We start from the raw sequence: 144179 nt of genomic DNA on the forward strand, positions 1-144179 counted from the left end.
CCTTAAATTATAATTTTAGATGGAAAGCACCAATTATAGGCTATGTTATTACAGTTGATAATTGCATTTGAAGACACATTATATGAAGATCCATTGAAAGATTTTCTTAAACAACAACACACTTAGTGTGAGCAAAACACACGTCAAATTAATATTAGACTCAGTTAGCAATTAAGTGGATCAATAATTGACAGTGCATTATTTGTAAATGCGTGTACATAAAACATATAAGTCCAGTTGATGAATGCCTCCTGAGCTCCTGAGGAAGGAATGTTTCTGACACACGTTGAACAATAGATTTTGTCACAACATCAATGTAAACAAAGAATTACACATATAGAACAAATGATATTTTTTCTTTTTATGACATTTTTGAAATATAGGAAAATTTGTGAGTTTTTGTTTCAGGAGATTTATATGAAATATGTAAGAATTTTCATTGGACTTTGTTTATCTATGAGTTAGATTTTTTAAGTTGTAATGGTAATTTGATTCATGAATAATCAGATCATCACATTGTATACTTAGGAATGTTCAGTAATTGTATTAAACTCAATAAGGATGGATTACATCCATGGAAGAGTACAGTGCCTTTCCACTAGAGTTTTCTTGGTTAATGATTATTATTATCTTTTCATATGGAACAGGAATTTATACTTAGCGTGTTTTGCCCTAATCATTCTTCCATGCAGGAACAGGAGTTGCACTCTTTAGATGCAAAGAGGACAATGGTGTCCTAGATGGGGAAATCATAGGAGGGTTACAGGTGCTACAGTGACTTTCCGTGGAGTTCATACAGGCATGAAACCCTCAGTTGCATCCATTAGTACATGAGTGATGATGCTGGTTTACACGGCTTACTCAACAGCAAATGAGGTGCTGCCTCTCATTCCATGGCAGTTAACCAGCAGAGTGTCTGCATTGTGGGCAGAGGCTTTTGGCATCCCACTGGTGGACAATTGTAGAGATGCTACCTCAAGTTCCTCACACACCTTCCTGACTCCTTAGTATGTTGAGGTAGAAGTCTCTAGAGAGGCCCGGGCCGGGGCAACTGTTTTGCATGCTGCAAATGCACACTAAAGTTAAAGAATTTTCCTTGATGATAAAATGCACTTCGTTTTGTTAGTTGGCTCCTTTTGGTACTTGAAACTTATTTTGTGTTATATTCTTAACATGTGAGGACTGTGGCAAGGGAGGAGTCTAAGGCAAGTTGTCTGATTACTTATGGTAACCTTCATTGCTCAGTGCGCAATGTGTTTCTGACTGTCAAAGTTGGAGGAGCCATCTTGCAAACAAGTCTTCCCTCGATTTCCTAGGCTGGCTGGTGGAGAAGGCATAAATAACCACACCAGCGTGGAGCGCGTGGTGTGAGCAATGTGTTTCTGACTTTCAGAGTTGGTGGAGCTGTCTTGCAAACAAGTCTTTTCTCTGTTTCCTTGGCTGGCTGGAGGGGGAGGTGGCATAAATACCTACACAGGCGCAGAGCATATGTTGTGGGCAGTGTGTTTCTGACTGTTCGAGTTGGAGGAGCTGTCTTGCAAACAAGTCTTTCCTCGCTTTCTTTGACTGGCTGGAGGAGGAGGCATAAATACCCACACTGGCATGGATCATGCAGTGTGTTTCTGTGTTCCTGTGGGACGTGGGGACGCAGGACGCTCTTCACGCTATTTGAGTGGGAGGATCGCCCAGACTTTGTTATGACTGCCTAACGGTACAAACTCTACTTTTAATTGTTTAGATTAGTATGACAGTAAACGTGCGCCTGCCTTAAACCAACTGAACTAATTGCTAAATAAATAATAAATAATAAATACCCACCTTATTTATCCGACAAAAAGAACAGCTCCTTGGCTGCAATCTGGCTTGAAACCCAGAGATTTCAGAGAGGAAAAGCACGGGAAGTATGCTGGGTCCCCCACAGACGGAAGGGGTGATATGATATGATATGGCATTTATAACGTGCCTATACACAAGTGTTTCAAGGCGTGACGAGGCAAGGCAGGGGAAACAGAGGGAAGACAGAGACAACAATCCTACTAGGCAAGGTGGTATTGAGATCGTGCAAGTGCAGGGGAGGGGGAAGGGGAAAAAGTGCAGGGGGCAAGGGGAGGGGCAGTGCAGTACATAGGTTAACAGTAAAATAAATAAAGACAATAAATAAAAGTGTGGCCAGCTGGTGGCAAGTGCAAGGATAAGTGCAGACATCAGGTATCAAGGGCTAGAAGGGGCTGTCGGCTATAGAAACAGTCCCCAAGTGCAAGGGTAGCCAGGAGGGTAGTACAGATGTGTAACTGGTGGGGAGGGGACCTGGGCCCGAGATCAGAAGGTAGCAAGGTAACCAGTGCAGTTTCAGAATCAGCCAGGAAATCGGCAGGGGCGAGGAGGAGAGAAAGCAGAAGCAAAGAGGAAAGTCTGGAGGTACTTACGGATCCAGACATGGTTCTCCTCAAGTTTCAGAGAGGCAGGGAGGCTGTTCCAGAGGGAGGCCCCAGCAGAAGAAAGAGATCTACCACCAACTTGCAGCTTGGAGAAGCAACTAACCCTGAGGGCGTTGGAGGCGGATGAGCGAAGAGCTCGAGAAGGAAGATATTTAGGAAGACAGAGTTGAAGACCTTGTGGTAAATGCAGAGGGTTTTGAATGTAACGTAAACTGGGAGCCAGTGCAGAGATTTCAGTCCTGGAGAGATACGATCCCCGGGAGAGAGGGTGACCCTGAGGAATTGCATAATCTAGTTATGCAGGCCATTGCAGACCTCAAGATTTCGATGGGGACACAAATAGGGGAAGTGCAACTAGATGTCGACTGCTAAGGCAGGACATGTGTGGTCTGGCAGAACGCACCACCATCCTCAAGACTCAAATGAGGAAGAACACAGATGGGCTACGAGAGATGCTGGATGACGTGCACGTTCTGCAGCAGAAGGTCAACCTCTTTGAAAATAGAGTAGAGGAAGTAGAAGGCCGGGTCAGGAGAAACAATATCCGAATAGTGGGGCTACCTAAATGGGAGGAAGGCTCGGACCCTACTACATATATAGAAAACATGCTACTCCAGGAAATAGGGCACGGCAACCTTACACAAGGATTCACAGTAGAAAGAGCACACAGACCGTCAACCAGACACCCGCCCCCAGGGACGCCTCCCAGACTGATAATAGCAAAGGTCCTGAATTATAAAGACCGGGAGAAAATACTGTCTACTCCGGACAAGGGGGAGTATTGCAGAGAGCCTCGGCTGGCCTGGCTGTGTATCCTGATTATACCTTCCAGGTGCAGAAAAGCCGGGCGCAATTCATGAAGGGAAAGGCCAGACTCAGAGCGGCAGCCCTGAAATACATGCTAATTTACCCAGCAAGGCTGAAGATTATACATAAGAACCGGGCTTGGTTCTTTGAACCCCGGAGGATGTTCAGGCATGGATGGACAGGGAGAAAATAGGCCCAAATGGAAGAGAAGTGGGAGATGTCCACAGTAGAAGTACATAAGAGTTTCTGCATATGAGGAAGAAGCCGCTGGAAGGACCTTTCCTTGAGATGGTGGACCGCCATCGAGCCAGATCTGACAACAGAGTCACCTCGGGAGCCTCGGATCAAGTGGGCTCCTATAGAACGAATATTGCTAGGCTGAGGAGCTTACCAACATTAGCGTTATAACATTGGATAATCCTTTTACTTTATATTTCGAGTATGTGAGTTTGGACTTTTAGATTTGGTTCTATGTGGTGGGAGAGGCTACTTGCTAACAGTTTCGAACTACATGTAGTGTGACCGGACATATGGTAGCGTAGTGCCACCCCCTCTGAGTTCTATTTTACAGGGCACTTGTTATATGCGCCCACCCGCTGTGACCGTCCCGAGACAGGTACACCGAGGGACGATGTGGGAAGCGGTTACGCCCGAATGCAAAGTTAGGCGCTGGGCAGTTGTTATTGTTTGGGGGAGTTGGGGGCATTGAAGGGGTTAGGGGTTTGTCCACCCGAGCATCAAAAATGTGTAATTGAGCAGGATACTTTAATGGATTCTCAAATGGCGGCAAATCACCAGCACCTGCAGAAGTGAGGGCCGATAACCTTGCCGAACTGCTGAGACGCTTATGGCTGGAGTAATTAAGGTACTCACCTGGAATGTAAGGGGGCTTAATGCTTACGTTAAAAGGAATAGGGTCTATGCGTACCTAGAAAGGAGCAGGATAGACACTGCAATGTTGCAGGAGACACACCTAACACCTGAAAAGCAGTCATTGTTGGCGAGTAAATGGAATGGACAGGTGTTTGGCTCATCGTACTCTGCTTATGCCCGGGGGGTCCTGATATGGGTAGCACCCTCTGTGCCATTTAAGATGACCCAAATTAAAACGGACAATGGGCCTCATTACGACCCTGGCGCTAAGTGTTTAACGGAGGCGTAAAAGGCTGCGGCGCCGTTAAACACTTAGCGCCTTACTACGAGGTCCCTTTGTGGGACCCGACCTTAATGGCTGGTCTAGACCATCCGTTAAAGTAGGGACCCGTAAAGGGAACCTGGTGCTAAGTACGGTACCGCAATTTGCGGTACCATACTTAGCGCCTTCCCCATTCCCATAGAGCCTTATGGGGCGAAAATGGGAATGGGGAAGGGCCATGGTGGCATGGGGAATTACCGCGCCGCCAACCTTGGAATGGGGTGGTAATTCCCCATTCCGCCATGGCGGACTCCGGCATCAACCATGGTGCTAATAGCACCATGGTTTTCCGCCGGAGTCCTAATGAGGGCCAATGAGAGTAGAATGGTTCTGGTACAAGTCCTCCTCCAAAACACTGATACTTGGATTATGTATATCTGAGGCTGGGCCCTTACAGAAATAACAATATTATATAAGGGGGCGATTTTAACTGCACGCTTAACCCATCCCTTGACAGGTCAGATGATAAGTACAGTAAGCCAGCCCCACCAGCCAAGGCACTGAACATGCTCTTAGGGGCATTCAATCTAATTGATATTTGGCATGTACTCCATGGTGATGATAGACACTACTCATATTATTCAGCACCGCATGCAATGCACACTAGAATAGATTATTTGTTTATGGGGAAGAAAATTGCCCATTTGATAGCTAGGGTGCAGTATGAAGGTAAGGTACTGTCTGGCCACGCCCCGTTGAGCCTTCAGTGGCCGACTAAGCCCCCTAGGGCTCCAATACCCATGTGGAGACTCAGAGGCGAATCCCTACAGGACTCCCCCCCCCCATTTTGAGACTACATCAGGGAAAGTATAGTGGAGTATATTAAATATAATGAAGGAAGTGTCGCCAGTGCAGGAATATTCTGGGATGCACTACAGGTTGTGGTCAGGGGAGCTGACATTGCGGGTTCTGGGACTGTCTACACTACCATTAACAGAGAGCTGTCCTCGGCAGAAGAGCAACTAAGAAAGCTGGAAAAGTCCTCTGCTGGGCAAGGTGGGGATGTAGCTAGAGATGCTGCATTAAAACAGAAATGCATTGAGTGTTGGGAGAGCCTGGGTAAGCATAACTACTCCAAATATATAGAAAGGTAACACAGAGAAGGGGACAAAATTGGCAGACTATGTACATGGCTATATAAGAAGGAAGAGAAGCGAAGTCCGATCCACCTTGACACGCACAAGAGAAGGGGACCTTTGTAATACCCAAGCAGGAGTTAATGGGGCTTTTCAGGACTTCTGCCAAGTTTGTATAAAGAAGGCCCCTGATACCGCAAGTACACTTAGAAGAGGTGCTGGGGGAGATAAACCTCCCTATATTACACCAGGAAGCAAGGAATGATCTGGACAGACCCATCACCGTGGAGGAAATATTAGGGACGATTAGTTCCCTGCCTATGAGTAAAACGCCAGGCACAGACGGGCTTCTCGCAGAATATTTTAACGAATATGCTGAGGAGCTGGCCCCGCATTTACTGAACACCTTTACAGACTCTTATGAGACTGGCGTTCTGCCCCAATCTTAAGGGAATCTGTCATTATACCCCTCCTCAAACCCCACAAACCATCTCCAGAATGTGGCTCGTACAGACCTCTATTGATGTTAAATGAGTACAGCGAAAAATTCTGACCTCCGTTTTGACGGACAGAATGAAGAAGGTAATATACACACTGGCGCAAACTGACAAGATAGGGTATGTCCCAGGACGCAGCATGTCTTGGAATCTAAAGCGACTGCACCACATGCTAGACAGCATGGCAGACTGAGAGATCTTGTGCGCTATTGCCACCCTGGATGCAGTGAAGGCGTTTGGCTCGGAGCGGTGGGTCTGGTTGTATGCAACACTGCGTAGATTTGGATTTGGGCAGGCATATATTAGATGGGTCAGATTAGTGTACACTAGAGCGACGGCAACATTTAAGGCAGGCGGCTGTATTTCGGCTGCATGGGAACTGGGTAAGGGCACTAGACAGGGCTGCCCACTGTCCCCCTATGCTACATCCTGGCTATGGAACTAATTGCACAATACCTCAGACGGAATATGGGAGCTGGTATTGTGATAGACGGCGCTGCGCACCTGGTATCATTGCATGTGAATGACATGTTGTTTTATATACAGAAACCCGAAGACAATCAAGAGTTGCTATTAGAAGCGTTGGAGCTTTTAGCAGGGTTTTCAGGGATTGCAATCAGTAAAGAGAAATCTGCACTCTTCCCTATAGCGAGTTTGCACAAAACAGAACAGGGGGCACTCCCGGTTTTAGCATTACAGTGGGCGGTGCCCACGTTTAAATACTTAGGGGTTAACATATACCATGGCCCCGTGGCAGAGCATGCCCACAACATGCAAAAGGCCCTAGCAGGTATACAAAGCTCCCACGTTGCAGAAGCCATATGAAGAGGGCGGCATTAGGGTCCCGCGCTTCGATTTGTACTACTTAGCGGCACAGCTGCAGTTCGTGGTGGACTGGTTGGCAGACGACCCGACCCCGGACACACAGATGCTGCAACCTCCGGGATCAGAGTACTACCTAAAAGAATTGGTGTGGAATAGGAAGCCCCGGGGACAACTCAGTTCGCACCTAGTGACATTGGGAGTAAAGATTGGGATAGAGCACTGGCAGTAATAGGGCTCTCAGACCCGTTCTCAGCTCAGATTTCCCTGGTTACAGTAGTGGCTGCTTTCCCGCAGGCGAGTCCGTAAAATACAAGTGTATTGGGAACCTCGGAGTGTGACCACGATAGGTGATCTATTGCAGGATGCCTCATTTATTCCCTTGGATGACTTAAGCGACCACAAAGGCCAATATTTGTTGTATAACACAGTTAAGTGGGAAGATACTGCAGCGTTGGCCGGCATATAGTGAACTGAGGGAACAACATGCTGCAGTGGATATTTTATATGACATATCTGAAGGGGGGCATGCCATATCCAGAATATATGACTTCCTATTAACCAATCAGATTCCCAGGCCCCTGACAATAAGGAGCAAATGGGGGGAGGATTTGGGAACCCCTTTCACAAATGCGCAGTGGGCAGCGGTCCTGGTGTACCATAAGAAGTTGTTGAGAAATGCGAGACTGCAATTGATACAGCTGCAGATTACACATAGAGCATACATGATGCCCCAACAAATATCACGCTTCCCAGGAGCCGCAGAACAAGCGTGCCCAAGGTGCAAAGGAGGGGAGGCCGGCCTGCTTCATATGTTTTGGATGTGCCCGATAGTGCAACAATACTGGCGGGAAGTAGCGGGCAGGATGAACAGAGGGGGTCTGGTGCTGAATGTGGAGGCCCCAGCAGCTGGGCAATTGGGCAGACCCAAAGGAGCAAAAGACATTGCTAAATTGAATGACCTGACGTACATTTTGGCTAAACGTAGAATTGCTATGCTGTGGAAGTCCCCCAGGGGACAAGATCTGGAGGAATGGTGGCGGGATATGAAGAGGTGGGCATTATCCGAGACAGCGGTGTGGAGAGGGGCGGTACAGCATAATAAAGGAGAAAGCACAACAAGGATTTTGGCTTCGGAGGGGGTGTTGCAGGCCCTGTTCGAGACAGAGACCAGGGAGAGGGAGAGGAGCGCAGAACCCCAGGGGAGCTAAAGGGAATCCAGCCATAATTGGTAAAGACAACATTAACACAGATTGGGTTAGTGTACAAAAGTGTGGGGCAGGGGTAGTAACAGAGAGGGGAGGAGGGAGTAGAAGTTGGTAGGATTGTGATTCGAATAATGATGACCATTTATGAGGCACTGCCTTGGAACGGTGTTCTTGTTTATTAAATAAAACCTAATAAAACAAATAATTTGTTTAAAAAGCAGAGTTTTGGTGTGATTTTTCTATAAGATCTAGTTACTGATTGAATAGTAGGGATAAGGTCTGCATCCTTGCTTGTTACAGGAGACAACAAATTGATTATCACTGTGCCAAATCTTTTTTGCTTCCCGCTGCAAGCTACTGAAATCTGCCGGGTAAACTAGTGAACAAAACCTATAATTATAACTTGAGGGAAAAAAAACACATGAGAAAGCAGAGTCTTGTAATAGTGTTGCAACACAGGAACACAGAGAAACAGTATATACTTCTACAAACATGGCGATAGGGATTTTAAATGTTAAGGAAAGTACCCTTAATTGGGAAAATCACAGATTTTCAATTTGCCCCAACAAGAGGGTAACAACATGGAAAATGTATCAACAGAGGGTGTCCCTGTGCAAGGTCAAAACTCTAGTGGATCAATTTCAGATTTCGGGGACATTGACAACAACTCTTAGAACTGTGTTATTCCCTCTGGGATACTGTCTCTGGAGGCTTGGGAAATGGTTCGACTGAGGCCAGACATGAGAAAGTATCCCTTGTTCAGGAAGAAATTCAACCCCCGGGTGGGCAGAACGCAGTAGCCACCCTGGCAGTGAGTCAGCATCTATCTGCCTCCCCAAAGTCAGCTATGGATTTAGAATTTATGTTAAAGAACATGGATATTCATATATATAACTCTGACCTCTTGCATATAAAGGGCCACATTTTGAACTGGCTTGCGGTCAGGAATATGAAGGTAACCACAGTGGAAACGATACCATGCATATGGTCGAACCACTTTGCAGCAAAAAGTCTCGGACGATAAGGCAGATGCTTTCGGCTGAAAAGGGCGACAAAAGAAAAAACATAGTAAATCCAATCATTGAAGAGAAGTGGCTTGATTATTTGCAGGAACCAATAAGGGCCCCCACAGTCTTTGAAGGTGAAGGAGGGAAATGGTGTAGCTGGTCGCTATGCATACGTTTAAATGAGATCTATTCGGCCATACTTCAGTTAAAAAGCTCCAGGGCCCCAGGGCCAAATGTGTTATCAAGTGCGGTCTCGAAGAAGGACCCAGGGCTTTGTTCTAAAGTATTAAAAATCTTATTTGATAAGGTCTGCCAAGAAACAGTAATACCTGAGACTTGGCAATAGGCAATACTACTCCCTGTTTACAAGAAAGGAGACAGGGAGGTCTGCAAATTACAGATTGCTTTCCTTATTAGACATGTCAGGAAAACTGTTTGCCACTTTCACACTGGCTGCTCTTCAGAAATGGGTGGCTGAGAAAAACATCTTCGATCCAATGGAAAAAGGCTTTCGGCAAGGTCCCGCCACCACGCGTAGCGGCAGCAGATGGGTGCAATCCAGTCCTGTACTTGATCTACGTCGCTTTTAGTGCAGCTGCTTAACTGGCCCCCAACTGGCTGCTTATGATCATGGTTGGCCTGCACTCAGACACAGGAGCGAGGGTGCGACTAGATGGGGCTGGTACACTATCAGATGTGATGAGGTTAAACAGGGGTGACAAGCAAGGTTGTGTGCTGGCTCCCCTGCTGTTTACAGGCCGATTCATGTAATTTATGTGCGCCGAAAATCTCGCACAAGCGTGTGAAAGTGTGCGAATCGCAGCGCAAGTGCGAAAATCGCAGTGCAAGCGTGCGAAAGCCGCGCACATTGATTCATGGAAGTCCGTGTGCGTGTAAATACTGGGATGTGCGCTATAATCCTGTGTGGCGCACGCGGGCGCATACGTCATCAAACGGCGTGTGCTACGCGCACAGCGAAAGCGCACATAGCACGGCGCACACAACAAAAGTAGGTGGAACACGGGGCGTAACACACGGAATGGGGAACAATGCGTGAAAATGTGGGCGTTACGGGGAAGTACAGGAGGCAGATGCGCGGAACGCCCACACGCGCACCTACAACACGTATTCATGGAATCGAACAGGGGAAACGCGTGCGCCAAAAAAGACGCGCTAATCCGGAAACACGTATGCCAGCAGGAAGCAGGCGTAAGTGGACCCGCGCAGTATAACAGTGCACGCAAACAACAAACAAGCTCAGACGCTATGATGAATATACCGTTCCTCGCAGCAGTGGTCGTGGGACACCGCAGGAGGAGGAGGCTAGTCAGGGCCAGAATTTTTACACCCAGGACCAGCCTTTTTGGGATGCCTGATGACCAGGTGTATGGGAGGTACAGGTTTCCACCTCACATAATACTCGACCTGGTGAGTGAGGGGGAGGATGTCCTCACATCACCCACCCTGTGCGCCCAAGCACTGAGCCCCTTGGAAAAGATGCTCAATGTACTGCACTTCTTGGCCACTGGTTCATTTCAGTGGACAAGTGCCATAGTGGGGGGGGTGTCACAGGCCACGCAGTCACGCTGCCTACACCAGTTGTTGGCCATCATGACTGCACGCCCATCAGTCCGCAGGCACATATACCTGCCCAGAACACCTGCAAAAAGGCAGGCTGCCGTCCAGGATTTTTACAGGGTGGCACAGTTCCCCAAAGTGCTAGGTGCCATTGATTGCACCCATGTGGCTCTACGTCCTCTCCGGGCAACTGAGCACATCTATAGAAACCGCAAGCACTGGCATTCCATCAACATGCAGGTAGTATGTGATGCCAAGGGAATCATCACCTCAGTATATGCCAACTAACCTGGGTCCACCCATGATAGTTTCATTTACAGAATGTCAACCCTAAACCGGGACCTAGAAGCTGGGCGGCATGGCGATACATGGCTGCTTGGTGAGTATAAATGCCTCTGCACATGCATGCATGTCAGATACTGAGAAATGTCACAACCCCACTAATGATACCCATCATCACCTCCCCAGGGGACAGTGCCTACCCACTGAGCACCCACCTGATGACGCCAATTCGGAACCCCACCACACCACCCGAGGTAAGATACAACACAGCCCATATTGCAACCCGGGGCATAGTGGAGCGCACATTCGGAGTGCTCAAGTCACGCTTTCGCTCCCTTGACCGCTCTGGTGGGCAGTTGCTATACGCGCCCCCAGTAGTGTGCAGGATCATAATGGTAGCATGTGTCCTGCACAACGTTGCAACCCGCCGGGGCCTGCCGGTGGACATGGTGGTGCCCCCACATCCCCAACCACATGCACGGCCGCTGTGCATGGGAGGGGAAAGGGCACGTGGTGAGGCAGCCCGTACGCAGCTGGTGGCTAATTACTTCACCTAAAATCACACCCCTGTGCAGTGCACACAGCCCTGGTACATACCAGCTGACAATCAATGATGATGACATAAGGGACAGTCAACTGTCACAACCATACCAGCCAGAGATTGGTCACCTGGAAGTGTTACATTGTGTGCATCCCTGCCTACCGAAAGACAACCAATGCTGTGTCACAAAAAGACACACATTTATGCTGCATGAATGACTACCCCCTTGCAAAATACAACATGAAAACAGCGCCATGTCACCCAACCCCTCCCATCTCCACTACCCAACACACCATGGCATGTCATGCAATGTGAAAGCAAACAAAGGAATGCACAACACATGACACAAGTGTCACAAAGTGCACTGTCCCAAATGGAAACAGGCCACAGACAATATGCTCCCAGTAATCAATAACAAACAGCACACATGACCAAATACTTACTGGCAACACAATACAGCAACACAGGATGAAACATTGCCAAAATATGACAGTACCAAATAAAAGTAGTGCAAGTTTTACAACCTGAATAAGCCAGCACATCCACCCCTTCCAACTGCAGAGTGTTGATGTCAGGCAAATGTGTCAGTGTACTGCATACAACATGAACTGCATCCGCAAAGGAGACGGCCTTGTGAAGACATGAAGAAGGTACCTGTGAATAAGGAGGAAGACATGGATGCACAAGCACATATCAATACACCATGCAGTGTTCAATACAACAACAATCCCCACTAGGGATGTACACACAGTTTTGACTACAGACTGCCCACACAGCTCATGGGAGCCCAATGTCACTGTGTAAGTCACTGTCACTTGGTCACACCCTTTGCAAGCCCATGCGAAAGGAAGCAGGAGGGGTGTGGGTGTCAGGAACCCAAGCATCTAAACCAAACACAGGACAAGCCTGCATGTGCCCAGCTGGAATACACAGTGGATGCCCACGCAAGCCACACAAGGGAACACACTGTAAAAAAATAATTTTTTTAAAAATGGCCATGTGGGGGTTGGGGGGGAGGCCACCCAGGAAGTTCGAGGACAGGGTGCAGACCAACACATACCTGCGTGGATGTTGCGAAAAAAAAATACCTCCAGGGGGTCATGGCCTGCACGGCTACGCTATTGTGGGAGAACTGCTGCTGTCGCTCTCTTCACCCTCTGCTTCTGCATCAGGAGGTGGTGGTGCTATGGGAGGCAGCCCATGCAAAGCCCTGGTATGGTCCTCCATGGCAGCAAGCATGCGGGTGTTGAAGGTCTGATTCTGGAGGATTATAGTGCGGAGATCCCCATACAGCACCTCACGGGTTGCCTGCATTTCTGCACGCATGGCCTCGCGTGATGCCCGGATCTCCTCCCGAATTGCCTGCAGGTCAGCTGAGAGCGAACGTGTGAGCTGCTCCAGCTGCTGTTCTGACCTTAAATTTCGGGAAGCCTCAAGTTCACTTAGAGTATGCCTGAGGAACTGGAGTCCTAACCTCAGGGCTTCCCTGTGGCCCTGTGACTCCACCGAAATGGCTTCCCGCAGAGACTCCAGTGCCGCCCGTCGGTCCCTGTTGGACGCCAACACATCTTCCCTGTGTGATTGGCAAATGGAGTCTGTTGCCTGCTGTTGTTGCTCCATCTGCCTTTCAGGGGGGAGAATGGAAGTGGCCACTCTCTCCATTGCCTGAGCCATCATTTCAACTGATGCTCCCCGTTGTGCTGCTATACCGTACATGGAGTTTTCCCATACAGTATTGCCTGGTGGCGCACGGCCACTGCGTCGGCGGGCACCACACCTGTTTGGGGCAAGGCGTTCTGCACCTTACTGTGCCGGCACTGCCTGAGGCTGCAGAACTGCATTCCCCCTCTGATCTGCTGGCCCAGGAACAGGATCAGATGTAGTGGAGTGTGACCCTGCATCCGTAACCGCCAAAGGCGGAGTTACCAACACTGACATCCCCATAGAGGGTTCTACCCCTGGTGCAGGTGGGTTGGACAGAACAAAATCCCTGCCAGAAACACTCACCTGCGACAGCACATTAGTCTCATCATCCGATTCAGCACCTGAATCATGGAGGTCTGGGGAGGTGCAACCAGAGACACCCCTGGACAGTATGATCTGCAATAAGATTGGGTTTTCACCCACCACCACACCACGTCCTCCACTGGTGCCCGGTCGAGCTTGAGATTCCTCCTGGGTCTGCACCATCTCCTCAACCTCAACAGCATCAAGTGCGTCATCACCTGCAAAAACATGAAAGACAACAAATGGAAACAGGCATGAGCACCATAGCACACACATAGGCCTGACAAGCCAGAGATCCATTACATGATTTACACATGTCCCACATGACAATAACCCTGGCATACATGCACTGTCAATGAGTTGGAAGGGGAGGCAAAAAGCAGACACTGAGGACACCAAGATGGAAAAGCAACACATTTGCTGCATGCTCGGTAGCACTGGCATCACACATTAGCCTGTAAGTGGCATGTCCAATGCACATGCATGACACATGCCAGCACACAGATGGCATGTAGCCTAGCCATGGTACATTTGACAAGTACAACCATATGTCAGTGAATGAGTACTGTTACCCATCCATGTGAGATGGACATGATGAGAGGAAAAATGCTAAATAGTGTGACAAAATATGCATGTGCCACACACTGCAACACATCCAGTATACAATAATACAGTGATCGCAGGCAGATGTACACATCAATGGTTGGTCACTTCAACATGACAGGAAACAACTATCATGTTCCACATTCAAACAGGCCCCAAAAATTAATGTGAGCAGGTCAATACTCAATTAGCCTGAATGGTCTAATTATTCACGTAACAAGGCAACAAATGTGGGCCAATGTGGGGTGTAATCAATGACAGAAGCATGTCACATATGTGGCATTAGGGCTGAAAAATGCGTTGCAAAAATGGGAGAATTGAAACAATTAGCCTGAATGAACACTGAAAAATTCAGAACAATGTTGTAGCAAGATGACAGTTCAAGGGCAACTTAAGTAATGTGGCGCTAATTGGCTACTGTGGGCAGAAGGGATACTGTCATACCCAAATCCAAGGCCGGTGAATGTTTTGGAGGAAACACATGGGTAACGCATACCACTTAGGAGTACACACCCTCACCTGGCACCCAATCAGAATCTGTCACCCAAACAACATACACATGGATTACACACACATGCATGGCAACTCACCGGACAATGCGTAGTAATCTGGTAGGTCTCCCACGCCTTGGATCTGTTCCTCTGTGACAAAGGTTCCAGCAACAGACTCATGTTCAGTGAGTTGGTTGTCCTCTGGTGGAGACCCACCGCCAGTCACCAGAGTAGAGGCATGATTTGAGGCCAGCTTGTTCTTTGCTCTGCATTTCAGGTCATTCCACCGCTTGTAGCAATCATCAGCTGTGCGCCTCACAAATCCAAGGGCACTAATGTGGTCCGCGATGGTCTGCCAGTGTGTCCTACGTTGACCAGGTGTGGTCTTGCACCCTGCAGTCACCACCATTTCGCAGCTATGTGCCAACACATAGGCCGCAAGTGCATCAAGTTCGGCGTCATTAAAGCTAGGCTTCCTTGACATGCCTGAGTGTGTAGCCGTGTCTGGGGTCTCAGCTTGTAGTGCCAGAGCACCCTTCTTCTTTTTCAAAGGTGGTGCGGATCCTGAGTAGCTTACGCCACTCTGGTCAGTCGGGGCAGAAGCGCAGGTGGACTGGGTACTAGAAGTGTGCAAATGCACAATGACCATATGTCTTGGTGCAGTCATTGGCTGCAGGGTGACGTTGGCATAGCCAACGTCGGTTTGATGGACCTGGACTGACACTGTCCCGGCTGGGAGACTCCGAGCTGGGGTGGATAGAGCTGCAGCTGCCCCTGCAGCCTCCCCACCCTGCCTACTTGGGGCAGCAGATGACATTGCTGCCCCAGATCCACGTGGCCTGGTGACAGCAACTTGCACCGCCACACGTGGCTTAGACTTGCTGACCTGGAAGTCAGCCTGGGAGTCATCCTGTGCCGGTTCAGGTGCCAAAATGGGCCAGTGCAACAAGGGCTGAGCTGGGATGGTGTCAGCTACGTTTCCCACAACCATGGGGGGGGGCATGGGTGTCCCTGATTGGTCCTCTACACACGGGGGTCTAGGGGCACCCTGCAAATCCTGGCCACGTCCCCTACCGCGCCCACCATGCCCACCTTTTGGAGGTCGGCCACCTTTGCCTCCCTTACTGCTTGGTCGCCTCCCAACCATGGCACTGAAGTTGTGCGTATGGGAGTTGCAGTAAACAATTGTCCTGGGCAATTGGGGTGAAAGGGGTAGGGTACTAGATGGAATTCATACCCTAGTGCTCTAGCAAGGCTGTATTTGAACCCTGGGGGAAGATGACGGGTCACGCAACGCACAGGCACTCCAAAAACAAAAGCACACATGCATGCAACCCCTGGTAGACCACGTGCATGTAAAAATAAACCTGCACTACGCTGTGGCACCCAGAAACACAAAAATAAGCGTACGCGTGTTACACGCAGCCTACAATGACCTCTGAAGGGGTACGCGACACACGGGGGCAACCACAGTTGGAAAATACATGCGCGACTCACTGTCTGCCTTGAAAAAGAATGTGAAAAAGACGTGCGTGTGCGCGAAGGCAACACCCCCGCCAAAAGAAGAAAAGAACGCAGTCTGAGGAAACAGGGAGTACGAACTGGAAACGTTGTGAAGTAATCGCGTGTGAACCGACAAGAAGTACAAGATACACCCGCTCGCTCTCCACAAAAAGCACGTACAAGGAAATAGCATGATACTCGTACCTTTTAAGCCAGCCCACATGTGATACGTCACTTATGCGCTAAGGCCCTTTCCTCCAATAGCACTGTGACGTGCAGATTTTCCCACGTGCTGATTCACTATCCACCCGTGTTGTGGGCAATGCATGCGCGCCTAATGTCACTGACGCGCTTACGCGCTGAGGGCCTTTCTTCGAATTACACGCTGACGTGCAATTTTTTCACATGCCAAGTCACTCCATATCAAGCTGGCCACGCGAATACACACGGAAGTCCACGCTCCTGCCCAAAAGGCCATTTTCCTGCCCCCAGAGCCTCGAGCACGCTCCCACCTGCCATCTGCTGCTGCCTGACTGCCTGCTGCACACGTGCCCTGCTATTTGCTGCCTGCACGTCAGCCAGGGGTGCAGTTGCTGTGACCACCCCTGCTGGAACTGAAGACTCCCGACTGGGATACCATCGCTCCACAGCCCAGCCCCAGGACCCAGTTGCCCACCCACACCTGCCTCTGGGGTTGCCATGTCGGGCACAACACCATCTGACACCACTGGCAACCTCCAGCCAGAGAGGCAGAGGGTCACCAGCTTCAGTGCCAGTGAAGTTGGTGTCCTGGTGGAGCAAGTCCTGGGGCAGTATGATGTCCTCTTTGGAAGTTCGCGCACCGCCAATGAAGGACGGACCAGGATCTGGATGGACATCGTGACTGCCATCAACGAGGAGGGGGTGGCAGTCCGCGACATCAAACATGTCCGGAAGCGCTGGGAGGACAAGGCCCAGCGCCTCTTGAAGGCAGCGGATGCCAAGGGGCGCCGAGGCCACCTGTCGGACCAACAAATGAGGGCCCTGGAATGCACACGACCCGTCTGGAGTCGAGCGGTAAGTGTACATGCATACTGATTGGACGCTGTGCGTGTTGTGGTGTGCCAGTAGTGTGCAGGTTGCACATGTGTTTTTTTAGGGCCATGTATGGATGTGTATGTACAGGGGCATGAGGCTGACACATGTGAGTCCTCTCATGTGTGAGACACATGGATGGTGTATGTGTTGGTAAGCATGCAGGCCAAATGCAGGTGTGGGAGCACACATGTTTGAATTACTGTGTATGTACGTTGGCATGGTTGTGGTGTCACACATGGATGGTGGTTCCAGCTGCATGTATCTGCACTATGTACATGTGCATGTGTGTGTATTTGACAAGTGTGCAATTGTGATGCAACATGGATGCATGTGACACTGACATGTAGAAGGCTGAATGGCAGATTTGACATGGATGGCAATCTCATCACTGCAACAGTTGGTGGGGATGTACACATACATGTAAGTGTGGTGGCCTGTGTGCAGTGTGCATGTGTTGTGCACTCCCCGTGTTTCATGTGACATCAGGCTCACCTTCGGCTGCTCGTGCTGTTGTTTGTGTATCGATGATGCTGGCTGGTGGAATAATGCTGTTGAATTGCTCATGTGTGTGAGTTGAAATGACATGCATGTTGGGGAGTGTGATGCCATGTTTGAAGTTTGACACTGACACTCATGTACAACTGTCATGTGTGTATCAGTCCATTGTCCAGTGCCCTGATGCCTGTGTTCTATCTCTCCCTGTCTGCAGCATCAACTGATGAAGAGGGCGGAGAGGGTGCTGTGGAGCAGAGCGGCAGGGATCACACCACCAGCCGGAGACGCAAGGCCCGGCTCCCCTCCCAGGTTGCCATCTTGTCGGGGAGTGAGGAGTCTGGTGCCGCGTCCCAGGCCGCAGCTGCCGAGGGTAGGTCCAAGAGGCGGAGGTTGGAGGTGGACTCCTCGGCAGCAGAAGGGGCAGCTGAGACCCCACATGGTCCGACGGAGGAAGATGGCACAGAGTCATCCAGGTTGGTGGGGGGTTTGGTGGAGGAGGAGGCCGTGGAAGGGACACACACGGGGTCTGGAGGTGGGGATTCCACTGGTTCTAGTGCTGCAGTGCAGGGGCAGGGACAGGAGGCAGCACAGGCCACCGCAGAGGTGCCTGTGTGTAATCCTGTACCCAATCCTGTGACTGCATCATCCCGCACCAGCAGGGATGCCTACGTCCAGACCCGTTTTCAGGGAGGGGATCCGCTTACAAGAACTGGCCTTCCTCTCCCTGCAGACGTGGCTATCCGGGACCGGGTTGAGCCTGTCCTGAGTGGGATGGCATTGCATCAACGGGGCATGCAAGGTGACCTGCAGTGTTTTCGTGAAGACACTGCACGTCGTCTCGAATGCCTCATTGACCGCGTTGACCTACTGGGACTGGTCACCAGGGCTGGATTCCTCCGTTTGCTGGACCTTGTTCCGACCCCCTCCTCACCTGAACACTCTACGCGCCAGTCGTCCTCCATGCCATCTTCCCACCCATGTATCACCTGGGTACCCTGTGGAGCTGCCTCTGACCCAGCGGCCAGGCTGGTGGGCGACACATCCCTGCCACAGTCGGGAGTCGGACGTCCAGCAGGGGTGGCCACCACGACAACTGCACATGGTTTGTGTAACTAATACTTACCTTAAAACACAACCATATTTATTACATAGTCCCAGTCCCACTGTCAGCGTCCTAATACTTCGGCTTCTCATAAACCAATTGCAATTGCTGGTTAAACAAGGTGTATACACTAAAATGCCTATTGAAAACAGAAGTTGCCGCATATGTAGATTACAAGATAAATTAGAGATTGCTTGGCATGTGTTTTGCTGAATGCAGAGAGCTGGGATCAATCTTCATGTGCATGCTGGGACAATTTGTGAGTCGATAAGACTCTATTAATACAGCTTAGTCCATGCACGTTGCACTTTTTAGCCTGGGGAAACACATTTCTTAGCACTGAAGGAACAAATTTGACAAAGAACTTAAGATAAACGTATCTTTACTGTATGTGCACAAGTTTGTTTGTCTTTTGAACATCTTGTCATGTGAAACTTTCTTAGTGAAATTTGATTGTTTTATTGTGTTATTGTTTTATTTGTATTTTAACAGACATATGAATTTATCTGTAATCTGCAACTTACGTTTTAGAGGTTGATGATAGGTTGATGATAATAACGAATAAAAACATTAGATGTTGCTTTTTATGGAATGAGACTGATTAGTTGTAATGCTTTGTACAAGTTCTTATGAAATAAAACAAATAAATAAATAATAATAATTACCTGGTACTCTGTCTTGTCACAATAATCACAACTCACCATGCCCACCCACTTGGGGGGACGTTAAAGGATCAGTAAAAAGCAAGTAGTATTGTTGACATCAGGAGCCAGACCACTGTCCCCACTTATTCAGGCAGGAAGAGTTTATGGGGGTTGTGGCAAGAGGAAGAAACATTTAGATATAGGGTTCTGCTGCACAGCCTAACCCCAATATGTGAGTACTGTCATGGGAGACTTCCCAGCATGATTATCACAAGCACAAGTAACATTAAATGCATTTTCTAAGCATTGACCCAGCAAGCAAACAGCTTCCACAATGCCTTATTTGAGCATGTTCCAAGCCCTTTGAATTATAGGGCACGAAAAATGCTAATTAGCTAGGTAAACAGTCAGTGAGCATTTTCTAAGAGGTTTACTCAATGCTTAGAGGATAAATGAATTGCAGAAGAGAACTTATTGTCACTGCTTGCTAACTGTTATTTAAACATTAAAACTGTGTTATAAGTACTTGAAGAATATTAAGATATCATTTATTTTTGTGTATGGCTCTTGGTCCTACTGTTGCTCATTGTTACAGTCCTCAGTCACAGCCCTCCCCAGCTCCATTTCAAGAGGGCAGCTTCAGGTGCGTGGTAGCTTGGGTAAGGACAGTGGGATAACATAGGAACTAGTGGGTGTTGTGACGCGTGATGCCCCTGATGACAACGTGTGCCCAAAGTCAACATGCTAAATATAGTTGGGACCACGGACGCCAGTCGTGGTAATCATCTACCAGTGTGTGCACTTATTTATTGGGACCACTGGCCGCCCTAACAACTGGCGATGAGGTTGGCGGTGGGCCATTTGCCCCCACTCCCACTCTGTATTGTTCCCCATGCCGGAGTGCTGATCTGCGCTGTCCTGATGGCATGGCAGAGTTCTGGTGCCTCTGGTATCATGGCTCCCCACCTGTGCCAGGTGGAACCAGGATCGTGCAGAACCCCACTTCTATGAGTGCAGCCAATGCAGACGGGAGGGCTTGTAGAGCCTAGATTGGGCATTCTGTGCCCCGTGTATGTGCAAGTGCGTCCAGACCATGGGTGCACTTCCTCCACAGGGCTCTCCCAGCCTGATTTCACTCCTTGGCTGGTGTTGGAGCATCAAGAGCAAAGAGTTTGCTGGGTGGGTTCCTGGTGCCCCCCGTGGGTGGTGCCATGGCTAAGCACCCTCTTGGGAGACCTACAGGTACGTTGACCCAAACTCTATGCCACTTGTCCACACGCCAGTCAGTGCTCCAGAAGCCGGCAGAACCAGCATGCGGTCCTATCCAGGCTGCTCATGCCACTGGGACCGGTGAAGCAGGAAGGAGGACGTGGTGGGAGATTACCACATTTCCTCGCCAAGGATTTCAGTAATGCACTGTTGGTGCCAGCTTGCAGTCCTAGCAAGGGTACTGATGCCGCTGGGCTCAGTGGGACATCTTCATGCAACCAGTGGTGGTTTACAGTGTGACCATGGATGATGTGGAGGAAGAGGAGTGCTCTTCGACCTGGACCCCTTCTTCATGCTCCACGCGCATAGTGTGCGGCAGGAACCATCTCCAGGAGGCCACCCTTGTGTTTTTTGTAGGGAACTTGGTGGCTAAATCTGACTTCACAGGAGCCCCAGCAACATTAGGCTCCCATTGAGACATGTAGGTTCAATGGGTCAAAATGGTCTTCGTGGTCGCAAGGGAAATGGACAATGGGCCTCATTAGGACCCTGGCGGAGAGGGTATTACGCCAGCGTAGTGCATGGCGTACCTCTCCGCCATACTACGAGTTCCCGTAGCGCCATGGAGGTTTTCTCCGCCTGGTTTTACCAGGCGGAGAAAACCATGGCGCTACGGGACCTCGTTGTTAATTACGCCACCGTATTTTACGGTGGCGTAATTAACTCCTTCCCCACTCCCATTATACCCTATGGGGCGAAAATGGGAATGGGGAAGGGCAGAATGGGGATTGGGGATTTACCGCTCCGCCGAGGTCGGAATGGGGCGGTAAATCCGCCAACCCCCATGGCGCTATCGGCGGCTTTCCGCCATGCTTCGCGGTGCATTTAGCACCGCGAAGTCCGCCTGGGTCCTAATGAGGCCCAATGTGTCAAAGAGAGCAATGCTGCTATTTTATATGGGGCGAGATACCCCAGATCTTTAAAACCCTGCAGACAAGGGATGACTCGTATTAGGCGGCAAGGGCGGCACGCCAGACATACTTTCGCCCAATTATGAACCGGGATTGTGAGAGATGTTGCCTGCGCCAAGCCCATCAGGATCCTTTGCAGTCCCTTGACACTTAGCATGGATGTCTCACAGTGTCCTGTAGGCTGAACAATGAGACTGACGAAATAAGGGCACAGATCATCTAGTACTGTGCATCCTCAATGCAGCCTCATCAAATCTTGAAGGAACCAGACTTCCCGCTGCTGCACATTCTCGTGCTTGAGAGGTCTCACAAGCTTGCGGACTGCAGAGTAGCTCACATGGAGGAGACGTCAAACTGAGAAGGTCTGAAGTAGCCCATGCCATAATTTCCAAAAGCCCAGTGAGACTGCATAATAGAGGTAACCAGAAGGCGCAGCAGGGAGCTCCCAAGGCCACGGTCGAACGATACAAGTCCTGTGATGCATGCAGAGGTGTTCTACCACATGATCAAGCATGCCCGGTGACAGAACTAAGGTGCAGCCACTGTGAGAAGCCCAACCATTTTGCCAGGCAGTGTCACGCCCCGTACTGCAGTGCAGCCACACCAATGGCATGTGTCCACCCTGGATGATGACCGTGCGTCTGTTTAGTTGTGGCATGAAGGTACAGCCGACATGGAAGATGTATTCTTTGTCTCGGCCATCTGCCTAGGAGCACAGGACAGGAGAAGCACCAGCAGTAAAGATGCTCAGTGTTTATTCTGTCCGAAACAGTGCCGATCCTCACTGACCTCAGAGCGTTGGTGAACGCCATGCCCTCTTCACAGCTCTGCAGGTTGTGCCCACCACCGAACGTGGCCATGGCACGCATCAGTATTTTCACCTATGAGGGACCTCTCCACTGCTGCTGGGTGGTGCATTTCACACCAGGGTACTGCATTAAGAGGCATCAGTTCTATAATGCCTGCGGCTAGTGATACTCTCCTTAGCTGCTCTACGGCAGAGGATCTAGTCCTGATGCATTTTGCATACCAGGTGTACCAGATGGACATTGACTGTCTCCTGAAAGAGTTTCAAGGGCTCTTTGATGGCGTGGGTTGCCTCAAAGGACAGGAGGTGAGGTTGCATGTGGATACGTTGGTCCAACCAGTGGCTCTGCATCACAGCAGAAACATATTTCACCTGCAAAAGAAAGTTGAGGAGGAACTGGACAAACTGGAGAAGGTGAATATTATTGAGCGAGTGGAGGGCCCCACACCCTGGGTATCCCCCATTTTGGTAGCCAACAAACCGAAGTGCTCTGAAAAGGTCCAAATTTGAGTGGACATGTGGCACCCCAACCAGGCAATCTATAGAGAGCGTCATCCCACCCCCTCCCTGGACGACATCCTGGCTGATAAGCAAGTTGCCATGGTCTTCTCAACAATTGACCTGAAGTCTAGATACCATCATGTGCCATAAGGACTTGCATCCCATAACGACCTTCTCATCTCACGTCGGGCTGTTTCGCTATAAGGGTGTCCTCCGTGGCGGAGGTGTTCCAGCACACAACCAGGCGTGTGTTGGCAGGGCTCCTCTGAATCTTGAACTTGAGCAAATACGTCCTGATCTTTGAAGCATCGAAAAAGAAAGAGCTGTTACGCTGACCTGGTTCACACAGGGGTGTCGGGAGGAACTGGACAGCCACGTTCTCCACCAACGTAATGCGTAGTGCAGAGATGACTGACTCGACTGGCCCACCTAGCTTCGTCTGCTTGACCCGTAGAAGTAGTCTCCTTATAGTTTCTCCATCCTGCGAGGAACGCATGGGCGCGTTGATGGCCAGTTACTTCACTGGCTTGAGGATATTGGAAGAGTTCTAGACAAATCTTGGCTCCAAAACTCCTAGCGAAGGACAGTAAGCATATAGTTCTTAAGAGTTCAAAAATGTCTGAATAATCACTCTTGTCCAATTCCTTTGTTTATCTTGCAGCTGAGACCCAAGAGAAGATAGATAGTTCTGTGGCAGCTAAAGCGTTCAGGTAAGAGTCTGTGCTGTCCGTTAAATGATGCCAAAGTTTAACTTGCTGCTTTCTCCTTCCTTACAGGTGCGGCGTAAGAAGATTTGGCGTGCTGATGAATAATACCTCTGGCGGTAAAATCAGGTAAGTATATGGTGGCAAGAGATTGTCCTTGTTTGTTTCCCCTCGGCTCACCTTGTCGTTTGTGGCAACATAATGCGGCAACATAATGATGGAGGCAGCGCCGGATCGTAGAGATGCTGCGAGGAACGGTGAGTATGGCGTGGCGCTGCTGCTGGCGATGCGACGTGTTTAAATAAAGTCTTTTTCTTTTTTCAAAGGTGCGATGAATCCGGAATCGGGTAAGAAACCCAATGTTCTTGTTCTAACCTTCCTTCTTCTTTCCCCTTCTTTCTAGGCGCTCTGGACTCGAGGTGGGCGTGGCACGAGGCTGGATGCTGACTGCAGGCACGGTGAGCGTTACGCTGCAGGATGCAGAATAACGCGAAGCGTGTGCTCCCCTTCGGGCGTGGTTTAAATAGCCTCCAAAGTAGTCCCAGGTAAGTATTCCTCCACAACCACACCCGAGTAACAAAATAGTCCCTAGGTAAAGTAGTTCCTTCCAAGCCTCACATGGGCTTGGATCTCTTGCAGCATGGTCTGCATCAGGTAAGTTTTAACATATGAGCCTGGCGTCTATGGCACCAGGACTGTTCCCCCATATGAGCCTGGCGCCATAGACGCCAGGACTGAACCCATATAGCCCCTAACAAGGGTTGCTGGGCTTTCTCTGGGTAACATGATGCCTGCTTCTGGGGTTGCTGGACTTGGTCTGGATGCCCGGGTGTAAGCATCATGACAGCGCACATGGGGGGGAGCAAAACAGAGGTGCACCGCATGGAGAATGTGTGGTTCCTAGATCTGGAGACCAAAGTGGACAATGCCCTTGGTCGCTGTGTCTAGTGTCAGTTGGGCATCACCCGAAAGGGCCATGTGCTGTGGAAAACTATTTTTTGACTGCTACACCATCCCAATGTCCAGTCACTATCTATTTGTGTTAAATGAATTCTTGCAATATCCGATGGTGCACTTTCGTGACATCCACTGCTGTGGGTGCAGTGGTCCCAGTCTTGGAAGAGTTATTCATGGCTCATGGAATTCTGGACTCTGTAAGGTCAGACAATGGCACACCTTTTCAGGGGGAGGATTTTACCAGGTTCCTGATGATCTATGGAGTGGATCACCTTCACATCACACCATGTTGGCCCAGTGCCAATGGGGAGGTCGAGCAGTTCAGGCAGACTCTCAACAAGGCATTCCCCATTGACCTGGACAAAGAACAGCTGTTGGAGTGTGCCCTGATGTCATTCTTCATGGCATATGGGACGACGCCACAGGCCACGACTGGAGTCGCCTCTGTGGAGGCCTTCCTGGTCGGAAAGTGCAGCCACTAATCCCAGACCATGAGTCAAGGGGCAGATCCTGCCCAGTCCGGAACTGCTACGTGTAGCCCATGAAAGGTCAATGCCAAGGAAACAAGCCAAAGACGTCTGGTAGAGACACCTACAGAAGTAGGAGACACAGTTCAGTATGTGTGTCTTACGTGACCAGGCCTTGGGTAGTGACCCAAAAGCAGGAGCTTGATGGTGACAGCGGGGAAGGGCGGGGAAGCTTCCGTCGGTTTTGCCGATTCCTAGGAAGTTCAAGGGATGATCAAGTGGACCCGGAGCGGAGGAAAGTAGCGCATGCAGGCCTGTTGACAAGCACATGAAAGAGGGATTGAGAGGTCGATTGGGATGGCGGGACTGACCAGAGTGAGTCAGAACAAGGAGAGGACAACACGGTTGTGCTCAGGTACTCCCGGCGAACAAGAAGGAAACCACCTTGGCGTTTCCAGGACTATGTACTGGAGTAGAGGTGCCCAGATCATGTCAAGTATTTGTGTGTTTATGTTTTTATTTTCTGTTTATAAAAGGTTGGGAGGGATGTTGTGATGCAGGACACCCCTTATGACAGGGTGTGCCCGACGTCAACCTGTTAAAGTTGGGATCCAACGAGGCACAGGTGCTAGTTCCAGTAGTCATCTACCAGTGTGTGCGCTTATTTATTGGGAGGCTCCATGCCAGGGGCATTCCCTAACAGTAGGTGTCCTCCATTGTTGCCACCCGGCTTCACCTATGTGAGGCCTGCATAGCACGGTTTGTTACAGTCAGAGCGCTCATCTCTTTCACTGTTGAAAAACATACCCTTTCTCTCCACAAAGGCTCCATTTATTCCCTACAGGTTCCCTCTTGTGGCATGCAGGCAGAAAGGGGCGAGACTACATTATGGCAGCAATGGCCAACCCCCCTCACTAGTGTGAGTGAGGGTTTAGATTCTATTAAGAGAAATTAATGCATGTATTATTCGTCATAACTTCTTTACTCAAAACCAGCAGCAAAGATTAAACATCTTTTATCATTTATAACAAAAACATTTTAAAACAAATAAAATGTGCCAACATATGCAAGAGCACCCAATCCAAGATGGCAGCCATGGGAGTATAACATCAGGCTCTGCATCACACTATGAACTCCTCTCCAGCTAGATCCTCATCCTCTTCTGAAGCTACGAGAAAAACTCTGAAATCGAAAACGCACTCCAAACTATAAACGCCATCCAACCAGAAAGCGAACTCCAGGAGAAACCTTGACCACTCTCCTCCTTCTCCGAATAAATCCACATGTTCTTCTCCTCAGACAAAGACTACAAGAGAGAAAAAACAATGAGGGAGGGTAGGAGGGATAATACTCACCTCTGTGTATCTTAATAGAATCTAAATCCCCACAAACGCTAGTGAGGAGGGATGGCCATTCTATGTTGAAACCAGAGGCTTCCTATTATGCATGTTTAAAGCTGATAAAAGGTTTTAAAAGTAGACTCCTTAGACCAATCAGCTGTACTGACAATATCCTCCAATCACCCCACCCCCCCCCCCAGCAAAACAGACTTAGAAGCCATGGCCCCCCTAGCCGAATGTCCCCCAAGATGGAAACATTTGCCCCCGCCTCCTTCATGACCCATCGCACCCAGCGAGCCAAAGAAGCTGAAGAAACAGCCTTAAAAGGATTCCTGCAGGAGATTAGCAACTGAGAGGGGGACAGAGATTGCAACACACCAGTTACACGCCCATAGCACTGTAGACAATGAACCACACATAGTTTCTGATCCTCCTGGAAAGAGGGATAAGAAACAGAGGTAGTCGTACACTTCGCCCTGCAAGTGATAAAAAGGTCACCCGCTCAGAAAAGTAAGCTTTGTTATCCACATCTAATGCTTTAACATCAGACACCCTTTTTTATTTTCAGGACAACTTTTTATTACTTTTGCCATAAAAGAGACAACAAAATAAACATAGGTACGTCTCAGCATGGTACAATAGTCTCCAAAGGATGACATAAATGCAATAAGATAATAAAACAGTAGATGCCAGTGGGTAATATTGTACGGGAATGAAACAAAGCTGACTACCATAATCCCTCAGTCATTCCCAACCCATCCGCCCCATGTCCTCAAATATGTGAGGGGGCAGCCCCTCACCCTGTACATTCTCCTCTCTAAGGACGAACATCTGCCCACTTCTGCAGCCCACTGGCTCAGTCTCGGGCGCTCCACATAGCCCCAGGATTCTGCAATCAATCTCTTGGCCAGTCCCATTGTTTCTTGAACCCGGTATCTTCCCAAATACCCAGCAGAGCCAATTCCGGTTCTAGATGCACCTGAGAACCCACTACATTAGACAGTTTATGCATGCATTTACCCCAGAAGTCGTGCACCTCTGTACAGTCCCACAGTATACAATAAAAGGTGCCACCTTCCCTTCCACATCTGAGACATGCATCAATCCAACAATGCCCCAATTGGCCAGTGCAGTACGGAATTAGTATACCCGGTGGAGTATCTCAAATTGTATTAGCCGCAGTCTAGCCGTGATTCCCTCTTCTCTTGGAAATATTAAAGCCTCCACCCACTCCTCTGGTTCCAACTTCCCCACATCCCCGTCCCACCTCTCCTTTAGGTGGGTCAGCTCTTTGGCACCGAAGGCTGTGATCACCTGGTACAGTGTGGATGCTACCTTGGAGGGGATACCTGCAGAGAACAAGTTAGCTTCCACCTCCACAGGTGAGCTCTTCAGCATTTCTTCCAGAGAGGGGACCTGGGCGCCCATGGCATACACTGTTTGCACATATCGAAACCGTTCCCTTACTGGCAGGCCACATTTTCCCTAGAGAATCTTGAATGAGCAAAGTCAGCCCTCCTGTGCCACATCTGCTAGGGTGACTATCCCTTTTGCCTCCCAGCTCCCAAAATGCCCCACCTTTAGCAATTCAGTCAGATGTGTATTATGCCAGATGGGCTGATCCAGGGTTGGTCTGACACGCCATCCAATGTCCTGATGGGTTTCCACCCATATCTGGCACGTGTGCCACGTCAACCCGGGGAATGCCCCTCTGCTCCTTTCCCTCCCCCATACAGTACCTGTCTAGGTGTCCGTCCCTTCATCCTTTTATGCTCGATCCAATGTGAAGGAGTTCCGGGTGCCCATGCAGCCAGTCATTTACTACCCCTAGCTGTTCTGCCAACCAGTACCTTTGAAGATTGGGCAAACCTGTATCCCCTCCCCAAACCGACCATTGCAACATCCTCAATGCTACCTGCGGTTGCTTCCATCTCTAGAGTAGTCCGCGTAGGGATCCCTCAATCTCTGTGAAAACTTGTTTAGGAATTGGCAGCCTGGCGTTCTGCAGGACTGTAAAGCAACCACCGGTGGGGGCGTCTGTACTCCTGCTCTCTATATCGTAGAGGAGAGGCAAAGAGGATCTCAGCCAAGATTCTCTATTGTTGGTAGCAATGGACGAGCAATCGAGGCCTAGCTTCTCAGGAGGTGATGAGCACCCACAAAGGAATGTCTACACACTATGTTAGTTAAAACACAGTGTTTATATAAATAAGGTTCAAGGTTATATACACAATCACATAAATACACTTTGTGCTCTGACAATTCAAAAATGGTAAATATATACAGTTCTAGGTGCTACCACGATTACTCCGATTCCATTAAAATGCATCAACTGTACTCAGTTCAAATAGCATACGAATCAACACAGCAAAACAATATCAACCATAGACTTAGGAGGAAGACAAGTTGGTTAGACAATTGGCCGAATGCTGAGCCCCTACCACTAGGCAGAGTTCGGTATTAGGATCCCCCCACCTGGGCAAACTGTAAATAAAGATATATCGTACAAACCCAATCCATGTATCGTCTATTAGAGTCTTATCTTCTTCTATAGTTCTGCAACCCAAATGTACCTTGTGTTGGAGAGTTCTTTGCCGAGGAATCGACGGACCCTTCTTCAGTGCACTCCCTTTCAGGCAGGAGCCACGGGTCGTCGAACTTCTGAGATGAAGAAAGGGTGAACGTTGTCATTGAGGCAGCAGCTTCGGTCCTTGCGGTGCTTGTTGACGAGTGATCGAAAATGTCCTGCAACAGGGGAGGCGTGCAGTGCAGCTCAGCGACGATGGTTCGTTGCTGCAAAGAGTTAGTGAAGAACTTTAGCCCAGCAAGGGCGTCGAGTCATCGGCATCTGGCGTCGGCGAACGGGACGTGACCACGGCTGGCTTCAGTAGCTTTGCCGGCATCTGAGGTCTTCGGGTGGCGGCAAACCCACCGGCGGATTCTCCTCGGTCAACGGCGGCCTTGAATTTCTCAGGCAGGACGAAAGCGGCCGACGATGATGAACAAGGGAGTCCTTGGACCAAAATGTTCTTAGGCAAAGGAGCATTGCGGCTCCGGTTGGCAACGGCGGTCGTCAACGGTGGACGGCTGTCTGGTGCTTTTCTTCGGTCTCCTCGGCGGTCCCCTTCTCCAGTCGGCAGCCTTTTCATAGGTCTGTCTACCAGGGAGCTTTGGCAAAGATCAACTTGTGCACAATGTTCCTTCGTAGCTCAGGGAGAGGTCTCCTAATCGGGTCCTCTCTTGGATCAGTTCTTGAAGGCACAGCAGCTTTCAGATTACAAGGAAGGGAACAGCGGTTCACCTTCTTCTGGCTCGGCTTCGGAAGTAAGCATCAAGTAACAACTTCAGCTTCTGAACGATTTCTAGCAGTGAGAGGCCCGCAGGTATACTGTTGATCTCCCATTCACTATGCTGAGTCACACTCAGGCAACCAATCACTCAGAAGGGCATTCAGGCAGACAGGTAGCCAATCAGGCGCGCAGTGCATTCGGGCCATTCTTCTCCATCCAGACACTCGCAACACAGAATGTGGATTCGAACAAGCACTCCATTCACTGGGGTCCTACCCCACAGAGGTACCCACAACATACAGTCATTGGGAAGGCTCCAGCCAGTCTGGCCTGGACTTCCCCACAACACCATATATGGAACATCCACCCATCAGCCAGTCAGAGGGAAGGGACAGAGTCAGGGCTTCCCGGGACTTTGAGAATCCAAGGTAACAGGTGATGGAGAGCAAGAGGCCACGGGGGCCATTTTGTCTCCATCAGGAATCCACCGATTCCAATGAAAGGGCCTGGGCATCGCAAAATGGAGGATGCACAGGGCACCTGTCAATTTAGCATGGAGCAGCCACCAGCCCGTACCCTGCTCTGTGGGCCACACACAGGTGCCCAAAAACATACACTAGGAGTACAGGGTTGTACTCCTATCCATAGGTTCACCAAACCAAATACAGGAAGAGCCGCACCGCCAGGAGTCCCACATGAACTCCTGCACGGAAAACAAGACAGAACACATGATAAAAAGCAATAAAGGACAAGGATTCAGAGGCACTGTCCCTCTGATGCATTTCCAGCATCACAAGGACATAAAGAAATTTGGGAAGCGTTAGCATTTTAAAGAGAGCTGCCTTGCCCAACAAGGTCAGTGGGAGAGTTTGCCAGTGTTTTTTATCCAGTGCAATCCTGTTCACCACGAGGGAGAGATTAAGCTGGGAGAAGTCTGATAGGCTCGGAATGAGGTGAATACCCAAGTACTTGAAGCCTGAGGTCTCAATTGCGTACGCCAATCCTGCGGAATTGCATCTTCACACCCCTGCACGGGTAAAAGAACTGACTTTTACCAATTGATTTTAGGTCCGCTAAAGCCTTGGTATCCCATCAATATACGGGTTACTACCATGCACGATACTCCTGGGTTGCTCATTTAGGTTAGGTGATTGTCGCATAAAGTGAGATCCATTCCCCCCAAATCCCAAGGGTCATCTGAATCCCACCCATTCCAGGCTTTCTCTGAGTTATATCGCAAGTGGCTCTTTGGCCAGTGCAAACAACAGTGGGGAAAAGGGATATCCCTGCATCATGCCCCGCCAATGGAGAAGATCAGAGAAGAGACTCTGTTCACTCTAAATGTCACCACAGGAGAAGCGTTCCACCCCAAACCCCATGCGACCCATGATCTCCCAGAGCAAATCCCATTTTACAGAGTCAAACACATTTTCAAAGTCTATTGCGAGGAGAGACAGCAGATCCAGCGTCTCGGCAGCCAAGCCTATGGCGAGTTGCACCCTGCACAGGTTAATCCGTGTGTATTTGGAAGGCATGAACCCGCACTGGTCCGGATGAACCAGAGAACTGATTATTCCCAGTAAGAGATTAGCCAGAACCTGGACGAAGATCTTGGCCTCTGCGTTTATCAAAGATATTGGCCTATAGGAGGCGCACTGTTACAGAGGTTTACCAGGCTTCAGGAGAACCACTATGCTAGCCTTTCTGATAGCAGCCCAGTGGGCCTCCCTGGCGTTGTCTAGTGCCACGTTGTGCAGTGTCTCCTGTGACGTAGTCCAGGCCAACCTCGCCTCCGGTGACTCAGAGGAGAGGAACTCCTCTGCTTGACGTACCGCCCTGGCCGCCTCCTCCACCGCCTTTGCATGCTTCTTGCACCTGGCTACCACCAATGAGAGCGCCTCTCCCTGCAGTGTTGCCTTATAGCCCTCACAGACGATATCAGGGCTGTCGACAATCCCCGTATTTATAGTGAAATATTCCTCAGTTTTGGTAGGCAGATCTTCCACAAATTCCGGGTCCCCCATGTAGTAGGTGTTTAGGTGCCAATGGGCTTAGACTGCCCATTTCTTAGCTCAATGACTAATGGGAAGTGGTTGGATAGCCCTCTGGCTAAGAACATAGCGAGCAACACCCTATGAGTTATTTTGAATAGGAAAACAAATAGTCGTTCATATAGTCGATCATCGACATGGAGGCATGAACCACATAGAGAAATGGCTGTTGCATGCAGCCATCTCCAGGCGTCCACCCAGCCTAGGGCAGCAGCAAAAGAGCACAGTTCAGTGCAAAGTGCTGGGTTCCTTGTGCCAACGTGTGTTCTGTCCAGACCCCCGTCCATCACCTCGTTAAAGTCCCCCCTAACAACCATAGATCAGCGTGTCCTTGAAGGGTGAGCCCCTGAAGTAAGGTTGGGCGCAAGCAGAGGGGCACATACACTGCCACATGCCCCAAGTGGAACCCACAGCTCCCCTTAACCAAAAAAATCCCCCTCAGGGTCCAACTCCACCGCTCCAAGCTGAAATGAGATCCTCTTGTGCAGGAGTATGAGCGTTCCCCCGGGAGCCCCTCGAGAAACCTGCATGGAATAGCACCCTGGAAGAATGTGCACTCCTGTCCCTCTAGATGTGTCTCAGTGAGAAATACAATGTCGAGGGACTGCCTATTAAGAAATTGTAGTACCAGCCTTCACTTAACACTTGAACATAGCCTGTTGACATTCCGGGTCAGCAGCAAGACCTTTCCATTATGAGCAATCATCCCAGAGAAAACTTGTCATACCATGGCCTGACCACCCAGCCCATTCATCCCCCTGCCTCCCCTTGTCACTCCCTGCGTCGCCCTGTAGACACATGAGACTTCCTCATGCACTACGTATCTCCCCAAGCATAACCCATTGCTACCCCACTCGTGAAGAGGGCAGGAGCCCCCACACCCAGCAAGGAAGAGGACCCTGCCTGCCCAGATAGCGAGGAGTGTGCCGCATCTGAGCGGCAACCTGCCCCCCTGTGACAGCAGACACTAGCCGTGGCCACATCCTGCCCTGCCTGGGCACCTTACTACCTCCCTGACGCCCATGAGCCCTGATTTCACCTCCAAACCACACGCGCCAAAATCCTACATCTACAAAATGTCGGCCGCGATGTGGGATGAGAACGAGGCCGAGACGCCTCCACGTTGCTAGGCAACGTGTGTTTGTGTTATTATTTCAACACGAACATCCGCCGGCAGGCGGAAGAGCCGGCAGCCATCCGACAGCCTCTTAAGGCCATTCGAACCCGTTTGCCTCTGTTTGCGCATGGTTGCGCTTTCTGATTCCCCCAAACTCTCCACCGATGCCAAAAAATAAAGGGACAAGACAATCTTGCGTCACTTCATCCGGATCCACAGTGACCATGATGTCTCTGTAAGTAATTGCTAGCCAAGCCTTACATTTACGTCGCCCACTCTTTGGTCATGACTGAAGGACCTTATGCCCTTGTACACGCTCTCTATGGACTGCTCTCTGCAATTGTCACAAAGTCCCCTGCGCGATGCTATCTTACCTAGTCACGATGCTACTATCACCTCATACTGCGTCTTACTGCCATGCCCTCAGCTATATGGCCCCTATGCTAACGATGCAGCCACTGCCTCAACTGTATTAATTGAGCGGAACGTGCCTGTTGCTGCCCACGGCTCCCTTTGAAATCCCTGATCACTGTGCACTAGTCTGCTATTGCTATTGTACCTCAGCAACTACAGCACTCTAGTAGCCACTCTATGTACCCTAAGGCACCTGCAACCACCTGGACCTACTAACATTATTATCTACTTAGTCCACTTGCGCCCTACCATCTGACTATTGCATTTAGCCCATTTGTGCCTCACATTTGATTGTTGCATTCAGCCCACTTGTGCCTTGCCATTTGATTATTGCATTTAGCCCATTTGTGCCTCACATTTCATTATTGCATTCAGCCCATTTGTGCCCTGCCATCTGTTTATTGCATTTAGTCCCTTTGAGCCCCACATTTGATTGCTGCATTTAGCCCATTTGTGCCTCACATTTGATTGCTACATCTAGCCTATTTGTGCCTCACATTTGACTGCTGCATTTAGCCCATTTGTGCATCATATTTGATTATTGCATTTAGGCCATTTGTGCCCCACATTTGATTGCTGCATTTAGCCCATTTGTGTCCTGTCATCTGATTATTGCATTCAACCCATTTGTGCCTCACATTTGATTATTGCATTTAGCCCATTTATGCCTCACATTGGATTGTTGCATTCAGCCCATTTGTGTACTGCCATCTGATTATTGCATTCAACCCATTTGTGCCTCACATTGGATTGCTGCATTTAACCCACACGTGCATCTGAGCACATGCCAACATGCCCTACAACCCATACCGATACACCATGAGCATCTTCACACTTTGTCTCTGGGCCCTCACCCATCTACTGCTCCTATCCTGCCCTACCTCAGGTACTACCCTGCACCCCACTACCAAGACTTTCCACAACCCCACCTACACAGCCACTCTCCACTGCGCCACCATGGAGCAAGTTGATCTCACCAATGGATCCAGGACTGAATCTACCAGCGAACCACTAAGCTTACCTTGTTGTCCGCCCACCAGAAACTCCAGACTGAGAGCCAGACTCACGAGACTACATGAGCCGCTGACTGGATCCCTCCCTGCCACCAACAAAAGACCCATCACACAACAAACCAGTACTAATCGCACAACTAGGTCATCGCCCCCCTCCTCTATCAAAACTAATCAAACTAAAACCACCACCCCAGCCCTTCCACTCAAAGGCGGATTAATAAATACCAGATTCCTAACAGCACATGCAACCGACATCTATGAACTCATACTGGCTAATGAGCTGGACTTCCTTCCCATTACAGAGACCTGGTTGCACGAGGCAGCCGGACCCCTATTATCTTTAGCAATCCCAGAAGGCTACACCATCTTGAGACAAGATAGAAACAACATGCGAGGTAGTGGCATGGCCATCATTGCCAAAATCAGCCTTAACATGAGAACTACCTCTACTCCAGAACTAAACTCCTGCGAAGTTTGCTCTATCAAACTCCCACTTCACAATTCCCAGACCCTGACTATCCACCTTATCTATAGGCCTCCCAGCACTGTGGGCACTTTTGAAGACGACATTAACTGTCTACTGTCTACCAATCTCAAAACCTCCACTCAACTTCTGATTCTTGGAGACTTTAATCTAGGCTATAATGACTAGGCTTTCAGACAAACAGGCCGTCAATGTGGCTAATATCCTCACTGAACTAGGGCTTACTCAAAAAATTATGGAACCTACCCATAATAAAGGGAGAACCCTTGACTGGCTAGCAGAACATAAAATATCACTAAGGATGAAGTAATTCCTGCCGTTCTCCCCACCCTAAACCAACTCAATGAACACCTTGACCCAAAGATGCTCGTAGAAGAATATAACAAAATTATACAAATCACCCTTGACAACGTTGCCCCTTTAAAATGTAGACCAAGTAAACCTAAAGCCCACCTTAACAAATGGTTCACCCCCGAACTGAAAGACCTCTGTCAACTCAAAAGAAGTTGTGAATCCACTTGGAGACTTACCCCATCAGATGACCACAAAAACAAACTCATAGAAATCTCCTCACAATACAAGAAGGAAATTATCTTGGCCAAACGCAACTCATAACAAACGCATCTCCTCAGCTAACTCAAGCATGAGGGAGCTGTTTGCTATCTTAAAGGAACTGGAGTCGCCTATTCCCAATACAGATATATGTATAGAAGGCAAAGCCTGATGCACAGAGATACAACAAGCTCTAGCCAACAAAGTTACCATGCTCCAAAAAATTTATATCGGTTAAGAAAGCAGCCCTTAATCGACCACCTACAACTAACACTAACCCTCCCCTATGGACCAAAACATTACCACCCAATTTAGATTTGCAAAAACATCCGTCCGAGAAGTGGAGAAAGTCATCCTCTCTCTCAAGCCTTCCAACTGGCAAGGCGACCTGTGCCCCACACAACTCATAAAAGATGCTGCGAGAGAATTCTCTCCCTTCATAACTAAACTTGTAAACTCCTCCTTTACCTCAGGCATTGTACCATCCAACTTGAAACAATCTTGGGTACTGCCATTGTTAAAAAACAATCCTTAGAACCCCCCCATTCCTACCAACTACCGCCCCATCACGACAGTCCCCTTTCTATTAAAAATCTTAGACAAGATCGCTTACACACAAATCCAACAATTCCTAGAATGTCACAAGCTCTTAGGTGTAAGACAGTCTGGATTCCGTCCACAACATGGAATCGAGACCGCTCTCATTGATCTGAAAGCTCAAATTGACAAAGGTCGATTACCCCCCTCTCCTACTCTTGGATCTCTCGGCCGCATTCGACCTTGTTGACCACAAAGTTCTTTGAGACCACCTTAATTCCGCGGCACACTTCTCTAAGGAAGCCATAACCTGGGTTGAATCCTTCCTTAGCGAAAGGACCATGAGGGTGTTCTCCCTTACAGATGCGGCGGATCCTATCCCCATCTCACGCGGTGTGCCCCAGGGATCCTGTGTATCCCTAACAATATACAACATATTTACTAAGCCCCTCTTTGATGATCTGGACCTTCTTGGTATCACCTACTTTAATTATGCAGATGATACTCAGATTCTCCTCCCACTTTCTGGGGATTATAAAGAGGATTTGGCCTTGGTTAACAGGGCGTATCTCATCATCCAGGCATGGATGGCCACTCACGATCTATGCCTGAATGATGACAAAACAGAGTTAATCATTCTGGGCAATGATTCCAATCTCAAAAAATTAGGCCAGACTATTCTGCATTTGAGATTGATGGGAATACTATGAAGGTAGCCAGGGAAGTGAAGACTCTTGGCTTCCATCTAGATGCTACCCTCTCTTTCAACAAACAGGTAAACTCATTGGCTTTGGACACAGCTTACACGTGCAAGCTTATCAGAGCAGGTAAACACTATCTCTAATGACAATTGCATGATTCTAGCTAGAGCTCTTGCTCTATCTAGACTTGATTACTGCAACGCCTCATATATCGGGGCCAACAAACACATCATACACAGAATTCAAATTGTACAAAATAACGCCCTGAGAGCAGCCCTTGGTATCCCTAGACCAGCACACATCTCTAAAATAAGGCACAATAACAACTGGTTGTCTACCCAAGATAAAATACTACTGAAAGTAGCCTCCATCAATCACAAAGCCCTCAGCAACATTGCTCGTCCCTACCTAACTGATAGATTTGTAGAAAGAAGATCCCCCAGACCCACAAGAATCTCCAATGCCAACACATTGATCATTCCCAGATTTAAACTCACCAAGACTGGAGGTGCCAGCTTCCCCGTCCGGGCAGCCCAAGTATGGAATTCACTGCCCCACACCATACGTCGGGAGAAATCCTACCCGAAATTCAGATCCAATTACATCAACCATCTGAAACAACTGGTCAGCTAAACTAGCATCACCTACCCCCCACCATCCTGCTGATATACCACCTGCAAACTGTTTATTATCCTGTATATAATTTACTGTACTATTGATACAACCTGTATATATTGCTAATTATATGTGTAATTAGTTAACTATGTAACCTATGCCTCGCATATCCTGTACTACCTTCGGGTCTGGTGCGCATTATAAATGAATAAAACAAACAAACAAACAAACCCCACAAACTCCTCAACTCCCCTCTCCCCATACTTCTCCCCAACCAGAAGCACTTGTTGCCCTAATCCCGCTTCAAATGGACACGAGAGAATATAGCCAACCATGTGTGGGATGCGCATCGAGACAGGGCGTGCAAGCCTCCTTCCCTTCGCTAGCCACCCCCATTGAGCTGCAACCCTGATTTAGTCACCACTGAGTTGAGCCAGAATCGTTCCTGCTTTTGGTTTCCATCTGGCCAGCCGCTTCGTCAGTTTGCTCAGTAGTCTGCTAGTCAAACATAAGCAGAGATGCTCCCCCGCCACCTCCGCTCTGGGCTTTCCCTTCGATGGTCTGGGTCCAGAAACCGACAGGATCCAGATTGCCATCCAGTTCCATGCTTCTGTTGGGTTGTTGAACGAGTGAACCGTCCCCTCATGATACACTTTCAACTGCGCCAGGAAGAAGAGGACATACTTAACCCCCATGGACGCCAGCTTCTGTTTAATCGAGTCGAAGGATTGCAAGCCCTCTGCACTTCTTTGATGTAATCCGGGAAAAGCCTGATCCTGTGGCCATTGTACGTTATTGGGCCAGTTACCCTCGCCATCTGCAGCAGGGAGTTGCAGTCTCTGTAGTTTAGAAGCCAAGCTTGTGCTCTGGGGTGGCCCGGGACTGGGCAACCTGTTGAGATATGTTGCGCCCTTTCAATAGAGAAGAACTTTGACAGTTTCTTCGGGGGGAATAGGTCCGCCAGCCATTTCTCCAGGAAAATCTCCATACTGGGACCTTCTTGTTACATCACGATCTTCCCTCGCTGTCCTCTCCCCTTTGCTCCATCTGGGTGAGTTTATGGGATACTGTGGCCATTTGTTTTTCCAAGCGCCTCAGGGCATCCTCTGAGTCGGAGATATATTGCTCTGCCATCCCGACCCTTGTGGCAAGCTTCTTCAGGTCCTGTCTCAGAAAGGACACTTCCGATGTGAGGCTGTCGATTATTACTTCCAATGAGGTTCTGGACTCCCCAATGGCTCCCATAATGTATTTGAGGGAGAGCTGGGTATCCCCTCCGTTGCCCCCTTCTGCGGGGTATGAATTGGAGGATTGGGTGGCCGCTCACCGTGTATTGGTCCACTACACTGGTTGGTTTGTGCTTGTCCATGATATCTTCTGTGGTTTGCACGCACTGGCAACCCCTTCCTCGCCTAATGTCCTCGCCAAATGCTGCCAGCACTCTGTGGCCTCCACGCACCTCTGTTACCTCCAGTTCAGGGATGCTCCTGCTGCCCCTGTCGCATGTCTCTCTCACTGCCACTCCTCTAAGTGGGCCTTTTTCTCAGATGTTGCCTGCCCCTGCCCCAGTAGCCTGCGGTATTTTAAGACTTGCACGTCTGCATCCAGTTTTCAGTGTCCAGGGGCCGTGCGCCTTCCCCCCATGCCTCTGGGAAGCACCTGCCAACCTACTCCCCAATCTTTCCCATTTGCTGTGTCTGTGGTATTGGTCAACTGTATCCACTGGTCTGATCACCCAATTCAGCACATTGCTATCCTCCTGTGGGACAGTGTCCCCAATCAGAGGCCCCACACCTTAGCTTCCTGACCCTTTCCGGCATGGCAAAGTACTGTAGTTACAGGAGACTGCAGCCCACAGACTCTACGTTTCTATAGGGTACATGGCCACCAATGTTGATCTTAGCTCTGGTTGAAGTCCCAATGTGTGTACGTCCTCCCTGTGGCTCCTGTAGCTCGACTTAGGCCCACTTTGTCTTGTTTTAGTATGCATGGGCCACACAGTACAGCTCCATGGAGTGCTATCTGCCACTCGTGGCACCGGGCCGTAGAACTAATTTGCAATCTTCACTGCCGCTGCACGGGTGGTTTAGTGAGGCAGCGCTTCAAGTTCTCATTAGATGTAGATGCCCAGAGTAACGTTGGACTGCATTTGCACAACGTGAGTCTCACCGCTGCTGCCCAGGTTGCGCAATCATGGAGGAGACATGGCCTATGCTGCACTCCAATGCTTCTTGCACCGCCTGGCCGTCTCAGCGGTTCATGCCGTGCTCGAATGTCCCTGTAGTGTGGGGCCGCATCAACGGTTTACAGGCGTCACTGCTGCAGCCCGGGTAATACAATATAGCGGCGCCAGTGTGGGATGCAGAATGGGCACTCCCAGGGAAAGACTCCCGCCTCCTCCTGCCACATACTTGGCCGCAGCCCCCCAGGCCACACTGCACGTCAAGTCCGCTCTCCATCTGGAATCAACACCACAGGCCTGACCCACCCTCCGGTGGCCACCCTCCTTTACTTTTCTCTTTTTGGAACAGCTTGGCAGGGCTGGACGTGGATTCCGTCCACTGCCTTTTGGCAGTCTTCTGCCGGATGTGTTGGTGGGAGTAGGAACATGCAGCACCCTCTACCCAGGTCTCCCCCTTGGCAGACCGGGTCACTCTTTCTCCGCCAGGGACGTGTCTTGCCGCCACAGGCTCCCGGTTGGGCGCAACTCTCACCCACCGCTGCACTCGGTCACTATTCTGTCATGTGGCTTGCAGCGGGCACCTCACAGCGTGGTCTTACCACAATTTTGTATCAGCACAGCCGTTACTCACTCGGCTGCATGGTCAAAATGGCGCCAGGCCCTTCGCACAGCAGCCCTCTTCAGGCCCAGTTTACAGGGCTTCACGGCTTCGTGGAGAGCCCAGACAAGTGCAGAATGTGGCGATATATCTGCCCGAGCAGCAGTGCCAATTTTGCTCTCAGAGATCAGGATATTTGGAACAGGATGTCAGCGGCCTCAGCGTAGCCTCCGAGGCTCACGTCTGCATCTGTTCACTGCTGAACAGTACCCCCCCAGCAGACACCCTTTTAATGGAAGCCAGAAATAAAAACGTAGTTAACTTTACAGGTAAATGTTAAAGTGACAAATTCTCATTTGATGGGCATGATTGAAATAAACAGAAAACCGTGTTAACATCCCTGAAAACCGAATAATTAGCCTTAGGGGGGAATTTAGTCTGTAAAGATGGCAATGCTTTCCTGAATAAAAAATGCCTATCAACAGGTTCCCTTTTAACCAAAATATGTCCTGCAGAAATGGCTGAACAGAAATTGTTAATAGTTATATAAGCCTTTACTTTTTTTAAACAAAGCAACCAAAAAGTTAACTACCTCCATAGGAGGTGCAAAAATGGGATTGATACCCCCAACCATGCATCAGCTCACCCAGTGTCTCCACGCTGATGAGTAGGAGGTTTGAGTGGATCGAGACCAATAGCCACTGATAACTTGGTAAGCATCTCCCAAAAGGCCTCAGAACGCCCAGGACTCGCAGAAATCGTCCATGCCATGAGATCCTGTAATATTAGTTTGTGGCAACCCCACCCGGATCTGTGAGAAGAGGAAATGACGAGAACAGCCTGAGACGTCTATTAATAGTGCCACAAGGGTTGGAAACCACACCTGAGGTGGCCAAAAAGGAGTCAGGAGAACTAGCGAAGTCTTCTGTCTGTAGCAGTACCCTTGCAATTAAGTAGAACGGCTGAAACGCATAACCCTGCAGATGTGTTCAGTCTTGGAGAAACGCATCCATAGCCTCTGGATTCGGATGCCAGCTGCAAAACCGAGGAACCTGGCAATTGAGGCGAGAGGCAAAGATATCTGTGTGGAAAGGACCCCAGAGATTGGAAAGAAGAAGGAACACTTTGTTGTTCAGCTTCCAATCCCTCCCGTCGCATAGATATCTGGAGTTCGAATCCACCACTGTGTTGACCAACCCTGGGAGGTATTCTGCCTGCAACAAAAAGATGGGTGTCCCCTTCATCATGGACAAGGGGGAAAACTACTATGCGGTACTCGCGGAACTCTGCGCAAACTGTATTTTAACTAATATTTACAGACTTCAAATAGGTGGCTGAGAGGGAGACAAAGTCAGAACAACGTCACAACAAACATGTACTAACATGTACTAATGATACAAATTATTTTATTAATTATCATAAAGGTAAAAACTGTTGATCTGAATATTCTGCCCATAATTCATATAGGGCTTAAATAGTGGATAAAGCAATCATATATCAAAACATTACACATTATAGACCTGTTGTACAGTGTACACCAATAAAGAATTATCCTGAGAACAGAACTCGCTCCCAGTGAAGGACATTCACGGGGAAAGAGGCTGTGCCTCGCTAAATTACAAAAATGAACAGGTATAAAGAATTTTCATCAGCTATAAAATGCATTAAATGAATTAAAGATGCAACAAAGCTAATGTGCATCTAGTAAATCGACCAAAGTACATAGAAACTAGAAAGTATAGAATCTAGAATCAGTTGAAAGTGCGAAAAGTCACTAAAGTGCATTAAATCTGAAAATCATTCAATCGGAATCAAATGAGGTGCATAGAGGTATTCTGCCTGCAACATTAGCTCGCGACTGAGGCAAAAATGCCAAAAATATCTTGTGAGGTCTACTAAGCCCTAGGACTGCATTCCCCCCAGACGGTTGATGCATCGTACCGCAGAGACATTGTCCAATTTTAGCACAATGCAATAATTAATTCTGTCTTTTGTGAAATTCTTTAATTTTGGCACCATTGAACTGAGAAAGGGGTATGCCTAGTGGGAAGCCTGGACTGAATGAGCTTCCTCATCTCAGAGTCTACTAAAACCTATTTCTCTTGACGGAATACCAATGAGGAAGGTAGAATCACCTTACAAAGGGGGACAATAAAACTTGATGCGAAAACCCACCACTGTTTGGAGGACCCACACATGAGAAGTCGGGGTAGACCAGTTGTGAACAAAACAAGCTAGCCTTCCACGCAACTCTCCCTGGGAAGAAACATTTAAAGGTAAAATGCTCACCTGATGTGAAATGAGAACGTCCAGCCCCTCTTCCAGAGCGACCTCTCCACTGACTCCCCCACTGAGGGAAGAAGGTTTCCTGTGCGCCTCTGGAAGCAAAGGACCCTGCACACATCCCTCTGGATGCAAATTGCGCTGAATGGCAGGACCCCTAAAAGGATGGCTAGAGGAGCCGGCTCTCCCTCTCCTAGACCTAGAAACAACACTTTGGGTTAAGGCCTTCCAGATGTTTGTTTGGGCCTTATCAAGAGCTGTGAAGGAATGTATGAATGTATGAAGGAAGATAACTCCCTAACCAACTTATCCCCAAACAGCAACCCGTGGGCCTTAGGCCTTGCTTCTGATGGAGCCATATCCACCAATTTGGGGTCTATGCGCATTAACTGTGCTCCTTTCTGTGGACAGGGCCGTATTGGCTGTTACGCTCCCCTGGTATCCACAGGGACGCCACCCAGCTGGGTTACTCGCCGGTATGCTTTTCAGCTTGGCCCTGATGTGGTCTGCGGTGAAGGTTCTGCCTGAAAATATAGGAGGACTGTGTTCAAGACTGACCGACTGGGGTAAGTATCCTCCCTCCACCCCCGTATGCTTTCAGTCCCTCTGGCGCCCTCTCCTCACCTTGTGGTAGAATTAGGCGTGCTCTCCGTCCTGCCTTCTTTGCAGGGGCGCGTTGTCTTTCATGGGCGAGTGCGGTCCAGTTACTTCACTGACGCCGGCCCGTTTGATATTGTTCAGGTAGGTCTTATTGCTGTTCTTTAGTTTTGTTGCTATCCTGCATGCCTTTCTTTCTGTAAAATGTCTCTTTTTTCTCCCATAGGTATGCGGAGCTTCAGCGCGGCGAACTGGCTTGGTTGAGCCCCGCTGGTAAATGATGGCGCATTAAGAGCACTATGATGCGGTAAGTAAGTGCTATGCGCAGCGCTGCAAAGTCTTGCCTTTGCTAACCTGTGTTTTCCTTCCTTGTAGGTCGCGGTGTTCTTCAGCGCGAGTGGAATATCCGGAGTGGTGCCAGCCGAGAGGCGACCAGCCAGGTAAGCCTTTTGAGCAGTTCGTAATTTGTAAATGTCTCTACAGCTTTCTTTAATGTTGCCTCTATCTTCCTCTTTCAGGTTGTTCTGTCCAGGAGGCGTGCAGATTCAAGGAAGCTGTTCTCAGTCGCTGCGAGTGTTTAAAGACGAAGACTGCAGGTAAGATGCTGCTGCTAATGGTGTTCCTTTTGTCTCCTTGCAGGTTCTGCTTCTCCGAGGTTCGAGGGAATAGTTGGACAGGGTGAGCGTCAGGTTGCAAGCTGCAAAGTAACACGAAGCATGTTCTGCAGTCAGGGTGTGGTTTATATAGCCCAGGTAAAGTAGTACCAGGGAAAGTAGTTCCAGGCCTGCCACACCCAAAACACTAGACCGCATAGCTTGGTTCTTATGAACCAAGCTATGTGGATGCCCCCATGTTGGCTGACAATACAATAAAGTAGTTCCCAAGCACATTGTTGTTCATGGTGTATGAGCCTGGCGCCATAGGCGCCAGGACTGGCCCCATGAGGGCTTTTGAAGAGGATGTCAGGCTCTAGAGGCCCGAGTCCTGACTCCACCTGGCCAATGGGTTTGCCAGAGGGGGTTTTGGGCGAGGTTCGTGACAGCATTCCCCCCTAAGGGCCCTCCCATGGTGTTCCTTCTGTCTGGCCCAGATTTGGTTGGGAAGTTCCGATGGCATTTCCTGATTAGACATGGTGCGTGGATATTCTCACTGGGCTCCCAGGATCTATCTTGTGGTCCAAATCCTTTCCAATCGACGAGATAATATAGCTTGGTCCTAGAGTATTTAGAGTCCAAGATATCTTTGACTTCGAATTCTGGTTCTCTGTCAACAAGTATGGGCTTAGGTGGTGTCCCAATCCGTTTGCCGGGTTGCATTGGTTTCAGGCGGGACACATGGAATACCGGGTGGATGTGTAGATTAGGTGGTAAATCCAGTTTCACGGCTGCTGGGTTGATAATTGCCTTAATGGTATAGGGTCCTAAGAATCTGGGATGAAAGGTCTGGGTTCCCTTGATGGGTATGAATTTAGCGGCTAACCAAACTTTGTCTCCTACTTGATAATCAGGGGCCTTTTTCCGGTGTTGGTCGGCGAATCTCTTTTGTTTTTCTTTGGCATGAATAAGGTGTTCCTTTGCCCTTTTGAAAGCCTGAGTAATGGTTGTGTCTAGAGTCTTTAACGCTGGCATTTCCAAGCTGGCTGGAAGGTCTAGTTCAGAGGTACGTGGATGTCTGCCATGAAGGGTATAGAAGGGCGTTGTCCCGTGCTTGAATGCAAAGAATTGTTATATGCATATTCGGCTATCCATAGTAGGTCTTTCCAATTCCTTTGTTCGTGGTGCAGCATGCACCGTAAATATTGCTCGAGTGTCTGATTGGTTCTCTCGGTTTGGCCGTCCGTTTGGGGATGGTGACTGGTAGATAGCCGAACGTCGATCTGCGCCATTGCACAGCATTTTTTCCAGAAGTTTGAAACTAACTGGCTGCCTCGATCAGAGACCAGAACCGAAGGGAAGCCATGTAGCTTAACCACACCCTCCAGGAACACTTTTGCTAAGGTGGCTGCATCTGGGAGGCCTTCGAGAGAAATAAAATGGGCCATCTTCGAGAATAAGTCCACAACTACAAGGATGGTGTTGAACCCTTGGCTTGGAGGTAGATCAGTGATGAAGTCAAGGGAAAGAGTGTGCCATGGAACTGGAGGAATGTCCAATGGTTGTAGGAGACCAGATGGTTTTTGTTTCTATGACTTATTTTGTGTACAGACACCGCAGTACTGAATATACTGAATGATGTCCTTACACCAGGTAGGCCACCAAAAGTTCTCTTTCACCTTAGCTAGGGTTTTGGTGATCCCAGGATGCCCTTCGATCAGTGAATCATGATAGTTTGAAATAATATGCTGTTGTAATTCCTTCTTGGGTACATATAGGCGATCCCTAAAAAAGGGTAGGTGGTCCTTGATGGTATATTGTTCTCCTTGAGTTTGCCATGCGAGGTAGGCATCAGGATTCATTGTCCATTGGACTTCTTTTCGTAGTTCTGCTTTCGTAGGCTGTCGTGATACCCAAGAGTTTGTCTTCAGGTATAATAGGTACTGGGTCTGGAGTTGTATATACTATTTCATCTATGCCCATGCGAGATAAGGCATCCGCCTTTCCGTTTCTGACTCCTGGTCGAAATGTGATTACATAATCATATTCGGCGAAGAAAAGGGCTCACCGTAATTGGCGTGAGGACTGGGCCTTGGCTGTTTTGAGATATTGCAGGTTTTGGTGGTCTGTGATGACTGTAATGGTGTGTCTGGCCCCCAGTAGGTAGTGCCTCCAGGCTTTAAAGGAGGATTTGATAGCCAGGAGTTCCTTGTCCGTGAAAGCATAATTAATCTCTGGAGGTGAGAACTTTTTCGACCAGAAGGCCACAGGATGTAGCTGGCTGGTTTCCGGGTCTCTCTGTGAAAGGACAGCCCCCATTACGAGACTGGACGCATCAGTTTCAACGACATAAGGCAGGTCTGGACGAGGATGTCACAGGATTGGAGCGGAGGTAAACCTTTGTTTAAGTTCCTGAAAGGCTTCTTCTGCTTCTTCGGTCCAAGCAAACTTTTTATTGTTTTTTCGTAATAGTACTGTGATTGGGTGCACAACCTGAGAGAAGTCTGGGATGAACCGGCGGTAGAAGTTCGCAAAGCCCAGCATGCTTTGTACCCCTTTCAGAGACGTCGGTGAAGGACATTTCAGAATGGCATCTACCTTGTGCACGTCCATTCTGATGCCTCCTGGAGTAAGGATAAAACCAAGAAATTCTACTTCGGTGACATGAAAAAAGCATTTTTCAAGCTTTGCAAACAAGCAATGTTGACGGAGCTTGGTGAGGACTGAACGAACGTGCCTGACATGATCTTGTTCCGAGGCTGAGTATACTAAGATGTCGTCTATGTACACTAAGGTGCACACATCAATTAACTCCCTTAAGACATCATTCATGAAATATTGGAATGCCGCAGGAGCGTTGCATAACCCGAAGGGCATGACTTGATATTCAAACAAGCCGTACTTAGTACGGAAGGCGGTTTTCCATTGATCTCCTTTTCTGACTCGGACCAGGTGGTACGCTCCTCGAAGGTTCAATTTGGTATAAATCTGGGCATCTTTAACTTGGTCTAGCATCTCAGGGATAAGTGGCAAGGGGTAGCGGTTCTTCACAGTGATCTGGTTCAATGCGCCGTAGTCAATACAGGTTCTCAAGTCTCCTTCCTTTTTCGGTATGAAGAACAAAGGACTGGCTGCGGGGGACTTCGAAGGACGGATAAATCCGTTTGCAAGGTACTGGTCTAAATAGGATTTCAAAAGAAGGTTTTCTGGTTCTGTGAGAGCGTAGATCCTGCCGCAAGGGATTTGTGCACCAGGAACAAGGTCGATCTGACAGTCATAGGGCCTGTGCGGCGGCAATGTATTGGCTTGGTCCTTTCAGAAAACATCCTGGAAATCATGGTATTCACTTGGCAAGGTATTAGTTGCTCCCAGGGTTGATACTGTCGCTCTGGGAGTCATGGGGATACAGATGTCGGGTTTCTCCTCTTGGTAATAGCAGGCAGGGGAGCAGTCACCGGGGAAGGTTAATTTTCGTGCCCGCCAGTCTACCAAAGGGTTGTGAGCAACCAACCATGGCATCCCTAGTATTAGCCTGAACTGAGGTACCTTGATGAGATCGAATGAAATAGACTCCCGATGTCCGTCCTGACACAGCAAGGTTACCCTGGCTGTGCACTGGGTTACTGGTCCGTAAGCGATTTCTGTCCCACCCACGGTGGTTACCTTGTCCATAGTTGGCTTAGAACACAAAGGAAGCCCCATCTCTGCTGCCAGTTCTTGATCAATATCATTTCCAACTGCTCCGCTATCGATGTATGCTTCAACGGCATGCATTCTTGACGACTGTTGGTGGTTAATTAAGATCACTGGTATTGCAAAGTGCGAGGTCAGCAACTCTTTCTTCTCACTCGACAAACTGACCTCTATGTTTGTCGAGCATGGTAGTTTCCCAATTCCTTAGCTTCATCCTTCTCTGTGGCCCGACTGTTCTTCTTGGGGGTTTTACTGGACAGTCCTTCAGGAAATGTCCTGTTTTCCCACAATACAAACAAAGTTGTTGTTGTCTTCTTTTGTCCCGCTCTTGTTTTGTTAATGGAGTCCGTAACCCTCCAATCTGCATGGGTTCTACAGCATTTTCAGGTACACGGGGTGTGTTTTCCCTTGGTCGAACATACACGGTCTGAGGGTCCGTCTTAGACCGCTCTGCCTTTCGGTCCTGCGACCAGTGGTCTAGCTGAACGACCAGATTTATGAATTCTGCACAGTCTCTGGGTGGATCAACCACCTGGGCTAAGATGTCCTTTAATTCGCCTCGTAAGCCTCGATGGAATACGTGGTTCTTTTGTTTTTAGGCCACCTAGCTTTGGCAACCAGTCTGTTGAAGGTAGCAATGTACGTTAACAAGTCCTGATTCCCCTGTCGGAGGGACAAGAGTTCATTGTCTACTGCTTATTCCTGGGTATGGCGAGCAAAAAGTTTTTCCATTTCTCTCTGGAACCCCCCAAAGTCATGTAATAGAGGATCGTCATGGGTTACCAACGGCAGCGACCAATCTGCTGCACTACCACTCAGGTATGATAATACAAACGCTACCCGACCTTGGTCGTTTGGAAATGCTCCAGGCCTACAAAGAAAATGAAGGCGGCACTGATTGATGAATGCCGCATACTTCCGTGGAACGCCTGAGAACCGTTCTGGTGGTGCCAGGGGCACTGTTCCAGGTAACGTGATCTGTACCGGAGTGGGTGGTATGGCAGGGTTTTGCATCGTTGGATTGCTTCCAGGTAGAGGCGTCTGTCCTACCTATGATTGCAAGTAATGCCTGCTAATCTCTTCAGTGCGTTCTTTGGTCACTATTAGGTCTCTCCGGAGGGCATTTGTCTCTTGTCGGGCAGAATGAACCTCAGCACAAAGCTCTCCTAGTAATTGGGCCAATTGGTCAATTTCTGATGTCTCCATGGTGCCCAGGTGGATTTGTTATGGTAGGCTTCGTGTTCTGTTACGCTCACCTGGTATCCACAGGGACGCCACCCAGCTGGGTTACTCGCTGGTATGCTTTTCAGCTTGGCCCTGAGGTGGTCTGCGTGGAAGGTTCTGCCTGAAAATACAGGAGCACTGTGTTCAAGACTGACCGACTGGGGTAAGTATGCTCCCTCCACCCCCGTATGCTTTCAGTCCCTCTGGCGCCCTCTCCTCACTTTGTGGTAGAATTAGGCGTGCTCTCCGTCCTGCCTTCTTTGCAGGGGCGCGTTGTCTTTCATGGGCGAGTGCGGTCCAGTTACTTCACCGACGCCGGCCTGTTTGATATTGTTCAGGTAGGTCTTATTGCTGTTCTTTAGTTTTGTTGCTATCCTGCATACCTTCCTTTGTTTAAAATGTCTTTTTTTTCTCCCTTAGGTATGCAGAGCTTCAGCGCGGCGAACTGGCTTGGTTGAGCCCCGCTGGTAAATGATGGCGCATTAAGAGCGCTATGATGCGGTAACTAGGCGCTATGCGCAGCGAAGTCTTGCCTTTGCAAACCTGTGTTTTCCTTCCTTGTAGGTCGCGGTGTTCTTCAGCGCGAGTGGAATGTCCGGAGTGGTGCCAGTTGAGAGGCGACCAGCCAGGTAAGCTTCTTGAGCAGTTCGTAATTTGTAAATGTCTCTACAGCTTTCTTTAATGTTGCCTCTATCGTCCTCTTTCAGGTCGTTCTGTCCGGGAGGCGTGCAGATTCGAGGAAGCTGTTCTCAGTCGCTGCGAGTGTTTAAAGATGAAGACTGCAGGTAAGATGCTGCTGCTAATGATGTTCCTTTTGTCTCCTTGCAGGTTCTGCTTCTCCGAGGTTCGAGGGAATAACTGGACACGGTGAGTGTCACGTTGCAAGCTGCAAAGTAACATGAAGCATGTTCTGCAGTCAGGGTGTGGTTTATATAGCCCAGGTAAAGTAGTACCAGGGAAAGTAGTTCCAGGCCTGCCACACCCAAAACACTAGACCGCATAGCTTGGTTCTTAGGAACCAAGCTATGTGGATGCCTCCATGTTGGCTGAGAATACAATAAAGTAGTTCCCAAGCACATTGTTGTTCATGGTGTATGAGCCTGGCGCCATAGGCACCAGGACTGGTCCCATGAGGGCTTTTGAAGAGGATGCCAGGCTCTAGAGGCCCGAGTCCTGACTCCACCTGGCCAATGGGTTTGGGCGAGGGTCGTGACATTGGCATTGCTGAGCAGGCAAACAGACCTTTGGATCCAACCCTGCAAGACAGTGACGTCCAGGAGGTGTCCTATACCACACTCCCCTCCAGCAACCTGAACACTTGGGTGAGGAGCAACAACTTATCCTGACAAGTTTGTAAAGCCTCATATATCCCCTTTCTGATGTCTTTCCCTTTCTTTGTGAGAAAAACTTCCATGGATTGGGCAATTTCAGGCATTGGGGACGGTATCAGGTAATATTATCCCCACCAATAATATCACCATATATAGGGTCGTGGGGTAAGGCCATAGGTGATATTATTAGTGGGGAGAATGTATGGTTTTATTAGGACTGGGGGTTGCGGGGTTGTCCCCTGCTCCATCAAAAAAAATATGGGAGTTGCAGGGGTGTCGCAAAAATATGGCAATATTTTTGTATGGCGATATTTTTGCAGGGATATTAACACATGCAACCTTGGGGACACCTTGTCTGGAAGGCTATGCCAAGGGCATTCTGACTGCAGCTTATTACTGTCATCCCCTTCCAAAGGCTTCCTGACACAATGCTTCATGAAGGAACCCACCGCCTCTGATGGACGCCATTCAGCCGTGCGCGGGTTTTGGATATCCATATGATCAAAGAAAGGCTCCATAAGCATATCTCTAAGCACCATTTGTTTATCGGAGGGCCCCTGTTTCTTTCGCTTAAATAGGAAATCTGAATCATCTGATGAGGAAGAGGAGGTCCTTGAGGAAGTATCCTTACCCCTAATACGCCTCATACGGGACTGGGGACTATGGACTATGGACCTTGTGCGGTGTAACCCTTTTTTCCTTCATTACCTCAAGATGTTTGGTCTTGGCCACACACTTGCCCTGTTTAGGCTCTTTTGAACAGGAACCGCCTCTAGTCCTGCAACACCCCCGCCTGAAAATCAGATATACCCATTAGAAGGCAGCCAAAGGCAGAGGCCAAAGTATTGTTCAAGTCCCACCGGGCAATATCCATGGACTCTTGTACCACAGTATGGATCGCGCTAGGACTATCTCCAGACCTAAAGATGGAAAGGTTGCTGTTTAACTGGCACATCACCCTCCTCAGAGGAACTAGATTGGTGGAGAACTACCCCCCATCCTTACCAACATCTTTCTGATTAAGTAATTCACTTCCCCAAGGGGCTCACATGACCCACCTTTATTCAAAGCACCTTAAATAAGCAACTAACCCCAAAAAAACACAATAGGGGTTGGAAGGCGGGGAATGAGAAATTAGACTGCCTCGAGCAGAGGCCTTCCCACACACCAGCAAGCCAGCGCTACCATACGGATGTGGGGAACAGGCCGAGCAGGTGGTGACTGGGAGGAAATCGAGGAAGGGCATCCACAAGCCCAGAAGCCGAGGAGGCTTCATCAGCAGTCACGCCGAATAACCCATGCCCCGTGGACACAGTCATCAAGCAGGTGAAGGGTAAACTTGAAGCTGCATTGTAAGCGTGCTTCATTGAAGCAGTGTCAGGAAATAATAGTGCTGCGCCGCAGTTACAACTTCGGCGTGAGCAGCCCAGGCCGCCCATGAGTGTTCGCCCCGAGTTAGCGCTGCCACCCCTCTGCTCCCTTGAATGCGTGTGTGCAAGCCCAGGGTGCGGGGCACGAGGGAATGGACACCCGATTTGCCGAACGGTGTAGTGGACGGAGTGAGAATGGTGGTGTGGACAGAGCGGAAAGGCTCACACGGTTCTAATATAATTACAATGTAATCCTGCAACAATGGGGGTCATTATGAATTTGCCGGTATTCTGGCGGTAAATCCACCAGGATACCAGCATACTGTATTTCGGTTACGGCCTCCTGGTCCAGCAGACTTATCGCTGGGTTACAAGTGGCGGTGGAGGAGTAAATCCCCATTTTTTTTAGAGTTCATTGGACGCTATGGGGCTTTTTCAGTGGAATTACCACCACAGTAATTTTCCCGAAAATGGGCAGAAAGGCCAGCTCATGGTTGAAGGTGAATCCTCCGACTTTACATCAAACTTGTAGTTGGGTGGTGTGGGAATGTCGCGCTATGTGGTAATTCCAATGCATTTTTCCACACTGCCCAACCCATAATGGGGCCCAATGTATCCTGGCACAATCATATTAAGTCCATAACAAAGTAACACACAAAATGTAACAAAACTCGAACAGGAGAAAGATTACTCATCGGCTAGTTGAGCAGCAAAGAACAGGATGATCGACTAGCTGGAAAGGAGTTTATAGGTGACCAGCTGGGGTACCTGGCGTTGCCCGTGTCCTGATCGAGTGGTGTCTCATGTGCCCTGGTGGATGATGCTCTTGTCTGCAAGTCTGGCGTCAGTTTGCTCTGGTGTCTCGTGTGCCAGGGGGGGGGGTTGCTCTTGTCCTCATATCAGCGAGTCTTGCTTCTGTTTGTTGTGTTTCAGAAGCTCTTGATATTGATTTTTGCTTTTGCATCAGATGGAGCTTTTCCAAGTGATGTTAGTTTTTTGTGCACTATTCTCAAATGGCATATACCATGCTTTGGGGATCATACACTTCTTACCACATGGATAAGATCTATATTATACAAAAAGAAGATGCATTAACAGGTGTCTAAACCACAACACAGGAAAGAAAGGACAGATGGTGTATCTAATACCCAAAAAATCATACATGAACATTAAAACATATCTGTATTAAACATAGAAATTAGTACTCATAAAAGGATCACATTTACATAAAACTCAATATAAAACATAGAAAACATATATCTCTCAGAACACAAGTAAAACAAACACTGTGGGTTGGTTCTTCTAATAACTGAAACATCACTCCGTATGAAGCTTCACACTGGAGTAGTTTACCTTATTTTGAGATGCTATTAGTATATTTTCAAACCCAACTTGCACAAGTTTCTGTCCCTATAACATAGACAAATTTAGGATATATTTTATCAGGGGTAAAATGTTGCTTGTGTTTTTATAGTGCGGCATGTTTCAGTCACTCAATGGCTTCAACACATTTGAGAAAATATCCAAGAAAGATTGATTGTGCTCCCTTCTCGTGAATGAACTTAAGTAAACTGTGAACTGAAAACTTGCCATTTCCCATATTTGGAGTGGCTTGATAAAAAAAATATGTTTTTTAATTCCCTGCTTTAATAAACACTTTCCAACTGTATACAGTAGTAATACATTTTCTAAGGAATAACCAACACATTTTGCTTCAGACACTTTTCCAAATGTTGCCTCCTTTTAGGACCTACTGTAGTGAATCCGGGTGAGCATCAGTAAATGAGGCTGTCTATGGAGGGAATGTTTTGCTTCCAAACACAGACTATAATCTTGCCCCAGACATATGAGGAATCCATGCAAAATTTGGTAGCAGTGGGTTCAACTGTGTGGATTTGTATAGCCAGACAAACATACACACACACACATATCATTCAGCTTTATATATTAGATGCAGAGCCTGATTGGCTAAGGGACCCTTTCATGGCTGCCATCTTGAATTGGGTGCTCTTGCAATATGGTGGTGGAGAATTATTTTGTTGTTGTCATAAATGAAAAAACATGTTTAATGTTTGCTGGTGATTTTGACAAAAAGAAGTTATGCTGCATAATTAGGTTATATAATCGGTTTCCCATAGCGCAGTGATTTCCCTGCAGAGGTCGCCATTGAGCACCGCGCAAACTTCACATGTTGAGCAGGCTTAAAGGTACCATCTCCTCAGAATGTGCAGTCCGTGTTAGGTCCACTCCCCATGGCACTGAGGATCGAGAGGGAGCTTCAACCATGAAAACGCACATCACCCAACAGAACAGTGCGACGTTGTTGTGCCTTTTTTTCAAAATACATGAAACCGGTTAGATCGGCTGGCTCTGCGAAACAGGTTACCTTCCAGTTCTCGGTCTAGTCCGGTCGGGCTTGGTTTTTGTCTTCTCGTTCACTCATGGCCTATTTTATAATCCGATGGCACCAAACGTACACTTTCCATTGATTTGCTGTGAGCACGCATGCTCAATTGCTTCCTTGCCATCGCCTAACTTGCTGATGCAAATGGTGGTTTAGTGGGTGAGCTGACAGGTCTGACGCAGCAGCGCTGAGATAAAGGGTAAAGTTTATAGCTTGCAAACCGAGATAATAAACGAGTGTGTAATCGAAAGAAACTAAAACCATCCCGTGCAGCAGTCGTCACAGAGCCACCTTCTCTTCAAAAGTGGGACTGGCTAGGTCGGATTAAAAAAAAAACGGTTTAAGGGCAGGCATTCCCGGGCAGCATTATCCTGAACCCGAGGGTTGCTGGCAGCAGTCACAAGCACGCTTCCAAAAGTGGCAGCGTTTCAACTCTGCGTGCAGGGACATTTTCCAAAATCCTCAGAATAATACACACAGGAAAAGGCACTCCGTTTATGGCGACTTTTTTGCAAAACTGCACGCGGGGAGGAGGGAATCGCTCCCCGGACAAGCACATTTGGCAAGTCCGTATTTCTTGGGGGGAAGCCAAACTCAGGATTGATTCCAAACGATGTCCTCGGTTGGCTGTGTCTTAGCCAGGGCAAGGCGGTGGGAGGCCTGAGACATTTCAAAGAACTGCTGCAAACCGCAGATCTTGTCAAAAGCCGGGAAACCTCGGTCACAGACGAACACCTCGAACAGAGCTAGGATTCTCCAGAGCACAGGAGGGCGAAACAAATTAAAATACGAAAGACATTTCCTTGCTCTATTTGACTATGCAGTTACCTGTCAGTGTTCAGTGGGTAGGGGTGAGGCCAAATGGCGATACTCGCTGAAGTGTTGGAGCTGCAAACGAGAAGCCTGGAAGTGTTTTAGTGCGGGGCAGGGGTGCAGGTGAGTGACAAGGTGTGTGGAGTAAAAGCAAATAACCTAATCATGAGACCAGACATCCAGGTAAGGTGGGAAAACTTTTGGCCACAAGCTTTATTGTGTAAAGGGCTATGTGTAAAGAAAACCAACCAAATAAAGCATAATGGAAAAAACAAAACAATTTTGGGGAACAAGGTATCAGGTGAGCGGGGAACCCTACTCCACCGTATGGCCAGCTCGAGGCTGATCTCTGACGCCCCTCATCCTAAAGCTATGCGTCTTCTCTGGACCGGGCGTGTGAGCCGTGTCCGGGTTATCTTTTTTTTACCTTTTTTCCTTCTTTTACGTGTCCTTTTGCATTTAGTCTTTAATTACCAGTTGACTCCATTGCTTAGCCACTGGCTTTCTTCTTCATCGCAGTTTGTTTCACATTTCTTCTTCTTTAGTGAGGCGTTTGCCTTTTTCCTATCTTTTATGCGTTTTTCACCATTTTCATGCATTATCAGCCTTCCTTTTAACACATAATTCCATTTAAGATTGCCCCCCTGAAAGGCGTTATTATTTTTCCCAGCCCCTCTGTTTCCTTTGTTTTCACCATGATTTTATTATTTATTTACCTCTTGCGAGGCACTGGCTTACTTCTTTTGACCAATTCGTTTCATTTTTATAGTGCCTCTTTGCGAGGCTTTAGCATATGGAGGCCTTTCATCCTTTTTCAATTTTTCAGCCTTAGTTGATAAAGCCTTATTTAACTCCATTTGCATCCTTCATTTAATAGTTTTCAGCATTCATCCATTTGCTTCCTTTAAATTTCTGTCATATTTCACCTTTTTTGTATTGCCTCTTGCGAGGGGTTAGTATTTTCTCTTCTTTATTATTCAGAGATTTAGACTTCTCTAGTGGTGCTTGTTTTACCTTTCTACCCTTATCCCAGCGCTGACTGTCGTATTGTCTCATTTATTTTTGGTGCTACCTAGGCCTGGCACTGCTTATGTAAGGGAGGGAGGGAGGTTTTTATTCCATTTTCTTTCAGGGCCAGCAGTCTTGGGTGCATGGAGCGAGCGCCGGTGCAACTGGAAAGGGAAGCAATGGAGGGGCTGCCTTGCCCTCCTCTGTTATAGCCCCAAGAGAGGGCGTGAGGGCAGGAAGCCCACCACCCCCTTGTTAGATCAAAGGCCCGGCATCCTTCCTTCTGTCCAGATGGGAGGAGAGCCTTTGATGTGGCTGTCAGGGGCAGGGGCCTCCTGTATGACAGGAGTATGTTACTTGTCCCTGCCACCTTCAGCCTACTCGGGCGCCCAGTAGTCTGGGTTCAATTTGTTACTAGGGCCTGGTGGCCCAGCCTGCGCACATGGGTGCGAATGGGCAAGCAACTAGTAGGTGCTGCCCATGGCCTCTTCCCCTGCAATCCCACCTCCCATCTTATGCCCCTGGGCCTTCCACCTCCGGTGGCCCATGTACATTTGTGGTGGACACCACCACATATCAGTGGCCCAATGACTAATCCCTCTCACAGTCGCGAGTGGTGGTTTAGATTCTACAAAAGACACAGCGTGAATATTATGCATCATTCTTTTTTTATCTACAACTCACCCAGCAGCAAAGAAAACAATACTTTCAAGATGTTCTTGTTTAAAGAAAGGCAAATGCATCAAGACAGAACATGAAGCAGAGGGGCTTAACTAGGTGGGGTCATAAGCCATGCAACAGACAAGCACAATAGGGGAAATCAGCCAAAGAAAGGTCAGTGTAATCAGCCACTCACCCTTCTTACTTATTTCTCAGAACCACTGTATTTCCTGTGGGAGAAACTGGACACAGGAGCGATGTCCCAACTTGCATAGCTCGGGCAGAAGACCGCTCCAGCACTCCCTCCATGTAAGGACACTCGCTGCTATGCCTTCCTTTGGCAGCAACTCGAAGATCAAGCAGCTAAGCTCCTCGGCTAACAATCCAGCCACTGTTGACTGACTGAGAAAAGAGAAAACAAACATGGTGGCTGGGAAGGAACCCAAGGATTCTGAGACTCCCATCTTTGTGGTCTCCTAACATAATCAGAGGGCTAAATATAGTACGCTATTAGTATTTATTATTTATATGCAAGTGAATAATGTTCAACAATGGAAACGACATGTGCAAGTTTGACAAAGTCATCTAGAAATGGGAGAGACCCTGCACCAAGTGCCATGGAATAAAGTAATCCAGGATTTAGCATTAATTGCATGTTTTGTTATATGCATTACTGCAAGATGAACAGAGGGGAAAACCAGAGAAACATTTGCCGGTCTTATCTCCAGAGAAAAGATATGTACCAAAACATGGAGAGCATGTGTTATCATGAGAAAGAAAAACCGTTAACCTTCAGGGAATTAATTGATCAACAAAACAAACCATTGATAAATGATGGGAAAACAAAGGGAGGTTAATAGTAAATACGAACCAACAGGAGACCCCTTACTCCTAGCCTGACTAGCTCAGGATGAACTGACCCCTTCTTGGCCCGGGTAAAGGATCGTCCCTGCGAGAAACCAATGCATTTTTTTATAAAATTGGACTGAAGAACACGTATGTGCGTTAGTTGAACCCGGCAGCATCTGAGGCTATATAAACTCAAGGGGATTTATTCTTTTCTCCCTAAAGACTTCAAGTAAGATGTACTGGATATATTAAATAAAATAAAATCCAGTAACAAAATAAGGCGGACAGGGAAGGGAAAGACCCCATGAGGGCATATACATGAATGGGTCACAGGGATTTATAGATAGGTATGCCTGCGGAGTAGAAGCCGTAAAATAGCCAGCCAAGCCTATTTTATGAGGCTGAATACCAAACGAGATGGTGAAAGGAAGTCAAAATGTTGCAGTAGCATTAGAACGTCAGAAGAAATCCACAATGGAAAGCGGCATCAATATTTCAATTAAACCTGGATCTGAAGGTTTTATATGATATGATTGGTTATTTATAATGCGCTTTATACCCAAGTGATTTCTAAGCGCGGACCCAGGGATCAAACCCGTGTTGCTCCATGTCGTTTTGCTCCCAAGGTGAGCACGTTGCCCCCGAGCTATCCTCCTGTTGAACAGCAAAGCTCCACTCAGAATAATGAAACAAAATGTTCCTTTAAGGAAACTCATCAGTCACTACCATGGAAAGTCATTGACCACGTGCATCTTATAGAAATGGGAATTTGGGAAGAGCAATACAAATTGAACATTTGTGTGATTGGGAAAGCACCTTAGAAAGGGGAAACGTAGCCGAAGAACATAAGAAACATTTCTCTCAAAGTTGAGCACACTTTTCACTAAAGCCCTCTGAAAAGAAATGCACAATTTAAAGAGAGAAACATTGGTATGATAGCCTTATTGAAACAAGAAAGGAAAACATTGTATTCAAGCTAACCATTTGACCGCTTGCGGACACCATCCGTTTACCATCCACTTTTTGAGTTCCAAAGTCGGGTTTTAACTGACCCCTTGTGTATAATGGATCGGAGGAAGCGGCCCTAAATCATTTTTCTACTTGTGGATTAACCGCCCAAGTAAGATTAGGGGTCACCAGAGAAGGATCGATTCTGCGCGGGATTGATTTTAAAATGGGGATAGTTTGGGCAATGGATTTCCTGTCCCCTAGAATTTCTTCTGCAAAATCTCTCTCTTCTTGGACACCCTGTGTGTCAATTTGAAAATGGGCTGCAGCTTTAGCTAATACCTCATTAAGTAAAGGTTGATTATCAACCGGTGAGTCATTCACAGGGGGATCTTTGGGAATAGGGGGGTCAAGACTATAGGCCTCCGCCTCGTCTTCCTCTTCCTGGTCCTCATCGTCTCCATAGTACTCGACCCCTGCCTGGTCTTCCGGCATTTGTACTTCTGACTCCTCACCATATGGCTGGTAAGGCTCAATTATAGAAGGGTCTGAAATCAAACCCTGAGCTAGAGTCTCAGAACGGAGCCTCTTAGTAGGAGGTTGATGGTCTTTGGATCCCGAAGGGGCAGAGGTAGCTGGTGTACTATGATAGCTATGAAAGTAATTTGGGTCTTTTCAGTAGAAATCTCCAAAAAAGGACATCCTCCTCATTACTATATCAATGTCCTCTGAGTTCCATTGCTTGGAACTGGGGATAACCCTATCCTGTTGTGGTTCCTCATCCAGGTCTATATTCTGAGGAGTGGGAGGAACAGTCTTTCCCTTGGTGACAGGGTCAGGGACCTTGGACTTGCCTTTGTGTTTTTCCTTCTGAACCTGATGTTCTGAGGCTCTCTTATGTCGTTTTCCCCCTTTCCCATGACTGGAGGAATGTTTACCTGAACCTTTAGGGTTCTCTGAATGTTTCAACGCTTGGCATCGAGATTCGAAGGTGGCGTCAACAGATTCAGGAGTCTTGGAAGAGGGGCGTTGAATCTCAGAAGCAGACGTTGAACGTGCTACAGAAGTAGACGTTGAGCGTGCTACTTGTGGGAAGAGGTCGGATTCGTCTTCTGACGACCGGGCCTCAATGACTTTTGGTAATGTGGCACCCTAAGCAACCGTGGACAGTTGCTGTGTGTCGTGAGGCGACCGTGACTTGGAATGCCCAGAGGACACCGATTCGGCAGACCGCTCTCTTGATGCCTTCTTTTGCCGATTGCTCGACATACGTGTCGAATCTCGGCTGGGGTTAGTGTGCCTGGTGGAAGAGGTGTGTGTTGCGCTCTTGCCGCTGGGTGTTGTCCACATAACTGAACCGCCGGTCAGTCCTCCGAGGTCGGGGGCATGCGCGTGGGTGCCTGACGACACCCCTGTGCCCTCGCCGTCCGATAAGGTGGCGTCGCTGCCATCGCTGAAGGAACCCACTGCTTCCATGGACTCTAGCTGCCTAGCGTAGTGGGCCCAGCGATTCATCAAGCGGTCCTTGAGTGTCTTGGCCTTGAAGAGCTAAGCTCTACAATTAGCCTCGGGATGGTCCCGTGGGAGACACAAGTTACACGTATTGTGTTTGTCTACCAAGGGAATCTTACGGTTACACTTTGGGCAGAATTTAAAGGGAGTATTCTCCATATGTCACTAATTGGCAGCAGGCGGGTATATGTAGGAAACAAGTGTGTGTGTGACCACCCCCCACTCTCCCTGCTTGCACAGGGCCGAGGCCAGAGGCCTTCCGAGGCCTAAAGTCCGTCATGTAGTCTCGACGGCTGTTCTTCCTCGGTCTCGAGTCACCAACGTCGATCTTCAGCGATCTTCGACGTAGGGTTGGTTGGGTACATTTTGTAATTATAAAGATAAATGGCTAAAGCCAAGGGAACTCCGCGATATGCTTCCGACAAGTATGGCGGAAAAAAAACTATCTGAGGGTCCTACACTAGGGATAGTATTACTGGCACGCCCTAGTTCGACACCCCTTTTCGAGTTTCGAAAAACAAACTGTAATACTCTGCAGCTTTCACTAGATGTCGGCCTATGCACAGCATGTGATCTAAGCAGATTCCACAAGCCTCAAAAATATACGTATATTTAAAAAAATAATTGTTTAGGGGTATTAAGGGAGACCATATAGCAAGGGAGACCACAGGCAACCCCTAAATGACGCCCCTGATCATTTGTGATACCAATTCATTACCCTTAAAAATGAACCAATGGTGCACTTATTGAAATGGGAGAAAAAAGGGTGAAACGGCTACCCAGATTCTTCCGGGAAGAAAAGCAAGTTACTTAATTAGGGTTTTCCATTTTGTGGCAACAAACAGGCCGCTCCATGAAGCCACCATTTACCCCATTTCTAGTATCCTGAATGCATTATCAATGAACCCAAGAAGGAAATCATTTATTTTACACTTGAAAAAAGGAGTGGAACAAACCATATCAAGGGGACTGAGGAAGAAGGAGAAAGGACTGTAAGGGTGGTGACCGACACACCAAAGAGTAATTCCAAAGGAATGTTTGGATCCTATGGCCAAGAGTGCAGTAAGGCCTATGATGGAGAATCAAATGAGCCGTCCCTAGCAGGGGAAGGTTAGGGTGGGAGGGGGAATGTGAAACTGTCCTTTGCTAAACTCATTATTTGAGTTTAGCATAGCACTCAGAAAGGACAAAACACAGCAGGGAGTGCTCATAAGAACCACACTGATGGTTGGGAACAAGTAGCAACAGCCCCTGAAGGTGGACCACGATTTCTAAATGATTGTGGACGGTTCTGCATTTTTCCTCAAATTAGCGCAAGCGACCGACCGTAGCTAGGGAACCCAAAATAATTAAGAGGGTTGTGGGGTCTGCCCCCACACTCCCCCCCAGAAACTTTAAAATAATACAGCACTGAAATTATGCATTTTGACAGACAATTTGTGACAAAAATGCGGTAAAAAGCAATACAATTTACAGTTTGTTCTGTAGAGTAACACATGCGAAATTCCAGTAAATGCTGTCTCACCAGCAGCACACAACATAGGAGAACCGTATATCAATTTCATGAGGCTGCAACCACAACCTATCTATGCCAGTAATGGTGAGTGTAAATTGCATGCAAGAGGCTGCTGTCACAATCTATGTAGGCGAGTAATGGTCACTTTAAATTATGTGCATGAAGGGCTTCAGCCTTCGTGCATATGATTTAAAGTGACCATTAAAGGCATGGATAGTTTGTGGCAGCAGCTTCATGAATGTAATTTGAAGTAACCATTACTGGCATAGACAGGTTTTGCAGCAGCTTCATGCATGTGATTTGAAGTAACCATTACTGGCATAGATAGGACAATTTATCTATGCCAGTAATGGTCACTTTAAATCACACGAATTAAGGTTAAAGCGCTTCTTGCATATGATTTAAATTGACCATTACTGACCTAGATAAGTTGTCATATCTATGCCAGTAATGGCCACTTTAAATAGAGTGGCGGGTTGTGAATTTTTTAAAACGGAGGGGTGTACATTTTTCCCACAAATATGTCAGAGTGACAATCATAGCGAGGGAGCCGGAACCAACCAAACTGTGTTCAAGGGGATTTCACCCCTGAGAATATTTTTAAAATATAGGGTTAAAAAGGGGCATTTATTATACAGAACACTTTATGTGAAAAACCTTGTAAAAATGCAGACGGATTGCAATTGGTTTTGTAGTTTAACTCTAATAAAAAAAAATGCAATAGATGCAAGTCGCCAACAGTGTATATAGGAGCATTTCCCAAGGCATTTTTATGATGCATTCACCCACAATATATGCCAGTATAAAAACGTTTTTGCACTGCTTATGCCCATACATTTCCATGCTGGCTGCACCAAATACATGCCAGAATTCCTATATAAGAAGATACTCATGTTTGTTTTTCACATAATGCCAGTAATCATACTATAAAAACATGTCCACATTGGCTCTGCCAATGCATGGCAGTAAATAACCCCACATAACGAAATACTCCTGTTGGCTTTGCGTTTAAAAATTCCATGCCACAATAAGAAAAAATGCCCAAACTGGCTTTAAAGCATAGTCCAGCCCAGACACGTATTAACATCATGTTTGCTTTATCCTTGATGCCCAGTAAAAATGCCATGCCCCAGTAAGAAATAACTAGACTGGCTGCCCTAAAATGCCAGTCTAGCCACATAATATCTTGGCATGTTGACAATACGGGAGAATCATATTTCACTTAATACAGTACATTATCAAGCATATCATAGGTATAGAGAGCGACAACTTATACATCATTAGGGATGTGCAAGGGGGAGGAGGAAGAGGAGAGAGATGGGGGATTGGTTAGGGCTTAGTGGGTTAAGTGGGTGGGATGGCAGTCCTCGTGCGCCTTGTCATGTCCTCCTCTGACGTTAAGTACGCTCTGAGAGACAGCATGCAGGGGGAGATAAACCAGGGAGAGTTCTGGCATGGGTATACAAAAGCGAAACTCCCAGACCAGTAATCAGAACGATAGTGAAAGAAAATGGAAGTATAGCAGATACTCAGGAGGAAGTGAATCAAGAATTTTCAAAATATTACCATGCCTTATATGGGAACGTGGAGGAATGTGACAAGAATGCCATAAGTGAAATTTTATAGGATTGCCGCAGATTAGTGCTGAAGAACAAGAGGAGCTAGACGCACCAATCACCCTAGAGGAATTGGAAGAATTGGTGAGGCAGCTACCCACTTGTAAAACCCTGGGGGCGGACGGACTCCCCAGTGAATTTTATAAGATGTATAAAAATGAGGTACTCCCACCACTCTTGGAAATGCTCAACAAAGCGTATGAAGTCAGGAAGCAACCAGAATCCTTGAGAGAAGCGATTATCATACCGCTCCCCAAACCCAATAAGCCTAGCGGTGAGTGCGGATCCTATAGACCCCTGTCGATGCTGAACCAGGACAGCAAAATATTGATGGCGGTCTTGGCAAACAGTATGAAGAGAGTCATTACTAAATTGATACACCCCGATGAAACCAGTTATGTCCCTAATAGGAACATATCCAACAATCTTAGGCGACTCCATCGAGTCATTGAGTATGCTAATGAAGAGACAAATGAAATGGTAGTTGTGTCGCTGGATGCAATTAAGGCCTTTGACTCGGTCAAATGGCCATGGCTGATTGCTGCATTAACAACCTATGGAATAGGGCTGGGGTATCTGAGGTGGGTCAAATTGCTATATAGCGAACCGCTGGCCAGAGTGAAGACAGGGTCAGTTATCTCAGAGAGGTGGCAGCTTGGTAGAGGCACCAGTCAAGGATGCCCGTGGTCCCCCATGTTGTATATCCTGGCCTTGGAGCCTCTAGTGATATACTTGAGGCAGCAATATGACACAATAGGCATTACCATTAAAGGGGAATCGCATTTAATTTCTTTATATGCTGATGACATGTTGTTGTACCTGCGCTATCCAGAAGAAAATCTATAGTATGTCCTGGAAGTGTTGGATCGATTTGCAGGGCTCTCAGGTATAGCAGTGAACCCCAAAAAGTCTTGCGTGTTTCCATTGGGGAGGTATAGAGGGACCCCACTGGAGCCGTTACCGATCCTCCAGATACCATGGGAGGTCAAAACGTTTCGATACCTGGGGATAGACATATATCATACAGTAGAAGCAGAGCACCGGCACAATACTGAGAAGGCTGTACGGCATATAGAAAATAGTATGAGATTTTGGGTGAAACTCCCCCTGGCAATGATGGGTAGAGAGGCAATGCTTAAAATGGTAGTCCTGCCAAGACTGTTACATTACTTTGTGAATATCCCATACTTGATATCCAAGCACTTCTTTACTAAGCTGAGCAGTTTATGCAGAGAATTCCTCTGGCAAGGGACAAGGAACAGGATGGCCCTTTGGAAACTACAAAATTCATACGAGAAGGGAGGCATACAACTTCCAAATTATGAGATCTATTATATAGCAAGCCAACTCCAGTATGTAGCTAAATGGCTTTCTGAGGAGCCGACCTCGGAGACCAGGTTGTTCCAACAAGATTGTGCCCCATTCTTCCTTAAAGAGATGATGTGGTTAACCAAAGTAGACATGGGGGGGCGCCCGAGGAGGATGGTACTTGGATGGGAGATATGGCGAAGAGCTTGTAAAATTATGGAGGACCCTTACCCATGCTCCCTGCAGGTGCCATTAGTATCTTTGGCAGGAAAAGAAATACAACTAAGATTAATGATCAGGAGGCATTGGGAGCCTGTGGGGATAGCGACCTCGGGAGACATATGGCAAGAAGGGAATATAAGGGATTTTGAGGGGTTGGTGGAAGAAACAGGGGTACATGCAGGACAATATATTACATAACAGAGTGGTGCAGCGGATCAAAGAGACGTGGTCAAAAGAAAAGTTCTCTAGTGAACCTGATACCGCCATAGACACAATATACGACATAGCAGAGGGGTCCATGAAATATCAAGATTTTATGAGCTTGTGATGACCAAGGTGGGAAGGGAAGTGGTACAACTTAGACAAGACTGGGAAGAAGAAGTGGGGACCCTAATGAGCGATGGGATGTGGGAGCGTACTCAACTGTATCACAAAAAAGTGTCGAGGAATGCCAGGCTACAGCAAATGCAGTTATATATCAACCATAGGGCGTATATGACGCCACAAAGGATAGCTAAATTAAAAAATGCAGGACGACAAGCATGCCCCAAATTTAATGAATAAAATGCTGGAATGGTACACATGTTTTGGTCATGCCCAGAAAAAGAACGCTTTTGGGGTGAAGTAGCACACAGGATAGAAGATAAAGGAATCAAAGTAGAGATAGATACAGCATGGGCTTGCTTACTGAGAGGGTTCCCTAGACCACAAAAGCTAAAGCACGTGAGCAAATTGAGAGACCTGGTGTATGTACTAGTGAAGAGGAAAATTGCAATGAAATGGAAAGCATGTCACAGACCAAAAATAGAGATGTGGTGGAAGGATTTACAAAAATGGGCAGAGGCGGAAACAACAGTGTGGCAAGAGGCGAGTAATGGGCGGGGAGGAGGAAGCAGGAACCTTTATGGCTTGGAAACAACTAATTGCAGAATTATTTGGGCCCGCAAATGACGAGGTTAGTGACCAGGACCCGCCGGGAGTACTTGATACAGAAATCCTGTCACATGATGAAGTAATGGCACAGGAAGGAGAGTAGGCTTGAGCGGAGGGCGGGAAAGGGTGAAATACAGTGGACAAGATAGAATGATGTGTATTAATATTGTTGTGAACACTAAGTTTGGTTTGTGTTGGTTGTTGTATTAAAATCAATTAAAAAGTTTTTTTTAAAAAAAGTACGCTCTGAGGGGGGCCCATATGTCTTTGGGTCTCGAAGTGGGCTGTACTCCTCGAACGTAAGATTCTTTGCATTCTTCTGTACTGATCAAGTCTCGCGTGCAGCTCTGGTGTGTTGGGAGGTCTTTCGATTTCCATTTCCTGAGGATGGACCGTTTGGCTACTGCACCTCCCACAGCGAACAGTCTGCGGGTCTTGACCGCCGCCTTACCCATGTCTCTCAGTAGGTACTTTAACGGGGTGGCTGTGATATTTTGCTTAGAGTTTTTCAGCCTATGTCAGCTTTAAGTCCTCTCCTAGGGCGAATTCTTAGTGCTATTTTGGCTGTGATTCCAGGGTCTGCACTCTGAGTGCCTGTATTGTGGCTGAAACTATTGAGAACCTAAAGTTTTATCCCTGTACTTGGTACCCGTATAGTGTGCGATCCCAGAAATGAGTTTCAAACAATTTTCAAGAAATGGTTTAGTTTGTTTATTTTGTATATATGTATATCTTCATGTATTCATTTCAAACATTCATACATTTGTGTTGTCCAATTTTCATAATTCCATTATGTGCTTTATGCTCTATCATGATCTCCTATGTATTGATTTCATACAGTCGTATAATTCCATAGTTTTTCATTCCATTTTGCACATTAGGCATGTGCTAACAACCGTGAAAATTTACCAATCTCCCAACACGTGTTTCCCTAAAACTTTAGCTGTGGTTCCCCAGGAGAGCTGAGTTCCAATTTCAAGTTTTTTTTACATTTTGAAATCATAATATGAGAAATATTTCTATTGAGGAAAAAGAACATTTAAGAGTGAAGAAAGAAGACCTGTTGCTCAAAAGTAAGTAAGTTGACTCACCCTTGCTTCTATTTCTTATTACGTACTGGTTTATTTTGAGTCTCTTTTTAAGATCTGTGAAAATATGTGAATAGGGCTAATTAAAAACCCATATTGTGAATAGGTTGAGATCCCTAATTCACATGCTAATATTGTTGGCTTGATGGGAGTAGTACAAATTTGTATATACATTTTAAATGGTATAGATATAGTCAGTCTATTTCTGACTTCAGCAGGCCTGGGGGCCTGGACGTGTTGTTACCAATGAAAAATCAAAAGGTCAAAGAAGAACCCAAAAATCGAAACAAATAATCAAATCAAAAGGGGGATGGGGTTACCTTCTTTTTAGTCCAACAACAAGGTCCAATTGCCTTGTTGTTCTCCTATTCTCCGGATCCGTGATGGATCTTTCTAAGTTCTGTTTCCGCTTTATATGGCCCGTTGCGCGTAGTGACGTCATCGCTTTTGCGTACCGTAATGATGTCATGTGTTCTAAAACGTGCGGCGGCCATTTTGAAATAGTTAATCTGCCAATCATCATGGATTTGCTCCATGTATTGATAGTAAGTAATTTTAGGTATACATTCTGAACTATATATATACTTACTCTCATTATTTGGTCTGAAAATGAATATATGGAGAGTTTATATGGAGAAATAAATATAGAAAGCAAGCTTAAATCGAGGATACCTTGGATGTAAATAAACATTAAAAAAGACAATTTCTTACTTCCAAAATATATACAACACAATTTCACATAAGGGAAAAATAATAATACAGATGATATTGCTGGAAGTTTAGTGTCTGAAGACACAGTATGTTGTGCTCAAAAAAAGAAAAATAGAACCAATTGTTCAGTCCCCTGTACAAGTGTTTTTACTTTGTTTTCATTGTCGAATTTTCCATAGTAAAAGTTCTCTGTCTCTGCCCCTTTCTGGTTGATCTATTTTTTCAAGGCCAAAGCATTTTATGTCCTTAATATCTGATTGACTGTGTTCTTGTGTGAAATGAGTGGACATGGGATATCTGGCATCTCCATTCTTTATTGCTCTAAGGTGTTCCATGATGCACATTTTTAATTCTCTTATTGTACTTCCAATATATGTCTTGCTGCATACACATTGTATAACATAGATCATATATTTACTCTTGCAGTTAATACATTGTTTTATTTCTTGCATTTTTAGAGTTGGCAGCTTAATTTAATTGGTACCATTTAGCATTTGGTTGAAAATTGTGCAGTTGCCACATTTGTAAGAACCCGTAGGTGCCGGCACTTTCAAATATTCGCTGAGGTTGCTCGTATCTAGATTCTTGAGGTGACTTGGGCTCAATCTTTGTTTCAATATACGTGCTCTTCTGAAAACTATAGTTGGTTTCTCTTCAAGGTGTTTTTTTAGAATCTCATCTGTCTGCAAAATATTCCAGTGTTTGTTCAATATTTTCTTCATGATAAATGCCTCACTATTGTATGTGGTGATGAAGTGAGATTTTCCATGTCCACTCATTTCACACAAGAACACAGTCAATCAGATATTAAGGACATAACATTCTTTGGCCTTGAAAAAATAGATCAACCAGAAAGGGGCTGAGACAGAGAACTTTTACTACGGAGGAGAGAATCAAAATGGATCTGTATTCTGGACACATGCCATACCGGTTTGAACACAGATTCTGAGATGGCCTATTGGCTTTGAAAACTCGACAATGAAAACAAAGTAAAAACACTTGTACAGGGGACTTACCAATTGGTTCTATTTTTCTTTTTTTGAGCACAACATACTGTGTCTTCGGACACTAAGCTTCCAGCAATATCCTCCGTATTATTATTTTTCCCTTATGTGAAATTGTGTTGTATATATTTTGGAAGTAAGAAATTGTCTTTTTTAATGTTTATTTACATCCAATGTATCCTCGATATAAGCTTGATTTTTATATTTATTTCTCCATATAAACTCTCCATATATTAATTTGTGTTGTATATATTTTGGAAGTAAGAAATTGTCTTTTTTAATGTTTACTTACATCCAAGGTATCCTCGATTTAAGCTTGCTTTTTATATTTATTTCTCCATATAAACTCTCCATATATTAATTTTCAGACCAAATAATGAGAGTAAGTATATCTATAGTTCAGAATGTATACCTAAAATTACTTACTATCAATACATGGAGCAAATCCATGATGATCAGCAGATTAGCTATTTCAAAATGGCCGCCGCACATTTTAGAACGCATGACGTCATCGCGGCACACAAACTCGATGACGTCACTACGCGCTACTGGCCATATAAAGTGGAAACAGAAGTTAGAAAGATCCATCACGGATCCGGACAATAGGAGAACAACAAGGCAATCAGACCTTGTTGTTGGTGAAAGCCATTTGACTAAAAAGAAGGTAACCCTATCCCCCTTTTGATTTGATTATTTGTTTCGATTTTTGGTCTTCTTTGACCTTTTGATTTTCCATTGGTAACAACAACAAGTTCAGGCCCCCAGGCCTGCTGAAGTCAGAAATAGACTGACTATATCTATACCATTTAAAATGTATACCAAAATGTGTACTACTCCCATCAAGCCAACAATCTTAGCATGTGAATTAGGGATCTCAGCCAATTCACAATATGGGTTTTTAACTAGCCCTATTCACATTTTTTCACAGATCTTAAAAAGAGACTCAAAATAAACCAGTACGTAATAAGAAATAGAAGCAAGGGTGAGTCAACTTACTTACTCTGAGCAACAGGTCCTCTTTCTGCACTCTTACATGTTCTTTTTCCTCAATAGAAATATTTCTCATATTATAATTTCAAAATGTAATAAAACACTTGAAACTGGAACTCAGTTCATTGTTATATTTTTTCTTTGGTTTAGAATCTCTCCTGAGGAACCACAGCTAAGGCTGTGGGGAAACACGTGTTGGGAGATTGGTAAATTTTCACGGTTGTTAGCACATGCCTAATGTGCAAAATGGAATGAAAAACTATGGAATTATATGACTGTATGAAATCAATACATAGAAGATCATAATAGAGCATAAAGCACATAAAGGAATTATGAAAAGTGGACAATACAAATGTATCAATATATGAAATGAATACATGAAGATATACATATACACAAAATAAACAAATTAAACCATTTCTTGAAAATTGTTTGAAACTCATTTCCGGGATCGCATACTATACGAGTACCAAGCACAGGGATAAAACTTGGGGTGGCCACGATGTTTGTGTTTAAGATCGAGTTCATTGTCATTGCCACTTTGTTCCAGAATTGATTAATTGGCGGCCATTCCCAGTACATGTGCAGGGGTGTGGCGTCAAATGTGCCGCATTTGGGACATGCCTGTGGTTTGGAGGGGTCAAACTTGGAGATTTGCTTGAGGGTGATGTGTAGTTGGTTCAGGATTTCGAATTGGATAAGTCTGAAGTTGGCGCAGAGGGAGATGTTTTTAGTGTATCTGCAATAGTTTGTCCATTGCGGCTCTTCTATCTGGATGTTCAAGTCTTTTTCCCATTTAGTTTTTATGTCGTTCTTGGATGGTGGGTTGGCCTGTTTTATCCTGTATAGCATGGAGACATTACCCGTGAAGCCCTCCTCAGTGAGGATTTCTGTTAGGAACTTGTGGGGTGGGGGCGTATTTGGGAACGTCGGCCACCTCTTCCTGCAGGCAGCTTTTAGTCGTTGATAATGTAAGGTTGTGGATAGGCCTTTCCCTACTCTGTGTTGGATTTCTGACAGCTTGAGGAAGCAGCCCTCCAGGAACAGGTCTCCAACCTTGGCTTGCTTTTCAGGGTCCCAAGATGCTTGTATGGTGCGGTCCATTGTGGGTTCCAGCCCCGGGTAGTGCCATAGAGGTGAGTGTGGCCAGTATGCTGTTTCGCATCCGACCCTTCTGAGGATCTGTACCCATACTCGTACCGTAGATTCCATCGGGTCGGCAAGTGCTTTTTCCCTAGGTACCTTGGCAAACATCATGCTTTTGAGTTCAAGGGGAGATGCAGCGAGTTTTTCTGCATGTATGTGCACAAACTGTTCTACGTTGTTCGCCCAATATTTTGCGAAGTGTGTCTGTGCAGAATAGTAATATAATTGAAAATCTGGGGCTGCCAACCCACCTGTGCCGTAGCTCTCGCACAGTTTGGACCAGCTTATTCTGGGACTCTGTCCTCCCCAGAAGAAGCGTGTGGTGAGTTTTTGTAGTGTGTCAAAGAATGTCCTACCCGGCCAGATCGGGATTCCATTGAACAAGTATAGTAGTTTTGGCACTACCAACATTTTTAGTAGGGCTATGCGACCGTAGAGGGACAGCGGCAGCTTGATCCATGCATTGAGTTTGCATTCCAGCTGTGTTAGGTAAGGGGTGTGGTTATTGGCCAGCAAGGTTTGTCTATCCGGCGCCATTATGATGCCCAGGTATCTTGTGATGGTGGGGGACCAATGTAATCCCTCCATGGCTGCGCTCTGGATCGTGGAGTTGGTCAGCGGGATTATTTCGGACTTGGCTTGGTTGATTTTGTATCCGGAATGTCTGGTGAAATCAGCTATGTCTCATAGTACCGGAGCAAGGTGGATGTCGGGGTTCCTGATGTATAGCATTGTATTGTCTGCGTAAAGGGAAATTAATTTTTGGGGATCCCATTATGCGGATGCCTCTCCAGGCATGGTTGTGCCGCAAGCATGCCGCCATTCCCGCTATTGTCAGTGCAAATATCAACAGAGATAGTGGGCAACCTTGTCTGGTTCCTCTTTGTAATGTGAAGGTGGGTGACAGTGTTCTGTTGGTTCGTACTCTGGCCGTAGGGTTGTGATACAGTATGCTGAGGAAGCGCAGGAAGCCTGCGCCAAACCCCATCTTTCTCAGGATTGCAAACATAAACTTCCACGAGATGGGGTTGAATGCTTTTTCTGCGTCTAATGTGACTGCCACCGTCTGTGCCTTATGGTCTAGTTGTGAGGTGATGGTGAAGAAGCACCTGAGGTTCTGGGCGGTGGAGTGCCCAGGAATTAACCCTGATTGATCCGGGTGCACTAGTTTTGTCATGTATGGATTCAGTTTGTTGGTTAGGGCCTTAGCAAACATTTTTGTGTCGACGTTGATGAGGGATAATGGTCGGTAAGATGAAGGAGAATGTGCCGGATAATTTGGTTTCAGCAGGACGGTAATGATGGCTTCCCTCATTGTAGGGGGGAGCGTGCCGGATTCGAGAGTTTCCTCCCATACTTCCAGGAGCCGTGGGGCTAGTTCGTCTCTGAGGATTTTGTAGAGGTCTGCCGGTAGGGCGTCTGACCCTGGTGCTTTGCTTGCCTTGAGATCTTTAATTGCTTGCTGCAGGTCCTCCAGATTAAGTGGTAGATCAACTGTGGCACTTTCTTCTCTAGAGAGCCAGGGGAGTGGAAAGGAGTTCAGGTATTCCTGTAGTTAATCTGTCGTTACTTGGTCCGTATTCGTGTAGAGCCTGTTATAGAATTCTCGGAACACTCATTCACCTCCTGATGGTCTACGTGGGTCCCTCCTTGGTCGTCTGTAATGCTGGTGATTTGTCTGTGGCCCATTTCAGTCTTGATGAGGTTAGCCAGTAGCTTGCCAGATTTATTGCCCTCTCCATACTTCCTGGCTTTGATTGGTTGTGCTGTGTACCACACCTCTTGTTCTGCTAGTGTTGTGAATTTCGAGTGGGCTTCGTGCAGTCTGGCCAGTGTTGCGGGTTCTGGTGCTCTTGTATATTCTGTCTCAGACTCTTTAATGTCTTCTTCTGCTAAGGTTAGTTGGGTGCGTATGTCTTTTAGTGTGCCATGAACTTTGGAGATCAAATGTCCTCTTAGCCAGGCCTTAAAGGATTCCCAGACTGTGTCGTGTGACTTCACAGAGTTTTGAGTTCTGTCGAAGTAGCCTAGCACCTCGATACAGAGTGCCTCGTGTAATGAGACGTCCCGTAGGAAGTCTGGAGGCATTCTCCATAGTTGGCGTTCTGGAGTGGGAGGCCCAATCTGGATTTCAAGCATCACTGGTGAGTGATTCAACAGCGTTCTAGGAAGTATAGTGCATTCCTTCAGTCCCGAGACGTGGCTCGTGGAGCAGAGCCAGTAGTCAATTCTGGAACTCGACCCATGGATATATGAATGAAATGTGTAGTCTCTGGATTCGGGGTGTATTTCTCTCCAGGCGTCGGCTGGTGACAACGATGACATAGGTTGTTTTATGGTGAGTGCTGATTTCGAGCATGGCCGTGGCGTAGTGGATGTCTTGTCCAGGAGGGGATCCAGTATAGTATTGAAGTCTCCTCCCCATAATATTCTTGATTCTTCCACTGGGGTTATTAGGGACACTATCTGCTGGTAGAATTCTGGTGTGTCCACATAAAGGCCGTAAGTTTTCACAATGATCAGTTCTTGGCTGTGTAATGAGCCCCATATTATTACAAATCTGCTGTTCGTGTCAATTTTAGTTTTTTGCACTAGGAATCATAGTCTGCGTTGGATCAATGTTAGGACTCCCCTTGATTGTGATGAGTAGTTTGTTGTGAATACCAGTGGGCCCCAAGCGCGGCCAAGTGAATAGGTCATCTGTTCCGTGATGTGCGTTTCTTGTAACAGGAGTATGTCGATTTTGTGTCTGTTAGCATACAAGATTATTTTCCTGACCTTGATTGCCTTCAGATGGCCCCTCACATTCCACGAAAAAAGGGTACTTACACTCGAGACAGTCCTAGATTCTGTCCAACATTCAAGTTAAATCTCCATAGTAGTTTAAAGGCTAGTGTTTGCGAGGTAAATCACTGAGGATACACCAAGGAAGCAGTCTGAGAAATGCTAATCATACATTTATTGTTAAAAGCACAGTTTTTTGAGATTTTACACAATTTCTAAAACAAAAGATAAGTAGAATAGAGCAATTGAACAAATAAAGAAAAACAGAACATTCATCACAAATATATCAAGTGCAAAAGAAGGGATAACATATTAATCACATCAAGATAAACAATTATTACAGGCTACCCATAGTTCCTGCAACATAAGGCCTTCCAGGGTGTATAAAAAATTACCCTGGTAGGTATGCAAAAAGAATATTATTTTAGCTGAGTTTGTATATTTAATCTGCCAACGTGTAGGAAAGAATCAAAAGTTCGTTCCTAACGGGAACAACATATATATAAATCACGTTTCGGCATGCCAAACTGGCATCAGTAGTCAGAGCCTTCCTCAGGACAGGATGAAGGTGAGTTGATAGTGTCACCCTAAAGGGGGCAGAAAAAAGGGAATACTTAAATCATATAGACAGGCTGCTATACAGACAACTTCAGAGGGATATCCTAATTCAAGTGTATGCTGTCATAAATATACGGACCACTCACCCAGTATAGATTAAAGAACGGAGTGCAGTCCGTAGAGGCTACTTTTCCAGACCTATTGAACTTCATACGCTGTGTAACAATGCAGCCAAGTAGAAAGAAAAAGACAGAGCGCACCTAGGTCACGCTTCTGGAAATGCTGTAGAGAAAATACAGCCAAAGTGAGAGTATACTTCATAGAAAGAGCAAAAGGTCGGTGAAAGAGTTTGTTGGAAGCCATCGGAGCATGCTGTGGTGTTGCTCCTAATGATTTTATCTGAAAGGTAGCGCTCCGAATCATGAATATAACTAAAGAACAAGCACTACAATAAGTAAAAGGAGTGCAAGGTACCCAGAAGGGGTCATAGAGTGAATAGTGAGGGATCCTATAAAGGAGCATGTCAGGGAGACGGCATGCAAGTTGGTAAAAGCATGGTATAAATATACGGGTGCATGCAAACCCATATGTGGATAGGAGCGTCGCATAATGCTAATATCAAGGTTTAAAAAGAGTTTTTATTATTGGTGTTCAACAGTAACAGGCCCGGTAGGGCAGGAACACATGTAAAAGGTACCTTGTTAGTGAAATACTCTGGGTAAAACTTGTCTGAAGGGTTGGGTGGAGAGGAGAACACGTCCGTCGTAGGTAAATAAAGATGGAGTCAGTAGTCACCAAGGGTGCTATAATGATCAAGCACACCCATCCTGGAAAGGCAAAAACACTGTATGAGCGCTTGTGCTGGATCAAGGCGGAAACACAGTAACAACTATGTAGAAAAACCATATGAAAGGAACCATGTAAAAAACCTTTCAGGGGGCGGTTGCTAAAACCCAAAATGTACTGGAAGACTTACCAGTATATGAAAGTAGAAAACAGCAGAGGTTGGATTCGTCTGTGCAAAATCCCAGTGGAAAGGAAACCACGTTCTGCTAACTCGGTTCACTGAGTTGAAGCCAGAGGACAGAGTGCCTCGTCATGCTGGGGTGAAATGGCTGACCGAAGGTCCTGTTCCAGACCGGCAGCTGTAATAGATTAGCGCCGGCTTGTTGGACACGAGGGGGTTGTCACCCAGTCCTCGTCAAGGGGGTGGAGCAAGCATCCGGCGTCTGATGCTCGGAGCGCTACCTTTCAGATAAAATCATTAGGAGCAACACCACAGCATGCTCCGATGGCTTCCAACAAACTCTTTCACCGACCTTTTGCTCTTTCTATGAAGTATACTCTCACTTTGGCTGTATTTTCTCCACAGCATTTCCAGAAGCGTGACCTAGGTGCGCTCTGTCTTTTTCTTTCTACTTGGCTGCATTGTTACACAGCGTATGAAGTTCAATAGGTCTGGAAAAGTAGCCTCTACGGACTGCACTCCGTTCTTTAATCTATCCTGGGTGAGTGGTCCGTATATTTATGACAGCATACACTTGAATTAGGATATCCCTCTGAAGTTGTCTGTATAGCAGCCTGTCTATATGATTTAAGTATTCCCTTTTTTCTGCCCCCTTTAGGGTGACACTATCAACTCACCTCCATCCTGCCCTGAGGAAGGCTCTGACTACTGATGCCAGTTTGGCATGCCGAAACGTGATTTATATATATGTTGTTCCCTTTAGGAACAAACTTTTGATTCTTTCCTACACGTTGGCAGATTAAATATATAAACTCAGCTAAAATAATATTCTTTTTGCATACCTACCAGGGTAATTTTTTATACACCCTGGAAGGCCTTATGTTGCAGGAACTATGGGTAGCCTGTAATAATTGTTTTATCTTGATGTGATTAATATGTTATCCCTTCTTTTGCACTTGATATATTTGTGATGAATGTTCTGTTTTTCTTTATTTGTTCAATTGCTCTATTCTACTTATCTTTTGTTTTAGAAATTGTGTAAAATCTCAAAAAACTGTGCTTTTAACAATAAATTTATAGTTAGCATTTCTCAGACGGCTTCCTTGGTGTATCCTCAGTGATCTGCCTCGCAAACACTAGCCTTTAAACTACTATGGAGATTTAACTTGAATGTTGGACAGAATCTAGGACTGTCTCGAGTGTGAGTACCCTTTTTTCGGTTTTTGTAAAGTCTACATACTTTGCCCCCACTCACACTTGCACACAGGGGCTCCCGTATTGTTTGTTACCCTCACATTCCACGTCAGTAGTCTGGTACTGTTGATCATCCATTGGGACGCCATTCGTGGGGTATTTGTATTGTGCTTGTTTTTTCATCTAGTTTGTAGCGGTCTACTTCCTGTTGTACCCATGCCAGGGTCTTCCCATTATTGTGCCAACTGTTCTTAACTTCATTAACTTGTGGACGACAAAACTTCGTCCTGAACTGGCAACTGGCCAACTTCTTTCCCATCCCCCACCCTCACCTCCCCCCCCCCCAATCGGGCGGTGTATCCCTCAAAACTATTTGCAACCTGCAAGTAAGAACTCTTGACTGTGGTGGTGGCGGGGGGCCGTGTGGGCCTTTCCTGTGCGATGCCGCGGCTTCAATTGACTTGTAGATTGACGTGCTGCTTCTTATAGTATTCTGAACTTTGTGAGCATTTTGTTTCCTCTTCTTATGGTTTCAGATGTTGGTACTTACATCAGGTCTCGTTGGGTGCTTCTGGAATATGGCGTTCAATGAATGTCATAGCATCTTCTGGTGTCTCGAAGAATTGTGTTTTACCTGCATGCTGGATGCATAGCTTGGCCGGGAACAGCATTGCATATATAACTTTTCGTTCCCGAAGGGTTCTCTTCACTGGGTCAAAGGATATTCGGGCAGTCTGCACGCCCATTGAAAAATCTGGGTAGACGTGGACTCGATTGGACTCGAATGTTAGTGGGCCACGTTCTCTTGCCAGGCGGAGTATAAGATCACAATCTCTATAGTTGAGTATTCTGGCTATGATCATTCTTGGTGGTGCTCCTGGCTTGGGTGGTGGCACTGGTGCTCGGTGTGCTCTTTCTACCAGGAATTGCTTTGAGAATTGTGCTTCCGGGAATATTGAATGCAGTAGGTCTTCCAGGAATTGTTCCATGGGCACATTGGACTTCCGTTCTGTCACTCCCACAACTCTTATGTTATTCTGTCTAGATCTGGATTCTAAATCTTCACATTTGCTCTGGAGGGTCTTAACATCTTTCTGGATTCTGTCCATGGTTTTACCTTGGATGCTTGTTGTGTCCTCTAGTGTGGAGACCCTGCCCTCTGCCTCAGAGACCCTTATGTTTAGTTTTTTAATATCTGTGCAGATGGAGGCGATGTTATCGCTGATGCCGTCTAGTTTGGCATTGATTGTAGCAAATCCCTTTTCCATGGCTGCCATGTATGGGGACATGCTTTGTGCTAAGGGGCCCGGGGGTGGATTGTCGGTTGTTTCCGAAGGTTCAGAGTCATGTTCCTGGCTGGGGGGGTTTGCAAATGCGTCCATGGGACCTTTTTTCTTTTCCTTGTTTTTGGCACCTCCAGCAATGTTCATGCGTTAGGCATAGGTTATTTTGGTGCAAGGCGGTTAGGGTTTGTGCTAGCCCCTTGGCATTTTGGTGGTTGTAGCTGGAGGCTTTATGGGGGATTCACGTTTAGCCTTTATTGCAGGATTTATTGATTTGCTCTGGAGTCTATGGGGCTCTGCAGAGGCGGAGATGCAGGTAGTTTTATGCCTTTGCTAGTGTTGATGTGTGCGTGGTGTCCCTGTAACTCGTGGTGGTGTTGATGGGTGGGTTGGCGCGGCGTGTTTTCAAACGGGATTTCACTCTGCCATACAAAGTGTGAGTCTGGTTTAATGGGTGCCTCCCTTGATTGTTTTGATGGCCCACGGGATGTGTCCAGTAGTGAATGGTAGGCGGTGTTATTTGCTGAGGTCCCCTTACGTATTGGTAAAGTTCGTGAGCAGGGGGGGTGGAGGGCCGCAGTCCTTGTTGCATGTTGGGCTTGCACTGTCGACGTCCCTCACCCACGTACCTTTGTGGTTGGTGTTGGAGCTCGGAGAAGTTCTTAGTTATTGTCGTGACTTGCCACGAAGTGAAGAGTATTGAGCCTCTGTCCACAAATCACCCACAGGGAGAGAAAGATAAACACTCCCTGTGCGAGCTTTGAGGCCACAGGTGGTTGATGGTTCGCTGAATCAGATGGTGCCGAGGACCCCAGAGGCTGTTGGAAGGAAGTCGGGGTTAATACAGGCAAAGACAGTGCTTTAGTGAAATGCACATAAATGATACTCTCTTTCCTTTGTTCCGTGGAAGGGAGCCTGAGGTTTTGGTGCAAGGCAGCGCCAATGATTCAAACAGTCAGGTACCTGGAGGCAGGTACGGGCTGACCACCCGTAACCCTTAAGGTGCACGTAATGGTTTCCAAGAAAGAACGGAAGGAAGGTCGTAAGGAATCCAAGGGTCAAAATCCGTGTTGCAGTAAGTGAGCAGATAGGGAAAATCCAAAGCAGTCCGTTATGCATAAGCCAAAGGTCCAAAGTACCGGTATCCGTGCAAAGTTCCAGCAACCGTATCCAAGGAGCAAGAGTTAACCAAATCCGTTATGTGTAAGCCTGAAGTCGAAATCCGATGTGGCCAAAAAACAAGAGTCAAGAACGCCGAACAGTGTTGTGAAACAGCTGTGAAGCGGCGAGTGATTCAAAGCTCCCGGCTTTTATGTGAGCCGCCTCCCGATCACGTGAGCGGGACTTCGTGCACGTGATCGGGAAGTCGATGTGAAACCAGGAAGCAATCGCGATCGGCTGTTCCAGCCCGATCGCAATCTCCATGGCAGTTGCCATTGGAGACGAGGAAACAAACAACGCCGTCCTCTGCGTGTGACCTGAAACCATCGGTGATGGCGACTCCCCTGCACCCTAGGTGATGGGACAACTTGAGGGTTTGACTGTGACCCGGGGAGCCTGACAGTCCTTTGTGTCGGAGTGTTATGCAAGGTGTTGTATGAGTGTGTAACTGACCTATTGTGCATGACAGAGCCCCCCCTTAATGGCCCACGACCACGTGGGCAGGTGGGATGGTAGAAATGAAAACGGGAGACAAGCCCCGGGGCATGGACGTCAACCGCGGGGACCCAACACCGTTCTTCCGGACCAAAACCCGCCCAGTCCACCAGATACTGGAGACGACCATGAACCATACGAGAACCCAGTATACCCGACACTTCGTATTCCACAGAGCTACCCACAGAAATGGGGCTGGGCGTAGACCTGAGACGGGTAGGGGCAGGACAAGGCTTTAGCAAGGATGTATGGAATACAGGGTGAAGGCGCCAGGAGGCGGGAACTGAGAGGCGATAAGCCACAGGGTTGATCACAGCAGATATCCTATAAGGGCCCACAAAACGGGGTAGCAATTTGCGACAACCAGGCAGCCGGAGGTGACGAGAGGAAAGCCAAACCCTGACCCCCACTACATAGGAAGGTGCCACAGCCCTCCGCCGGTCAGCCGCAGACTTCGCAGAGACTTGGGACTCACGAAGGTGAGCGAGAGACTGGGCATGAACGGCCGATAGGTCACGTGCACAGGTAACAGCGGCAGGGTTAGCAGAATGTGTAAGGTCTGGAACAGGCAAGGTGCGGGGGTGTTGGCCATTCAAGACAAAAAAGGGAGAAAAGCCAGTAGAAGTGTGCAGAGCATTATTGTATGAGAATTCAGCGAGATGCAGTACACTCAGCCAGGATTGTTGGTGCTGTAGAATGAGGCAACGTAAATACTGCTCCATGGCCTGGTTCACCCTCTCCGTCTGGCCATCTGTCTCCGGGTGGTATGCGGAGGAAAAACGGGAATCAATGCCCAAGAGGCCTGTGAGCGCCCGCCAGAACCGAGAAGTGAACTGGGGTCCCCTGTCCGAGATTATAATAGTGGGCAACCCGAAAAGACAGAAGACCGATCTAAAGAAAAGGTCGGCTAGAGCCGGTGCTGATGGGATGCCAGAACAGGGAACGAAACGGGCCATTTTGGAGAAGGAATCGACCACCACCCAAATGGTGTCGAAGCCCTTGGTTCGAGGTAGGTCTGTCACAAAATCCATTGACACTGTGTGCCAGGGCCTAGGAGGTATAGGTAATGGGAGTAAGAGCCCCACCGGACGTCCTCGGCGATGTTTGCATTGGGCACATACAGCGCACGTGTTGACATATCCTTCAACATCGCGTTTCATGGAGGGCCACCAACACCACCGTCTGAGGAGGTCCAGCGTACGCTTCTGTCCGGGATGACCATTAATGGCACTGTCGTGGGACCATTCCAGTGCAAGATTGCGAGTGTCGGCTGTTGGTAACCATAATTTGTTCTGTATGAATGGCAGCCCATCATGAAACACCGGATCCCACTCGGAGGCCTGTTCGGGATGTAATGAAACCCATGTGCGAATGGACTCTAGAAGTGGCAAAGGAGGAGTACAGAGGCAAATGACGTGCTGATCTAGTAGTTTTTCAGGGAAAACAGGCAAGGATACTCCACCAGGAGAACGAGACAATGCGTCCGCCTTCCCGTGGGACAGACCTGACCGATGTTTGATCTGGAAGTCAAAGGCTGCAAAGAATAAATGCCACCGCACCTGCCGACTATTGATGCACTTGAGTGAGGCCAAGTCTTGGATGTTACGGTGGTCTGTGAATACTGTGACTGCATGTTTTGCCCCCAACAGATGATGCCGCCAGACCTGAAAGGCATCCTTGATGGCCAACAATTCTTTCTCCGTGACCGTATAGTGCGTTTCCGTAGGAGTAAACTTTCGGGAATGAAACGCCACTGGGTGTAGCTGACCTGAACAAGGACAATGTTGGGATAACACCGCACCAAGAGCAAAGGAGGATGCATCCGCCTCTACAATGAAGGGGAGTTCTGGGTCGGGATGCTTCAGTACAGGAGCAGTAGTAAACGCGGCTTTTAGCGCATCAAAAGCTGTTTGGTGTTCTTCCAACCAGATAAAAGGTAACTTGGGGCTGGTCAAGGCAGTAAGAGGTGTTACAAGAGACGAGAAATCCTGGATAAAGCACCTGTAAAAATGTGAAAACCCAAGGAATGATTGTAATGCCCTAATATTACAGGGCTTTGGCCAGTCCAAAACTGCACGAACCTTGGATTGGTTCATTGCCAAACCCCCAGGGGTAATGTGGAATCCTAAGAATTCCACACTCTCAGTATGGAACTGACATTTTTCTGGCTTAGCGTAGAGTGAAAAACGGCATAGTCGAGACAATACCTCGTGGACGTGTAGTACATGTTCCTTCAGGTCCTGTGAGAATATCAGGATATCATCGAGATATACCGCTACACAGATGTCCAACAAGTCATGAAAAATCTCGTTCATGAAACGTTGAAACGTAGCGGGGGCGTTACAAAGCCCGAAGGGCATGACCACGTATTCAAACTGTCCGTACCGAGTACAAAAAGCCGTTTTCCACTCGTCTCCGGGGCGAATTCTGATTAAATTACAGGCTCCGCGGAGATCGAGTTTCGTGAAGATATTGGCGTGACTCAACCTGTCCAACAATGGTGTAATCAGGGGAATCGGATACCGTTTTTTTATGGTGATAGTATTCAAGGGGCGGTAGTCCACACAAGGACGTAAGTCGTCCTCTTTTTTGGGGACAAAAAAAATAGGGCTTGCTGCCAGAGAGGTGGAAGGGCGTATATGGCCAACCTTCAGAGCCGCTTGAACGTATTCTTTCAATGCCTGTTCCTCTGAGGGGGACAGGGAGTAAATACGTCCCGAAGGGATGCTGGAGTCAGGGATAAGGTCAATAGGGCAATCGTAAGAACGATGTGGTGGTAGTACCTCCGAAGAACCCTTGTCAAAGACCTCCTGAAAGTCCTTATATTCCATAGGGATACCTGTTGCAACCGCCCCCACCATGTGAGGCTCCAAGGACGTGGAAGCGTCCTCGTATAGTGTAAGTTGTGCAATGGCCCCCAAGGCACGTGAGGGAGATTCAGTGTCGTCAGGTGCAGTGAGGCAAAGATTCTGACAGATTTCCGATTCAAAATGAACCTGCCCAGACTTCCAGTCGATCAGAGGGTTGTGTTGATGTAACCATGGGAGACCCAGTATAATCCCGAATTGGGGCATCGTTATTAGATCAAAGGATAAGACTTCCTGATGTGTTTTCTGTATAGTCAGGGTGATCGGGGCAGTTTGTTGTCGAATTGGGCCAGAAATCAGTGCTGTGCCATCCACCGCCTGTACTGGTTCCGGATGCTGTTTGGTAATCAGGGGCAGATTCAATGACCCGGCCAGGTTTATATCGACATAATTGCCAGTGGCACCAGAATCGATATAGATCGAAACGGCATGAACGATGTCGGGTGTGGGTCTTAACGTAGCCTTTACCATCACCGGCCTGATCCTGCCAAAGGTGGGGAACTTGTCCGAGGGAATTGAACGATTGCCCGATCCGGCCCCCGGATCTAGGGTCGAGCATTCCGAAAAACCAGATTTTTTAACTTGGGGCGTCTGGGACAGGACTTTACAAAATGCCCACTCAGGCCACAGTAGAAGCAGGCGTGGTCGGTTCTTCTGCGGTCCCTCTCTAGTTGTGTGATCGGGCTACGAATACCGCCTATTTGCATAGGTTCACCACCTGTATCAGAGGAGGGGGAGGCCAAACTAGTAGTAGGGAACCCTGTTTCGAACTTGCGTTCGGAACGCCTTGCATCGATCTGTAAGGCGAGGTCCACTAAGTCAGTATGAGATGTGGGCAAAGAAGGAACGACAGCCATAGCATCTTTCATGGTATTACTGAGCCCTCTGTAAAACACAACTGCCTTTTTAGTTTCGGGCCAAGATGTTTCAGCAGCCAGTTGGTTAAATCGGGCAATGTATTCTATGAGTGACCCTTTTCCTTGAGTCAGGTCTAACAGCTCAAGATCCCGGGATTGGGCTTTATGACGTGTGTCGAATACATGAGACATTTCTGTGATCAATAACTCGAAATCATATAAGACAGGGTTGTTGTTCTCCAGTAGGGGATTGGCCCATGCTGCAGCAGTGCCGGCCAGATGGGATAAGGTGAAAGCCGCCTTTGTGGTGGAGTCGGGAAAGGCCTGAGGTCTACAAAGAAAATGGAGTTTGCATTGATTTATAAAAGTGCAAAACTTTCTGGGGTCTCCGTGGAATCTTTCTGGGGCGGCCAGGGGAAAGGGCGCAGGCATGAGTACAGGAACTTGTGGCGCTACAGAGGGAACAATAGGTCGGACAACTGGGGGTTGAGCGGCGGCTTCCCCGAACTCTACATCAGCGGGTAACGGGTGTTGTACACTTTGGATCATATCTAATCTCTGATGTATAGCCGCATTGGCTGCTGTCATGTCTGCCCTCAGTACTGTGAGTTCCTGTACCAATGCAGCCACGGGGTCTTCGGCTACGGGCTCCATACTCGACACAGCGCAACGGCTTCACAGTCTGTCGTGACTTGCCACGAAGTGAAGAGTATTGAGCCTCTGTCCACAAATCACCCACATGGAGAGAAAGATAAACACTCCTTGTGCAAGCTTTGAGGCCACAGGTGGTTGATGGTTCGCTGAATCAGATGGTGCCGAGGACCCCAGAGGCTGTTGGAAGGAAGTCGGGGTTAATACAGGCAAAGACAGTGCTTTAGTGAAATGCACATAAATGATACTCTCTTTCCTATGTTCCGTGGAAGGGAGCCTGAGGTTTTGGTGCAAGGGAGCGCCAACGTTTCAAACAGTCAGGTACCTGGAGGCAGGTACGGGCTGACCACCCGTAACCCTTACGGTGCACGTAATGGTTTCCAAGAAAGAACGGAAGGAAGGTCGTAAGGAATCCAAGGGTCAAAATCCATGTTCTAGTAAGTGAGCAGATAGGGAAAATCCAAAGCAGTCCGTTATGCGTAAGCCAAAGGTCCAAAGTACCGGTATCCGTGCAAAGTTCCAGCAACCGTATCCAAGGAGCAAGAGTTAACCAAATCCGTTATGTGTAAGCCTGAAGTCGAAATCCGATGTGGCCAAAAAACAAGAGTCAAGAACGCCGAACAGTGTTGTGAAACAGCTGTGAAGCGGCGAGTGATTCAAATCTCCCGGCTTTTATGTGAGCCGCCTCCCGATCACGTGAGCGGGACTTCGTGCACGTGATCGGGAAGTCGATGTGAAACCAGGAAGCAATCGCGATCGGCTGTTCCAGCCCGATCGCAATCTCCATGGCAGTTGCCATTGGAGACGAGGAAACAAACAATGCCGTCCTCTGCGTGTGACCTGAAACCATCGGTGATGGCGACTCCCCTGCACCCTAGGTGATGGGACAACTTGAGGGTTTGACTGTGACCCGGGGAGCCTGACAGTCCTTTGTGTCGGAGTGTTATGCAAGGTGTTGTATGAGTGTGTAACTGACCTATTGTGCATGACAGTTATGCATCGTTCCTGACCGCCGCCGGGGAGCGTCTGTCAGGCACCTCGCAAGGGCTCGGGCAAGGGCTCGGGCTCCAGGAGGATTTTTGGCACGAAGGCACGCGGCAGCAGTTCAGGGCTCATGGGTTCTCGGGCGCCGTTTCTTCTCCTCTGAGCTACGGATCGCTCTCAAATTAGCCCTGGTTGTGCCAAGGGTGTTTATGCAGCATCAGGCACTCGTAGTATCGTCAGCAGTCTGGTCTTCTATGGTATTTTTAAATCAGGATCTTGGTAGCCGTGGAGCTTGCAGATCAGGCGGCCATCTTGCTCGGCGCGTCACAGCGCCCCCCCGGCCAGGCATTGTTTATCATAGATGTCCTTTAAAGAATGTCATGTCACAGTAAGAAAGGGCTAGGCTGCCTACCACAAAATGCCAGTCCAGCCAAGTAATAAGGCATATCATGTTTGGTTTATCATAGATGCCCAGTAAACAAACTTCATACCATAGTAAGAAAGGTCTAGAATAGCTGCCCCCAGAATGCCAGTCTAGCCAAGTAATGACAATTAACATGCTTAGTTTATCATAGATATTCAGTAATAAATGTCATGCTGCAGTAAGAAATTGCTATAATGGCTGTGGCAAAATGCCACTCTGGCCACGTAATAAAACATCACCATTCTTCTTATTATCTCCCGGTTGATAAAAGAAAGGATGATTATTTTTTAATGGGCATCAATAATAGATGGCCAGTAAAAAAAAGTGTTGTTGCTGTCCCCAAACCCCCAGCCCAGGACAACCACACAAGCATGCACACAACACATTTGCCTATTTTGTTAACACACTGCATTCACTCAACCATAGATCATACACTCACTAATTCACACACATATAATAGGATAAAAAAAAAAAAGAATTAAATCATATGTGCACACAGCCCGGACTGATCCTCATGCAACTCTGCTGCAGCCTCCAGAAGGCCCTCTGGCTCCCGTGCAGCACAAACAGGAAAAAGAAAGCAGAGCACTTCCTGGTTTCTGCACATACACACAGGAGACCGAACGCAAATGATGCGATGCCTCAGCCAATTTTTATGTGCATGGAGGCGCCGGAGTGCTCCCTCGTACATGCCACGTACGTAATAACACATCATCATTCTTCTTATTATCTCCCAGTTGATAAAAGAAAGGATGATTATTTTTACTGGGCATCAATAATAGATGGCCAGTAAAAAAAATGTGTTGTTGCTGTCTGCAAACACTCCAGCCCAGGACAAACACACAAGCATGCACACAACACATTTGCCCATTTTGTTAACACACTGCATTCACTCACCCATTCACACGCACCCATAGATCATACACACTCACTAATTCACACACATACATACATGCCAACATTCTGTGACCAAAAATCTGTAGGAATCTTAAAGTTTCAAAAATAGTCAGGCGAGGAGGTAATGATAGGAATTGGGCGCGTCAGCAGCCCATTGTCATTGAATGAGCCCGCCGCCGCGGGTGCATTCAATGACAATGTGGCGCCTGCCACGCCTTCTGCCATTACGCCAGCTCGGGGGAGCCCTTGAAAGACTCGCCGGAGTTGACGTAGTGGGGGGCTAATGGCGCCTTTTGTGAAAGGCACTCGCGGCAGAGGGGCGCCCTTAGCCCACCGCCGTGGGCGCTTTTCACATCAAAGGCCTGCATGCTGCGCCTTCTCCCACTACGCCAGCTGAGGGAAGTCCTTGAAAGACTCCCCCGAGCTGGCGTGGTGGGGGGCTAATGGCGACTTTGGCCAAAGGCACCCGCGGTGGAAGGGCGCTTTTAGCCCACCGCCGTGGGTGCCTTTGACATTAAGAGCCTGCATGCTGTGCCTTCTCCCGCTACGCCAGCTCGGGGAAGTCCTTGAAAGACTCCCCCCCGAGTTGGCGTGGTGGGGGGCTAATGGCGCCTTTGGCCAAAGTCACCCGCGGCGGAGGGGCGCTTTTAGCCCACCGCCGTGGGTGCCTTTGACATTAACAGCCTGCATGCCGCGCCTTCTCCCACTACGCCAGCTCGGGGAAGTCCTTGAAAGACTCCCCCGAGTTGGCGTGGTGGGGGGCTAATGGCGCCTTTGGCCAATGGCACCCGCGGCGGAGGGGCGCTTTAGCCCACCGCCGTGGGTGCCTTTGACATTAAAAGCCTGCATGCCGCGCATTCTCCCGGTATGCCAGCTCGGGGGAGCCCTTGAAAGACTCCCCCGAGCTGGCGTGGGCAAAAAAAAAAATGTTAAAAAAAAAAAAATGTTTTTTTTTTTTTACAAAAGAAATCGGTATTTGGTGTCAAAAAATCGGTAGGCGGTAGGACTGCTTCAAAAGCGGTATCCTACCGCCTAAATCGGTAGGGTTGGCAAGTATGCACATATAATAGGTAAAAAAAAAAAAAATATTAAATCTCATGTGCACACAGCCCGGACTGATCCTCATGCAACTCTGCCGCGGCCTCCAGAAGGCCCTCTGGCTCCCGTGCAGCACAAACAGGAAAAAGAAAGCAGAGCACTTCCTGGTTTCTGCACATGCACACAGGAGACCGAACACAAATGATGCGATGCCTCAGCCAATTTTTATGTGCATGGAGGCGTATTTGCAACGTGCAGTACCCCAGCCTGCATCCCGCACGGGCCATGCAAGGTTGAAGAAGCAAAACGCCTCTGGCCTTGCATGGCCCATTGGGCATGCACGGCTGGGGTGCGAACTGCCAAAGAGAAACCACGTTTCCGCTTGAGAGCTCAAGGCAGCTCAGGAGAACCCCCTCAGCTGCAACTGGCCGAGGGAGCACTCCAGGGCTGGCATGGCTCCTTCAGGATGGGCAAGGGTTTAGGAGGGTCAATGCCTCCTGTCCCATTATAGACGAGCCGCCCCTATTTAAATCACATGCGTGAAGCACTTCTTGCATAGGATTTAAACTGACCATTACTGTCATAGATAGGTTGTGGCGGCAGCTTCATGCCAATAATGGTTCATTTAAATCACATAACTAACAACAAGAGAACTCAGAGATTATTTAGACCTATGGTGCAGTTACTCAGAACCTGTACCCAAAATGAAACATAAACACTGCCCCACTGGAAAAATATATGGTCACCGTGGGTCATTTATTCAATGGGCGTTTATGTCTCTCTTTCTTCTCTGCTTGTTTTTACAAGCTAAAAATCTGAAAAAATTCTCCTATACAAATAGATACATGTTTATTTTCAATCGGTAAAAACTCGTACAAAATATACATACAATCAATTAAAAAACAACTATAATGATAAATATATGTCATATTGAGGCCAATATATGCCAGGATTAATCCACATTTGTAGTATGATACATTCTAGGTTGGAATGTGTTGTAGGCATCAGTACTGTTGAATGCAAGATTGCTGCCGGGTATAATTTTTGATCCAACAATCTAATCCAACTACAATGTTGCAGGGATGTGTTTCAGTCTTATCCAAATGCAACACATCGGTGTTGCAGGTGGATAAGATTGAAACACATATAGATGTTTTTTAATTGGATTGCATGTATATTTTTTACGAATTTATATTGATTGAAAATAAACATGTATCTATTTGTATAGGAGAATTTTTTCTGATGTTTAGCTTGTAAAAACAAAAGCGATAAAGAGTGCGATAAAGGCCCCTTCTATATATGACCTGCAGTGACAAAACCTTTTTCCAATGGGGCCGGATTCATGTTTGATTTTACTTTAAATCACATGCATGAAGGTTGAAGCGGTTCATGCATGTGATTTAAAGTGACCATTGCTGGTATAGGCAGGTTGTGGCAGAAGCTTCATGCATGTGATTACTTGCATATTTAGGTTGTGGGTGCCTCTCACAGGGTTTTAAAAAAAAGAAATATCAGCAGGGCCAGTGAGCGCCAGCCCTAATATTAAAAAGCCACTCCTGTGAGTGGTGCGCCAGCCCTGCGAGTGGCTGGGGGGTGGACCGGCTACCAGGAAAGGGATCCAGGAGGGGCAGCCGTACCTCCTGTCCCTCCTACCCCAGCTCTGCTACTGGAAGGGATACTCTTTAGACGCACTACGGGAAGAGCATTTTTACGCTTTGAAACACAATTCTGTTGTATAAAGCGCCTTACAAATGTCCAATAATAAAATACACCGTCTTTTGACGAGCCTGGCGTGAGAAGAACCGCTCTAAGATTGTTCCAGATCGTATTGCGTGTAAGGGGAGTAGAGGGAACACGTGGTCTGTCCAGCACTCTCTGCAGCAGTGGGTTCTTTCTGTTCATGTGGGGGGCGCAAAAGGAGCTCAAGCACCCATAGGTAGCCTGAGAGACCTTTCTCGCCCCTGATAGACTGCCTCGGGCAGGTAGACAGGGTTGTAAACCCAGAACTGAAAGTAGAACAACACACAGCTGAATTAACCCTGAGGTTACCATTCCAGAGTGACAGCGTTATTTCCAGGGAAACGCAAGTGCCAAATGGCTTTTGAACCCATGTCTTCTGCAAATCATCAATTTAGCAATTGTAGTACACGCCTCCTTTTCTCTATTGAAGACAAAACATTTATACATGCATGACGTGAGGAGCCGAACGGTTTTGCCCCTGTGTCTTCTGCTCCAAATTCAGCAATTTGGCAATTGCGACAAACGCTCTCTTTTCTCTAGTAAAGAGGAAAACGTTAGGAAAGAGAACACATTTAGACATGTATCACATGACGACCGTAATGCACTTATTATTGCTGTAAAACAAACATAAAGAACCCAGTCAGCACAACAATAACAAATCAGCATTTGAACAAATGCACAGCACTTTTCTGCTGTGATGAGCAGCGAAGAAGAAAAACCAGGGTCTAATTATACAGACCTTAATCTGTTGTGTCCTATCTTGATTGGCTGCTACAGGCAGTAGTGGAAATGGAAAATAATATACTGGGGTATCCTGTTAGTGGGCTCTGTCCCTTTAAGAGGGAGACAGAGACCACGTGGGGGATGACGCGGGAGCAAGGAAAGAGAAAGTGAGTAGGTTGTTACACATGAATAAAGACAGACGTTCAAATCCCCTCCGGTGTTGCATCCTCCTGTTTTGGGCCTCTACAGCCCAACAACTGGCGACGAGATGGTTTTTCCCACAACCCGGGGTCCTCTATTCCTGCCAGCGAGTGATCCCTTCGCACAACTCCATTCCAGTGCTCCTCTTCAGAACACTTCCATAGTGTCCATTCTACGCGCCCAGCGATCCCGCCGACGCTCGGAGCACCCGATACCAGGCCTCCATTGTACACGTATCCTGGCCATCCAAGCTGATTGAGTAGCACACATCCTGACGTGCAGCAATCCGCCAGCGGCCGCTCTGTATTTGCACGTGCAGGAGGCTGGTGGTGGAGCACCCACCTGCATTGACTGTGTAATCATCCAGCGGCCTCCTGTCTCTCACGGTGGACCTCCTCAGGAGTGCAACAGGGGCCTCTGCAGCATCCGCCCCTGAGCGCCACAGACACTGCCCTTCACATTGCCTCCCACGTGTCATGTGCAGGGGTCAGACACTTTAATCACCCACTGTGCAGCAAGTGCCGTCTAGCATACTTGACTCCTACTAAAGACTCCCCCCCCCGCACAGACTGTCCGTGGGTGGACAGCCCTCCCCTGCCAGCCCTCCAGCACGGTCCACGGCCACCGCATGGTGCATGCCACCTCCGTTCACCATGACCCCGCAGCTGGACAAAGGCCTGAGGTGGGATAAATGGCTGGATGACTTTAACAACTTCATTAAGGCAGCTGGTGAAGAGAACTCACAGAATCTACAGAATATGTTTCTCAACATTCTGTTCTGTGCGCGTTACAAATCCAAAAAATCTAAATCAAATCAACATCACTGGCAGCGAGACCAAGATGCTCATTAAGACCATTCCCACGGAAGACCAGCCGGATTTTGCGTCTCTGATAACCGCTCTCAACAAGAAGCTTGTGATTGAGCCCAATCGTGACTACGAACGACATATGTTCAATCAGTGCACCCAAAGGGGGGAAGAAACAATTGACGAGTTAATCACTCGCCTAAGGATCAAAGGCGCACTGCCAATTTCATGCCTTCTCCTAGACAAAGCAATACGGCTGAGGGTAATAGAGAGGTGCATGTCCCAAATTCTGAAGAAGCAACTACTAAAGAAACCTCCATCGATGAAGTTAGTGAACTAGCCAGAAGCTTCGAAAGAGTGAATGCACTAGCGGCCCTAATGTCAGGGGGTGCCAGCATCAAACACGGCAAGAATGAACTCATTACAGCTGTTCAACTGGCCAGCCAATGCCCAGGAGACAAAGGCGCCGCAGGGGGCACCAGACAGGCTCCAGAATGCAAAGGCGGTGTTACCGCTGTGGGAATGGCGTTCCCCCCACTCAGGGACATGTCCGCTCTTTCCCAGAGATGCAGAAATTGTGGCAGGGAAGGCCACTTCCAGTCTGTCTGCAGGGAATGCAGACCATTTCCCACGCTGCGGATGCCACTCCAGTCACAGTACAGGTCCTACAGTCGGACCCCGCAAAGCCCGTCCTACCAGATGTGCCCCTACCAACAAGGACCAAGAAGGTACATGAGGGTGGTGGAAGACCACTACCCAGAAGACTACCCCCAAGATTTCAAAGCATTTGAGCAAGACCTGCATCTCACAGATATATATGACGGACCACCTCAGCCACGTCAAAGCCAGAATATGCCATGGTCACACGGCCCTGACTATGAAGGTGACACTTACGATCAATATTTTCAAGACGAGTATGTTACCCTCATCCTGGACGACAAGGAAGTGAGAGAAGCACCCAGAATACCAGTCAACCTAGGTAGCAGACAATTCTGATTCCTGGTCGACTCTGGGGCCACTGTTAACATTATGGGAGAAAAAGAATTCCTGCAAATCCCCAACAGTCCAACCCTAAACCAGACGATGTCCAGGATCTTCTATGGGGCGAGACCTACCTCTCCACTCCATTGGGTACTTCAGGCGCCAGCTCATGCACAGAGGACTGGCCATCACCACAATTATCCATGTGATCTGAAGTCCCACCAAAGGATGGGTTTCCACACCACGTCCTGTCTGGGACTCATTGACATACATGTCCATGAAGGGGACATAATACAAACGGCCACGCCTTCCGAATGACACAAAGGAACACGTTGGTATGATGACAAGCGATATCCCACTGGCAGGCCCCATCACGAAAGATACGATCCTGGTGAAATTCCCCCTCCTCTGCAAAGGGCTGGGGAAGATGAAAGGACCACCCATCAAACTGCACATTGACACCATGGTCCGACCCATCCCCCAACACCCCAGGATGGTTGGGTTCCACCTACAGGCCTCAGTCTCGAATAAGCTCAACCAGCTGCTCAACGATGGCATCATCGAACCAGCCACATGGCCGACCCTGTGGGTCTCGCCCCTGGTAATTGTGCTCAAGAAAGGGGGGCGCCTGAGACTCTGTGTTGACATGAGAATGGCCTACACCGCCATCCAGAGGGACCGTCACCCAAGGCCCTGTATCGAGGATATGATTGTTCAGCTGAACAAGTCAGTGCTGTTTTCCAAACTAGACCTCAACCAGGGCTATCATCAGATGGAACTACATCCTGACTCAAGGGGCATCACAACGTTCGCAACCCACGTTTGCCTATTTTGTTACAAACGCCTCAACTTTGGCATCTCATCAGCGGCTGACATTTTCCAGGAAGCAATCAGACAGATCATCAGGCCGATTAGTGTGGGGTTGAACTACGGTGACAACATTCTTGTCTTCGGAAGGGCTTGAGCGGAACATGACGTCACGCTGCTCGCTACCTGTGCTGCCATCCAAGGTGCAGGGCTGACCCTGAACATTGATAAGTGTTGGTTCGGCAGATCCAAACTGAAATTCTTCGGCCACATCTTTTCCGCGGACGGTATGACGCCGGATCCCAACAAGGTCACGAATATCTCCAAACTTTGTGAACCGACACAGGTAGTGGACGTGCGATCATTCCTAGGGCTGGCGGGCTACTGCGCTCGCTATATCCCACACTATGCTTCCATCAACGAGCCGCTGCGACGCCTGTTTCAGAAGGACACCATATTTGCCCGGTCGACCGAGTGTCAGGAGGCATTCGACTCCATCAAATCCGCCTTTGCGGAAGCTCAGTGACTGGCTTACTTTGACCCTGAATGGCACTCTGAGACCATCGTGGATGCATGCCCGGTGGGGCTAGGGGCTATAATCGGCCAGACCAATGAAGTCGACTCTCACCCCATGCACATCGTCGCTTATGCCAGTAGAGGGCTGGCCCCGCCTGAATCTGCTTACTTCCAGGCTGAGAAAGAGAGTCTGGCGGCTGTGTGGGCGTATGAGCACTTCCACAACTTTGTTATAGGAAAAAGATTCACACTCAACACCGACCATAAAGCCTTGCTGTCTATTTGGCAACCCCCGCTCCAAGATGTCCCCAGAATAGAACGTTGGGGCATCAGACTTCAAGAATATGACTTTGAGATCATACACAGGCCTGGGGTGAGAACAACCCAGCTGATTACTTGTCGAGACATCCGGAGGGCAAGCCTGTCCCCAGAGCTGGAGACACAGAATACATAAGTTATGTAGCCTCCAATGCGCTCCCACCCGCTATCTCACTGGACGCTGTTGCAACAGCCTCCGCTGCAGACCCCTCCATGGCGGTGGCCATCAGCCTCACAGAGAACAACAATTGGAAAGACTACCGCCGAGCCGTGCTAAACCACCCGGGGGTGTGCAGAGATGGCCAGAGCAGAAGCGCCGGCCCCGCCCCAACCAACACACATCCCTGAGTACCCCTGGGAAAGGGTAGCCGTTGACTTCTATGGTCCCCTAGAGTCAGGAGAGTACCTCCTATTGTTCATAGATGAACATTCAAGATTCCCCATCGTGAAGAATACAGCGTCCACAGCATTCGCTATTGTAGCAGCAATATTTGACGAAGTACTGAGTGAATGGGGAATACCTGGCATGATCAAGTCCGACAACGGACCTCCATTTAGTGGACATGAGTTTGCAGCCTTCACAAAGCACCTAGGGTTCGTCCATCACAAGATCACTCCCCGATGGCCGCAAGCCAATGGAATGGCTGAGCGATTTACGGCCTCCATTAAGAAAACGATGCAGAGGGTCCGCTTTGAGGGTGCTGACCCACATCAAGCATTGTGTCGGCTACTTCGCGATTACTGCATCACTCCACATGAGGTGACCAACAAGACTCCGGCCGAACTAATGATGCAATACGAAGTTCTTACCCGCATTTTGAGGCGCCCTATGGCCCGGCAGGAAACAGACCCTAAAGTCATAAGACGGGACACTGAGTGGAAAGAAACCGCTTATGTGGAAACAGACAGGAGAAGAGGAGCCAAGTTCCAAGTAGGGGACGAAGTGCTGGTACAGCAAGCCACCTCGAAGAAGACAGATGCTCAGTTTGCATCGCAGCCACTGAAAATCACAGCCATTGAGGGAACCGTGGTAATGGCTGAGAGCGCAGACAAAGAAGTGACAAGGAACAGTTCGCTATTTAAGCATTTTGTTAAGAGGGAAAATGAAAGGCCTCTGCCGCCGGACCCTGACCCTGAGCCTCAAGAGTCCAGGGATGACCTGTGGACTCCCTCGGGAGAAGTCTGTCGCCACGCAGCAGAGGCAGTGGAAACACCGGCCCAACTGTGAGTGGCGATGGAAGAGCCAGGCCACTGCGGACCATCAGGAGACCGCTTCGCCTAGTGGAAGAGTGCTAGACGGACGTCAGGTCATTTGTCCGGGGGTGATGTTAGTGGGCTCTGTCCCTTTAAGAGGGAGACAGAGACCACATGGGGGATGACGCGGGAGCGGGGAAGAGAAAGTGAGTAGGTTGTTACACATGAATAAAGATGGACGTTCAAATCCCCTCTGGTGTTGCGTGCTCCTTTATTGGGCCTCTTCAGCACAACAGATCCCACAAGTACTGGAGTGGGCAGCGGAGTTCTGGTGGGGGGTAGGGCGGAGGAAGGGAGTCCAGAGGTGGGCAGAGCTCGTAGTTGAATTCTGCCCAAATAAAATTCTCCTCAAAATAATAGCTTAAAAAATGTGCAATTTCTTTCATACTGCTTCTGTTCAAACTCCAAACTATACATCACTTCCACTTTAAATCCATGGCAGTGGTGTCCCCAATATTTGTTATCAATGCTACATTATTAAGTCCTGCAAAAGTGCTCAATCTCACTGACTCAGACCTGCCTTGTTCATAGGCTGTGCTGCGATATCACTATAAGGCAATCATGCAGTCGAGGCAGTTTTCCCTGTCTGCTCCCTAACCAACCCCTTCTCTGACATCCTTAGACTGGCAGCCACAGTCAATAATCCACAAATAATCTTTGTATGTAACATCTGAAGTAAAATCATATTGCTAGATTGGACAATATAGCCAAATAAATAGATCCAAAAAATAAAAATTAAAGCAAGTGAGAAACAGTCACCATTCCTGTTCAACAAGTACTAATACTCTTTAAATACTCTTTACCCCTAGACGGTAAATCCCAAGCAACACTAGATCATTGCTATGTCATATGATAGACTATATTTACATATGCCTGTCAACTGCTGCAACCTAAAATGTATGTAACCAGGACCTGATAACGAAGATATGTATTCTAAGATGTATGTAACTGCTAACGAAGATAATATGTAATTGCGCTATGATACCCAAGGGTTGGGGCGTACATCCAAATGCAATAAATAAATAAATGAATTCCACCGTGAGACCTTAAATCAAAATTCCTCATTTGGAGTATTCATATATGTTCACGAGGCTGGCTGGGCCCCTTATCAAAACAAACATTGGCAATGCCAACATTTTGTTCTTTCATGTAGGCTTGGGAAAGGCAAAGTCGTAGTGGTCTTAACTGGCCACTGATGGTAGCAGGTGCAAAGTGGTACGAGTACCTGGGCATCTAATAGCAGAGCCTGGCAAATACCTAATACTTACACACAAGCCAAAACTGTTGGCTTTGCCAATGCTTGTTTTTAACAAGTCTGCAGTGAAGAACATGCATGGCGCTTCTAAATCGAATGGCTGGAGGCAGACCTGGTAAGACATTATTATTACACCAGTAGAGTGTTTAACACTCAATTAAGTCATTAACTCTCAGCCGACTTCTTTGAAAAACCACTGGCGGATATTTGGAGTGTAATGTTTGATGGTAAGGCTTGATTAAGGCGAGCACAAAGAGTCCCTATGAGGAGTTGTTTTGGGCGAGGAGGTGTAGGAACTGGGTGGGAATGGCCATAGGGATTAGCATGGCCATGGGTGGGCAAATAACCAAACAACACCTACAAGCTGTGTGTCCCTCCTCATATGCCATTTCTCCCTACATGTCCTCTAATTAAACCGTTTCGGCTTACAAAGTGCTCCACACACAGGAAAATATATTTTTGTTTTTTTTTTTAAATTGCATTCAGTGAAGCTGATGGTGCGGGCTCAGCCATCGCTGCACTCTCAATGTTTGATGAATGACCTGGCATGGCATGGTGTGCCAGATTATTCACCAAGCGCCCCAAGAGAAAGATAACAGAGACTAGTCTGACCCCCGCCATCCGCTTCACTCAGCCGTGTGTTGTTGCACGGTGCTGCTCTCTCCCAGTGCAACAACACGCATCTAATTCCCACCGAGTCTGGGCCCGATTCACAAAACCGTTTTTCAATGGGAAAAGCCCATTGACAAATGCTTTGTAAATCAGGCCCTATGTCTCTCTGGGGTGAAGCAGAGGGGTCTGCTGTCCTGGCATACTAACGACGAGGGGGGTCTCTGTCCCTCGGAGCAAAGCTATGTGCTCGGTGATCTAATCTGCTTTGTGAGCTTTAACCGGTAGCGCAGCACAGCTGTGTGTTGTTGCACTGGAAGGGCCAACAGAGCACTCCATCTCTGCCAGGCCCTGGCCTGCAACAACACATGAGCACAATGAGGGATCTCTGTCCATCGGAGCTCCGGGCTCGGTGATCTAATCTTCTTTTCGCACTCTAACGCACGGAGCAGAGTAGATCACCAAGCCCCCGCCTTCGCCAAGTGAAAGCCTCGACTTTCCTCCGAGGCCAGGCCGAGGTAGGCCGGATCCAAGATCCGGGTTGACATATTTTGCCAGATCTCGGACCTGGCAAAATCCAGCCCAATTAAGGAGCTCTGATTCATCTTCGATCTTGATATATGTATCTTTGTTTAAAATATTTCTTGAAATTATTTTTTTCTTTGCTGATGGATTAGTGGATAAATATTAATGATGCAGAATAGGAAGCCTCCGACCTCGCCATAGAATCCAAAGCTCTAGGACATGTTCATCCCATGTCCATTTGCTGAGGGGCATTGTAGGAGTTGGGCTGGCTTGCATGGGTGAAAATAACACCTGCTATTACAGCATTAAAAGCTGAAGGAATACGGTATGACGCGCTATATAAGCACACACATATAATTAACTGTAGCTGAATGTTTTCTTCACCCTTCCCAAAGGACAGTTCAAATCCCAGCACCCCAAATATCTTTTCCTGGAAGACCGACCCCGAAAATGCTAGTGCCCCCAGGCCAGTTCCACAAATGCAAGCACCCCCGCCAGTTCATCAGAACGCCTCAAATGCTTATTCTTAACATCATGTGTTCCTTGTCCTTATCTTTTTCACCACAGTCCTTACTAAACAAGATGCTTTCCACATTGCTGCAAGTTTGAACCCAGATCAAAGATTTTTAGCATGTTCACCACCAAGGGTACGGCCGTTTAATTCCTCCAAAAAACATAAGAGGAGGTCTGACTCACTGTTCATCCATTCCTTTCTCCAAGCTTTGAATTAACCTACACCACTCTGTTGTATTCTGTTTTACTTACTATGAAGCCATGAGCATGGCTACTTTAGAAACCTTTGTCCCTCTTTCTTTTCCCTTTGCCGGGGTTCGAAATCTAAGGGAGTTCAGCGGCAGCTAATATTAGTAGGAAAAACAGCCACAATTATCAAGCTGACGCCTGACCCCAAATTCTTTTGGGGTCCTTCCCAACCCAAGCCTTCATGGACAAAAAAGAGGCGATTAGAAAAGCTCCCACCCTCAAGTAATTTGACACACATTTACTGACCACAGTGACTGTACACGCCAGCAATAAAGGGTTGGAAGCAGTAATGTCAAAGATAGAAAGGGTAGAGAGAACATAGTCTGCATCACAGGTGCTGAGAAGCACTGAAACAAACTACAATTGAAAAAGAGGCACTGGCTTGTCTTTGAGCAGTGTAGCACTTTAAGCAATTGTTTACCCAAGATATGAGGACATTTTTGGGAACTGCAGGCACTTCATCACCTGTAAGCAAATGGACTTGTGGAGAGATTTAACAGATTTGTGAAAGATGGGTTAAAGACGGCTTTAATCAATGGGTACCCCGGAGAGGAAGTAATTGAGGACAGTATCAAATTACAGACACCCCTTCGAGGTGATGGAAAGTAGGAAAGCCGCCAATCGCACAAGACCATGCTGGTTAATTAGGCAGGCAAACTTTAACATGAGATCCTCTCATGGTTTAATGCAAATTAGGGACAAGCAGACTCCGACCAATGCCATTTATGATGCATTACATAGAATGACAGACCCTGACATCTGGTTAGGCTTGTGGGTCCGCATCAGACTTACCACCCCGGTGGACCAGGAGCTTTCCAAGTTCAGCAAACCTATAAAGATAGTAGAAGTGATGAGGAGCACCATCCATGCTAGATCTACTGGCAACAGCTACTAGGTAAATTCAACAACATTGACCACCCCACGTGCACACATTTCATGAACCACACAAGGATTTTTGAGACAATCTGTTAGTGGTTCCCAGGAGAAAGTGAGAGCAATCGCTATCGTAGGCAAAACCTCAATCATGCAAGTCCAGTGGTAGACAGAGGTGTTCCCGGGATGGCTCAAGAACAAGTGGGATCTGTAGCAGAAGAGTCAAACAAGGGAAGCAGCCCTCACGCATTCCCGCCAGGTACAGAAAGTGACTTGCAACTAGAATGAGGGAAGTTGCCATTCCTCAATGGCTGTTCCTTAGTTCCTTACCACTGGTTCAAATTTACGTTTATTTTGGAAGTTGAGATTCTATGTATATAAGGTTGAGATACCAAACATGTCATTTGAAATTACTGCTTACGTTTATTTAAACGTGGATATGAATACACATGTAAACCTGATGTAGCTGAAGTGCTTAATCTGAGTATCAAAATCACCTAACTGTATTCAAATTAAACCCATGATGGGTTATGAGTGGAATAGTGGAAAAGTGAAAACGCAGAAGGAGTAGTGTCTAAACAACGAGTTTGGTGCATAGAAAGAAACACTATGGTTTTGAATAACAGTACTGTATACGCAGAAATGAATCAGCCATTAATGAGTAGGCAGAATATTTGTTTTACATTGCACGTAATTACAGTTCCTTATACATCACCCTGTAAGATAATGATGTTCGTGCAACATGTGCACAAGGCTGTATATTTTGAGAGCTATATCAATCGAATTTATCCAAACGCATCACAAGACGATGCGCGAATATGGTAACTGCATAACACATTTGGTAAAACCAGCGCGTGACATCACCACGATTCCGACGTCACAAGCAGCGATGTTGTTGCGTGGATAGGGAGACCTGCTCTAACCCGGCCCCAGAAGAAGGCTGCAACACCTTTCAGCCGAAACGTCCATGGTCATGATGTTCCTGTTGAAACTTCTATGAACTATGAACCAAATTTCCACCACTACCTTTATGTTGACGTCGACCAGTTTCTTTGTTATCCCTTTCAAACCAGCCTACAGCAGACCCTATTTTTAAGGTTTTTGGTCATAAAGCAACTTGCTTTGATTCTCGCACAACATTGTTTAACTGTTGAATACATTGTTTTTTATCTAATATGAAGCAATACTTAGCAAAACTTTGTACAGGATAAACAATACCACACAATTGTACAGGTGTGTTGTAAACACACTACATAAACTTTGTATGTGTGCCTTTAAATTTTCAGTGTATCTTCACAGGACACTTAAGAATTTGGCTTTCGACTCATTTGAAAGTGTTAGATTCAGTGTCCGCCTGTCACCAATGTACATGGACCTTTTGAAATTGATGTATACAGAACATTTGAATAACCTGTTACTAATTTAACACAAAATGTTTATTCGGTGATGTGTTTACTTACTTTCTATTTTAATACCTACATGTGTGGCCTAATTAAAATAAAGGACACCGTACCTTTTTTCTAGTAACGCATACTTGCCAGGATGTATTACTATTAATGTGGAGGTTTTTGAATAATTACTGCAACAAATTATTGTAGTGTGAAAACGTTTGAGGACAGAACCACCCACTCGTACAAAGTTGCGTGGATGACATCATGCGAGCTGCAGAAAATAAAACAGACAGTTAAGCAGGAGGCGGTAATGGCCGCTACCATTCCAACGCTCCCAGACGCTGGTCTGGAGTGTTTTTGAAGACCAACACAGTGGGCCTCATTCCGAGTATGGCGTTAAGGGATAGCGGCCACCGGTAACGAGACCGGTGGCGGTGAACCCTTACCGCCATACTCCGAGTTCCCTTTGCGCCCTCGCCCTTAACGCCTGCTTTGAGCAGGTGTTAAAGTCGAGGGCGCAAAGGGGCCTCCAAGCCAATAACGGTGACCGTAATGAACGGTCACCGTTATTTGCATCTTCCCCATTCCCATTGAGCCCTATGGGGGCTCATTTGAGAATGGGGAAGAGCCTTGGTGAATGGGGAATTACCGCCCCGCCAACCTTGGAATGGGGCAGTAATTCCGCCATCCACCAGGGCGCTGCCGGTCCGGGTACGGCGTCAACCAAGGCGTTAATAGCGCCATTGGTTAGCGCCGTACTCGGAACGAGGCCCAGTATGTCTTAATTAATGAAACTTATAGTAGACATGTTCTCTACCTTTTTTCAAATAGGTGAGCAGCACGTAGTGCTTTGGCTATAAGCCATCGTAGGAGAGGTGACTTACATATCAAAGATTGCATTTTAAAATAATTGCATTTCGAGTATTTTTGAGACATGAGTTTCTTTTGCATATGTTTTGATCTCTCAACAGTAGTTTCATTAGAAGAAGTACACAAAGTTATTGGCGTTTAGTAAAGTAATTTTGTTTAATGACATGTGATTGAGGGAACAATGTTACTAACCAACTTGTTTATGTTTGTTCTGTTTTTTTCCATTTTTATTTCTTTTTATTGTGGGTTACTTTGGATGATGAAACGTAAAGGCTCAAGCCCTGGAGACGGGCACATTTGTCGGAAATGCATTGGCTGAATTGACCCTTACAGACCTGTGTACATAAATGTCTGCTTCTATCCAATAAATTGTTTTTTATGAAAATACTATTATGGAACATGGACATTAAATATAGAAATGCAACCATGAATTGCTAAAGTAATTAAGGCACCAAATACAGATAATTCCAGCTAAGATTTAGAGACACGTGAGTGCACAGCTGCCCAAGGGCAACTTTGGGTTTTCATATGTACTTTTGACTCTTGCGCCTAGAGCTGTTTCTAGTGTGTTCAGATTCATGGATTAATTCCAAAAAACGTCACTGAATGTTAATAATACATACGCACATTACAAAAAAATTAGGTGGTAGTCACCTATCCTTCACTCATGTTCCTTAACGAGTATCAGCTCAATCTTTTATAGATTATTGTGAGTATACTAAGAGATGCTTTAAGAAATGTAAGAACTCCAAATAGACGTTCAAAGTATGAGTCCAAAAGACGTTATTATAGGAGTTACTATGGTTGTGTTATTTTAGGTATGTTAAGATGTGTTAAAATTGTAAAAGAGGAGGATGTGTTGTATTGTTTTGCTTACTACAAAGCGCTACTTTACATGTCCTTGTCCCTCTTTCCTTTCCCTTTGCTGGGATTCAAATTCCAAGGGAGCTTGGTGACAGTTGCTATTTCTAGGACAGCCACAGCCACACAGAGTGTTGGCCAGTTCCTGTCGTCTGAATAAATGCATCCAAATCTCCCTGTGAGTAGGGCGATTCATTCCTATAACATGCTCCTTGGCAAGGTCGGAGAGTAGTGTATAAGAACTGTGATAATGAAGACTAGGAGAATTAGAGATTACCCTAAGCAATCTAGGAATTACTCCCACTAAGTCTTCTGTGCACCCAGGCAGAAGGCTTTGGTGAAAGAGTGGCACTAAAAGAAAGTAATACTCTAGTGTAATCAATGAAAAAGTGAAACACCCATAATTTATCAGTACTGGAAATTACCATCAGTACTTTATGACTGCCTTCAGGCACTGACAACGAACATGTTTTCATTTGTATCATGATCCTCAAAAGTGATTGTGCGCAAAGAAAAGAAAGATACATTATATTCTTCTTTTCTACGAAGAGTTGACAAGGTTGGGTGGATTTGTATTATTTAACTTTTATTAAACAATGTCCTGTTATTTCAATACGATATGAGCTGAGGCTTGAAACTCTCGGCGCCTGTGTTCTTTGGAAATCATTTGCTCTTTATTGAAAAATGATAGCTCCTGGATCCTCTGCTCCATATGCTATCTTGAAAGAAACAACTGACAAGCCGTAGAAAGGTTTATTGGACAAATGGTCAGTAAGAATTCTGAAGAACCTCGATCATGTGGGAGCTTCTACCAAACTATTAATAGATAATCCACGTGCTGTTAAAAAAAAAGGTGAGCACTATGAATTGGAACACGACCGCCAATAACAGATTGAAGTTAAAATCAAGTTTGCAACACACCGGTGATGTTCACATTATAAATCAGGTACCGAAATATTTACAAATATTTCCCTCTAAATACCATTGTGACCAGTTCCTGAAGCTACGTATGAACCAACTACCGACGAAAGAGATGTTACTTTTAAGACATGACAAGAATACAACTGATAACTCTTGTCGGTTTTGTCCTCAACAAGTGGAATTGTTGCAACATTTAGTGGCTGAGTGTCAATCATTGAAATTTGAAAGATCAGCGGCATTGGGGAAGTTTGCCCCTCTAAATGGCAACATGGATGACTAGTTGTCAGCACTATTGTAGGGAAGGAACTACATGTTGATTTGTGCTACGGTTGATTATGTAGATAGATTGCTAGAATTGAAATGACCGTTTCAAAACTGAAAGACCCAAGTGTAAGATGTGCTTATTTTTTTATGACTACTATTTTCACCAAGTGGAAATGGACACTGATGTTGAAGTAATTATTTTTAATTCTGTCTTCTTGATGTTGTTAAGATGAAGAATGTTATGAAATTGGAAAAGTTCATTTGGAATTTGTAAAACGTTTTGTAAGAAACTAATACAAAAGAATAACAAAAATTACAAATAAAGCCTACACTTTTGGCAGTGTGTGTGTTTGCCAGTGCTATGGCTTTGTCAAGGGTAATACAAACTGGAGTTATAAAGTTTCTGGGCCTTACACAGTTGTGCCTGTAGGTGGTCTTTAAAAACAAATACACACAGGAATTAATTAGAAACTGTTATATTGAATGCATAGAGTTAGAGGAAGAGAGTGTGTCCAGGGGAGACAAGGAAGAGAAAGAGAAGCAGAAAAATGTATTAGTTGCATAATTTTAATTAATCCATTGTGAAATTGTGCGTCTCATGTTAAAACAAATGTGGAAAAATAAATCAAATTGTAAGGATGTCGCCTTCTATTTTTCAATTGGACACAATTTAAATCAAACTTATTTTAAAAACTCATATTTGCACCCAATATGTTATGTATCATAAGGGCACTAGGGAATAGCTGGAAATGGTTTGTTGCCATTTATCAAAAATCATAATGGGTTCACTATAAACTGTTGTAATTTAATCGAATTGTGCTGAATAAATTAAGAGTAATTTACTCATATCCTATATAGAATGCAATCCAATTGGATATAATGAATGTTGCATATTTGGGTTTCTCGTTTTGAGTGATCTAGACAGAATGTAAATTGAATTAAAAGATTAGTCATTTTGTATTTTGATTGATTATTGTTGGCAAAGTCAGGTAGTACATTTGAGGTTCTCACCTGTTTGGATAGAGAGGAGTGTGCAGTGACAATTTATCAGTCACTCTAATTATGAGCTGTTGAATTTCAGGTATGTCACGTTTGTGATGGCTGGATAGCCTGTGAGGAGAAATATGGATAGATTGTTGAAGTTGTACCTAATATATAAGCCCCTGGGAGTTACCAACTCGTTCTTGTATGGTATGTAAGTAACGTCAGAGAAGAAAAGCTTCAAACTGTGCTATTGCTAGTGTAAATATTAAGGCTTTGCAATACCCAAGACATAAAGATGCTTGTCTGAATGTATTTCAGATAGGCAAGTAAATTCAAAAAGGTTTCTCTTGGTTGGTAATTGCGCTTGTCCTGATAAATTAATTTAAACAACTTAGATGTTGATATATGTTCACAATAATATACAACTATTTTGTTCTCTGCTCTGTTGATTTATAGTGCTATGACTTCTTCACATTAAGGGTTTATTTCATAGTATTGTGATCTTCGAGCCTACACTTGTTTTAAGCGATTGCTCTTCTTCGGGGCTCTTAAATAGAAAGAATAAGTATTCAATTCCTATGGGGTTTTCCAAAAAGACCTTTTTTTAGCCAGTCACTTGCAATTAATAACATACAGGTTAATGTACATACATGTCCACATAAAAAAATATAATAACGTCCCAGAAATTAATCAAGATAAATTATGCAGGATGATTAATTAGAAGGCGTGTATGAACAAAGTTACATGCACAAGCAAGAGAAATGAAGGTAAAGGAGAGTAGGGATGAAAAAACAAACATAAAAATACTTGATTGGTACATTAGTATGGACATTCTGATACATTTCTAGGTTCATAGCTTGTCTGGATAATACATTACATATCACATGTTTTAGTTGGCAGCTCATATTCAGATGCATTATTCTGCACCCTATCTTTGTAGGATTTCCAAAAGAAGACTAGGCAGGGAGCATGCAATTAATGCTGTCCCAAAGTAGTGATTGGTCTACATGCTTTGACCACCAATATGTCAGAGTGGTCAGATTAGATGACACCAATTGAGAAATAATGTATATTGAGATGGAGTGCCACTAATATTCCATTTAGGGTGACATACTATTACCAATTTCATTACCAGTGATGTCTTTGGGTAAATATCTTTTTCTTGTGTTATTAATGTTCTTCACATCACTGAGAATTGTATCTATTCTATTGTACCACGATATCTTATCATGGAAACCAATGTGAAAGTGTGCTTGGATAAAAGACAATTCGCTGCAGTGACATTGTTATCTTACCATATGTTTAATGACTAACCTTGTCTTAGTCATGTCATTTTGAGCACAATGCTATTCTCACTCTCCTTGTATTTCAAAATTCCGAAGTTTTGGTTCTAATTCCGTAACCGTGTGTGTTAGCACGGGTCTGAGCGAGTTCAATATCCTTTTCTTTTTAAATTCAAAAAATGTTAATGTCAGTTCCGTGACCATGAGTGTTGGCATGATTTTATTTGATTTTGTATATTTATAAGGCGAGGCGTACTTTATCGTATAATGGTGCAGCTGATATTGATAATTAGTGACAAAAAAGATGGATCTGAATGGTTTTCCCCTCAAAAATAGTAAATGTATTGTTAAGTACCAGTCCCAAAAAAATAAGCGTCATTAATGTTGGCTAGCGGTTAAACTTACTTGTTCCAATGCAGACCTTCATCTGAGCCTTGCTGCGTTTGGGCAGCAAGTGCCATTTTGTTGTCATTATATACTTCTTTTACGAGAAACAAAGGAAGGACCTTCGATTGCTTCAAAGAATGTTAATTCCTACAATGTGGGTGTATTTTGAAGTGATCCTTGAGACGCGATATTACTCTTTATGGGAAGTGTGTTTGAAACTGTAAGTTCATTGAGCTGTATAATTATTTAGGTTATTTAAATTCCTAGTATATGATTTAAATACAAGGCTTGCTCTTTTTTAATATACATAATTTTCTTTAGGCTAAATCTTTTGTTGTGATAGACTGCAGAACCCTTTTGGCCTGTCCCATTTTGTTTGTGAGTACCTTAGTAAATCAAAGCATAGCTACGAGAATGGTGCAGTTCCATGATAATGATGTTGCCATATATTGGATTGGGGTTTGTGCTTACAAATAAAGATAGAGAAAGGACTACTAAGAACAATTTTCTGTTATTATTCCTATCGGTTTCCAATGCTAAAGATCCATTTTGGTGCCATTAAATACGATGGCAATACGAGCAAACTTCTAAGAGGGGCTAATTTAGCTGTGTCTAAATATGTATATAGTTCCCCTATACATCAAAGCTATCTTGGTGTATGATATGTGCCAACGATTCTGTTGGGAGGTACTCCCAGGTATGCCAGAGGGACACTGGAAGCCTACAGACTTGGAGGGCCCAACAGCCTTCCCGAAGGATACACAGAGGACTCAGTCAACAGCAAGTTCAAACTGCGGTTTATTATAGACAAAACCAACAGGGATCAGCACAGGAACAGGAATGAATCCATGCACATCACACTCTTCCTCGGCTCGCAAACTGGTTTTACAGTGATATGTCATCAGCATGACATCTCATTTTGAGCCCTTCTCCAGAAATCGGGCCAACCAATTGGGTACCGAGTATTCTACCACCTATAGTGGACAATATAGATGAAATTCTACTGGCCATCACATGTCAGGTGGCTGGCCAGGTCCTTCCCCAAGTCACTAACTATAACAGTGTTGCGGTGTGGGGGGATTTACCATTGTTTCTTGCCCATTGCTACCCACCCTTAGGATACCAACTGTGGTTGGCTAGAGCATATGTCCAAGGCCTGGGACCCGCAAGGGTTCTCAGCTCTCTGTGTACCTCTTCAAGGTAATAAGAATGACTATGTGTCTGCATTGTAACTTGTGTACACCACTTTAGTTTATGAGAGTGCTCTCCTGATCGGCACAACACTTGTTGCATATTGTTGCATACTTGTCGCTGTCTGTTTCTGGTGGCATGGGAGCAGTGCTCCTTTCCCACGGCTGCTCGTTGTCCATTGTCTGCTTTGGCCGCGTCACGTGTTCAGAGACCACGAATTTGAGCTGTGCAGCTCTGAATTATGAGGATTTATTAGTCTTTTTTGCGGCTCGTCCCTTTGTTTTCTGGGGATTGGAATGTCATCCGTATATCTTGGCCTTGGCTGCGGGTCCTGTCTCACAAGTCTTGCTCTCTGTCCAGCCTGAATCAGCTCATCTTGTCTCTTGCTCTGAGGCCTGATGTAATTTTCCCAAACCTGATAATGCAGTTTCTACAGTGTCCATGCTATACTGCATTTCCATAGGTTAGTCACACTTGGTTCTATCAGGTCCCATAGGTGCTCCTGCAGTTCCATAGGGTTCTTTGTGTGTAAGCATCTGCATGCTCTGCTCTGGATCTCTTGGGCCTTGCGTTTTCTGCGTTGCTGCATTTGGCTAATGGCAAAATAATAAAAGCAATGACAGTATGTATATTTATCGGTCCTCTAACTATAGAACTTTACGCTCGTGTTCATGTGTTTGAGTGTGTGTTTATGTCCCGAAGTGCGGATGGCACGTGTGCTTCATGTATAACGCTGCTATGTCGTGGTATCTCTAATGACGTCAGCAACATGACTTCTTGGTGCTTAGTCCAGGCTATCAATAGAGGTGTCTCTGTTCATGGCCTGCAACTCTTCACCCACAAAGTGATAGATCCACACCATCCCTGGTCTGCATGGCTGGCTGAGTGGCTACCCCTGGACATACTTGTCAGTAATGGGTCCGTTGGGAATCCGTCTGAAATAGAATGCATGATTGCGGTGTCTTCTAGCCTTCTTCTGTGTCATGAATTTAGTAGGAGGGAGATGGGTGTGTAAGCTTCCCAATCCCTCTTCAATTTCATATGACAAGCATTATTTAATTAATGTTGAAGTACGGAGATATGGTGCAAAACAGCTGATCTGACTCCTATCGTTGAAAACTGTATTTATACCTGCGCATCGGGTATCTTGTGATGGTCCTTACAATATTGGTAAAGGTTAACATCAAGTTAGCTGTTATTTAACTCGTACTTGTTTCATCATGTTAAGTGCCAACAAATACATTCAGTTGATTGTCTGTGTTCAGGCCATCCTTAATTGCTCTCAGTTCAAATGTAGTTCTTGCTTCTTTCTTTCTCATTTTGACTTTCCCGTTACCACCTCTTGGCTTCTGGTCAATTCTTGTAATGCTGAAAACCCTATCTGCTTGATGTCATTGTTCGGGTTTTCCGAGGACCATTGTTGTGCTTAATGGGTGTTGTGGGTTGCCAGTTCGGATTGCATAAATATGGTCTCGGATTTTTAAATGCAGTTGTCTCTTTTATCTTCCGAACATAACATTTCTTACATATACAGCTATTACATAGGTCATTTTACAATTTATGAATTGCAACTCTTCGGTCAGTGTATGCTACGAGTTCATTGGTTTTATTCAATACATAATCACACATGCTGTATTTGCTACACTTGAAGAATCCTAGCGGTTTGATTCCTGTTTCCCATTGTACTTGGTTGCATCAGACTGGGACTGGCCCAGAGTATGATCGTTTCTGCTTGTTTAAGGATATGATCCAGTGTATCTCTAATATAGTCTCTCACGTTTTGATCTAGGAGAAGTACATTCCAATGTTTTTCCAGGATTGTATAGCTAGAATTCTTGGGAGCTGAGTGTTTGGCAATGAACCTTACTGGCTCATTGTTAGTTCAGTTTTGTTTAGTTTTAGGCGTGAGTAGCTTTCATCTGTCATTTTTTGCTAGTTTTATGGCAATCCTTGTAGCCTCTATTCCTGAATCCTTGCCCTATCAGGTCTGCTTCTTTTTCAAAATCTTCTTTGATGCTACAGTTCCTTCTTGATCTAAGCATTTCACCCTCGGTATGTTGATTATAGGGCGTTGTCTTTAGCCACTGGTTGCATGCGACATGTAGTGGACTTCTGTAGTCTCACAAAATGTTCTGGTTGTAATTATATGTCCTACAATGGAAATTTCCAAATCCCAGAAAATGATTCTGTTCTCACTCTTTGTGCATGCAAGTTCCATTTTGAATGGGTTGTTGTCAAGTTTATGTGTAAAACCACCAAGTTGTGTTGTGCTACCTGTCCAGATTACAAAATCATCATCAATGTACCTTCATACACTTAAGGGCATGTTGCTCTGAGCCTGAAATTATCTGTGCTAGTGTGTGGGTTATTTCAAATGGTGCCTTGAACAAATAAAGGGTCGGAGCATATTTTGGTTAAATTGCTACACCTGTAAATTGAGTATAGTAGCTGCTATTAAAAATGAAGGCGTTGAAAGAGATTACCTTGTTTCCATCACCATTCACCCTGCTTTTCTAAAACCCCCAATTCTCGCCAGGCACTATAAACATTGAAAAGTGAAGGGATGCTTGAGACTCCCAGGCCAGGACATTAAGATGTTAAACCAATCCAAAACAGACTTTGGGATACAAGTAAATGAGAGATTTAGATACCAACAGTTACGACACTGGTTGGTTAATCCTCTGATGAAGGCAGCAGACACTAGATCCCTCACACCACTTGAAAAGTATATCACCACAAACTCAGGGGACAGAAAGCTGGTATCAGCTCTCTATAAACTGTTATCGGACGACTTGCAACACCAACCTAGCCATACATGACACGATGGGAAGCAGCACTGGGGCATTTAATTCATTTAGAACAATGGGAGTGTCTATGGGCAGACATGACAAACTAACAAGGGTGGTTCAGTTTCAGATGTGGTTGAAAGTGATGAAAATATGGCATTACACCCCAGACAAGTTACATAGATTTTACCCAAACTCCTCTCTCTTATGTTGGTGGGGTTTTGGGGGATGTTGGTGACTGGTGACCTATCTGGTGGTCCTGCCCCAAAATAAAACCATTCTGGGCTGTGGCGAATGACAGCCTGGGACTATCTTTCGGATACAGACGGATAGGGGAATGGAGCATTCTAGGCCTCAAAGGCCCTAAACAAAAAGGCGTATCTCATTTGCAAAAGAAAGCTTATATGATAGTGTCCCTGGCGGCGTTACTGGTGGTGGCCCAGAGATGGAAACAAGTAGACGTGTCAGGAGAACACGACTGGGTAACAAAGATATGGAATATTGTATTACTGGAATGGATGACCTACTCTCTTCAAGGTAAACAGGATAGTTTCAGTACAGAATGGGGTGCAGTACTATCCTTATATTAGGCATAATATACATTTGTGGATCAAGATTACATGTGCAGATATTCTCACAACGAATTCGGGGTAGGGGGAGAAGAGAAGGGGGGAGGGTGGTGGCTAGGACCTGTGTTGCATTTTGGGAACTTCAATAAAAACTTGTTTGAAAAAAAGATTAATTTGTTATTTGACAGTGTGAAGAGAAGCATCTATTCTATCATCTCACTGTATAGATATTGTGATGCCGATTTCCTTTCTAGTCACAACGTAAAGGTGTTGAGTGCAGGCTTTTGTGGCATGGATGTATAGAGTGTCTTAACATCATAAGTCCATAACACGTAGTGTACGTTTCCAGTTTTTATAGAATGACCATTGAGTCCCTGGTGTAAGACTCTAATTTGTATATCTAATCTCTCATTTGGATGTCTATATACTTGAACAGAGGTTCAGTGATCCATCATATACCAGACATGATTGGTCTAATGTCTGGGATTTTGACATACGGTTTATGTAATTTGGGCAAGAAATATATGGTTGGTACTTTGCCTTCTGATGTACTTAGACATTCCTTTTCATCATCATTCAGGAGACCTGGCCCATGCCATTTGTTAATCATCTTTTTTAATTACATTTGCAGTAAGATCTGCCAGGAGTTTGGTATATCATCCTTGGGTATTTGAATGGTTATTGGGAGCTTTGATATAATCTTCTTAATTGAGTAATACAATATTGCCACCTTTGTCTGCCTTTTTATGATAACAATGTCATTACAGCTCAATCTCTTCAGGGCTGGTTTTAATTTGTCCTTAAAACCCGTATTTAAATTTTTCTCTTGACAATTCTCTAGATCATGAGTTACTAATGCACATAAAGTATCAATTGGATTATTCTCTGAGCTTGGAGGAGTACATTTAGATCTCTCTAATGTGGTTGTTTCAGCAGTATTTTTCTTTTATTGGGAGTGCTGAAAAGGTTACTCTTTTAGTGATTCGCAGGTCTGTATAATTGTATCTCTTCTAAAAATCTGTATTGTTTTCTTCCTCATTACTATCTGCATCCCAACTAACTGGTGTAATGGTTTGTGTTAGACTTGGGGATAGTCTTATTGTCATATTTATTTTGAAATGTATAAACACTCTCTTCCCTGTAGTCTCTTTCATCTCTAACATTTGTTTTAGTTTTCTTAAGTTTTACTTCATCTTGAAGTTTAGCAGTGATTTTGAGAATCTCGTAATTCTTTCTTTTGGGTTATGGCATGTCCACTCAATCATCTTTTACTGTTTTAATTGGTTCACTAATTCTGTTTAGAACTATTTCAGCATGCTCAACTAGCAATGGGTGCCTGCTTTGCACCTTCGCTTGCAAAGTTATTCATAGTGGAATTTGAAACTATGCCTGTCCTTTCAAATATAATCTATACCCAACACATTATAACATGGATGAGATATATAGCAGACATCATCATGATATGGAAAAGTGCAGAAACCGAATTGAAACACTTGGTATAATTCATCAATGACAAAAATTTTGGTCTACAAGTCACATGTTGATCTGATCGCAACAGCATGACCTTTTTGAACTTAGATATCTATATTAACAATAACAAACTACGAAACAGAACCTACAGAAAATCCACAAAAGTTAATTCTATATTACATGCCAATAGCTGTCATCTTGTCAACATTGTAAAGAACATACCTAAAGGTTATTTCATTAAAGCATGTAGGAACTGTAGTGAAACAGCAGAATATGAACTAAAGAAAACATAATAAGTGACAGATTCAAACAGGGAGGCTATTCAACTTGGACTATTCAATCAGCCACTGAACTAGCACAGGATAAATCCCATGCAGAACTACTATCTCATAAGACTGACACTGGGAATAACAAGGATGTAACTAGAATGATAACGCAATATAGTAATGAGAGCAGCAGAATCTATAAAATAACATCACACAATTCAAGGAAAAAATGACAACATTCAAGATAACACAGTTTTCTTGTAGTTTGAATTTGACATGATATTCCCATCCAATCACGCTTCTTTACTGCCTTGACCTTCTCTGCCTGGCTAGACTCTTCCTCTTTCCTTTGCTGTCACTGCGAATAATGAACTATGCCCCCAATCGGTTGACACTGTAACTTTAAACCATGCACATCCTTCCATCTCAAGAGCGTGCCGGCTTGGCCTCTGTACCTGCAGGGAAACATAATGAAGGCAAGAATATTTAGTGAAATTCAGCTACAGGGTGGGCAATTGCAACCTAGTTAGCCACCGCGCCTTGTCTGAATGTGCATACTGCCACATACGTCCTAATACTTAGTGATTGCTTGGGTGGGATAACCCTTCTCATACGTGTCTTTAATAGAATCATGACTTTCTGTTACATTACTATGGAAAATCTGTTCTGGGGCGTGGCCTGGGCTCATGCAGTGAGGACATGTTCTGCTTGAACATATATAAGGATCTACACTGAGATCCTTATATATGATCCAGTACAGTGTTTATTAGGGCGAAACGGACGCTACTGCAGATCCCTGCTAGAAGGGCACAGCTGAAACAACATTTGTGCCTTTTGCCAGGTGGAAATTGGTGCCCGTTCACCCAAGGAGAAGAGACATTGGGCCCTGAGCGGGGTCCAAAATGGTGGCTAAATCACCCTAGCAATCCTGAATTGACCGCTATCCCTGTTCACACCCACTGGGCGAGTGACGCTGGTGATCTGAGGTGTGTGGATGGACTGCGAGACTGCTAGCGACCCACAAGTACATTGGAGACGGTGATCGCTTGGCTGCCTCGACACAACGCCCACACAAAGCTCGGCAGCAGTGATCGCCGGGGACTGCGCCTTACTGGAGCTAGAGGAAGCAGGAGAGCGCCTGCTGTGAATCTGCAATTGGATATAGTATGGTAAGCGTGCCGCAGCCTACATTGTTTTGAATCATTTTAATGGGGAGACCACAGAGCCAATGCAACACGTCTTTGTCGCACTCATGCAGCAGCAAGACTACTCAAACTATCCAGAAGAGATCGCATCACTCCTGCCCTAAAAACCCTACACTGGCTCCCAGTTAAACATTGCATCACCTTCAAAACAATGTGCATAACGCACAGGGCAATCAGCGGACAAGGAGCAGAATTCCTACAAAAGAAAATAACAGTCTACAAACCAACAAGACCCCTCCGATCGAGCAACGAAATCCGCCTGGAACTCAAACCATACCTCAAGAAAAAACTTGGAGGCACCTCCTTCTACCACTTAGCCGCAAAAACCTGGAACAACATCCCAAAGGAAATAAGAAACACTGAAGATCACCTAAAATTCAGGAAATCACTAAAAACCTGGCTCTACAACACCGCAGACTAAACCGGAAAAAGGAAACTGGTAAAAAGGATAACTAAACCGGAAAGACACAGACATCCCTGACCGGGTAGAGTAAAGCCCATGGCAGCTGGACGGGTGACATCGGATAGACAGGAACACAGGTGGCACGCAAGGAGATTGAGTCAACTAACCCAGACAATCCCACCAACACTCTCGCCCACCCTGTAACTTAACTACCACCAGGTACCACGTTGGTGTGGAATTATCGAGACATTGGCAATCTACCCACTACCGGAGAGGTTGTCATTAGCAGATGCACTGGCCACTAGAGCCTAAATGGAGGATAAGGGAAGCCATGAGAGAGCATGTTAAACGCGGGGACTAGAGGAGTATGGAACCTGTATGCCAGTGAGACCCAGATCAGGACAGAGCCGCAACAGGGGAGACTATGCAAGCCGAGCGCTTCAATTCAGGATAGAGATGCAAACTAACCAACACTACTAACAATTTCCCTTTCTGCATACACCTCTCAAATTCCAAACCAAACACAACCAAAACCTACAGCACAACAAACCGCACAAACTTCACTACATTGCAACAACAAAACTAAAACACACATAGCCTTGCACAACAGTACACGACGACTACCGGCCACAAACACCCCAGGCCCAGCGAACAGACCCACCGGGCTGAGGCCGCCAACAGCACATCACTGGTCTCTTGCACTTTTCCTGCTTCTTCCCACTAACTCAACCTCCCCTCCTCTTTCAGAGCCGCCAGAGCGCCAAGGGACCACTACGGTGGTGATAGTGCGCGGTACAAATGTCCTTTAACATTAACATTAACATGTGCTGATTCACAGATACACAGCCTTTAGATGCACTAACTGAGAACTGACTTCGGCTAACTGTATTATTGAACTCTACAAATAGGGCACAATAGCTTTACTCATTTATTTATAAGCTGCAAGCGCTTTGGGAGATGTTCTGAGTGGTGCTGGTATGCATTGGATTACTGCTGGTGCTGGTCCTTATTGACACACACTGTGATCCCATTTGGAGGCCAAACGTGAAGTCACACCTGTAAAACACATTTTGGAGCCTCAACCAATGTGTTAGGGCCTAACAGGTGGACAGTGGTATGTTTACTGGATTTCTGTATGCGGACCAGACCCTGGCTTGTATGTGGACGGTGGGTGGTATATGTACCACACATCCTGAAATCGTCAGAACCATTCACCTCTGCATCTATTGACACACTACACCAATTGCAGTGACACAAGCCTTCATCAGCACATATCCAGGGGGATATGTCTCCCTCTAAGAATAAGCATAAGGCTCAGTCATGGAATCCTTTGTTACCAAGGGAAAGCACGAATTCTAGATCCAAGCACAGAAGCAACACAGGCTGGGGTGCAAGCGGTGCAACCTGACCCTCAGGAAGACAAAGAGCTTGTGGCCATAGCTGCTCTACAATCATATCTGGAGAATAAGATAGAGGAGGTGAAGGTGGACATGCAACTTCTCTGTCGGGATGTGCGATCATTTGCGAGAGAATGACAACGACAGAATCCCTGCTAAAGGACACTGCTACTATGCCAAGATCTGGCCACCCGGATGAAAACATTGGAATCAACGAATGCTATGTTGGAACGGGGAACCAAGGACTCGGAGGGACGTTCTTGTAGAAACAACGTAAGGGTGCTGGGAATTCCGGAAGGCACTGGGGGCGGGGCCTCAACGACCTACACCGAGAATATTTTCCTACAGCTAGTGGGCCCTGGGAAATGGTCACAGGGATTCACGGTTGAGCGCGCTCACCAATCTCTCCAAAAGAGGCACCCACCTGGATCGCACCCAAAGCCAATTATAGCCAGGATACTACATTTTAGAGACTGGGAAGTGATTCTTCAATTCTCAAGAGAGGGAGGGAAGATACAGCGAGACAGTTTTAATATCGCCATGTATCCAGACTGCACCCCCTTGGTACAACAACAGAGCAATAAGTTTGTGCCAATTAAGGCGAGGCTCCGGCAAATAGGGCTCAAATATATGCTCATTTACCCAGCACGATTGAAGGTACTATATAATGGTAATACTCACTTTTGAAAGTCCAGAATCAGTGAATATGGGGATGGTACATAACAATTTCGTGGCAAGATGCTTGCACTGTACATGATAGAGAACAGGGGTACTTGTGGTGGAAGAGACCCCTTGTCTCTCACAATTATGGTAGTGTCATGCATGTTGGTTATGGAAGTATGGGCGCCACACGAATGCCACTGGATAGCAAACTGTATTTACTGTGTACTGTATTATGGCTGCATAGGGATAAACACAATTCTATGACAAGACAGGAGGCTTGCATTATGCTTTAATTTCTTTATTACTGCCATTATAGCTTTTCAACTCATAAACCTTTAAAACTGCAGCATTTGTGCTTCTTTTCCCCCTATATGAAAAAACTGCAAATCTGGGCTTTAAAAGTTCCAAACAAAATCTGTTTCCTTTGAGTCCAACTTAAAACAAAGACTCCCATGATCCTAAGGGGTCTGGTAGTCTTGACCCCTCCTCCTGCACTTATCAGCTCACAGGTTAGCCTATAAGAACTCCCAACTCCAGGTCCTTTCCTCTTTCTTTTTTGCTGTCTAAGAGATAAGTACCACACATTCTTCTAATGCATCTATAAGTGCCTAAATTGAGATTGTTTATAGAGACAGAAAGTAATTGTGGCGCACGTAGGGAGCGTGAATATACATCGAATAATTAATTAGGTGCCAACAATAGTTGACTTTATGTCACTCGCCTGAGGAGATGCGCGGGACTAGGCTGCGTATGCCACCGTGGATTCCCAGGTGAGTAAACTGTTATAATTTGAAGTAGAGAGGAGGCGGGGCCGGCGCCGTGAGCGAACACGCCCGCCTCAGGCAACCGGCCCCGCTCCTCTACGCAAGGAACCCGGCGAGCAGCAGGACCCAGGGGAGTGGCAGGAGTTGAATCTCCCGTCATCCCCTGAAGTTCTCTCATGCTCACACGCGCAATTGCCATTGCGATCGCGGAGCGAAGAGAGATAGCACCCTCACCAGTACCACATAATAAAAAAGGAGGGATTATTTTATCAGAAAGGAAGGTTTACAAGAGGATCCTTCCATGAAGAACAGCAACTAGAATACGTAGCCTGTCAGCTTCACAGCCAAAAAGACAGGTGTTTAAGCTGTCCAACCCCCTCTGCTGATAGACCAGAAGTTGGCCCTGCCAACACCAGGAGATGGCACAATGCAAAAGCCCGGGTGTAACACCATCCACCTCACCATAGTGGTCAGAATAAGAGTGGGAGGAAGGTCCTTATCAACAGGACACAGACCTCTCTCAGAGTTTTAAACAGGTGCTTGGAGACTCGCTTACAAAAGCAGTCTCACAAGGAGTCCAGCCTATTACGCAGAGGCTGGAAGTTTTAGAGGCTATAATAGCAGAGCAGCAAACACAGCTTGCCAGGAAAAGACGGGCAGAAAGTCCCGAAGAGGGACCGTCAGCAAGACACCCCACAGAAGAGGTTGAATCTAAGGGGCGTAAAGCAGCTCAGTAGAGCAAACACTCTTTGACCCCCCGAGCACCTTGGAAAGGGAGGATACTGTTCCCCAAGGACTAGGCGACCCTGTCGCTAGGCTAAAGAGAGCCTTCCTGGAAAAGAAGAAGGAATGCCAGGACAGACCCCCCAGCCCAGGAGTGAACAATTCAGGGGACAATGACGAGGGATACATGCCCGATGATGAGGGAGGAAAAGAGAAGAGAACGACACCTTTCGGCATGCCGAGGAGAATGTCGACCCTCAAGATGTGGATAACACCATGGATATGTTCCACCTAGAGGCTATTAGGCACCCGAAGTCTTCAGAGTGGGTGCCATCGCCCAGAGTAGCAGCATACATGGCTCAACACATAAGGAAACCTCTAGATAGAGAAGTACGGTCACGTATGCGGTTAGAGTGCCCGAGGCCAGAGTTGCCGGGGAAGCTAGCAGATACACCTGACCTAGAACCCAAGATGGTCACCTTTGTGATGAAGACGGCGCGGGATATCAGAAAAGGGGTCGATCGCACATGGCAGGGATGCCAAGACAAGCTCCTTGACATTGCAGGTCCATTGGCTAAAATAATGGACCTAGCAGAAAAAGCAAAAGACACCAGAACACCAGTGGACTGTCCCGCCCTTGGCAACTGGGCCCAACGAGCGGTTTGCCTCCTGGGCAACGCAAACTGTGCACTCTCGTCCTAAAGGAGGAGAGGCGTTCCATTAAGAATTGACAGTAAATTAAGCGACTTAGCTTCTTACGAGGCAGGTGAAGGCGCCAAGGGCCTGGTATTTGGCGAGACATTCGCAAAAGAGATGTCCCAGTTTGTGGGCACATATTCAGCACTGGAGAGGGCCCAGAGTTCGATAAAAAAGATCTTTCCAGGTCGAATTGTTTCTGGGAACGAAGGACACAGAGGTCGTGCGTCCGGTCGGTTCAACTACCATCGCAGACCCCAGGGGCCGCGCGCCCAATACTGGGAAGGGAATCAACAGGATACCTTCTTCCCGACCAGATCCAGGTTTCCCCGAGGTCGTAGAGGGGGAGGATCCTATCATCAACTCAATGCCTCAGGAGGGGAGTACAGCGAGCATGAAAGTAGGAGGGAGAACCCTCCAGTTTCTGAGCGCATGGCATGTGTTGTCGCACGATGCATGGGTGCTGCAAGCAGTAGCGGGTCTACGACTAGAATTTGTGCGAGATCCCGTCCAGAGCACAGAACCTTACCCCATTCATATGTCATGGGAGGAAGCAGCGCTGTTGCACAGCGAGATGCTCAAGTTAGTAGACAAGTGCGCTATAGAGCTGGATGGACAAGGAGGACCAGGGTTCCTCAGCAACGTGTTCCCAGTATAAAGAGGGGACAAGATACGACCTGTTATAAACCTAAAAAGCTTGAACGAATGGCTCGTTTACAATCACTTCAAGATGGAGGGTATCCATCTACTCCAAGATCTCCTCCGTACAGGAGACTGGTTGGCATGCCTGGATCTAAAGGACGCTTACCTTACGATTCCGATAGCACAGGAGTTTCGTAGATATCTGCGCTTTCAGTGGAACGGAGAGACATGGTGCTTCACATGTCTTCCGTTCGGCCTGGCGTCAGCACCTTGGGCGTTTACCAAGCTGATGAGACCCGTAGCAGCGGCCATAAGAGAGAGGGGGATTTGCATGATTATTTACCTAGACAACATTCTCGTGCTAGGTCCAGGCAGGGTGACTCTCACAAAGAGCGTTCAGTGGATTTTCACACTCTTTGTCATCTCTTGGTTTCTTGGTGAATGTGGACAAATCCCAGTTGGTACCCGTCCAAGATCTAGAATGCCTAGGATTCAATATAGATACGATCAAAGCAATTCTCGAGCTCCCACATCACAAAGTGAGAGCAATAAAAAAGGAGCTCAGGCTAGTGATAGCGAGAAGAGTTATTTCACTTCTGAGCCTCGCCAGAGTAGTGGTTCTGCTAGCAGCCTCTATTCAGGCGATTTTTCCGGGCCCGCTCCACTATTGAGCACTAAAGAGGCTCAAAATAAGGCATCTGCAGGGAGGGCTCGGTTATCACCAGCTAGTGACCCTAGATCAAGACGCTCTTATGGAGCTCCACTGTTGGCTCCAGAATATGGAAGCCTGGAATGGCCGAGCGATCTTCGGGGGCACCCAAGACCTCATATAGAGTCGGATGCGAGCAGGTCTGGCTGGGGAGCCCGAAGCGAACACATAGAGACAGGAAGGAAATGGTCAGAGCAGGAATTGCGCCTCCACATAAACTGTCTCGAGCTGTTAGCAGGTTCATTCTCAGTCCTTGCCTTTACGAAGGACAAAGTCAAGTGTTGCGTGCTGCTCAAGATGGACAACATCTCTGCAGTGCCTTATATAAACAAGCTAGGTGAAACAAGATCAAAGATGCTGGCAGAGTTAGCAAAGGACTTCTGGCATTATTGCCTACAGAATCAGATCGCAGTCACAGCAGAATACCTGCCGGGCACTCTCAACGAAGTGGCAGACTGGAAATAACAGTATCTTGTAGATTCCAGTGATTGGAAGCTACACCAAAAAGTGTACAAGAAGTTGCAAGAACTCTGGGGTCCTTTAGACATAGATCTGTTTGCGTCCAGACTGAATGCACAAACACAAGACATATTTCAGTTGGAGGATAGACCCGGGTGCAGCTGGCACAGACGCCTTCCTCCAACAATGGAGTGGAACGCTTCACTATGCCTTCCCTCCGTTTCTCATGATCACGAGAGCGTTAGCGAAGGTTCGCAGGGAGCAGGCAGAACTGGTAATGGTGCTTCCATCTGGAAATCTCAGCCCTGGTTTCCAGAAGTGATGGAATTTTCTACGGATTTTCCAAGGACAGTTCCTCACCGGCCGGACCTTCTACTCGGACCAACCGGACAGACGCACCCGCTAATAATGGCGGGCACATTGCGATTGATGGCCTGCAAGGTTTCAGGAGAAGGTGGGAGTTTCCAGGCATTTCGCAACTTGCTGCAGACTGCATCAGAGATTCCTGGGCGCCTTCCACCATTAGGCGCTATAACGCCGCTTGGAATGGTTGGACCCAGTGGTGCTCAGAGCATAGTTTGGATCCCGTTTCTGCCCCTGTAGTACAAGTACTAAACTTCTTGCCAGATAAATTTCAGGAAGGCAGCGCTTTTAGGACAATATGAGTAATTAGATCAGCGATCTCAGCAGGTCATAACAAAGTAGAGGGTAGTGCCGTAGGCGAGCACCCCACAGTCCTGCGACAGCTGAGGGGCATGAAATTGAAAAGGCCACTGGAGCCGAACAGTGTTGTGGGATGTCAGAGAAGTCTTCAGACTTTTCCTTGGATGGCCATAGAACAAGGATCTTTCTCGCTCACAGCTATCAGGCAAATTAGCAATGTTATTGTGCCTCACAGCATGCCGAAGAGTATCCAATGTTAAAGCACTGGAGATTGATAGGAAGATATTCTATCCAAATGGTGTGGCTTTTACCATCGCTAAACGAACAAAAACAGATTCACGAGTTATTTCGTACCCTTACGTTGTTGAGAATAAAAAGTTGTGTGTAGCACAGTGTATCAAAGATTACGAGACCGCCACAGCGCAATTGAGACCGCGCAGTATAACCCAATTGCTAATAGCGCGTAGAAAGCCTCATCATGTAGTAGAGTAGCAGCAGCGACAATTACTAGATGGGTGCGAGAAGTTATGCAATGGGCAGGGATAGACTTGTCCCGGTTCGGCGTGCATTCTGCTAGGGGCACGATGGCTTCTAGAGCTTTCTCAGCAGCGGTGTCGCTTCAGGATATGATGAAATCAGCCGATTGGTCCTCTGAGTCGACCTTTAAGACATTTTACTTAAAACCTGTGTCTGACATAACGAATAGAGTGTTGGCGAGCTTTGAACAAGCATAATGCGAGCCTCCTGTCTTGTCATAGAATAAAGATTGCCCACGTTTACAGCTCAGGAAGTCTTCATTCTATTAAAGACAAGGAGGAGAGCATTATATCCCACCCAGCTAATGACGAAAGATGAACTTATGTATCATGTTTTGAGTGTTCAACTTTGTCTTGATACCCACCCTTATGGATTCTTCTCCGTTTCTTATAGGAGACGACCAGAAAGCAGCCTGATCGCAAGCAAGAAGTTATTGATGCGAGGACGCGTCCCAGTCGCCCATAGGATTCCGGGCAGTTGCAGTTCAAGGACACAGTTTAGAGTTCCGTTGGTGGTCGTTGTTGGTCAACCATAAGACTGTTAGAGTTCGTTACAAGGATTTGGATTGTAAAAGAAAGAGGAAAGGACCTGGAGTTGGGGATTCTTATAGGCTAACCTGCGAGCTGATAGGTGCAGGAGGAGGGGTCAAGACTACCAGACCCCTTAGGATCATGGGAGTCTTAGTTTTAAGTTGGACTCAAAGTAAAAAGATTTTGTTTGGAACTTTTAAACCCCAGATTTGCAGTTTTTTCATATAGGGGGAAAAGAAGCACAAATGCTGCAGTTTTAAAAGTTGCGTAGGAACAGGGTGAAATCCTACTTACACCATAAAAAGATATCTTATAGCACTCCTTCAGGAACCCCATTGGGAATTGCCGTTAAGTTTTGTTAAGAATGTGTCCTGCAATGCAAGATTCAGGTTAATATAAATGAATGTGCTACAGCGCACATATTTGAACCCTTCTAGAGTTGCCAAATTTAAAAAGGTTGCACTTTCCACCTGCCCCTGGTGCCACCGGGATGATGCCCACCTTATGCATATGCTGTGGACATGCACAGTGGTACAGCGCTTCTGCTGCCGAATCAAACAGACCTGTGAGGATGCTGGAATTAATAGATACAACTGGACCCCACTTGAATGCCTTTTGGATATATACCCTAGATTGCGTAAGCACAAACATGTTACTAAATGTATGGATCTAGCATGTATACTAGCCAAAAGATTTTTGGCAATGTCATGGAAATCAAAAAAGGGCCTGTAGTTTAATGTATGGTTCAGAGAACTTGCAATTTGGTGTGAGGCCGAAACAAAAGCATGGATTAGGGCAGCACAAGTACATGCACTTAACTTAGAGGCCTGGAAAGCCCTTATTGAATCTGTATTTTATGCATTTTATGATAAACCACCCTGAATGCTTTTCATTTGCTTTTGCTTACTTTCCTCTTGACCTCTTACCACTAAATATGAGGAACGTACAGGCCCTGGACCCCTCCATAGATGTGACCAATATGGAATATTTAACTGGCATACACTAGATCTGCTGTGGCACTCACTAATAACCCGCAACTACTTGTTTTAGACATGCAAGTATTGGGTATTTGTTGGAAATGTTTAGTTTATGTATATTGGTTGAACTGCTTGACATTGAATGTACTATCAAACATTGCAGTTGATTCTTACATTGATTAAGGACTATGTTACTGTGTAATGACGCTGTAATAATTTCACCAATAAACACATTTTATTTTAAGGGAAAAATCTGTGTTCTATGTCAAGACCGGAGGCTCGAATTATGCTCGTTTAAAGCTTACTTCCCACCAATGAGGACATCTGATCGATTGGTCTAAAATAAAAATAAAAGTAAAAAACGGATTCATTTAACCAGTCTGCCACCTTCATGATGTCTTCTAGCTGTGCTCCCATGCTGAATACCTTAGATGCCATTGCACCTCTAACTGAATGGGCGCCTTCCTCTGGGAGATCGATGCATGCACCAGCCGACCCATCTGTCTAGCATCACAGACGTAACTGCGCTGAAGGGCTTCCGCAGGGGGATTTATAGCTGTAATTCCTTGGGTGGCCTAAACTACTCTGTCATAGTCTCATAAACTCCTAAGCATTTGACTAGACAAAGCTTTAGCTGCTCTGAGAATGCCTTATATGTCACTGACTTAATCCCTGTCTTCGTTCTTTTGTTAAGGTAGAACTAGGGGAAAAGGATTTATTGTAGACATCCAAGGCCCTCACATCCGAGGTTCTCTTGCAGTAAATGAGGCATAAAGAGTTGTCAGTTTAGCCAACAGGGCTTTCTGAGAAAAAACCTTGTTATCGGACCAGGTGTGAGGAATCCTGTGGAGTCATCACTGATCCCCAGCCAAAGATCTCCTCCCATGTGGCCAGGGGACGGCAGTCACTACCTGATCCTGACCCTGGGGGTGGTATTAAGAGGGAGAATTACATGGGAGGAGATGGCAATAGAGGCAAAGTGGTGACCCCATCGGGATAGATGTTGTATTCGTCCCTTCAAGTAGAGGAAGACCGCATTATTCCTGAATTGTTGATGGCTGATTGTCCCTTTACAAACACCTCCCATTATAGGACCCAACAAACTCTTTCTGCAAAAAACTTTGTCTCTGATGTTTTTGTATTAAACAAAAACTCCATTAGAATTCCTATAAAACCTATGGACTCAAACTCCCATACCACCTCAAGTACTGAGATGAGGAAGAGGAAGAAGGAGTTAGTATGGATTGAAAGAAACCCTAAGCTAAACACACAGACTAGTTGTTACAATGAAGATCAGCTGCACTTTCAATCAAGAGTAGGCAAGAAGAGAAGCAGAGTGGGCGAAGCAGAAAGCAGAACAACAGGTGAAGGCAGACACACGGGAATGGAATTTGCTTCAGGAAGCAGATGCTTTCAAGCTGCTGCTTGTCAGCATTAACTACTGGAGTGGTGGGAGACCCAGGGAAGCGTGGCAGACACGGGGAAGAGCCGCTCAGCAACCGGCAGCAGCAACCAAGCTGTCCAGGACACGGTTGTGCCAAACAGCAGAAGCTTCACCAGCAAGTGAATGCACAGGCAGCGGGAGAGCTGGAAGGGGGTCTGCAAAATGGGAGACGCCATCCCCGAGTAAAGGCTTTGCCGCAACAGCATGCCACAGGCCGGAAAAGCTATCAGATGCTGGTGAGTTGGCCCAGAGATGTTGGGAACCCCGGAGAGTACCGACAGGCACAAGAACAATGGAAAGTTAATTTTGAATACCGACCAAGTAAAACAGATAGAAATAATTAGCACAAATGCTCATGCATGAGATGTCAATATGAGGGAGGTTGGAGCAAGTATTGCCACAAGCAAAATAATATTGTTGAAGAAGTTACAAGAGAGAACTTGAACACGTCTCCATACATGAAATATCAATATGGGGTAAATTGGAACAAGTAGTATCTAAAGTCAATGAATTATAGACACTGCAGCAGCATAACTCTGCTATACTGAAAGACTGAGAGAAAATTGAAAGAAGTCCTGGTAAAGGAAGTATATCAGGCAGCGAGCCTTTGGGGAAAGGATACCTGGCAGGAGAGTATTCCAGGGGATCTACAAAACCCAGACGGGGATTCCTGGGGAGTACAGCAGGTAATCCATTTAAAGTGTATGAAAGAAAAAGACTTTGTGAAAAGATACCTGGCAGGAGAGTATGACACAGGAGCTAAAGAATTTACTGAAGGATTCCTAGCAGGAGAGTATACCAGGAAGTCATCCTTGAGAAGCTGTTATATAAAAGAGACACTTTTGCCATCCTAAGGAAGGTGTTGTGTGGAAGAGACACTTTTGCCATCCCTTAAAGGGTCTGTTGTATAAAGGAGACACTTTTGCCAGCTTTGAGAAGTTGTTGTATCAAAAAAACATTCCTACCATCCTTAAGGAAACATTGTTTGGAAAAGACACTTTCACCATCCTTCATGAAATAGTCCAGGGTAAGGGAACTACCCTCTGTGTCCTAGGACGTCTCCTTGTGTTGGGGATATTTATTTGCTTTACATTTCAACACTTTGTGGCTAAACCTAGACACATTTTCCTTACACTTATTAGTTGTTTCATTTCTAGTTTGAGGGTCAGATATGTTTTGGACATAAGGACAGTTTACATAATGTAGACGACAAGACACAGACTGATCTTTAGTTTTAGTTTCCCAGGCAGGGAAACTTTTTTTAGAATAGGGACAGAGAGGCCTATATCCAACCCCTTTCTTTTAATAAAGATTTCTGATGTTGAAAACACTACCAATTTGTGTACGCCTCCCATTTCTGACCCCTCACACAGGACTGAAACAGCTTGAGAACCATGTTGACATCACACAACAGAGTACTTTGGTGCTGGGGGTTTCAGTAATCTCACTCCCCAAAGTATTCTGCATACCAAGGGATGTTCCCCAATCGGGAGCCCCTCCATGCAGGCATGTTCTGCTGATATGCCTGACCTAGCCATGTGGCCAGGAAATTGACCACATGGACTACATCTGTTCTAGTGGGATGCACATCCCTTGCCAGGCAGCAGCTACGCCATTGTCCCCAAGTGACCCTGTATACCTTCTTGATTCCCGGTGCCCAGGACTCCCAAATGAGCCGTTCAGCCTCTCCCCAGCCTCTCCCGAAAGGCCTGGCAGGGTCCATGCTCCTGGCAGGGTCCATGGTCTCCTGAGATTGTCCACGCTGAAATCGTCCAATGGGTGTAGCTTGCCTGCTGGGCCCAGCAACAGCATCTCATCTTGGGGAAGTAGCAGGGGAACCTCTCAGGACATTTCTAGGAGGCCTGGGAACCAGGCTTCACCTCTCCAGTCCGATGCTATTAGCACCAGCCTTGCTTTCTGCCTCTTTGCTTGTGCCAGCGTCCTTGCTGTCATGACAAATGGCGGGAATGCATAATCCGTAACGGGCACCCAGTTCTGGAGGAAAGCATACATTGCCATTGCCTCTGGGACCGGCCTCCAGCTGTAGAAGCGCAGGAGCTGCCTGTTCAGCCTGGACGCGAAAGGATACATCCCGCAGGGACCCCGCCGGCCAATATTCTTCCAAAATATTGCCGGGTCCAGCCGCCAATCTCTGTAGCATTCTGGAATTCGTGCCGTCTAAACGATAGATATACTGGATGGCTGAAACATTGTGCATCTTGAGCAACATGCAGCAACGTGCCCTCTTCTGAGTCCAGCATCTTACCGCAAAGGAGCCCACCAGAAACTCCAGACAGTTGATATGCAAGCTGAGCTCCTTCTTCGACCACCTGCCCCTAGTTGTCATCTACCCGCAACAGGCTGCCCAACCCCAACGACTGGCATCCAACTCTATAACTAGGTCCGGGGAGAATCCAAAAATCGCTCTGCCATTCCAAGCTTCCATGTGGTAATACCACCAGGACAATTCTGTCCTCACTTCCGCAAAGTGCGGGATCCTCTGCAAGTACTATACAAGTACTATACAACTAGTATGGGTACACAATTACCGATTACGAACCCTCATGATTAAAATGAGTCATTGTTTTGGAAAATGTACATGCTACACAACTACTACATTGGACGTGTCCTTTGATTTGTGGTACATTCCAAATAAACAGTAAAGTCAAAAACAGTGTGACATCAGTATCTCTGCTAAGTTCCTGTTTAGGATTGTTGCCTTTTCTGAAGGCAAATAATGGCTTTCGTGAATTTCCATCCACAGATTTCAATAAATGCCAAATCTTAATGATCAAACCCCTTGTAGCATTTGTGACAGGATATGGGGTCAAGACCCTGTCAGTGGGGAATTGCGCCCCTTCCCAGAAGTGGGGTTAAGGAGTTAGGGTGCTTTCTATATGTGGGTGGGGCTAACACTCTTCTTAAAGCCTTCCACAGGAAGTACCAGCCCCTGGATGAATAGCTTAAATAGAGATTGGCCAAGGGGAGCATGTGACCAGCAAGACCAATATGAGCCCGGGGAGTGCTTGAAGTGGGTAGGCTGGGCTATAATAGCCCTGCTAGCACAGTGGAGATTGAAAGGATTTCAGGTGAGATCAGGTAGAGTGACTGTGGATCAAAAGACATTGTGGAGCACGGACAGTGAAGTGCAGTGCTAAGTAGACAGTGGCAGTGTTTTGCGAGAGTGCAGGTAGGTTATTATGTGTGAGAGAGAGTGGTACTAGTTGTATGTGATGTGGACGGTGGGGATGGAGTGAAAGATAGAGAGAAAGAGAGGATAAAGCATAGGGGATGTAGCGAGTGAGGGTGATAGAGTATGTGGAAGGAGGGGATGGAGAACGTGCAAGGCGATAGTGATGAGGGCTGAGTGAAGCAAAGGGTGTGTAGTTGGAAAAGACAAGTGAGGAGGGTGCAATAAGATCAGGACACATGGGCATAGCTAGGGGATTGAGAGAGAGAGGGGGGAGAAGAGAACGGTAGTGAAATGCATAGATAGAGAAGAGACAGATGAGAAAATGCAGGTAGAGAAGAGGCAAGGAGTGAAGCTAGAAGGTGAGGGGGAGAGTAGAAGGTCTATGAGGGAAGAGCACAAAGAAAGATATAAAAGGGAGAAACGGAGGTAGAGAGGAGAAGGAGAAAAATAGATGGAGAGGCAGGGGTTAGTGGAGGAGCAGGAGATGGGAAGCAGGGGAAAGGAGGAGAGGGAGAGAGAGGGCAAGAGGGACTGGTGGAGAATCCCAGGTGAAATCAGTCTGCTGACAAAAAGGAAGAGGATTGTTTAAAAATCCCGGAGGGAATTAGATAGAAAAGGTGATCGCCTGTAGGGTTCCCTTCCAGAATAGAAAAGATCTGGATAGTAGGGGTTACTGTGTTTCTTCACGCCTAGAAACAGTTGTGTACAGGCGCGTTATAAATGACTTATCATATCTGATCATATCATACAGTGCTTCAGAATATGTTGGGGAAACTTTTTGGCATTAAGGACACCAGGTCTAAGGTGGAGGCAGCCCATGGGAAGGTCGAGAGAGATGTAGATTCCCCCTTGGTTTCAACCGCTGCAGCCCTCCCAGACCAGTAAGTAAAAAGTTCAAAAACGCTCTGCAAAAATGCTATCTATGGCTGTGGATTTTTGAGGCCGTCTGTGACACATTACTAAATTGACAGAACGTTTCACAAACTATTGTCATCTTGTTACTCTTTTTAGTGTGTCATTAACAAACTCTCCCTATCAGTACATTGTGCTCTCCTTCTGTTTTGTTGTAATAGTGTATATGGGTATCCTCTTGTCAGTAGCTTTTCCTGCAAATGGTCAGCCTGAATGTTAAAATTATCTGATCTAGCACAATTTCTCCTGATTTGTAAGAACATCCCATGTGGGAAATTGTTTAACAAAGCCTTCAGATGATGATGAAAGAAGGATAATGTAGTATTTCTATCCATTGGTTTGTGAAACAATAGCACTTAAAGTTGGCCATTCTAGTGTTCAATAACCAAATACACGTATTAAATTCTATAACAATCAATTACACAGGAAAAAGTCAAATGATTATCTAAGTTATTGACCCATGTCACAAAATCATATAAATCCAATTGAGTCCCATACCACACGATCAAAATATAATTGATATATATTGTATACAGCGCAATAGAAACTAGATACACATTATTTGTGGGAAACATGATGTTTCTACAAAAGACACCATAGACAATTTGGCCAAATTAAGCACAAATGGATAGCACCATTTGAAATCTTCGTGATGACTGACACCAAAGAGATGCTTGCATAGAATCCCTTGCTTTGATCCAACAAGGGGCCTTCCATAATACCTTGAAGCCCTTGCTGTATGATGAGGCTGAGACCTAGTTGCTCCCAATGCACTCCAAAATGTTCTGTTATTCTAAGGTCTATAAGAAGTCTTCTTAAGAGTAGTTGTCTTTGTTCGTGTCCTGTAGAGTACAGGTACATGTTGTTACTCATAGGATTTGTGACAAAGCCCCCTGACTGACTAGGGGGACATCAAGTGGAGTAACCAAGAATCTGAATGCCCCCCCAAGTCGGCCAGCAGATGGTGGGCCCAGTGTGAGAAGGATTCCCTGGTCACTACCACTTAGCCCCATCATAGGGCATGTAACTGAAACCTGAACCCCATGGAAAGAGAGGCCATAAGTTTATAAGAAACGCTCTACAAAAAATACAGGAAACGATACACTGTTTTCACTGCCTTACAATGCAGGTCTTTCATATGTTAGTTGCTGTTTTTTTGTTTTGGGCGAGTAGTATCAGTCTGTGTGCTCAACCCCTGGTTTAGTTTGTTAGGTATTCTTTGTAACTGACCTGTCCACATTTAATTGGGGGTCAGTGGCTGCATGGCTCAGTAGAGACCGATATTCACCAGTCGGTCTGATTGTTACAAAGTATGTTATTTTTTTCTATTGAGCCTTTGCGCTTAGGTTTTAGGCGTCCCCACAGGTTTCTGAGTTATAAAATAACTTGTGAGGCACACACTTGTTAGTGTCTGAATATAGGTTGCACACTTTATTTCATATATTTTTCATTCATGTGGTCCACATAAGTTAATTCACTTAGTGCTTATTCTAGTTTGTTTCACAGGTATAATTTTCACACAAGTTAATTCACTTTGTGCATTCATTTGTGACATTAATTGTGACTTTTCTGGTGATTGGTGCAATATTTCTTGATTTATTTACAAAAAACATTTGTGCCAACATTTCTCTGCACATGCTGCTGTTTCGCCCTTTCTTGGGCTTTGTCAAGGCACATTCTTTACTTAAAGTTGTATGTCAGTCTTGTGTTTACACTTTACATTTCAGTGCATACATTTCAATTTGAGTGACACACGTCAAATTACATAGACTTGTAGACATATATATTAGGTCGTTTTCATTCATTCCTTTTTCTTTTTCTTTTGAGAGAGAGAAAACTTCAGTGGGTCTAAATTTTAGGTAAATCCACTATTGTGTTTAGGGTTCTGTGTTTGCATGGTCTGTGTCCTTTTAGTCTCTCAGTTCAATATTCTTGTTTCAAGCATATACGTAGCCCTATTGGGTGCTTCGGTCCTTCTCTGGTCCCGTGTTCGGGTCCGCCCTTCCTTTCGATTCCTTAGGGAAAAAAAAACATCCTTCCTGAAAGTAGTTGTGGTTCTGTGTTGAAAAGGGCAAGGGCATTTCCCTCCTTGTCGACCTCTCGGATCTCACCGCCTTTCTCCTCAGCTTAAACTGCCAGTCCCGAATTGCTGCTTCCTTGTGCGTTTTGCCTTGCTCAGAGTGTGCTTTCGTGTTCTGCCTTTTATCCGTGTAGGGAAGTGTGATGGAAGTCAGGTGTGTGTAATGATCAGTAATTGCCCGACTCTGCCTGACCCTTGAGTTGGGACATGTCAGGTATACAGCTCTGATTTTAGTCCATTGTCGCTCACGATGAACTGTCCGCGATAAAGTGTGTGTCGGAAAAGGGGGTGGGAGGGCCTGAGTTCCTAGGTATTCTACCGGGTAGGATGGGGAAAAGGCGTTATGATGAAGGGAATACTGCCTCTCACCCTTCAGTGTCCCACTCCCACTCCCCGAAGACCCCCATCCAGGTAATTTCCGGCACTGGTCCTCCCCCAGGAACTGGATGCAATAGCGATGGCCGTGTCCTGGCCACATGGATGACAGACCCCCGGACACTAGCAGGTGAGATACCTTCAGGTTTCTCACATACCCTTCCTCCATGCAATGTAGCTGCATCTGTTTCACAGGGGTCTTTAACTTTTCGGTGTTCCACAGTGAAACAGTAGGGTTGCAGGTCTAGGAACCATTGCAAGACATGGGGGTTGGAGTCTTTTCTTTGGCTAATCCACACTAGTGGAGAATGGTCTGTGGCTAATGTGAACATTCTTCCCAAAAGGTAGTATCGAAGGTGGATAATGGGCCACTTGATGGCAAAGTCCTCTAATTCTAGCACAGAGTAATTTTGTTCACGTGGGAAAGGTTTGTGACTTGTAAACAAGATGGGATGCTCTAATCCGTTGCAGACTTGTGATAGGAGTGCTCCTCACCCCGTAAGGGAGGCATCGGTTTGCAGCACAAATTCCTATGAGAAATGTACTACCTTTAGGATTGGGTTCTGGCACAGGGTTGGTTTTAAGTTGTTGTAACATATATCATCCTTGTCAGTCCAATGAAGTTTCTGGGATTCTGCGTTCTTACGTTTGTCTGTCAGTCTGGCTGTTCTGTCCGAAAAGTTTGGAATAAACCTACGGTAATACCAGATAAATCCTAGAAAGGCTCTGAGGTCTATTTTGGCATTAGGTTTAGGGTATCTAAGACGGCTTTCACTTTCTCATGTTGAGGTTGTACATTACCATTCCCTACAAAGAAGCCGAGATATTTCACGGCTGAATGGGCAGTCTGCATTTGGATGGATTAGCTGTTAGACCGGACTCTCTGAGATCTCTCATAATAGTAAAAAGATGGAAAAGGTGGTCCTCCCAGATTTTACTATAAATGACAATATTGTCAATATAAGCTCCACAGACATCGGAGTTGGGCTGTAATATTTTGTCCATGAGTTGTTGGAAAGTGGCTGGAGTGCCATGTAATCCAAAAGGGAGATCTTTGAACTGAAATAGTCCTAGCGGCATTGAGAGCTGTCTTTTCCTTATCAGGTGGATATACTGGGACCTGCTAGTACCCATTTGTTAAGTCTAGAGTGGATAGAAAAGTGGCGTTTCCAAGTTTATCAAATAGGTCTTCGATGCATGGCATGGGATAGGCATGGAAGTCGGAAATGGCATTAACCTGACAGAAATGGATGCAAAACCTCCAGGAATGGTAAGGTTTGGTGACCAATTCGATAGGGGAGGACCATGGGCTGGAAGAAGGCTCGATAATATTTGCTCTTAACATCTTATTCACTTCCTCAACCACTATCTGTTTACGGGCTTCCGGGAGTCTAGACGGTTTTAGATTAACTACTTTTCCCTTAGGTGTCCTAATATAGTGATAGGTGCCTTTTACTCTTCCTGTGTCATGATCCATGTCCCTAACCCTCATAGGCAAAACACTGGAGCCAGGCTACGATCCCCCATATTGGCCTTAAAGGCCTCCCCATCTCATCTGAGACCCTCTTGGAGTCAGTCCTGGCGCCTCCGGTGCCAGGCTCATACATGTTCAGAGGAAAGACTTGAGAACTGGACTTGGTAATGGACTTTGGTGCAATATAGATGCCCCCACATAGCTCAGTTCTATGAACTGTGCTATGCGGTCTAGCTTTTTGGGTGTAGTTAGGCCTAGAGATACCTGGGATACCTGGAGGCTATATAAACCATGCCCGGGCAGAGAAACACGCTTCGCGTTACTCTGCGCCTGCAGTGTGACACTCACTGCGCTTAGATCGGTCTCCTGAGATTCTCGCCTGCCTTCCTGGAACCGCGTACCTGAAAGAACAAGAACAACATTAGCACAACACTTACCTCGAGTAGAATCCTGCTTGCATCCATCCCCCCTCTGGTCCACAGAACAGCATCTCGGCGGCACCACCTCCAATTGCGGAACGCCGCATTCTGGGAAGAAAAGAACAAAGGAAAAAAGGAATTAGTAAGCGTTCCATATTTCGATTCCGAAAACAACAAGAATAATCACACTCTTACCTGGATTCGAGCCGCTCATGGTCACATCCGTCCTGGAGCAAACCATCGACCTACAAAGGAGAAAAAACACAGGTTAGCACATGAAAAGACAAGAAGGCTCCACGCATTACGCTTACTCACCGCTAATTACTCTCTCAGCCAGCAGCCATTCTGGGACACTGCAGCGGCCTGCAAGGGAAAAGAGAGCCATAGGTCAGCACAAGAAAAAGGCAAATAGCGGCGCTCATCGCGCTTTCACTCACCGCTTTGTGCTTGGCCCCAAGCAGCAAGACACCATTAACAACCTCTTCCAGCACCCAAAGGGAGAAGAGGAGAAATGATTAGGCGCAAGAGAAAAGAAAAGGACAATCCATCAAAACCAACAAACCTACCTTGTCGGACTGGAGTTACAGCAAGTCCGGACTTATAGGGCCCGCACCACTAAAGCAACTAGGTTGCGCCGCGCCCACATCAACAATGCACCCCTGCACCGAGAAGCTGGACGGAGAGCGCATAATACAAGAAAACAAGGTGAGGAGAGGACAAAGGGGAAGGTTTGGTCCTCAAGGGAGGTGGAAACCAAGCAACAAGAGACAGTAGAGTTAAATCCGAAATTCCTGTATTTCAGGCCCAATCCTCGGTCGAACAGATTCCAAGGGAGGGGTTTGAGATCGCGAGAGGTCCAATCAGGCTGAGTAGCGTCCCTGCGGATATCCGGTGAGCGTTACATCCTGTTTTTTCTGAGAATACATCAGAAAACAATGTGATTATATCTTTTAAATCTTTTGGTCGTTGATTAGATAGCTTTGGAGGAATCAATTCAAAGTTGTCTATTTCTTCAAGAACCAAACACGTTAGTGTTGTGGCATGGGTGGCTGACGGATTCTCCTTCCACTCTTTTAAGAGATTTACGTGATATAAATGGACTTTCTGTTTCCTGTCCGGTTGGGCTATTTTATAAGTACATGTCCCTGTTCATTCCAATATTTCATATGGTCCATGCCACTTAGAGACAAGCTTGTTTTCCGAGGTGGGTAAGAGGACTAGTACTTTTTGTCCTATGGAAAACGATCTTAAGCTCACTTTCTTGTCATAAGTGGATTTTTGTTGGACCTGGGCTTTTTTCGTAGGAGTACAGATTAGATCTTGAACAAGTCTAACATGTTCCTGCAATCTGGTAGCGGTTTGCGTGAGGGGAATGGGTGCCTCTTCTCGTTCTTTCTAGGTCTCCCAGAGCAGGTCCATGGTATCTCTAGGTTCCCTGCCATAAAGTAGTTACAAAAGGAGAGAATCCAGCAGAGGCCCAAGGGGTTTTCCATACTGCAAATGGTGCCCAGGGGATCATTCGGTCCTAGTCCTTCCCGTCTTTATTTTCCAACTTTCTCAGTATCAATGTAGGTGTTTTATTGAATCTTTCTCCCAATCCATCTGTTTTGGGATGCTACACATAAGTTCGCAAGGTGGTATTATGGAATAGCTCTTTGACTTCAGCCATGAGCTTGCTCATCAAATTTGAACCTTGATCTGTCAGCATTTCCTTAGGAAAACCAACCCTGGAAAAATACGGTAAAACGTGTTTCAGAATTTGCTGCGTGGTATTATTCTGCATAGGGAATGCCTCTGGGTGCATGTATGCGTAATCGACAATCACCAGGACATATTTGTTGCCCACTCTAGATGTTTCTAGAGGCCAAATGATGTCCATTTCGATTCTTGAAAAAGGGACTTTGATGATTGGTAAAGGGTTCAGAGGGGCAGGTAATGGGATATGAAGGGTGTTTTTTCTTTTTACATATTTCGCACGTCTGAATAAAGGTCTTTACATCAGCATGGATACCTGGCCAGTAAAACTTCCCACTGGTATGTGCCTGGGTTTTGGATTGTCCCAAGTGTTCCCTGGTTAGATGGGAATGCGCAATCTCTAGTACAACCTTTCGGTGGTGTGAGAAACCTGAAGGTGTCTCACCCACTAGTTCCCAGATATCTGTCATCCAGATGGCCAGGTCACGGCCATCGGTATTGGATCCAGATCCTGGGAGAGGATCACCTGGACAAGGGGTTTTCAGGGAGTGGAAGTGGGGGACTGAGGGTTGAGATGCGGTATTCCCTTCCCTGTAACACCTTTTCCCTATCCTACCCTGTAGGATATTTAGAATCTCTATTCCCCCCTTTTCCCGCACAAACACTTTCTTACACTGTAAGAGAGTACAAACTAACTCCAGAGCCCTTTACCTGACATGTCCCAACACACTGGTCAGGCAGAGTCAGGCAATTGACAATAACCATGCACACCTGAAGGCCCTTTACATTCCCCACAGGGATAAAAAGCAGAGCACGGAAGTACACTTCGAGCAAGGCCGGACGCACGAGGAGACAGGTACATCAAACCAGCAATTCAAACTGAGAAGAAAGGCGGTGAGACGGACGACGAAGGGGGACTTGCCCTTGCCCTTTTCACCTCAGACCCGCGGAGCCTATGAGAGGGAAATCATAAGACCGGGAGTTACAGATGGCGTGCCGGGCAACAGATGTCAATGGTACACGGGGGCCTCCGGCATCGATAACACAGGCAGGGAGGCAACCTGGCTACAGTGGTACTATCCTTGACTCGAGATCAGAGAAGTCTGTGGATTCAGCACAGCCATTGAGTCAGAGGAAGCAGATAGCAAACCGAACTGCATTGAGCCCAAGCTTGCAAGTAGCAACATTTTGAACGCAAGGAATTTGAAAGAGAAAGAACTTCTGTGTGTGTCTGAACTTTAAAAAAAAGCCCAGCCGAGGGCCAAGTGCAGAGGGGTCCGGCAGCACGTGGGCACTCATTCGAAAGACTCTGACCGGGACCTGTTGTGAAACTACAAGAACCAGAAGGCCCTAGCAAAGGGTGGCGTGAGGCGTCAGAGTGGTCCTACAAGGGTCATATCAAATGCCTTGTACAATTGAAAGTCTCTGACCCATTACCAGAGAAAAGCTAGGGGAAGGGAACACTGCTTTCCGATGAGATTGTGAACTGTGGAATAAGGCAAGTGTGCACCCGCCAGAGGGATGCCGAAAGAAAGCGAGGAGAAGGGAACCAATGCTTTCTGATGAAATTGAGTAAAACATTAAGAGGGTAATTCATAGAATCTCGCAGAAAAGTGTCGCAAGCGGCTGGCGCAGAGTGTCCGCGTGCGATTGACTGCGCCAGGCACAGCGTATTCATGGATTTTAGGCTTCCAAACCAGCCGTGGCGAAGAGAATCGCAGCGACCCTGCAGCAGCGCCAGTAACGCCCCCAAGAACGCCCTCACGCAAGGAAAAGCCATCAAATCGCTAAATCATCGCAAAGGGCTGCGCTAACCCTGGACCAGTTCACCGGGCTGGCAAACAGCAAACGCCAAGCGGGGAACGTGTATTGCAGGGGTGCGCGGGAAGTTCCACACGTGACTGGCCCCGTGCGAGCAGGGTACGTGTATTACATGGGTGCGCGGGAAGTTCCACACGCGATTCCATCAGGGTACGTGTATTTCAGGGGTGCGGGGGAAGTCACACACGCGAATGGGCCAGTGCGAGCAGGGTACGTGTATTCCATGGGTGCGCGGGAAGTTCCACACGCGATTCCATCAGGGTACGTGTATTTCAGGGGTGCGCGGGAAGTCCCACACGCGATTGGCCCAGTGCGAGCAGGGTACGTGTATTTCAGGGTGCGCGGGAAGTTCCACACGCAATAGTCCCAGTGCGAGCAGGGTACGTGTATTTCAGGGGTGCGCGGGAAGTTCCACACGCGATTGTCCCAGTGCGAGCAGGGTACGTGTATTTCAGGGGTGCGCGGGAAGTTGCACACGCGATTTCAGCAGGGAATGTGTATTTCAGGGGTTCTGGGGAGTACTACACCTGAATTGGCCGTGTGGGTCCTCCCAGGTGTACGCTCCACAACCTCCACGGCCCCTGCACCCCTGCTCATGTCCCGCAGGCAGCCCATCCACCATGGGCATGCCCCCCAGCCAACCCACATGTCACCTTGCACTACTGATCAACAATGCATGCCTCCCACCACCCCCACCCCCCAGCAGTGCAGGGGCAGCCTCCACCAGGCCCCCACTCATGTCTCCCACCGCCCCCACCCCCCAGCCACCATGGCCACCCTCCACCAGGCCCCCACCCATGTCTCCCACCACCCCCACCCCCCAGCAGTGCAGGGGCAGCCTCCACCAGGCCCCCATCCATGTCTCCCACCACCCCACCCCCCAGCCACCAGGGGCAGCCTCCAGCAGGCCCCCACTCATGTCCCCCTGCACCCCCACCCCCCAGCATCCAGGGTCACCCTCCACCAGGCCCCCACTCATGTCTCCCACCACCCCCACCCCCCTGCCACCATGGGCAGCCCCCACCAGGCCCCCACTCATGTCTGCCACCACCCCCACCCCCCAGCAGTGCAGGGGCAGCCTCCAGCAGGCCCCCACTCATGTCTCCCACCACCCCCACCCGCCTGCCACCATGGGCAGCCTCCACCAGGCCCCCACTCATGTCTCCCACCACCCCCACCCCCCAGCCACCAGGGGCAGCCTCCAGCAGGCCCCCACTCATGTCTCCCACCACCCCCACCCCCCAGCAGTGCAGGGGCAGCCTCCACCAGGCCCCCACTCATGTCTCCCACCACCCCCACCCCCCTGCCACCATGGGCAGCCTCCACCAGGCCCCCACTCATGTCTCCCACCACCCCCACCCCCCTGCCACCATGGCCACCCTCCACCAGGCCCCCACTCATGTCTCCCACCACCCCCACCCCCCAGCAGTGCAGGGGCAGCCTCCAGCAGGCCCCCACTCATGTCTCCCACCACCCCCACCCCCCTGCCACCATGGGCAGCCCCCACCAGGCCCCCACTCATGTCTCCCACCACCCCCACCCCCTGCCACCATGGGCAGCCTCCACCAGGCCCCCACTCATGTCTCCCACCACCCCCACCCCCCTGCCACCATGGCCACCCTCCACCAGGCCCCCACTCATGTCTCCCACCACCCCCACCCCCCAGCAGTGCAGGGGCAGCCTCCACCAGGCCCCCACTCATGTCTCCCACCACCCCCACCCCCCAGCAGTGCAGGGGCAGCCTCCACCAGGCCCCCACTCATGTCCCCCTGCACCCCCACCCCCCAGCATCCAGGGTCACCCTCCACCAGGCCCCCACTCATGTCTCCCACCACCCCCACCCCCCTGCCACCATGGGCAGCCCCCACCAGGCCCCCACTCATGTCTCCCACCACCCCACCCCCCAGCAGTGCAGGGGCAGCCTCCAGCAGGCCCCCACTCATGTCTCCCACCACCCCCACCCCCCAGCCACCATGGCCACCCTCCACCAGGCCCCCACCCATGTCTCCCACCACCCCCACCCCCCAGCAGTGCAGGGGCAGCCTCCACCAGGCCCCCCTCATGTCTCCCACCACCCCCACCCCCCTGCCACCAGGGGCAGCCCCCACCAGGCCCCCACTCATGTCTCCCACCACCCCCACCCCCCAGCAGTGCAGGGGCAGCCTCCACCAGGCCCCCACTCATGTCTCCCACCACCCCCACCCCCCAGCAGTGCAGGGGCAGCCTCCACCAGGCCCCCACTCATGTCCCCCTGCACCCCCACCCCCCAGCATCCAGGGTCACCCTCCACCAGGCCCCCACTCATGTCTCCCACCACCCCCACCCCCCAGCAGTGCAGGGGCAGCCTCCACCAGGCCCCCACTCATGTCTCCCACCACCCCCACCCCCCAGCAGTGCAGGGGCAGCCTCCACCAGGCCCCCACTCATGTCCCCCTGCACCCCCACCCCCCAGCAGTGCAGGGTCACCCTCCACCAGGCCCCCACTCATGTCTCCCACCACCCCCACCCCCCAGCAGTGCAGGGGCAGCCTCCAGCAGGCCCCCACTCATGTCTCCCACCACCCCCACCCCCCAGCAGTGCAGGGGCAGCCTCCACCAGGCCCCCACTCATGTCCCCCTGCACCCCCACCCCCCAGCATCCAGGGTCACCCTCCACCAGGCCCCCACCATGTCTCCCACCACCCCCACCCCCCTGCCACCATGGGCAGCCTCCACCAGGCCCCCACTCATGTCTCCCACCACCCCCACCCCCCTGCCACCATGGGCAGCCTCCACCAGGCCCCCACTCATGTCTCCCACCACCCCCACCCCCCAGCAGTGCAGGGGCAGCCTCCAGCAGGCCCCCACTCATGTCTCCCACCACCCCCACCCCCCTGCCACCATGGGCAGCCTCCACCAGGCCCCCACTCATGTCTCCCACCACCCCCACCCCCCAGCCACCAGGGGCAGCCTCCAGCAGGCCCCCACTCATGTCTCCCACCACCTCCACACCCCAGCAGTGCAGGGGCAGCCTCCGCCAGGCCCCCACTCATGTCTCCCACCACCCCCACCCCCCTGCCACCATGGCCACCCTCCACCAGGCCCCCACTCATGTCTCCCACCACCCCCACCCCCGAGCATCCAGGGTCACCCTCCACCAGGCCCCCACTCATGTCTCCCACCACCCCCACCCCCCAGCAGTGCAGGGGCAGCCTCCACCAGGCCCCCACTCATGTCTCCCACCACCCCCACCCCCCAGCCACCAGGGGCAGCCTCCAGCAGGCCCCCACTCATGTCCCCCTGCACCCCCACCCCCCAGCATCCAGGGGCAGCCTCCACCAGGCCCCCACTCATGTCTCCCACCACCCCCACCCCCCAGCAGTGCAGGGGCAGCCTCCACCAGGCCCCCACTCATGTCTCCCACCACCCCCACCCCCCAGCCACCAGGGGCAGCCTCCAGCAGGCCCCCACTCATGTCCCCCTGCACCCCCACCCCCCAGCATCCAGGGGCAGCCTCCACCAGGCCCCCACTCATGTCTCCCACCACCCCCACCCCCCAGCAGTGCAGGGGCAGCCTCCACCAGGCCCCCACTCATGTCCCCCTGCACCCCCACCCCCCCAGCATCCAGGGTCACCCTCCACCAGGCCCCCACTCATGTCTCCCACCACCCCCACCCCCCAGCAGTGCAGGGGCAGCCTCCACCAGGCCCCCACTCATGTCTCCCACCACCCCCACCCCCCAGCAGTGCAGGGGCAGCCTCCACCAGGCCCCCACTCATGTCTCCCACCACCCCACCCCCCAGCAGTGCAGGGGAAGCCTCCACCAGGCCCCCACTCATGTCCCCCTGCACCCCCACCCCCCAGCATCCAGGGTCACCCTCCACCAGGCCCCCACTCATGTCTCCCACCACCCCCACCCCCCAGCAGTGCAGGGTCACCCTCCACCAGGCCCCCACTCATGTCTCCCACCACCCCCACCCCCCGGCAGTGCAGGGGCAGCCTCCAGCAGGCCCCCACTCATGTCTCCCACCACCCCCACCCCCCGGCAGTGCAGGGGCAGCCTCCACCAGGCCCCCACTCATGTCCCCCTGCACCCCCACCCCCCAGCATCCAGGGTCACCCTCCACCAGGCCCCCACTCATGTCTCCCACCACCCCCACCCCCCTGCCACCATGGGCAGCCTCCACCAGGCCCCCACTCATGTCTCCCACCACCCCCACCCCCCTGCCACCATGGGCAGCCTCCACCAGGCCCCCACACATGTCTCCCACCACCCCCACCCCCCAGCAGTGCAGGGGCAGCCTCCAGCAGGCCCCCAATCATGTCTCCCACCACCCCCACCCCCTGCCACCATGGGCAGCCTCCACCAGGCCCCCACTCATGTCTCCCACCACCCCCACCCCCAGCAGTGCAGGGGCAGCCTCCACCAGGCCCCCACTCATGTCTCCCACCACCCCCACCCCCCTGCCACCATGGGCAGCCTCTACCAGGCCCCCACTCATGTCTCCCACCACCCCCACCCCCCTGCCACCATGGCCACCCTCCACCAGGCCCCCACCCATGTCTCCCACCACCCCCACCCCCCAGCATCCAGGGTCACCCTCCACCAGGCCCCCACTCATGTCTCCCACCACCCCCACCCCCCAGCAGTGCAGGGGCAGCCTCCACCAGGCCCCCACTCATGTCTCCCACCATCCCCACCCCCCAGCCACCAGGGGCAGCCTCCAGCAGGCCCCCACCCATGTCCCCCTGCACCCCCACCCCCAGCATCCAGGGGCAGCCTCCACCAGGCCCCCACTCATGTCTCCCACCACCCCACCCCCCAGCAGTGCAGGGGCAGCCTCCACCAGGTCCCCACTCATGTCTCCCACCACCCCCACCCCCAGCCACCAGGAGCAGCCTCCAGCAGGCCCCCACTCATGTCCCCCTGCACCCCCACCCCCCAGCATCCAGGGGCAGCCTCCACCAGGCCCCCACTCATGTCCCCCTGCACCCCCACCCCCCAGCATCCAGGGGCAGCCTCCACCAGGCCCCCACTCATGTCTCCCACCACCCCCACCCCCTGCCACCATGGCCACCCTCCACCAGGCCCCCACTCATGTCCCCCTGCACCCCCACCCCCCAGCATCCAGGGTCACCCTCCACCAGGCCCCCACTCATGTCTCCCACCACCCCCACCCCCCAGCAGTGCAGGGGCAGCCTCCACCAGGCCCCCACTCATGTCCCCCTGCACTCCCACCCCCCAGCAGTGCAGGGGCAGCCTCCACCAGGCCCCCACTCATGTCTCCCACCACCCCCACCCCCAGCAGTGCAGGGGCAGCCTCCACCAGGCCCCCACTCATGTCTCCCACCACCCCCACCCCCCAGCAGTGCAGGGGCAGCCTCCACCAGGCCCCCACTCATGTCCCCCTGCACCCCCACCCCCCAGCATCCAGGGTCACCCTCCACCAGGCCCCCACTCATGTCTCCCACCACCCCCACCCCCCAGCAGTGCAGGGTCACCCTCCACCAGGCCCCCACTCATGTCTCCCACCACCCCCACCCCCCAGCAGTGCAGGGTCATCCTCCACCAGGCCCCCACTCATGTCTCCCACGAACCCCACCCCCCAGCAGTGCAGGGGCAGCCTCCAGCAGGCCCCCACTCATGTCTCCCACCACCCCCACCCCCCAGCAGTGCAGGGGCAGCCTCCACCAGGCCCCCACTCATGTCCCCCTGCACCCCCACCCCCCAGCGTGCAGGGTCACCCTCCACCAGGCCCCCACTCATGTCTCCCACCACCCCCACCCCCTGCCACCATGGGCAGCCTCCACCAGGCCCCCACTCATGTCTCCCACCACCCCCACCCCCCTGCCACCATGGGCAGCCTCCACCAGGCCCCCACTCATGTCTCCCACCACCCCCACCCCCCAGCAGTGCAGGGGCAGCCTCCACCAGGCCCCCACTCATGTCTCCCACCACCCCCACCCCCCTGCCACCATGGGCAGCCCCCACCAGGCCCCCACTCATGTCCCCCTGCTCCCCCACCCCCCAGCATCCAGGGTCACCCTCCACCAGGCCCCCACTCATGTCTCCCACCACCCCCACCCCCCTGCCACCATGGCCACCCTCCACCAGGCCCCCACTCATGTCTCCCACCACCCCCACCCCCCAGCATCCAGGGTCACCCTCCACCAGGCCCCCACTCATGTCTCCCACCACCCCCACCCCCCAGCAGTGCAGGGGCAGCCTCCACCAGGCCCCCACTCATGTCTCCCACCACCCCCACCCCCCCAGCCACCAGGGGCAGCCTCCAGCAGGCCCCCACTCATGTCCCCCTGCACCCCCACCCCCCAGCATCCAGGGGCAGCCTCCACAAGGCCCCCACTCATGTCTCCCACCACCCCCACCCCCCTGCCACCATGGGCAGCCCCCACCAGGCCCCCACTCATGTCTCCCACCACCCCCACCCCCCTGCCACCATGGGCAGCCCCCACCAGGCCCCCACTCATGTCCCCCTGCACCCCCACCCCCCAGCATCCAGGGTCACCCTCCACCAGGCCCCCACTCATGTCTCCCACCACCCCCACCCCCCTGCCACCATGGGCAGCCTCCACCAGGCCCCCACTCATGTCTCCCACCACCCCCACCCCCCTGCCACCATGGGCAGCCTCCACCAGGCCCCCACTCATGTCTAACACCACCCCCACCCCCCAGCCACCAGGGGCAGCCTCCAGCAGGCCCCCACTCATGTCTCCCACCACCCCCACCCCCCAGCAGTGCAGGGGCAGCCTCCACCAGGCCCCCACTCATGTCTCCCACCACCCCCACCCCCCTGCCACCATGGGCAGCCTCCACCAGGCCCCCACTCATGTCTCCCACCCCCCCACCCCCCTGCCACCATGGCCACCCTCCACCAGGCCCCCACTCATGTCTCCCACCACCCCCACCCCCCAGCATCCAGGGTCACCCTCCACCAGGCCCCCACTCATGTCTCCCACCACCCCCACCCCCCAGCAGTGCAGGGGCAGCCTCCACCAGGCCCCCACTCATGTCTCCCACCACCCCCACCCCCCCAGCCACCAGGGGCAGCCTCCAGCAGGCCCCCACTCATGTCCCCCTGCACCCCCACCCCCCAGCATCCAGGGGCAGCCTCCACAAGGCCCCCACTCATGTCTCCCACCACCCCCACCCCCCAGCATCCAGGGGCAGCCTCCACCAGGCCCCCACTCATGTCTCCCACCACCCCCACCCCCCTGCCACCATGGCCACCCTCCACCAGGCCCCCACTCATGTCCCCCTGCACCCCCACCCCCCAGCATCCAGGGTCACCCTCCACCAGGCCCCCACTCATGTCTCCCACCACCCCCACCCCCCAGCAGTGCAGGGGCAGCCTCCACCAGGCCCCCACTCATGTCCCCCTGCACCCCCACCCCCCAGCAGTGCAGGGGCAGCCTCCACCAGGCCCCCACTCATGTCTCCCACCACCCCCACCCCCAGCCACCATGGCCACCCTCCACCAGGCCCCCACCCATGTCTCCCACCACCCCCACCCCCCTGCCACCATGGGCAGCCCCCACCAGGTCCTCACAATCCCCAATCATGTGCGTAATGGTCAGCCTCCACAGCCAAAAAGCCCTACCAAGTAACCCATTCACCCACATGGAAATGGAAATCACATGTTACACCCCCAATGTTCATGAAGCTAATGAACCCATGTCCGTCACACACAATGGTTGCAATTGAATGGGAAAACACCCAACATGACATGCATGAAACCAATGAGATGATACCACACAGTGAAGTATGGAAACAAAATTGTATTGAAAAAAATTAAGAATGCTAAAGAAAGAAAACAAACTACAATGTGAATGAGAAAAAAAAAGCTGCATGTCCGTATAAAAACACAAAACTGCAAATCAGAATCCAAAAAATATTTTGTCCAAAGTCAAATGTAGAAAAATCTCCATGCAATAAATAACTATGTAAAAAACTACCAAGGGTCCATGAGCCCAACTGAACAAAGGAAACCTACTAAAAAACCTACCTAAAAATCAACTATATACAAAAAGTGGAGCAGTGTCCGTCGACTCCAAATCATAATAAGAAAGAAAGGAAACCTAAAACTAAAGAACTATATACAAAGGGGGCGGGCAAGTCCAGCGGCTCACTCCGTGGTGTCCCGGGCCAGGGCATCATCGAACTCCTGTTCGATGTCCCGGAGGCGGTCCAGTTCCATGGCCCCGAGGATCCGCAGGGACGACGCCGTGTCCTCCTCCAACCCCCTGCGGATTGCCTCGAGGCACTCGGCCCGCCTCAGGGCCCTCCGCATGGAGTTCTCCGCCCTGACCATTGTGAGCCTGTGCCTCTTCCGCCCGCCGCCGCTCCGCACCTATGGCGTGGCCCAACCGCTGCCACATGGAAGACACTCTCTGTCCTGGGTCCCCCTGCCCTCCGGCCGATGCCTGCCCCTCCGATGTCGAAAGCCCCGAGCCTTCATCTCTCCCACCATGTTGCTGCTGCTGCTGCTCTGCCTCTGCCCGTGCACTGCCTCCTGCTGCCTGCACATCCTCCGCCGGCTGGGGTGCAGTTGTTGATGTGGCCACCCCTGCTGGACCTCCGACTCCCGACTGTGGCAGGGATGCCTCCTCCACCAGCCTGGCCGCACCGTCAGAGGCAGCTCCACAGGGCACCCAGGTGACTGATGGGTGGGAAGATGGCACAGAGGACGACTGGCGCGTAGGGGGTCCAGTTGAGCAGGGGGTCGGAGCAAGCCCCATCAGACAGCGGAATCCGGCCTGGGTGACCTGTCCCAGCAGGCTGACGTGGTCAACGAGCCATTCGAGATGACGTGCAGTCTCTCCATGAAAAGACTGCAGGTCACCTCGCATGGCCCGTTGACGCAACGCCACACCAGCCAGGACAGGTACAACCCGGACCTGGATGGCCACGTCCGCAGGCAGAGGAAGGCCAGTTGACGTCAGCTCATCCCCTGCCTGAAAACGGGTCTGGATGTAGGCATCCCTGCTGGTGCAAGATGATGCAGGGACAGGATCGGGGACAGGATTGCACACAGGCACCTCCGCGGCGGCCTGTGCTGCCTCCTGTCCCTGGTCCTGCACTGCACCACTAGCACCAGTGGGATCCCCACCTCCAGACCCCGTCTCTGGTGCTTGCACGGCCTCCTCCTCCACCAAACACCCCACCAACCTGGATGACTCCGTGCCATCTTCCCCTGTTGGGCCCTGTGGGGTCCCAGCTGCCCCTTCTGCTGCCGAGGAGTCCAACTGCAACCTCCGCCTCTTGGACCTCCCCCCGGCAGCTGCGGCCTGGGACGCGGCACCGGACTCCTCACTCCCCGACGAGATGACAACACGGGAGGGGAGCCGGGCCTTGCGTCTCCGGCTGGCGGTCGGATCCCCGCCGCTGTGCTCCACAGCACCTTCTCCGCCCTCTTCATCAGTTGACGCTGCAGACAGGGAGAAACAAAACACAGGCATCAGGGCACTGTACAATGGACACATACACACATGACAGTTGCACATGAGTGGCATTGGCAAACCTCAGACATGGCATCACAATCCCCAACACACATGTCATTGCAACTCGCACACATGAGCCATACCACAGCCATATCGCAACTGCCACCACCATCCCTACACATACAACAGCATCAGCAGCCAAAGGGGAGCCAGACATCACATGCAACACAGGAAGTGCACCACACATTTACACACACCACCACACTTGCATGCATGTCTACACCTCTGCCAAGTGTCGCACTGTTCAGACGGGCATCCATGTCACATCTGCCAATCAGGCTTCCACATACCGCTGTCACATGCATCCATGTTGCATCACTGTTGCACCCTTGTCAAATACACACACATGCACATGTACACAGTGCTCATACATGCAGCCGAAAAAAACATACATGCCTGACATCACGGACATGTCTACTTACATA

This window comes from Ambystoma mexicanum, chromosome 6p (assembly GCF_040938575.1).
Source record: "Ambystoma mexicanum isolate Mex_15411 chromosome 6p, UKY_AmexF1_1, whole genome shotgun sequence".
Taxonomy (NCBI): domain Eukaryota; kingdom Metazoa; phylum Chordata; class Amphibia; order Caudata; family Ambystomatidae; genus Ambystoma; species Ambystoma mexicanum.